The sequence below is a fragment of the Melopsittacus undulatus genome, chromosome 1 (assembly GCF_012275295.1).
Source record: "Melopsittacus undulatus isolate bMelUnd1 chromosome 1, bMelUnd1.mat.Z, whole genome shotgun sequence".
Classification (NCBI taxonomy): domain Eukaryota; kingdom Metazoa; phylum Chordata; class Aves; order Psittaciformes; family Psittaculidae; genus Melopsittacus; species Melopsittacus undulatus.
Window position 1 is genome coordinate 101,815,305 of NC_047527.1, and position 121,896 is coordinate 101,937,200.

The 121,896-nt window shown below is 40.0% G+C and overlaps 1 protein-coding gene and 1 long non-coding RNA gene across 5 annotated transcripts; one reads left to right on the forward strand and one right to left on the reverse strand.

Moving 5' to 3' along the window:
* Positions 1–30,376: 30,376 nt before the first annotated feature.
* LOC117437089 (uncharacterized) lies at positions 30,377–32,788 on the reverse strand. Its single transcript, XR_004550364.1, has 2 exons — positions 32,664–32,788; positions 30,377–32,552 (listed from the first exon to the last, which is right to left on the reverse strand). It is a non-coding gene; the product is annotated as an uncharacterized lncRNA (long non-coding RNA).
* Positions 32,789–33,520: 732 nt separating this feature from the next.
* CTDSPL (CTD small phosphatase like) lies at positions 33,521–117,472 on the forward strand. 4 transcript variants are annotated; one of them, XM_013129290.3, is made up of 9 exons: positions 33,521–33,962; positions 81,692–81,846; positions 88,934–88,966; positions 92,325–92,378; positions 95,597–95,698; positions 100,031–100,087; positions 107,037–107,129; positions 108,765–108,950; positions 111,049–117,472. In XM_013129290.3, the coding sequence occupies exons 1-9, from the start codon at positions 33,887–33,889 to the stop codon at positions 111,172–111,174; spliced, it is 882 nt and encodes a 293-aa protein (XP_012984744.1). In that variant the 5' UTR covers positions 33,521–33,886; the 3' UTR covers positions 111,175–117,472. The 4 variants fall into 4 exon arrangements, with proteins under 4 accessions (XP_012984744.1, XP_030905619.1, XP_005150075.1 ...); XM_031049759.2 differs by lacking the exon at positions 88,934–88,966 and having other exon boundaries at positions 33,522–33,962; XM_005150018.4 differs by lacking the exon at positions 92,325–92,378 and having other exon boundaries at positions 33,523–33,962.
* The last annotated feature ends 4,424 nt before the right edge of the window (positions 117,473–121,896 follow it).

The following is a 121,896-nucleotide window of genomic DNA, read 5'->3' on the forward strand; positions in this document are numbered from 1 at the left end:
AAGCTATTATAGGTCATAAAGTCATTGAGGTATGAAAATCTCTTATTTACTGTTGGATATCCCAGCTCTAGCCATTGCCTCCTGTGGTACAGACACCCTCCAACGAGGAATTTCTCGCTGTTTATTCTCAAGGCATGGAGGGAGTGATGTTTTCAGCAATGTTTTTATTCCTTGTTCCACTGATGGGCTCTGAGAGTGTTAATCTCTTCAGCGAGGATGTGCACTCATCTACCAGTCTCAGAGGGACATCACTGAAATTAGCTCTGTACTTTAGGATTTGTCATATTGCAAATTTACTAAATGCTTCACTGCTTGCAAAGTGACAGTCCCAACAAAGCTAATGCCATGACCCCATTGGCTTCAAAGCAGCGTGAGCAGACCCCTTAGTCTCTTTGTCTCCTCAGAATTCACATCTACTAAGATATATGACACAATAATTTTTGGTGCTGTTTTTTTTAAAGGATACTTTGTGTTTTCTGAGAATTTCAGAGCTGTGCCTAGATCATGTTTTCAAAATTTCTTCCATATTTACAAGGTTCAGAAGACCTTTTTGATGTCTGCACTGATTTACTTCACTAAGCATCAGAAGCAGCACCAAGTTTGGTTGTGGGGAACACATGGACCAGGTATTTCAGGTCTCACAACAAAGCCAGGTGAGACAGCCGTGCAAATAAGCTGCAGGGCTACAGAGAGGACAGAGAGAAAGGACTTCTTGTGTCACTCTCTAGAGGGGAAAAAGCCCAATGAGTGCAGTGGTTTGAGGCCCAGACCTAGCTGGTCTGAGAGCTGAAAGGGTAAGGTGCCAGCCAGTCCAGCAAAGATTTAGTAGTATCAGATGTTCTGGTCCTTCCTGTACAGACACCTTGTGCCATTACACAAGATGGTGCTCAGAGCTTGGAGGAGCCAAGAGAAAATATCCAACTGATCTTGCCTCATAAAGTATTTATCCCCGTTCATAAATCCATGTGTCAGTGTTAGGCACTGTGAACTGCTAAAAGATACCAGCCCACATGCCCAGCAAAGAGGTGCTGTTTTCCTGTAGGATGACAGCCATTCTCAAAGTAGCACCACTGGGACATGACACCACTGAAGCACACCTGGCTGATGAGCCTTCTTGATGAATTAAACACCCACTGTCCTCCTGTTTTCCCCACAGACGTCCCATTAGGATCTAAGCAACAGTCAGAGTTGAGAATGCAGAGACAATTATGCACTGGAATTTAAACAAACCATTAATTACAAAGATATTCTGGCAGATGATGGCTCCAACAAGGCTTATTACAAGAGCCTTCATCAAGTTATCTGTTTTTTCATGTAAGCAGTGGCAACTATCTTAACTCAGATGAGAAAAATAATTAAAACCCATATAACAAGATGTTTTATTAATGACACTCACGTCTCCATAGCTCTAAGAAAACTGGGCAAGCTGTTCCTGCACCAGAGCTCTCCATCAAGGGTTCATATTTACCATCACTCTAATAATGACTTGTTAAAAGTGCTATCTCATTCCCTTGGGTTGGCTTGAAGGAGGGAACAAAGGAAGTATTTGTTTATTAATGGAACCCACTGAGGAGCAGCTCTGTGGCACAAGGTGGGGTAAAAGAGGAAGACAAAAAAAGCACTGCAAAGTGGATCCCTGCTTAGCTCACGGGTCTGTTATTACAGAAGGGCCTCAGCAACGCAAATAACTTAAAAAAGTAGTTCTCCAGGAAAAATACTTCCTTCCCCCCAAAACCCCACCTCGGTTTCTCTTTACATATCTAGATCTGTTCTCAGGTGAGCAGTGTCAAAGGTCTCCAGTGGAAGCAGGAGCAGACACAGTAGGGAATTTGCAAGGTTCAGTGAGCCTGAGCTCAGTGATGCGACTGCAGAGCACAGCCCTGGGACATGAAACTTGCTTTCATTGCCCTTCAGAGAAAGCATGAGATTGATGTGCCTGAAAATTAAAGTTCTCTCCTGATCTCTGACCAAGCCCTTCACAAGACCAGCTTTTCTAGACTGCTCCACCAGCTCGCCTTGGAGCTGCCTCCAAGGACTGTACACGGGAACTTCTGCTCCTTCCGTGCTCCTCTCCTCAAATCCTCAGGCTGGCACTGACAGTGAAGCCACTAGGGAGATGACTCACCAAGGTGCTGAGCACCTTCACTGAACTCTAATTCACTTAATTACCACAGATTAAAGCATGTCTAACTAAGAATAGGTGTTAGATCTGATGGGGACCCAGTTCTTACTCTGTTCACACACTATCTGGCTGGGCAAGTCCAGTGTTCCTCACCTAGTTTCAGGCTTTCAAACTGAAATACTTTCTTCCTTTTCCAACAGAAGTTCGAAGCATACATTTCACCTAAAAGATGAGGGTATAGACAAACCCAGTTTTCAGACCCCCAGAAATATTTTAGAGGAAACTTTCTCTCTGTCCCAGGTATTTACATGAATGTGCTGTGTCCCAGCAGAGGTTCAATAGCTGTGCTTATAAGTGTGCTGAAGAAGCAATAAAATATTGTTATGAGGAATACAGGAAGAAGCTCACTCACCATGGGCTTACTGCTCAGTACAACCATAGCTCTGCATGGAGACCAGGATGGACCAGGACCCTTCTCTGTAAGGACTGTTTTGCTCTACTAACCTGATCTCTACTGAATGCACAGCCTCAAGCAGTGCAAACCTAAAATCAGTCCCACATATTGCTGTGTAGCCTTACCTGAGTCACTTAACCTCCCTCAGATGTACATTGTATGGCTAGGAAGACAGGGGTACTCCCTTTCTGCCATTGTTTGGCTGATGGGATTGTAAGGTGTCTAGTGGCATTCATCTACTACTAGGAATGGACACATTTCTGACATTCAAATAAATAATAATAGCTTCTCTAAGGCACTTATCACGAGCAGATCTTGAAGTGCTTTCTAAAAGGTGTAAAGTTCCATTATTTTTGATTGGTAAATGGGGCCTTAACCCTGGCAGAAGTGTTTAGAGACTATTACAGTTCTTTTCATCCATACAGTAAGCAACTGAATTGCCTCATAGGATCATCCAGGGCTGAGGGCCACAAGTGGCTCATGACTCATTCATCAGAGCACTTTCACAGGCATGTCTCCCTGACCTCCAGGAGAGCCATGCGCCTGCTTAGTTTACAAACAAGCTTCAGAAGGCATCTGCTGGGCTGGCACACTGGAGGAGCTCAAGTTTCGCTTCCTAAAATGATGAAGCACTTGTTTAATGCTCATTTGGTTGGATGGTGCTGTGAAGTTGTTTAACCCCACCAAGGTTTCACTATCAGAAAAGACAAAATAGCTGATGGTACGATTTGTTTTGTTGGGATGTTTGGGGTTTTTTGCATTTTTTGGTAATACCAACAGCGGAAGCACTTGCTGAACACTGAGATGAGATGAATCAGAGCATTTACAGGACTGCACAGCACAGTGAGCATCACGGGTTGAGTTGGTAGGATGCAGAACAACCCACAGTGTTAGCTTTCTACTCAGAGGAAATGAGACTGCAGCAAGGTCAGGCTGGGAAAGCAGGGTGCTGTGAGCACCATCTGTATTGCAAATGCAGCAATGGTGAGGGAGCAAGAAGCAGTCTATCAGCCAGGAAGAATATGAGGCCAAGGCCAAAAGCAGGGATATTTGCCTAGGAAGCAAGAAATCTCTCACTCAGCAGCCCCTGTGGGCTCAGGGCCCCTAACAGCTGGCAACTGGAACAATGCAGACATGCAGTGTCAGTGGTGCCCTGAGCCATAGTCAGGGAACCATGCAGAGTTGACCACCATGGGACATTCATACCTCCTCAAGGCCCACCAGCCCACACATGCTACAGTGAGACCCCAGCTCTGCGGGTGCCTCATTGGGATGCCAAGCAATGCCAAAACTACATCTTTTCAAATCACAGAGAGAAATAGCAGGGAGAGCACGTCTGCATGTGACCTGCCTGACACAAGCCTGCAAGCACAAATTACATACTTTACAAATGACATTTGCTGTCATCGGGGGAGATTTGAGTGAGGCTGTTTAAAATTCAACTAAACTCCGCCTGGAAAGAGGATGGCATGTGGTCTTCTTTTCTTTTTCAGTCCCCAGGGTAACACTGATGTTTCTAAGCAAGGAAATCCCTCTCCTTCTCCCAGATCTGGGTTTCACATGTTGCACATGAATCTCCGGCTGCTTTGCAAGCTCCAGGCCAAAATCGCTGTCAGTAAACTCAGTAAGCACCATGGGAATTGATTTATGTCATCAGAGTTAGACAAGCTAGGGTTACAAAGCTCAGGAGATATTCAGTAAGTTTCCCTTACCAGCTCCACTGTGCAGATGGAAAAACCAAGGCACAGTGATTCATGTGCCTTTCCAGTGCACACAATCACAACAAGAGGTCATGATACAGATCTGATCACCTGGTTCACATCATCCAGAATGGTGTCCATATCCTACTTTACACTACCTGCAGTGAGAGTGACAAAAGAAACGGTAGCCATGCACAGAGGCTCCACCTGGGATCAGAGGCACTCAGAGACAGTGAGCAGTGGTGCCTTAGAACTCTGTTCTGTCCTGTCATTAAAATTTTTCTCTCTCTCTCAGCCTCTAACCCTACTGACTTCAGGTATCCTATATGCCTGTCCTCTTAGCATTTCTCCCAGGGGATATGAGGAAAAGATCTTAACCAGTGAAGTTGATCATGGTGTCAGGACCTATTCTGAAGGAGACCAACTGCTAGCTGCACAGTCACATTCAGCCTTCTCTTCTCAGAACTTTCTCCATTGTCTCTCCTAAGCTGTTGCAGTTTCAGAGAGGGAGACAGAGAAGATCCGACATCCTGTTCCAAAATCTGGGATAAAAGAAAGCATTCTGAAGAAAGTAGTCAGAATGCTTCAAGAAAGGCATCTCTTCTGGGTTATGCTGAAGCAGTAGTCAAATTCAGAGTTGCTTCCACCAGGGGAAATTGTAGGATCAAGATCTCCACAGTGAAATCGTGTTCATTGAGAAAGTCCTTTTTTTCCTCTAGAAATGGTAGAAAAGATCTGAAAGCTCTTTGTGAGTTCACAGCTTCAATTCATTTCCCAGGTAACTCAAGAAGTGAAAGCCAAATATATTATCACTCTCCTATTTTCTCAGCAAATGCTAACAGTGCTCCTGTGACTACATTCATTCGATATTCTCTCTATAGTTTTCTGGTCTTTCTGACTCTCTTTGGACATATACATAGCTATATACAATTAAACTCTCCCTTCCATAGGTGATTTGCACATAGTTTTGCTTTGATTTGTCATAGATGTCTGTATTGCAGTGATGTTATTAAGTCAGTTATCTCACAATACAGAATTACTTTATAATTTTCTCCATTTGACCTCATTGACAGAAACAATGTGTTCAACCATGTGTTATGTCAGCTCTTAAGAATTTTAAGCCACCTTGCAAGTCCTTGAGCAGCTCCATCTCTTTATTTTATCAATGGGATGATCAGAATATATGACTCGCCACAGTGCTAAAGGATCCTTCAATCTACTGAAGAGAAGCAGGACGTAAACTGAAGCCAGAAGTTCAAATCAGGCAAATTCGGATGTGACAATTGCCAGTCACAGGGAAAATCTATCAAAGATATTGTGGGACTGCCTATGTCCTGAAGACAGAATTCTTCTGATTAAATGACAGACTTAATATATCTACAGGGAAAAGCCAATGCTGACTCCTATCTTGATACGCACCTTTTTAGTCCATGTAGATATCTGGTCTATGTGGTCAGGAGAACCAAAGAGTTATTCTTGTCTTCTTAGAGGACACATCTAAAACTGGGCAGATGAATCATGCCCTTGGAGTGCACATTTCCTACTACCTATAGTAAAGGGAGCCAGAAGCGGCCACATTAAACATAACTAGCTATATTATGAATGCCTAGTTAGGAGAGAAAAACTCCAGTTTTGGTGCTCAGCTCCAAACAGACGTGTCTAGCGCTCTTTGGATATGTTTGGTATCTGCATGCGTATCTGCTGGCAGACAGGATAAAAGACCTATGCAGACTTCTACTTCTCTGGAATTTCATGCTGTCCAGACCTGGGTCTGCTTTAAAGTCCTCTGTCTTAATTAAGTCCTAATGTCTGCCACTGCAAATGTCAGGTATCCTGGGTACCAGCTGTTTGGGAAATCTGGAGCATCTTGCATAGCACTCAACAGAGTTGTTTATCTGACCAAATGCATCACTCTCTGGGGTCCACTGATGAATGAACAAGATCTCCACTGCCTGCAACTCAGACACTCCATGCTCATGTGGACACTATTCTGCAGACACTTGCATCTAGCTGTCACCCTCTGTGAGCTAACCCTACCCTTTGTATCATACGGGGAGCTCCACTCTATTGACAACCCTCAGATATCTCACACCTCTTGAGGGTCTTGGGGATATCTTGCTCAACTTCTGGCAGATGCTCCAAGAGGGGGGAAGCCTGTAGGCCTGCATCGTTTCCTACTAGACCTGTGTGGATGCCCCAGATTCCCACAGCATTTCAAAACAAAACCCCACACACCTCCATTTAGGCAACTGAACAGCGCCCTGCGTGTTTTCCAGGAACAGAAACATTACTCAGAAATGCATTTCTGGATACAATGCAGAAATATGTGGGTGAATATTTATGGCATGTATATACAAGTGTTCAGACTCAAAGATCAAATGGTGTTTCTGGCCATAGTTTCTGAATGCTCCTTACCTATCTTACAGGATGTTTGTTTTGTTCAGTTTATTGGTGTATGGGAGACACTTTTACCATGCTTTATCACAGCATCTCAAAGTGTAAATGATTTATATAAATACTGATGTTTATACTACCAATGGGAACACTCAGTGAAGTTAAATAATAGTCAAACAAGATGCACTAGGACAGAAAATCACAGGTTGCATTTCATACATGTCCATAAACAAGCTCAGCTTATCAGAAAAACAGGTCCAAATGTGTAAGGGACCAAAGCAAGCTCTTGATTACACAGCTTCGAGTCTGTAGCCAATGTGGCTATTAGAGTATTTTCAGATAAGCAAGTTATAATCCCTGTTGGCATGCGTGAAATAAGGAGTTGGTGGCACTCATTAAGAAAGAAATGGAAAAACATGAAAAAGAAAGCTTTATGAGTGCTGCCAGTGTTGAATCATTGGCATTCAGAGCTGTGGCCAGGCTAGGGTGAGAAGGCATCTAATTTGGGTGCCCAACACCAACAAATCCCACTAGGGAAAAATGTTAACCCTCTTTCCTTGGAAGCAAGGGGGACGGAGGGTTAGAACTCAACTGCTGCAAGGAATTCCCTTTCTCCACCCTCCCTGTGAAAGCCATCCCCCTTTCAAGCTCCCCACCCCATGCTGGCCAGGTCGCAGCACTCTGCTCTCAACCCCACAGGCTGTCTTCAGCCTTATCCATTAAGGTTGATCTCCTAAGATATTCAACCCCTCCTTTCCCAGCAAGGAGGAAAAATCCTGGCTGTTTGGAATCTGATGGCAATATTCTCAGAGATTCGGGAAAAGCCGAAGAGGGCTTCAGCATTTTCCCCATCTTCTTGTGTCCAAGCTCTTCAGGTGCAGACTGGGATCAAACTCTGGCTCCCCTTGCCAGGAGCAAAAATAGGAATTCCCAGCAGAATGTATTTTCCCTAATTGTTCCTGGCAGGCATTTCACTGTCCATCTCTCCATAGGCAAACTGGCTACCAGTCCCTTCACTAAAACCACAGCAAATGAGGTCTGAAAACGAAACTGGAGATGACAGGGAAAGCCTTAAATAGAAAGGAAGAAAATAAGAAACAAAACCTGTGGCAAGTGCATAATCAAGTGAACGGAAATGCCTGTCCACACTGCCAACAGCAGGGTGACACATCTGCCCAGCCAAGGTGTGAGAGGCAGAGCAAGGGCCCAGCAAACCATCTGAAATTCAGCACCCTACGATTTGTTCCTGGGGCCAGGACTCGACTTTGGGGTGGCTGGATGTAGAAAGGACAACCCAGTGCCACCTGCAGCTCCTGCTTTCTTCCAGGAGATGGTGGTTTCCCGACTGATCCAGCACTAGAGGGTAACAGTGAGTCAGGCTGCTGGCGCTACATGACTGACACAAGTCTTGGTGATAGAGATGAAGGATTGGAAGTTATGAGAGGTAAGAGAAAATGAAGGGGCAGGTTGCACTCCCTTGCTGCCCTTGCTATGGGGCATTTGTGGGCCTGGGCCACACCAAGATGAGAGAAGCAGGTGCTCTGGCAGGGTAGCCCTGTGTGCTGGTGGGAGAAGAAATGAGGCATCATCAAAATCGGGTCACTGAGCTTCATGGAAGAGCAGGGCCATGGGGTGGGACCCCAGGGAAGGGGATGAGGAGCCTGGTGGAAGGCGCTTTCTGCCCCACACAGGATAATTTTGGGCCAAGAGCCCACTTACTGCTCTGCTTCTGCACACAGAGCAGGAGGTGTTTTCACGTGTTATTCTCAGAGCCTGGGTTGCTTGTATTTAGCAGCTAAATTACATGCTTTTGAACACCTAATGCAACAGAAGCCCAGTGTAAGGTGTAAGCCCACAGCTTGCTGCTTCTTCAGTTCAGAACCGCATCTTCTGGATGTATAAAGCTCTGCCAGCCACCTGAGCTGCCCGTAATGGCAGGAGCCAGACCTGCTGCCCATGTCAGTTGGCATCAAGCCTAAGACCTCATGCATATACAGAGAATGCAGCAGATCAGCTCTTCTTAAAGAGTGCTTGTATTCCCTGAGGGGCTGTACCTGCTCATGCATCACTTGGTAAAGTTGTAGTGAATTATTTTTATCTTTAAAGCTCCAATTTATTTTGGAATCTTTAATCAAAATTGTAAAGCCTAAGAGTAGGTTCTCTAGCAATTGATGTTAGGTATCTAGTGGTTAGAAAAAACCATCAGTCAGGACTCCTGGGTCCCATTTTCAAATCTCCCACTGACTCTTTGACCTTGAAGAAGTCAATTAATTTCTATGTCATTTTCCAGACAGGTAAAAATGAGGAGATAATTCTTCCCCAGCTCGCTGGGGGATTGTGAGACTTAATTGTTTGCAGGGCACTTTGCTATCCTCACATGAGTGTAAAGGACTTTTACTATACCACAGCTGGAGGAAGGCTGAAGCTTAGCAGGGAAAGCCATGAATCCTTCAGGTCTGGATCTGCAGTGCTCAAAAGGCACATGTGTTTGCTGCAAGGAGGAAAACCACTCAACCCTGCATCTCATGTCCTGTACATATGGATAGCAACTTTCCAGCAGGGAAAACCAGCAGTGCCCTACACTGGGAGGTCCAGCTCTCTCCATCAGCTGCCCTAAGGCTTTCATCAGCTGTGGAGGCTGCTGTCCTGTTATGGGGTCAGAGGAGGAACCAGCTGCTTCCACCCAGAGCCATTCACACACATCCATCTTGCATCCCCCCAGGCTCCCAGCTTTGGCACATTTGCCAATCCTCACCAGTAACATGCTGATACCTCACCAGCGGGGATGCATCAGCAGCTGGCAGCCTTTCAGCATTCAGCCAGAGTTACCAAGTCCCATCTGGGCTATCAGCTGCTTTGTGAAGATTACCAAAAAATCCTTTAGGGCCTTCACTTTGCTGGAAGATTGAATATTTTCACATACAGAAAGAGGTGATCCTTTCGTTCTGTTGCAGCTCTGTCTGCTCTGCTGTTGAGGTCAGTGGAGCTGCGTCAGGCCAAGGCAGCCTGCCCTGGGGTATAAATGGCTCCTGAAAGAAATGATTTCTGAGTTCATATATGTGTAAGTTTATTTTTGCCTTGAAGGAAAGCTTGTCACTGCCCTGTCTGCAGAGCTGATCACCGCACAGGTTTCCCTGGGCAGAAGAGAGGAAGAGGAGCTACCACCAGGGAACCCCATCCAAATTAACCTACTTACCAGGTGACTCTCCTGTCTGCACTAGGAGAATGGCTGTTTGTTTGCTTTAGGCCATTTCTATGTGAGGAGTAACTAGAGATGAGTAAAATTCATAGAATTTCTGCTCCCAGGGGAAATTTCAGCCTTTGGTCGGTTTGCATCCCAAATTAGGCCAGTTCAGCAAAATGAAATTCTGGTTGAACTCACTTGAAACAGCTGGACTATCCCTGGCAAAAAATTGGAATCTTGAGAAAGAAGAGGTGGGGGGGAATGGGGGGAAATGTTCTTTTACTTACAGGAAACTTCCCTTTTAGAGAAATTGTATTTTTTCACTTGTTCCAACCCCAAAATCCTCCAGAACAAATGCCAGGAATTCTCTCATCTGTTTATACTCAGTTTGCTGTCTGGGTCTTATTGTACCTGGCATTTGCTGTGCTATATGACCGTGTTGCAAATAATACCAAGAACATTTACGTCGTGGAAGTATTGTGGAGGGAAGGTTTCCAAGAGTCCTTTGTTAACTTGTTGTTACCAACCTGTAGGGACTGTTCCACCCTGCCAGCAAGGCCCCCGAGCCCTATGGCTTTTTGAATACTGCATCTACAACAGCATGTGTATATTTTGGGGGGGCTAAGTGCTCTTGCCGGGGGGGGGGGGGGGGGGGGGGGGGGGGAAGCAGCAACACTGTGAATTTCTGTCAGTTTTGCCAAATGAATTTATTTACAATTAAAAACCATAAGTTGCTCATGATAGATTGCACTATGAAATGTCTCTATGTTCAGAGCTTTCCTTTCAATTTGTTTTTCTTCTTAATGTGAGAAATGCTTAGAAGTGGACTGAAATGTTTTCTCTGGGATTGAGCAAAACTTCCTTAGTAGAACAGGAATGATATAGATGTGTATAATTATCTTTCTCCATTGCCAGCAAACCATACCATCTCTTACTCACCTCGTTGTAATTGAAAGCATCATGGGACACCCCGTTAAAATTGAAGCTGTTTGCAATTGGCTTGAATCCAAACAAATAACTCTAACTGGAACTCTTGTTTTTACACAAGGAGCCATGAAAACATTACGATAATGAATATCTGTTGGAGCTTACTTTGGGGGACAACTGCCAAATGGTGGTTCTGAATCTAATCTCATCAATCCTGCTGTAATCACAGGTAAAATCAGGTCCATGGACTGCTGTTTTCTTGGTATTAATCGAATGTCAACACAAGATAGACTAGCTCTGGGGTGAGATTCATCTGACTTCATGTATATGTCTGTATTTGAGTTTCCTTTGCAGTCACAGAAATCCAGTTATGACAGTCCATGGTGCCTACGGAACAACTCACCTCCTCCTGAAATAGGTGTCTAAAACAATTTGGCTAAACCACACCTTGAAAATACTTTCGTCTCTACGTTGACTGCAAAAACAGCCCCAGGTTACCAGCTCTGATGGAGACACTGAGGGTGTAAATGTGCAGGAATGAATGCAGGCGCCTAAATACAGGCATCTCATGCCTTTTCAGATGCCCTGGTGTAACTCACCTGGCTTCCAGTTGCCACTTCAGAAGGGCACAGGTCTCACACAGGTTCCATCACCTATCTGCCAGCCTCATGCAGATGTCCTGATAACATGGGACATCTAAAGTGGCACTAAATGCCTGATTCATTCTCCTGAAGTTGCAGGAGATGAAAATAATTCTCAGAATCCTCAGGACGGCCAGACTTGGAAATGCACAATGTGGAAGCTCTCATGATGGGACCATATTTCCAAAGATGGATCACGTAACAGCAACCTGCAGTGTGACAGTCCTACCCAGATTTTTGGGAGGTTACCCAGCCGAGTAATTCAGCCTCTGGTTACCCTACATAAGACACATGGAGAGAGGAGGAATTGCTGTGGAGACTTGTACAATGATTTCTTGAAAGGTCTCTGAAGTAACTTCCAACCTTTTGCCGCCTTCTGTATAATCACTTCCATGATTTTCCTGCTGACAAGTCACACCTCTTGCTTTGGAGGGGCAGCACCAGGCCAAACTGCCCTCCCTCTTTGCAAGGGCAGAGCTTGCTTGCATCACACTAGGAAGCAGGAGATTTACACCAGTGGGATTGCACAATCGCCCCAGATAAGATGAAAGTAACATGTCAGCAAGTGTCTATGTTTTTATCTCTGTATGTAGGACATATAGGAACACACAGATCTTTGTGGGGTTGACAGAAAAAAATATCCTCCCCCCCCTTGCAGTTTGTCTGGACATGAGTGGTGTAGAGTGGATAGCACCATTTGACCCTGTGCTGTTTATCTGCTAAACGACCAGAGCTGGCACTGCTTTAAATTACGCATTTCCCTTCCACTGTCATTTATAATCAACACAGATACTTTATGTTTATATAGCTTCTTTCATCCTAAGAATCCCATGGTGGGTTATAAGGCATGATCCAGACGTGCTCTCCTGTTCTGCAAGTAGACTGGCTCATGAGGACATCATGATGGGCTTCATCCAGGAAGAGCCTGTCTGGGCATTCTGCCCTGGTGGCTTTTTTGCTCATGGATGTTCTGGTCAGTGGTGGTTTCACAAGTAGTAATGGAAAGAAGCACAACAATTACATTCAGATTCCCCTGTTACAAAATACTTCCTAAAGGATGGCTTGAGAGAGAGATATGCCCTGGGGCAAGAAACTCATGAAAGTCTGATTTCTGCAAAGGGCCGTATGTGTAGGTGTTTTAGGAACCAAATTCAGATCACATCTTGGAAAGAGGACAAATCCATCTCCAGAGATGACTGACTGGAGTGAAAACAGACTGAACAGTGGTTTGATTTTAAAATCCTGAGATCCAGTGAAAACTACACTGTAAATCTGCGGGTCTCTAATAAAATCTGGAGACCTCAATTGTAGATGTCTATCTCTGAACTCACTTGCTAGACTCTGCTAGAGTTCATGAAGAAAAATAGGGTCTTATAGGGCATAACTCAATATGGCACATCTTGTAAATGTCTCCTTTGGGATTAATTAAATTCCTGAACTGTAAAGGGGTCCAGGATGACTACTCAGAAGTAATTGTCCACATTGCAGACATCTAAAGTGAAGAGGTATGAAACTTACCAGCTGTACCTTGTAAAAACACCTGTGAACCCAAAACAGAGGAGGGAATCTAAACAGTAAACAAGTCCTTTCATCTTGACCATCACTTTTGTGTCCTATCAGAGCAATGGAGGAGATGTAGCAAACAGCACTGGGCTCTTTGTTGCTTTGCATCCATGACAAGCCAGAGAAATAGGCCTTGCCAGACAATCCCTCTAACAGTAGTCAAAAGGTTGTTTAGTTTAATTACCCAGGCCAGAAGGTGGTATAGAAATCAGCAAGTGCAGAACCACTGATTGACACATACCCAGAAATAACAATCTTGCTATTTAGACAATTGAAGTAAAAAGATTGGGCTGGAGATAGGATGAGAAATAGTAATATTTAAAACATGACCTATTTTAATGTTTCTTATAATGACAATTGTGAAATTACTGTATGAGATGCAAGTTTCCTAATTAGCAAATTAAAGAGAGGTTTCTGGGCTTTCCAGAAGCTTCAGACAGCTTCAAAACCAGTGCAGATCAAAACTAAACATCATCCAGACTAATCATAGTCCTGGTCAGAGGAACAGATCTAAGAATACTTTCTCCAAGCAACTGATTCACAATTGATGGGAGTCTTTCCACTGACTTCTCTGGGTTTCGGATCTATATGGAGCTATTTCCCATTAAACACAGATGATCTTAGCCTGGTGCCTACAGCTGCTAATAGAGGCAGTGTTTGCTTGTCTGCATTCCAGAGCTAATGCACATTCCAGCCCCTGCAGAGGACTTTGCCTCACCTCCGACGCACAAGGTCATCTCACCTTTGATCCTCTGCATTGGTGTAAGGCTATCCAAGGAGGGCTGCACGATGACTCAGCAGCTCACTGCCTGCAATGTTTCTCTCTTTAACTGGATTTTTTGCTCCAGTGAGGCTGTTCTCAGAATGTCTGAAGCTCACATGCCCAATCTTGAACCTAGCGAGAGCACAATTACTGAGCAGGTGTAAAGCTGGCTAATGCCTGTACAATGCAGCTCAGGCATGCATCAGGCGGGATGATGTGTCAAATGATTCTTGTTGTTGCCACGGGAATGACAACACAGGAGAACAGCATCATGTAACAGCAAGATGAACTGTCACATGTTAGCAGGGCATCAGCTTTCACCCACTTCACCTCAGCTGGACTGTGATTTGGAGACACTGTGCACATCTGGGAGAAGTTTTCATATCAACTTGATGAGGCCTGTTTGTCCTGCTAAACCCCAGCAGTAAATAATACTCCTGAGGTCGTGCAGCACATACCAGAGTCTGAAGATGGCCAAAAACCACAAGACAAGTGACCAGTGGAAAGGCAAATTGAGGAGAGGGCCTAAGAAATAGCACATAGACCAGGTATGTCATCTACTTTTTTAGTTCCCCACTCTCTCTTGTGGAAAGGAGTCTGGGTATCTGTTTTACTCTCAGGATTGTCTTATGAGATCAGCCTAAGCAACCTTGTCACTTCCACTTTTTCCTCAACTGAAAGTCTAAATCACACAGTTGCCTCAACACCAGCCAAGCCTGAGTGGTCTCCACATAACCTAGACCAGAAGAGATGTACATGAGTCAACATGCAACCTAACAACTCTAGGTGGGCCACACTAGAGACCTTAGTAAAAACTTACCTAGAGTCTTGCAATAATCACTACTGCTAGTAAAGTCCCACTGAACACTGGCCAACATACCACTATGTCACATAGCTCTCTTCAAACACCTTTACAAGGACATAGCTCTGAAGACACCACAAGTCTCCCCCATCTCAGTCACTGCATTAGTTCTCCCTCAATATGAACCATCATTAAGTACACTAATTAGTGCTACTGGGAACTCTTGAGAAAAGCATGGACAAATACCAAGCAAGTACTTAATGCCAAAAAGACTAAAATATCTTGGCTTTACCTACTTTGTAGTGTATTGCAGTACCCAACTTTCAGCACAGGGCACAAAAATAGCTTCCAATGATATTATCACTTTGTTATAATGGGCTAAATTCAGCCCTGAGGGGCTATAGAAATTAACGGACTTTAGCCCAACATGTGGTTAATGAGAGTGGTCTATTTTGAGCCCATAAGGTACCATACTTCTGCCACTACAGATTGTCTGGGAATAATTCACCTCTTCAGAGACACTGAATTCACTTCCAGCCCTGGCTATGTTTGCTCTAAATAGAGGCAGCAAAAATAGACATCAAAATGAAAAACATTTCTTTCAAACTCCAAATGCCTCTGGCTCTGATTTTGATCTTGTGTGTAGTAGAAGCTCAAGTGAATGGAGAGGTTTATTTCTTATTTGTGCCAGTAAAAATGAAATGGGCCCACTATTTTTAACATTGCTTTAGAATGCGGAACATTTAAGACAGTAGCTATGCACTTAGAAACTGTTAACCCTGGTTAAACACAGCTAACCTTTACTTCTTCAGATCTCTTCTATGAATAATCTCTCTGCATCTTTTGATTTCTGTAATCGCCTAGTTTTTAACTTCCCTGCCCATATTGCTAAATCCACCTCCCTAGAAGTCCCTTCTCTAGAACTTCAGAATCAAATTCATCCAGCATCAGGTTTCTACTTCTGCACATTCATGTCCTCATCTTTAGAAAGCATGTAAGTTCATATTCACCTGTTTAGATGAATATGTGTTTACCTGTAAGAAGAGGTGCATAAGGATGCTTTCTTGGAAATCTTAGTCTTAGTCCCCTGTTCAAACTTAGCCTTTATGTCTTTGCTGCTGGTGGTCATTTTGAAACAGGGCACAGCCATACAGGTTCAAAATCCACCCTCAACTCTTGTATCCAAATTCTTCTTCATGCTCTTTATTTTCCACAAACATTGAAAACCTCCAAAAAAGCAGAATTCTCCAGAAAGTACTAAACTACAATTCAAGTGGTGTCAGAGCTTTCAAACAGTCTTGTCATTTTTCATGTGGATGATTTGCATAAAAGATCTCATATATTCCCTCTTCCTCTTGAAACTTTTCTCATCTTATTCTTAGCTGAAGAGGTAACTGAGGAAGGATCTTCCCTGAATGTTTGAATGTAATCTAACAAGTTTTAGCTATGCATCTTCTAGTGGACTAAATTTTGCCAGGGAGAATTTTATGTTCCAGAGGCCAACTGTCAAGTCTGTCTATACTCATACTATCAAAGCACTTCAGCCTCCAGAAAAGGGTGACCTCATCCAAGCTGCCTATGGGGAAAGCTCCCTCATCCATGCGAACTTCCAGACAGTGACTGCACACTGTTTGAGACAGCACTAAGTGGCCTGGGCCAGGGATCATTCTAACAACCAGAAAAAATAGAATACAAATTATAGGGGTCAACGCTTTACTTCACTATTGTAGATGCATTCTTTAAAAGCTTCCCATCATCGCCAAAAAAACCCACTGGATCAACTATTTCTGGACTACTTGCTTTTAGCTTACAGGTTCTCCTTTTCCTAGAAAGAAAGAAAAATGTTCACTGATGATAAAAGCTGTGCTAAGTGGAGCACTTCTACATCTTTCCTTTGGAATAAGCTTGTGATTTCATTCCTACCACTTAGCCCACCAGACTTGTTGACTTTCAGCAAGATAGTCAAAGGTGGGACTTGGGACTATAAGTGTGGACTCAGGTAGACTACAACTATGTATACTAGGGCTTTCCAAGGAGGCTAAACAACTAAATGCCCAGCTTCCTTCAAACCCAAAGACTCTACCTGGTCTTCACTGATACAAACAGTACCTCCCAGCAGACCACTCTATGTCACAGCAGAGATGGAGGGGAGGACAGCTAAGGTATTATGTTTCATCTTTTACCACGTCTAAGCATACTTCATTAATTACTTGGATCACAATGAAATAAAGAACTGATTTGAGATTGTCATCTACTTAGTCATTTGTTGACTTCTGATAAAACTGAGCTTTGTCTTCTTATCTCTCTTTGCCAAACAAAGAGGTCAAGGCCAGCAAGTGAACCTCATCTTTCACACTACTCACCGGATTCAATCAGTCACATATTGTAGTTGATCATTACATTTTCTACATAACTACTTGTCCTCTATTCGACAATACAAAAAATGTTTGGTGCACTAACCAGCATTTAATGGGAAGGAGAAGAAAAGACAAAACTCCACTGATGATATATCTTTGTTATCAGTTTCATCAGTATGAAACTAGCAATAATTTCACAATGTGTTTTGAACATAATCAGCAGGAATAACTTGTCTCTCTAGATGAAAACACAACCTTTATCCTCAATATACAGACCTTATACAGCACTCTCTATGGAACATTGTAACATAAAAATTGCCCAATGAACAGACTTCACCATCTTTTATCGTTACGATTTCTGAATCCTCAAAATATGAATCTAGACTTCCTTCAGGAAGCTTTGAACCCACTTAATCCATTATACAATTCGTGTTAAAGGCCTAGCCCTTCCTCATGGATGCTCTATGCTTCTTGGGAACTACCTCTCAAATATAACCACTATCACCTTCACTTTTCTGGCTAACATATCTGCTCATATCTGTCAGGCCTCTCTTTTGGAAGATACTGGACTTTCTTGGAAACAGGCTGACATCTTCAGCCTAGTTTTTAAAGTCACAATTCCTAATTAGTCACCAAATCTAAGGGAAAATGGAAACATTAAAGACATTGAAAATCTACTTTAGAAACCTCATCATCCGTTCTGAAAATCTTAGCTTTGGCCTGAAGCCCTTATGATGGAAAGACACCTGTACACATTTGGTAGTAGTGATAAAATTTTGCTCTTATTTATAACAGCGTAATTCTGGAAGCAGATTTAGTTAGTCCCTACAACTATTTCCTTTGGCTAAGTGCAGATTTATACATAACAGATTTTGACTATTCTTCCACCCACTCCAAAGCTTTGGCACCACATGTATTTATAGTATTATATATACAATGTCAGCCTCATGAAGTTCAACAAAGCGAAGTGCAAGGTCCTGCACCTGAGTTGGGGCAATCCCAGGCACAGATGCAAGCTGGGCAGAGAAGAGATTCAGAGCAGCCCTGCAGAGAATAACCTTGGGGGTGTTGGTTGATGAGAAAATGAACATGAGTCAGCTTCAGTGTACGCTTACAGCCCAGAAAGCCAACTGTATCCTGGGCTGCATCATAAGGAGCATGACCAGCAGGTCGAAGGAGGTGATCCTGCCCCTCTACTCTGCTCTCGTGAGACCTCACTTGGAGTATTGTGTGCAGTTCTGGTGTCCTCAACATAAAAAGGACATGGAACTGTTGGAACAAGTCCAGAGGAGGGCCACGAGGATGATCAGGGGACTGGAGCACCTCCCATATGAAGAGAGTCTGAGAAAGTTGGGGCTGTTCAGCCTGGAGAAGAGAAGACTGCGTGGAGACCTCATAGCAGCCTTCCAGTATCTGAAGGGGGCCTACAAGGATGCTGGGGAGGGATTTTTGTCAGGGACTGTAGCAACAGGACAAGGGGTAATGGGTTTATACTAAAACAGGGGAAGTTCAAGTTGGATATAAGGAAGAAGTTCTTTACTGTGAGGGTGGTGAGGCACTGGCACAGGTGGCACAGAGAAGCTGTGGCTGTCTCATCCCTGGCAGTGTTCAAGGCCAGGTTGGGTGGGACTTTGAGCATCTTGGTCTAGTGGAAGGTACTCCTGCCCATGGCAAGAGGGCTGGAACTAGATGATGCTTGAGGTCCTTTCCAACCCTAACCATTCTATGATTCTATGATACAGTAAGCAACCACCCTATAAAATAGGAAGACAACTCCAGAGAATGAATTGTTGCCAATAGCAAAGAACTGGTTAGTTAAACGGGTGGTTAATGGTCTGAACTGAGTGGTTAACAACATGTCAAGTGCCTTTTGAGAGAATGCTTGTATTTACTCAGTGGTCAATTATTCACTCATAAATTCATTGGTTTCATTTCCTTGTAGTCTATTTCCTCTACTATATATTCAAAATCATCTTCTTATAAGTTCTCCTCCTACAGTTACCAATTATTCTCTATGTTCACCACATACACTTCTGTGCCATATAGATGGTGAATATTAATTCCCATAGAGGGGTTTTTTAATTAAAATAATGTTCCTTAGAAAAAAATCATGCAATAGCCATCAGTTAAATTCAAATTACATCAATCATACTTCCACTGTTCCAAAAGGTTGATTTAACCAGTACAAAGTCCACATGGTTTCAGTACAGGAACCATTCACACACATTACTCTTTATTTCTCTGGAAGACGCACTTACAAGTTCTGTATCTGGGGCAATCAAACAGTATCTCAGCTACTCTGGAAAAGGATGGCAAAAAGGTGTGCTCCACAGGATGTGCTTCTGAGTAATAAATAGGAAGACATCTCAGACTTTGCATGGTGTCTTCACTCCTCTGCATGAACACGATAAGGTACAATGAATGGAAGCATTTGAAAATATGTGAAAAATATGTGAAAATACACTACTAAAAATAGGGGCTTAGATTCTCTGGGGACTCAAAAGTATTAACCTCTACAGGAGACAATCAGGTTTCACACCTTTTTCAATGAGGATATTTTCCCCTCCTTCCCTTCCCCTCCCCCCCCAAAAAAAAGGGTGCATGAACTTTTTAAGGTCTGCAAAGAGAGTTTTTCTGCATCAACAGTTCTATGTTCTGTTTAGTCAAAGTAGCTGAGAGGGAAGGACATGGTCACCAAGCAACTTGAACCACATGAAGAAGTGTAGTCTGGTGAGTCTTACAGAATTCAGTATTTTAGATCTTGGCTTCAAGGGAACAGGTTAAGAAACTTGCAACTCTGGAACTGGATATCATTAAATATTTATTGCTACACCTACACGTTACACAAGACTGAGCAGCTACACATGGTCATTCATACTGTAGTTGCACACAACTGTATGCTTTTTTGTTACGTGCATCTTGCCAATTGTGGTTTAAATACCTATTTGGTCCTGAGCAAGAAAGGAATAGTGAGTTCTGTGGTAGAGAAGTCTTCTGGTCCAGAAGTTGTATTGTCTTCTAGAGCCATCTCATAGATCTGCTTTCCAGAATTGCAGCCAGACACACATAACTCCCATTAAAGTAATTGATAGCTCTGTGAGCTTAATATTTCAATAACCCAGGATCTATAGATTACAATACAATATGCTATATCATAATATATAGCAAATACAAAAAGAAGACAACTCTTTCACAGGCTTGTGAATGAGAATGGCAGAAAGCAGAGCAGTTTGTGGTAACAAATAGAGATTGAAATAACAGCATCTGGATCCCACAAGAAGTATCCAGGGTGAGTACAGGAGTATTGGAGGGGTTTTGTGAAAAAATCAGATTCATATATTTCTGTGGGAGTTCCAGGTTATAGCTCATTGGTATGCCAAGAGAAAGGTGTCTGTCAGCAATGTTTTATAGATATTAAGGTTGTATACATAATGGAACCATTATATAAAAATGCTGTACTGAATCATGGCTAAAGTTTTCTTATGTTGTATAGGCTTCAGAAAGGTTCATACTCATTAGAACAAATTCAGGGGAATTGCTAAGGGTGTTGTGTTAAATAAGCTGTGCTTGAGGATCCACTGGTTTTGGTAGGCTAGTTGTGCTGACTTGTGTGCATGGTAAATCTCAATAGGAAGCTGAGGACTGAAGAACTGAGTGATAGATTCAAATGTGTAGAGGAGATATTGTTAGAAAAATGTAGGAGTCTCCTACGTTGGAGATATTCAAGGCCCGCCTGGACAAGTTCCTGTGTGATGTACTCTAGGTTTCCCTGCTCTTGCAGGGGGGTTGGACTAGATGATCTTTAGAGGTCGCTTCCAACCCTTGGGATTCTGTGATTCTGTGAAATAGCATTGAAGTCACTTGGCATCAGCTAAGTAAAGATCAAACAGAAGATGGATATCGGAGTCCAGAAAGAGGCACAAGGGATATGTTAGAAGCTGGTAGCCAGCTGTTCAGAGTTTAACCCATCTATGATATTTCTGTGAGGGCTGCAAGCAGAAAATCCCATCCCATTATCTCCAGAGAAGGAAGGAGGATCATGAAGAGAGAAGAGTGAATTATTAAAGGATAGGCCAAGTATGACTGAGAGCTTATTAAAAAGGGAGGAGGATGGGTAAGTGGAGAAACAGCTTGCTAGTCTGGTTCTATTAAAACTGAAGGCCAGATCCTCTGTGTAAATTAGCATAGCTCCATTGACTCTGGTTGACTGGTTGACTTCTCTGGCTTTATGGCAGTTTACCAGCTGACATTTTAGCCCACTAACTTGAAGCAGTGCGTGTTTTCCTGTGAGCTTGGTGTTTGTTCTGTCCCACACGCTTTTTTTTTCTGCCAGAACTGACAAAATTTTGCAGCTGAAACATCTGAGGAATGATATCTCATCAAAGATGGATGTTTCCATGGAAATATCTGTTTCAGATGAAGCTTTTTGAGTCTTTCACAGATAAAATATAAATAACTGGTTGGACAAGTTTTCAATAAATCAAAATAGAAACTTTCCTGGATAAGCTGAAATGTTGTTTGGGTTGCATTTTTCCTCTCTTTTCTCTAATGAAGAACATGTAATGCCTGAAGAAATGACCAAAATGAAAATTTGCTGAAAACTTCCAGGAGGAGACAAAACCATGTATCAGGTTATTCCCCCCCACAGATGCCCAGATTTATAGCCCTGAGGGCAGAAAGACATGATGAGGAGCTCGTGGCAGTGAATGCAAGGCAAAGAAGGGATTTGATAAGTGCTCCCAGCTTCTCTCTAAATGAGGGTCTATTCTTCTTTCTCCCTCTTTTCCCTGCTCCTCCCTTCCCACTCATTGCAGCTAGTGCCTCAGACTGTAATCTGCTGGAAAAAAAACCCAGAGCAAGCTGCGCCTCCCCTGCACCAGCCGTTGCTGATAGAGAGATCCTCTGACATGAATCTAGAGGGCTATTTCTTCCTCATTTTGAGCACTGATTTACCCATACAAATGGACCGACATTTAATCATATGGGAGATATATTCAAGGGGTGAAACTACTGTGACTGTTTCCCAAAATATCATCCCAAGGAAGAAGAACTGATTATGGAAAGTTATGCACTGAAAATGATTTTACAAATGAATATGTTAAATAAAATGCAGAGTTCTGTTCAAACACATAGAGGAGTCTGACCACAATGGAATTTGGCAACCATATATCTGAGAGCCTCCACTGGGAGTCTCAGCCCAAGAATACTAGAAGGAAAAGGAATACATCCAGAATCCTGGACATAACCTACCATGCCCACATCTGTGTATACTTCCATGCCCCAAAATAGTGGTGGGGAACCACTCTTTGGATGTCTTACCCAATGTGTGTAATGACAGCCAAGGCTGTGCTTTACAATGCAAAGATAGTATTGAAGATAAAAGATTCAGCTGAGTATTTCCAGGTCTTTACCTTACCACCACTACCCAGAAAGCTCTCTGTAAATGAAACGTTTCAACTTAATCCCTGCTTCTGGAAATGCAGTACCAGCTTCCTTGGCACAGTTCAGTATAGAGAAAAATTTAAGATGACTCCTACGACTGGGGAAGAGAGCTAGAGCTACCAGCTGCTTTCAACATTTGTAGAGGAATACTTGGGGACTGGGTTGCAAATATACCAATATATTCCACTTTCCAGGAGTCTGAAGTATGTTTGGCAATATACAAGAGAGAACTGCTGTTGGTGAGAAACCTCAGCTGGGAGGTTGGCTAGAACAGTGCGTAATCCTACACATGGATGAATATGGTCATGCTATTTTATTGCTATGCGTAAGGTCCCATAAAGCATACAACACTTGACTTACTTTTCCCATATAAAAAAAATAAAAGGTATGTTTAAATCTTTCGTTAGCTTTAGGCAGCGCTTAGCTACTGACCAGTGTGGATATCCCATCTGATGGAGCTGAGGAAAAGACAGGCAGATTTGTCATCACTGACAAAGTGGTTTTGTACAGCAAGTGTTAAAACGCAAAAAGAACTACTTATTTCAGTGGAGGCAAACTCCAGCCTTTCCTGCGAGCTAGTTGGGTGAGGTCAGGCAGATTAAACAAAAATAGTTTGTTAAACCATAAATGCAATTAGAATCAAAGAGACTGCACCGGGGATAGGTGTTATTCAGTGAGTGTGAGGGGTTGCCAAAATCTGGCTCTGAATAGTTTTGATTAACGAACCTGAATCTGAATTGCTAGAGAACTGTTCATTTCGTTAAGCCATTATTCATGTCCTGTGACTGGTCATAAGTAATGTTCTGCATCCTGATGAGAGGATTGAAGCTTACATGGGAATGATGAATGGCTGACAGCAGATAATGAATAGTGTACTTCCCTCACAATTCACAAATGCTCTAGGGTTTCTGAATTGTAAACCACCAGGCCAACTCACTGAACAAGTACATTGAAATAACATTCCCAAAAGCAGCAGGATTTCAGCTCTTTCTCTATGGGGTAGAGTTTTACTTCCCTAATCATCAAAGCAGAATGGGTCAAGCAGGTGTCCTAGAGCTGCTTGTTGCTTTTGTCTGAGACCCAGGCAGTCTGCAAATACAACCCAACCCCTCAGCCACAAATTCCTCCCCTGTGAGGTCAAAACCCAACTCTCTCAAAAAGTACTCACTCCATGACCTGGTCATTTCCACTTGTAGATGGAGGTGCATAAATACTTGCAAATAATAACCCACACTAGTATATAAATAGCAGCCAATGGAAGCCAAGTAATTCATTTATCAATATATCAGCCAACAGACTGTCTTAATTATTTAACTATTCTGGTAAAAGCTAATGCATAAAGAACTTAAATGGTGCATGGATCTTGCACAGGGCCTTCAGCCAAGGGGAAATTTCACACAAAACGCCTGGTGGTTCAAAGTCTTCTCTGCATACAAATGGAACAGAGTATGCCTCTGCTACATGGACCTGCAGGAGACCAGGGCCAAAGCCTTGCAAATTATGCTTGGACCAAAACATTACAATACCGTTTTCCAGTTTTGTCACAGTCTCTAAACAGCAGTGTCATTGTTCAAACCCATCTGGTAACTCAGCACCACACAGCCACTCGTTCACACTGCCCTTTATTTACCCCACCCAGGGCAGGATGGGGAGGAGAATCAAAAGAATGTAAACCCCACGGACTGAGATAAGAACAGTTTAATAACTAAAGTACAATATACTACTACTAAGGGAAATAACAAGCAGAGAGAATATAAAACCGAAGGGGAAAGAGAAACAAAAACCCCCTAAATAATAAACACAAGTGATGCAAAAATTGCTCACCACCTGCTGACAGATACTCAGCCCAACCTGAGCAGTGATCAGTCTCCTCCAGGTAACTCCCCTCAGTTTATATACTGGACATGATGTGTGGTGGTATGGAATACCCCTTTGGCTAGTTTGGGTCAGGTGTCCTGTCTCTGCTTCCTCCTGGCTTCTTGTGCTACTCCTCACTGGCAGGGCATGAGAGACTGAAATGTCCTTGATCAGGGAAAGTGCTACTTAGCAACAACTAAAACATCAGTGTGCTATCAGCATTATTTTCAGGCTAAAGCCAAAACACAGCACTGCACCAGCTGCTAGGAAGAAAATTAACTGTATTCCAGCCAAAATCAGGACAGCCAGTATGACTTTTACCCAGTCATATAGATCTCCACACCTGAAGCTAATGCAAGCATGTGAGGAAAATGTTTCATTCATTTATTTTATTAAGGGAAAGAGAAAGGAATTGCTGTCAAGAGAAGCTTGGAGAAAAACACCTGAGAACATCAAGATATACGTGTTGTAGCTGAACATTTGATAGTCAATCACATGCAGAACACTTTATCCATGACAGACAAGAAAAAAATTGTTTGGCTTGAAATATTTGTACTTCACAGGCTGATCTTTCAACCAAGCTGAAGAATCAATTAATTGAATTAACATGGCATATCAGTCTCCAGAGCATTCAACATTTTGCAACTATGTGAAGTCTGTTGCTGTGGCAGACCTGCCTACACATTTTCAGCTAATAGAGCTACAATCTATGTGCTTCCATTTACAGCTACGTCCTTGCTAGCTGTAAACGACAGCAAAGGCACTCATTAAGTTGGTGGCTTGGGACAAGCTTCAAGCAGGGAATGGCTCACAGGAGAATCATGGTTCAGCAGGGATGGCAGCTCCAAAAGTAAACAAGCAGAGGCTTCCCACTGACCCAGCATCAGTGACAGCTTTACATTTTTTTAACAAACGATTGCAGTTTTATGAGGCAATAGTACACACTCTGCAAGTCCTTTGTGTCTGCTCATGGGGCTGAGTTCCTGCATCCCACTGGGCCAGTCAGTGCTTCTGTTTACAGTGGCTGGCTGAGATGACCTGGAGTTATGGACTTTGCCTGTCTTCCAGGAGTAGTACACAGCTTATCACACTACATTCCTTCCTGTGTCTTTACTGGGTTGATTATCAAGATCTTAAAGGAGAGTTTTAATCTCAGACTGGACAAGTAGCAGACTGGGTAGTCCCAATGCTGCCACTGTAACTGCCTATGTAATCTCAGTTGAATTAGTCTTATCCTAGATTGGTTTGGTTTGGAAGGGACCTTAAAGCTTGTCTAGCTCCAAGCCCCCTGCTATGGGCAGGGACACTTTCCACTAGACCAGGTTATTCAAAGCCTCACACAATCTGGCATTTTCCTACTCTTTCAATCTTTTGGTTTCCCACATGAAATTATATTTCCTTTTACACTTCAACTGTAAATCTTTAGGCTTTGGGTCACTTCCTACTGATTTTTGTACAGAATCCAGCACAATGAGAATAATTTTGAAAAAATTATTACCTTCGTATCATCATCAAATTTTTTTATTAACCTTGATTTCATCCTGGTTGTACTATACAAGTGCATCTTCCAGATGTTTATATCATTCTGTTACTTGTAGATATTTATCAAACAACCTGTTACATGGCCCTTTTACTGGAATACAGAATCTACAGTGAAAAGTATAGGATATTACCCCAAACAATTTGTGGATTGCCAGTGTCTCCTGCTTTGGGAGTTGCTAGGAACTAGTCAAGCAGCAGCACTCCAATAGCTTTGCATATTCAGGAAGCAAAGTTATATGGAGCTCTTGGTGTCCACTGGACTCCTTTTCATTACACAGATGAAGACAGACACAGGCAGAAGGAGCAATTGGAGAAAAATACTATTCCCAAACAGTCACAGAATTCATTTAAATTATTTCTTCCTTTACCCAACAAATGCCATCAAGTTTCTTTGCAGCTCTCCAGCAACCAGGTGCTGAAGATCACCCCACATTTGAAATGCCCTGCTAGGAAGTTCTCCAAGGGAAAGATACTAGGATTGCAAGGCTAAGAGTTTTTAGAAACTTTGCTTTAAGGACTTCTTATTCCCTACCCTTTCTGTGGTTCATTTTCCTTCCCTCTGCCTTACCACTTCCTCCATCTACCCTTCCCCCTCATAGTTTGTGTATGGAATTCATACATGCCTAAGGCTCCCTTTCATTACATCTGCAGATACTCTCTCCTCACTTTTCCTCACTCATGCCTACCCACTTCGATTTGTCTAATTCCAGCCACATGGACCACACCACCACATGAGAAATGCTCTTTCACATTCTTGATGCTCTCATATTCCACTAAGAGCCATGTGAAGAAAATTTCAATCAAACAAGTGGTCAGAGTGGCAAGTAGGCATAGCTCCAAAGACTTCAAAGAGAGTTTGTGGTTTTCATCACTGCTAGTTAGGTCTAGTATCAGCCTCAACCAATCAAAGCACTTCACTTTCCAAAGCCAGCTCATAATTAAAAAGGAAGACCAGTAGACTCTCAATGATGATGCAATGATGTGTTTTCAGGTGCACTTCTAGGCATGAGGCCAAAAGCTAAGTTACCATTTATGCGATCTGAAATGAACGGCATAAAATTAGTCACTGACTAGAATTTATCATTGCAATTCTTAATCATTTTGACTTTATTTTCCTAACAGTCAGCAGTTTTTTTTTCTGAGAAGTCTTTTTTTTTAAAAAAAATTAGATGGCTACTTAGCGTGACTATCAGTTGACTCAGATGTCAGGACACTGCACTTACAAATGCAATTTCGTGTTCCTTACGTTTCTGTTTCTCAATTAGGCTAAATTCTACTACCTTTATTCATACTATTGCTTTATTTCATAGCTCATACTAATGATTTCAGTAGTGACTCTTTACCACTTCAGTGTGCCAAGATGACCTGAAGTCCTTGCTGAGAGCTGTTTCAGGCCTTTGTCATGCCTTTCTTATCCCATCTGATCATCCGCAAAGCCAGGACTTTCTCACAGCTCATCAGCTGGTTCCCCAAAAATTGGTAAAAAAATACCTTCCCATGGTTACTGTGCTTAATGGGAAAGCATAACTGCATCACTAACATGGCATGCATCTACTGTCGCTCTTACCAATTTCACAATCTCATCTCGTATCTGTCAGTAAGAATGGTGTCTTGTCTCAAAAAGACAAGTTTTGTATGTCACAATGGTTGTGTGGTCAATGCCTCACTGAATAAGGTATTATGCTGGTATTTCCCACATTTGGGGGATAAACCACCCACTTTTGAGTACCAGCACTTGAAATGATAATTCAGAGCAGTTAGAAGCATTAAAATGCATGAACCTGTAAGAGTTATTGAAACATCGTGTACCTATCCTATTACCCTCAGCGGAAGTCCAGCCAACTCAGCAGATCACTTTTGTAGGTGTGAAGATACCCACCTAGGCAGGTGCATGAGGTAGAGCTTAGTTATGGAACCTCTTCTTGGAAATCTGTTAGGACATTTGCAGTATAAATCATAGGACAGAATCAATTCCTTACCAATTATGTCTCAGAATACCAAGAATGCAAAATCAAATCCCCAAAAGACAGTGAATTCCAGAGTTAAGATGATCATGACCTAGCCGGGAAAGGACAAGCTGCTACACTTGATGCTATGTAGCCTGAAGGGAATGTGCAGTAACTGGTTACCCTACTGCCTTATAAAATCTACTCCCAGGCTTTCCACAGTTGCTATTAATAGGAGTTATAAACAGCCATGGAACCATAACACAAGATTAGCTGTTATTATATCTATTTCACAGATAAACTATCTGACAACCAGTAAAATTGAAATGGAAACCAAGCCCCTACAGACATATTGGTAGGAATGCTACAGCAGGATGCTGGAGAACAGAGTGCTCACAATGGGCAACTTTATAAGGGCAAGGCCAAGTTTTATCTTATTCTACTGCTATGCTCAAGTGAAACAGAAATACAATCAAAAGTGAAGTCCTGCTACTGCTGTCATGTCTCCACTGTGGTCCCTTGACACAGAATTCCCATCTCTCATTTCTGACCAACAGCAAGAAGTTCTACCATTGGATACGGTCTAAGGCTGCAGATAGCCTTGAGGTTGCTGTTGTCTCCTAAATGGTTGTTTCTGGCCCTGTGGCATTGCTTCCTTAGCTTAAAAGGATCAGAGTAAGGCATAATCTGGTGTACGCACAATTATTTAGCCTGAAGAATTGAAACAGTTGCCTTCAGTCAGCTGGTTGTGACCAAGTGGGAGCTTTCTTGAAAATGCCTCTGCTAGCTCAAATCTGGTAGCAGTTCACTGCCCAGCTCTGAGATCTTGATAAGCACCTTAGAGCAGTAGATACTATTTAAACTTGACTGCATGAAGCAGAAGACAAAACAAGCACACCCAGTGGGTGGGAGACTTGGACAGTCTTTGAGAAGGCTGCAACGTAATTTGGTTGGTTGCAAGCTCTCTTGCAAAGGTGTATAATTTGCAATTATGGAGGACTTGTAGGTCACAAGGTGATGAGCTCTACAGAGCCTTCCACCTGTTGGCCACCAGCTGAATTCAACTCAGCACCAAAATTACAGACAGGTATTTTAATTATATGTTCACTTCAAACTGTGTTGAGCACTTTTTAGGCATTGTTTCTCATGTGGGTGTCTAGCATCCGGCACATTGCAAGCTCATCTATCTTAGTTGGGTTCCTTAATTAAACTTTCCAGATTAGGAGTCTACAGGAATTTGGGGTCAAACATAAACTGTTAATATGAGGAAAAAAAAACAAACCCACATACCTTACCTTTGGCATTTATTTAACCTAAGCTAAGGACCCACATTTTCTGCCATCATATGCACAGTGAAAAGTCAAGGAGAATTAAGAAACAACCAACCAGCAACAAGCAACAAACCCAAGAACACAAAATTTGCAGTGTACTTTTTCCCAAAAAATCCTTTTATTTGGGACCAAGAGGGGAGATAATTTATGTTACAGTTTTTGAAAGAGGGTTTCATGAATCTTTCTGGGCTTGACAGCAATACCAATTGCGCCCAAACAACTCAGCCTGAAACAGACAACTCATAATGTTCAAGTTAGGTATAGTTACAGTTGACTGACAAAGGGACTTAGAACAGAATTTTTTATGCAACTGCTACTTTATGAATTGCTGCCAGATTTGAAGATAATACTAAAAGCAGCCATTTTCCTCTGATTGATTTGGTACTCTTTTATCCTTCTGTGAAATGACAACAGTAACCTCTAAATGAGTTTTCTCATTTCTTTTTGCACAGACAAAAAGAAATAAATACATCCTATTCAAAGGCATAACATCTTTCACAGCACTTGGTGAAACAGAAAGTGATCAAGTAAGCACAAATAAGTTTAATAAATTCTGATGTGCGCATATACTGTAACTGCTATGTTTTACTTTGGTCAAAGCAGAGTCTCAGCACACTTAATGCTCTGCAGTTTTCTCATCAAAATCTCTTATACCATACCAAATAGGTCACTGCATTGGAATCACTGCTATATTTTAAGTAGATTGTGTTAACTTTATGAATGCATCATAAATTGGGAGCTCCATAACTTTGTATTGACACTATTTTACTGCTGCAATTTACCATTGTAATGGCACTATTTAGCAAACAATGAATGAACTGCAATGAGATAATTAACGAATAATCTCCATTACTTCTAAGTATACAAAGCAATAAACAGCTGCCAAACCTGGTTAACAGCTGAAGCAAAGACATTTAATCAATCTAATAAACCATTTATTGCAAGAATAAGTGGCTTATACTAACTATGAGACATTTTATTGATACAAACTGCAGTATTTTCCTTTAGGATGCAGTATCATGAGACCTTGATTGTTTTTCCATTAAAGTCACAGATAAAACTCACATCATGGGCTGAGGGTCAAGACTTCACTGAGCTGATACCAGTAAAAATAAATGTTTCTTTTTAATGTAGAACAGCTCTTCTAAAAAAACATTTTCCCCCCCATTAGAAAACATCCTATGGCATTGAAAGGGGAACACGTGGTGGCAAGGACAAATGTTACGAGCCATGATGAAAATCTGGGTCTCCTACTAGCTTGTACTGCAATTTCCTGCAAAGTATTGTTTTGTCTGTGCCTCAACCTCCTATCTGTAACATGGAAATGAAAACATTCACTTGCTCCATAGGATTATTTAGGATTTAGTTTATTTATCATATAAAGAAACACAGACAGAAGATACTATACACACTTCAGAGTGCTTCTAAAGTAAAAGCAGAAATGAAATAACATGGATTGCTCTCAATTCTGTTACAACTACCTCATAACTAGTGCAGGAATGTGAGTGAGGAGGGTGGGAGAATCTGGACTGCATTCTCAGGAGAGACTTGTTTCCCATCTTACGGCAGTGCTGCCAGTGCAAGTACAGCCAAGCTTCCTAAACTTCCGCCCTCCTTCCCACTGCCCTGCAAGAGCATGGACTTTCTATGTCTCCTAGTGTGCTATCAGTCTCCTCCTTTTCTGTTTTCCACTTTACACTGGAGGGGTGGGGAAGCCTGGATGACAGTAGTAAAGGGAAAAACACAGGGAGAGAGATCATCTCCTGGTATGTCCTCTTACCCTTCTTCTACTTTATGTATTGCCATAAATAGCAGTTCCTCCTGTAAACTGAAGCACTAAATTCATTAGCAAGATGAATAAACAGCTAGCTGTTGAACTGAAGTTCTACAATGCAAGTTGCAAAAACATTATTACCAACATTTAAAACATACATAACACATTGGCTCAAGGTGAACACTATTTGTCAAGCCTTACAAAATGTGCTTTTCATGAGACATTTGTAACTCCTAAACCCTGCATAGAAAAGTCACCAGAGCATGTGTTCTCCTACCATGTTATAATAATTGCCTTTTACCTGCAAAGGGAAAACGCTTTTGGTGCTGGATGACTCCTGAACTTGCTCTGAAGCAACCCTTTTGTCTTAATGCTAGTAGGAAACTACTCTGGCTTTATCCAAATATAAATATTGATACAGAAACTCATACCAAATAATAACAGAGGTATGAATTTATTGTTTCAGCAAGAGCTTCCATACAAATTAACCCTCAGATAATTAAAAATGCCTGAAGTGCCTGGGCAGGTAAAAGATCAAACACTTGCTGGATTACAACATAACTAGCAGTGTGATAAAGCATCATAATAGCTTAGAAGCAGGAGCTCACAACCCTTACAGGTAGCAGGACTAATTCCATCAGCCAACATGTACTAACTTCTATTCATCAGTGCCCGATCTAACCTGTAAGGGACTGTTTGCAACTGCAAGACTCCTGTCTTGAGAAGCAAAAACAGCAGGTTGAAACTTGCACAATTAGATGCAATGCAAGCAGTGGCATTGCACTCATTCCCTGTGCAAGTGTTTGTCATAAGAGCAGGACGGGCAAACCTAAAATACAAGTCCCAGAAACCTGCAATACTGGTATCTCTGCATGCATTGCTGCTTAGGGAGTGTTAGTTTTGGGAGAGAAAATACAGACAGATTTAGAAAGGGTTTTTCTACATGGAACAAATGCAGTGATTTGGAGACTCGTAGCAAAATGTTTGAGTGTGTTGACTATAAGAATACACTGGGAGTGAAAAAAGGCCCCAGAGCTTTAAGTAACTTTCCCCACAAACTAGATGTGGAACTACTGCAGGTGAGAAATTCCTCGAGGCTGGGCCCAGTCTCCTTTTATGGTGGAACAAGAAAAACAGCTGCTTGCTGCCACTGGAATTAAGCACAGTAGTCATTTCCACAACCTAGCTTGACAGTTGAAATGCCATGGCTTTGCTGCTGTTAAGTAAAACTGACCAGAACCACATACCTGTATTTCAGAGGCACATAGGCAACGGCTTTCTCTTTTAGAAAGAAAAAAAAGAATAAGAAAAAAAAAGACATAATTGTAACTAATTGAATTACTGCAATTCATGTCACACACCAGCTACAAGAGGATTTTCCTATTAGTTAATGCAATTTAAAATACCTGCCCTTTTGTAGCAAGGACGCAATAGAAACCTCCACATACATCAGATTTTCATTTTCCTAGGAGAGAAAGGAGGCTGTAATTCCTTATTCACATCAAACACATTACCATGCTTTCTTAAAGATTTCCTCTTGATTTTACACGCTGACAGCCCCATAGAAGAGCTGTTGTTCTGGGTTTGCTCCCCCACCTACCTTCCCCACTCGTGCCCAACACCCAGGCTAGAGAGCAGCTACTTGAGGAGGATGGGAGGAGCGGGGCATGCACACTGCAGCTTGTTTCCTCAGGCACCAGCGAACAGCAGCATCGGGAATTCCTGGAGAGTCAGACATGCTTTTTAAGATGCTCTAGGAAAAAAAAGAAAACACAACAGTCTATTTGCTCCGGGAGAGGCTGCCAAGACTGCCCTCGGTACTGCCTAACTACACGCTTGCTACTGAAAAACACTTCATAGCCACCTGTAAAAACATCTTGCTCCTCAGCAGCCACATCTCCCCAGTTTATACCCGGTCCTGAGGCAAACCGGCTCACCCGACCCAGCACCGCTACACGACAGCCCCCAACACCAAACACATCACCTCAATCCCTTCCCACCTCCCGAAGCCCCACACCCCCGAGGGCCTCTCAAGTGCCCGCTGGCCACGCCCCCTTCAGTGGCCACGCCCCCTCCTCGCCCTCTGTACGCAATACCAACACTACCCTCGTAGCCCCGCCCCGCTGTAGCCCCGCCCCCCACAGTGACCCCGCCCCCTTGTTTACCGCGCCGCGGGTCCCGGGCGCTGCCCGCTCCACGCCTCCATGTTGGAGCGTCCCGCGGCGCGGGGGCGGGGCGGGGCGGGGCGCGGGCCGCGCCGGGCGGGCTGACAGGCTCGGAGCGCGGCGGCGGCGCGGACGGCGGCGGCGGGTTGTGGCGCAGCGCGGGGAGCGCGGCCCGGCTCGGCCCCTTTCCCCTCCCTTCCTCCCCTCGCACCGCGCTTCCCTCCTCGCCGGCGCACGGCGGCGGCCCGTGACCGGGAAAGGGAGGGGGGAGGAGGAAGAGGAGGAGAAGGAGGAGGGGGGGTAGCCCGGCATCACTCCGCCGAACCCGCAGCGCTGCCCGCGGGAAGGGGGTGGGGGGGAGGTGGGAGGGGGGCCGGGGGACTAGGGGATGAGATAAGCGCGGAGGAGGGCGGTGGCGGAGGGGGGTATGTAGGGATCGGGGGCTGTGCCAGGGGACGCGCTCGGGGGAGGCCCCGCGGGGCGACTCAGGTGGATGCGGGGGGCGGCCTGAGGCGGGGGCTCGCCGCGGGGGGAGGCGCGGCGCGGCGGGCCGGGGGCACTTACCCGCCTCGGGAGGCGGCGGCGGGGGCTTGGAGGGATCGCTGCCCGGAAGGGAGAATTGGATTAATCGGTGTTTCCTTCTGAAGGGGGGGTTGATTTGCCGCCCCCCTCCTCCGTGAAGAATTGGCGCCTGGAGGAGCGGCGGGGGCTGCGTTACCGGAGGGGCCCCTGTGCGCGGTGCTCCCCCCCTTCAACCCTCCCCCTTCCCGCTTGGCTTCGCTCCTGGAGGAGTTGGGTTTTTTGTTTTTCGTTTTTAAATCCAAATCTGCGTATTGGTTTTTGAACAAACAAACAACCCCCCCTACACACACGAGCCTGCCTCTGGGAGGGAAATAGCCAGGTGGAATCTCACTCTGTTTCCATGGACAACCCGTCCATTATCACCCAGGTGACTAACCCCAAAGAGGAGGAGATCCTGTCCTGCACTCAGGATAAAGGTGAGCCGCTTTCTCTCTTTCTCTATGTGTTTGCTGGTTTCTGGTTTACTTGTGCTCTTTTTGTGTTTCTGTTTTTTTTTTTCTTTAGTTTTTTTTCCCCCTTTTTTTGTTTTTTTTTGGAAATCGCAGCTTAAAAATCCGCGTAGTAACAACTTGCATTCTTCAGTGACCATATAATCCTCTCTAGGCTGCTGGGAATAGAGGAGGGCTTGTTAGGTTTGGCTTGTTGTTTTTTTTTTCTTGTGGGATGAAGGTATTTGCATGGAGGTTTCTGAAGCTGTTTGCTTCCATACAGCTGGGAACTTGTTACAGTGTTTAAATATGGAATGTGATCTGCAGTTGTTGCTTAAATGAAATACTCCCGCACCTTGAGGGTCAGCAAGGTAACTTTATAAGGTGGTTGCTTTGCAGCTAGTGCTCTGCTTCAGGGAAAGGATACCTGTGCTGGATGTGTTGGAAGGTCTTGAAATCTCAGCTGTAAAGATTGTAATTCCTCCTTCCTTCCTCTTCTCTCCCTGCCTCCTCATCTCCCCTCCTCCCTCCCCCCCCCCCCCCCCCCGAATTTCTTGGAAAAAGGGTGTTTCCTGTTTCTTGTCTCTGCTTTCCTGTATTTCTCCCTGCTTCACATTGAAGAATCTGTAGCTTTCAGGTTTGTTGTTGGAGGATATTTGTGAAAGGCTCTTGGAAAGAAACAAGCTACTTCTAAAAGCTGGCTGTATTTAATCTGCAGATAAGTAGCCGTTGCTTGTGTAAGGCATCATACTTGGGTTGTGTTTTACTCCAAAATAAGATGAATCTAGTCTGACCAAAGGAGCTGCTTCTCTTCAGAGTCTAGAACTTGATTGCACTTAACCTTGTTTCCTCTTGGAAGCTTGGAGGGGTCCTTGGGCTGTGAGTGGTTGTGTCCTTGCAGCAGGCAATGAGGAAGGTACAGGTAAGCAGCAGGGTTCAAGTTATGGGGAGTTGTGGGAGAGATTTTGGAAGTTATTTGGATGTCAAGTTTATGCTTTATTACAGGCACTGCTGGTGAAGCAGGGAGGAAGGATGGAAATGAGAAGTAGTGTGGTATTGTAGGTCCCTAGTAGGTGTGGTAATAGACCTCCCAGTGGTCTTCTGAAAATGGTAGATTGATCTATCTCCCCACAAAACTGATACTTTCAGAATACAGAAGGCTTCTGGTTTTGTATCTCTTGTCTTACAAACAGCGAGGGGGCCTCTGACATTGGAGAAGTTGCTCCTGTGACTTTTGAATGAAAGGTTGTATGGGATGTTTCCCTCCTCTGGTCTCACCAGTATTGACTGCAGAAGTAGCATGGAGGTAGTTTTAAAAAATAAAAAAGCCATCAGGTTGGGGTGTGTTTGAACCAAAAAATAATATTTTTTTTCAGTGTAGGAGTGTTCTCATAACTCTTCAATTCATATCACTTGTAAAGTGACAGTTCCATGGCAAGGCCTTATTTGCCTCAAGATTTCTGATGCTTTCCTCTGTTTTAGCAGTACTGAACACAGGGGATCTACAGTAAATAAGGTGCTGATGCTTTTCCTGCAATGTCTCCTACAACCCAGTTTGGAGTAGACGTGACACTGTTCTCAGATATTGTTGTGGTCTTAACGGGCTATGTGGAATGGAAGAGCTTCATTAATATTGTTAGTAGCTGGTTGAAATTTTAGTGTAAAAAGGCCAGTTGAGACAAGTAGAGGAAAATCTCAGAGCTCAAAATAAGAGTAAGCATCCACATCAAACAAGTGTCTTCAGAGTCCTTAGCGTGGTGAGCTACGCTGCATAGCGAAAATATGCATATAACTTGCATAACTATGCAGTAACTTGCATAATATGCATTGTATTCTTGCTGTTGGTTTGTCTTTGGCAGAGAATCATCATGATCTTAATTGTGTAGCAGGGGCTGTGTGTTTGCAAGGGTGGGCTGAGTCAAAGGAGGGTAACGAGTTTGAGATGAGAAAACTTCAGGACAATTGTAATGCAGGAGGTGGATTAATGTTTTTCTTTCCTTGTGTTTTTTTCTGTTTTTTTAAAATGTGGTTAAAGTACATGCTTTGGATTGACTATGTGCTCTGTGGTGAAACACAAACCACGCCAGAGCAACTTTTGCAGAGAGGACTGCAGGTCTGTCTGTTCTGGGCGCTGGAAGGAGAGTGCTGCTTGCTCCTGCCTCTTCCACGACAGGTTTTCCCACTGCTCGAGGTACGGAGCTTGTGAAAACCCGTTGCGCTACCTGCCTTCCTTGCGTGGTTGCATATCGTGTCACTCAATTTTCTGTTAGATTTCTTAACAGTTTCAGCAAAGCCTTGAGGTTGGTGAGCTCTGAGAGAGCCCAAAGCTAAGATGAGGAATACAGATAGGTTCCTAGTGGGAGAGTGATGTTTCAAGTGAGAGTCTTCACGGCTCATTCAGGTTGAACTGAATGTGTTGGTACAAATGGCTAACCAATATGTTAAGGTATAATGAACTAACTCTTTATTTAATGAGTACAAGGATCACTTGAGCCTATCTTCAGAAATTTTGTAATACAGTGAATTGCAACAGCACTGTACTGTGTAGGCAGACTGTCCAGTTTAATGAAAACCTCCTTTTTCCTCTGAGTTAAACGTTTGGCTGCCAAAATGCGTACCAGGGCACTAAGTGGCCTGTTGTAGCTTCAGGAGGCAGAGTTTTCTTAGGGGGTTTAGGACCTTCTTCTGTTAGTGTTTTTCATGGAAAAAAGTATTTTTTTCTTCTTGTTAGCATGGAGAGAAACAGTTTTACAGTAGTTAAACAGCTGCTAAATAATACATGTTTATACCTTGAAGTGTTTGATTTTTATTTTCTTTTTCCCCAAGATGTTTTGAAGCTTTTAGTCAGCTGTGAGTCCAGCATTTAGCTTATTTTTCTCTTTTTTTTTTTTTTTTTCCAAATGTGTTTACTTTTAAAAGGAGCTCAGTGTGCAGTATGTTTAATGCCCAGTTTCCCTTCTGCAAGGGAGGACTAATGGCAAAAAGAAGAGCAGTTCTCTGGTCGTGGAGTGCTTGTAGGTTTGGGTTTGTTTTTTGTTTTCTTGTAAAGCAGATAAAAATGACAAAATATTTTCTTGCTAATCCAAATGTATTAAGATTAGGTTTGATATGAGTGTAGCTGTGACAGCTTGTTGAAGAGGAACCTGTTAATGCTAATATGGAATTGTTATCTTTTTTTTAAACCAATGCTAAAAAATTTCAAAGGTGGAAAAAAACTGACTTGGTACATGAACCATTCCCTAATAAGTTGCCACATGGTGGTGCACTGTATTTAGTTGTCAAAATGAAAGCTGAATGTGGAAAGTTGCCTCAGTCATATTTTATTATTATTTTAACGTTTGTTCAGTAATGTTTGTTCTGAAATGCCTGTGGTGTTCATGCTTCTGGAGGATTTGGTCCCTGTCTGTGTCATTAAATCAGTTCTGGCAAATAGAAGCAGATATTCTCCCAGTTGGAAGGGATACATAGGTGATTTCAAATATTTTGAGCACTAAATGGAGAATTTAAGTCCATGTTATTTTTATAAGTAAGAAAAATAGTAATTCTTTTGCAGAAATACTTTGTTCTGGTCATTTGGCACTTTTGGAAATTGTGGAAATTAACAAGACCCTGGGTATAATGGAAATCTGGAAATAAACAAGAGTTGTAACTTGAAATTAAAATGGAGGCTTAAGTATGTCAAAAGGGGTTTGTTATATCTGCGATAAACATGAGCAGCTAAGAAGAAACATAAAAACTGCAAATTAAAACTGAATATCTGAATCTCTGTATAGTAAACTCTACAGATAAAATCAACTGTTTATAAGGAACGTATTCCTACTTACTAGTTAATTGAACAGTGACCTCTAATGTAAAATTCATGCAGTTAAACCTAGAAAACTGTGCAATGCTGGCAAGTCCTTGCACTGAGTGTAATGCAGAGGGTGTGACTGTGGATGGGCAATAGGCATTCAGTCCAAAAAAGTGAGTTTCCCTTTTTACCTGCATGGTTTAATTTGATCCTAATCAAATAATGCAAATTCCTGTCTGTTTCCATGAGCCAGGTTAAGTAGTAGCATAATAATAGTCCAGCCCTTCTTCACGTACTACCTTCACGCTGTGGTGTTGTGTTTTGTATCTTCAGATACATCTCTTCTGACTTCCATAACATTTGTCTGCCAGCTGAGCATCAATTTTCAATTATTTAGAGTAACTGAACACTTTAGTGTCCCTACAGAAGTGTATTTTCTTCTGCAATAAATTATTTGAAAAAGGTTCACAATGAAACATAAGCCATTATAATTTTTTTTATGAGCAGTGTAATTCCCTGAGGATGCTTGCACAAACAAGCAAACCTTTTTGACCTCCTTTCTTTCAAATAACTTTGGGGAAACAACAGCATAGAGACCTCTATTCATTATAATTTAAAATAACAAGATCTTAAGTTCTCAAGTTAAAAGCCCAAATAAGTGTCTTTAATTGTGTAATAAATAAAAGGCATTTTGAAAATATATGGAAAAGTTTTTAATATTCTTTTTTGCCATTACATCAGCAGGATTCAGAGTACTCAGACACTGTAACATACTTAAATGTTCCTGAGACGTTGTTTCAACAAATTTTTATAATATTTATGTCAGAATTGTAACTTTCAAGTGGCATTAAAAACACTCCAGCACTACTTTGGAATGAGGATTGCTTGCAGAGGGTAAAATTTTAAATCATTAACTAATGACGTAGTTGTTATATGAAACCAGAGTAACCATACAGTAGGTTTTATGTTCAAGGGAGACTGTAGTAACCTGTAGTAACCCAAGATTTGATTTAGGGTAGCAGTTAAGCTGAACTATACTGGCAGTAATGTGAATGATAATCTACATGAATATCTAATATTCAGTCCCTGTCTGTAAGCTGCAGTGTTATCATTTCTTCATAGCATGCATCATCTTAAATTCATACTTGTTTCAGTGCAGTGATCTAACTAAAGTGTTCAGAAGTTTTAACATGCCTTTAAGAAACTGAAGTTGACCTACATTTTGTCAATTCAGTGTTCAGAAATGCAAATAGCATTTTTGACATAATCAGTAAAATGCAGTGTGATCGATGCTACACTTCAGCTTTCAGAATTTAATCTGAACATTCCAAATAAGCCTCCGGATAGTGGCTCCATATTTTTTTCTTTAAAGTGATATGAAGTGAAATGCTGAGCAAGTGACAGCTAGGAGAAATGAAATCCACTGATTTGGTCAGTGTTGGTGGAAGACATTGTTTCTGTTTGCCTGGTAGATTGGTATAACTGTGGGAAGCTTCATCATTTGAACATAAAAATAGTTGCAAATTAGTTATGGCCCAAAATTTTGTATATGTTGAATCTTAAATGGAAGCAAGAGTTCCTTTGTTTTCTGTTAAATTTTGAGCTGGAAGAGTTGTTTGCGATGAGCACTGTGGTTAGTACTCAGTATTACATTTTCCATTAAAAATCCTATTTCAGGGACTCCTGGACATAGAAATGTTAACTTGAGAAGTGAATTTGTCCATCACTCTATGGAGAATTTCAGCTGGATTACTTAGAATTACATTTGAAGTGTTTCCGTCTGCAAGCTCTAACCTTTACCTTTTTAAAAAAATAGGAAAAGCAAAGATCTAACTCTCTACATTCTTACATTTCTTCCCTGTGAGGCCCTGGCACAGGTTACCCAAAGAGGCTGTGGCTGCCCCATCCCTGGCAACATTCAAGGCCGGGCTGGATGGGGCTTGGAGCAACCTGGTCTAGTGGAAGGTGTCACTGCCTGTGACAGGGGGCTTTGAACTAGGTGGTTTCCAAGATCCCTTCCAACCCAAACCATTCTGTGGTTCCTTAGGTTTTACCCACTGTATAGATCAGTTGGGTAAGATGTGAATAGTCCCTCCTTTTCCTCCCTGTCAGGGAGATTTACACTGATAGGAGAGAAGCAAGGCATATAGATGTGTGTAGGACCAGGAAGAAGAAGAGACCTGCCAAAGTGCTCCAGCCTATTTCCAGAACAGAGCTGGGGATATGAAGTCCTGGCTTTTGAGGGCTGCTGAACTCATCTGGGGGCTGATAGTGGGACAGGGAATAGCTTCAGTGTTTACTATGGGCTCCTGACCCTCTGACCCCATCTGTCTTTATACCACCCCTTTGCACTGAGTTCTCTCACAGTGAAGTCCATGTGTTTCTGCCCACCCGCTTGGGGGGGTTATATGTATTCCCTTATCCCAGTTCATAAGTATATCAAGAAAGGGGAGGAATCTCCCAAGCTGAACTTGAAGAATGACTGATAGAGCTAATGAGCAAGCCTGTTCAGATGTTAAAGACCACGTCTGGACTGTGCCTAAGGGTTATATAGCATTTTGACTCCTTTTGGCAGTGGAGACCGCCTGGAAAATCTCAAAAAAACACTCAGCAGTGTCTCCTAATTTTTCATGTGTCTATTCTATTGAAGGGTATTGATACAAGCTGTATTGTTAGTGCTCATCTTCCTAGACAGGAGTCTCAAATAGGATGATATATCATCTTATATGATATTAATATGATATGATATTAAATGCTTTACTGAACTTCCAGAGCTTCTTGTAGGGGCTATATGGGCAGGCAGAGGGGAAGGATGTCTTTTGTGTTCTAATGTAGCCAGAGACTTTAAGAGCTTAATATTGGAAGTGTTCATCTTCTATAAATTCTACTTTTGCTGGAGTTTGACAGGAGCTCTCTTAATGTTTACTTGGAGAGGTTAAGGCATAAAATGGACATAGATGTGACAAATGCGGGAGGTGTAAGTAGCATCTAAATAGATCAGAGTAAAAATACATTTCATGTGGTCTGCTGTGATATAGTTTTGGCCTTTGTTGTACTTCTAGAATGTTTTCTTTAAGACAAAAAAATTGAAGTGAATCCTATACAGACCAGTCCTTTCCGTATCAGTTGCTACTGTATAACATAGATATTAGCTATAAAATTCTGGCTTTAGACAAGTGAGCAGGGAAAGTTCCGTGTGTGTTGTTGAGCTTACATAAAGTTTGTAGGCTTTATTCAGTATGTTATCAAAATGATCACTTGCATAACGCTGCCACATCTTGTTTTCTTTATACAAGATAATAAAGTATGAGTTGTAAAAAAAAAAAAGAAAATCCCATTATTGGAAGTGATTTGCTGTACAAGATACTAGACTTCTGTTATCTAGAGAATTTATTGTGAGTTAAATCTGAAGAAATATATGGTAGACTTGGTTTCTAAGGATGTCAAGGATTTTTAAATGAGATTCTTTTTTTCCTCATTTCTTTTTGCAAGGAAGAGCCATTACTCTCTTCTGAATACTTATTAGTACCTTTAAAGCATGACAGAAGCAAATAGGGTACTGGAGAATATGTTTTGTACTGAAGAGCAACCCCAAATGAAGGATACCTGATCTGTCAAAATTCATGTGTATGTAACTTTTAAAACTATTTATGAAAATTCAGGACAGTTTTGTAGGAAGTATTTCATGAATGTCAGGCTGAAATTAGAGTTTGTATATTGATGGTTTTGTTTAAAGTCAATCTCTGGTGAGTAACTAGGAAGCCAGTTCTGTCAGTTGTTTTCTGCCACTGTTGCAGGACCTCCTTATTTGGTTGGTAGAAAACGATATATTGATTTTTGTTCAGTGCTGTGCTCTTCCCCACCCCCTCAGATCTCTTGCTTCCTGAATTGTCGTCCAGGATTCCCAGCAGAATTAGCAGTGAAACTAATCTTGACTGTTCCCTTGCCTGCCATAATCAGCAGTAAAAGTTTAAACTTTCTGGTTTATTTGATGATTTGCAAAGCTTGGCCATCTTCTTGGTGTATAACACTCCTGTCCTCGCCTCTCTGAGTCAGAGGGAGAGATGTGTCTGGAGCACTTGGGGATGAACACACCTAGCCTTGGAAAACATTTTGGGGTGGATGGATCAGCTTCCATCTTCATAGCTGTCAGAAAGAAATGCTGCCACAATGATGCTATTACAGTGGACACATGTAGAAGAATTCAGACATGTTTCTTTGAAGTAATATTAGTAGGATAATATTTTAAAGGGTGTGATTTTGCACAAAGTTGTTCTGAGCATACGTTTAACAATTTGCATGCTTTGCTGCTTTGTTTTTGTTCACAGAAGCTGTTTTGTGTATACATGCTTGAATATTTACATACTTGCATTGGTTACCTCTGAAAGGACATACATGTTACTGGAGATCTAATGGTCAGAAAGCTTTGGTGAAGTTCCGAATGGTAGGCATAGGTTCTGAAGTTGCTCTGCAGTCTAAGGTTTGCTTGAACTGTGGAGCTGGAAATTTTTCCTCCTGATACTTCAGGTAGAAGTATTCTGCAAAGGTGTGGTTAATAGTGACATATTCATAAAAGATACTTAGACATATATACTTGCTTCAGCTAAGCACATTGAAACATCTAATGTTTAACATCTGGGGAAAAATGAACTTTTAAGATTATAAAGGATTTTGGTGAAACTTACAAAAGCCTTACAAATTAAAAAATACAAGCTTGTAAACTAAAATTGTTAGAAATCTGAGTTAACAATTTGATGAAGCAAGGCATTTTGGGAAAGACAGTATAAGCATGTATTTTACTGGAATTTTTGGACTAAAGCCTTGACTTTTTTTATTCTCTCCCTTGCTATATTTTGCCTTTTTTTTCCTGCCCATTATAAGTTTCTGGATTGCAACAGCTCCTTCTTTGTGCTGTGATGATGCTGAAGTTTAAGGGGCTCAGAGGTGTTTGCCACCCATGGCTGTGTCCTGGGACAATTCTCTTATGCAAAGCTATAGTAGATGTTTGGAGGGTGAGATGATGCAGTGATGAGGAGCCCTGGACCACACTGCATGGACAGATCAGCCCTTGACACTTCGGCTAAAATGGTGTAGGAGCTATCCTATAAGGACAGACAGTCTCTGTTTCTTGACTCCTTGTTTAAGTCTAGGAAGAATAAAGGTCTTCATGTTGTATCTGATGTAGGATCACTGCCTCTGTGTAGCAGCTTTGAGTCTTAGAGCCAAGACATGTATTTCTTCTTCATAGCAATTGGCTCAAAACCTTGAATGTTGTGTTCCATTTAAAGGGAGGAGGTGCATGAAAAATAACCAATAAAATAGTTAAGTATGCCAAGGCTCTTTCCACAGTAGAGCATGGGTTTGGAATTAAAAGCAGAAATGTATAATCATAGAATGGTTTGAGTTGGAAGGATCTTAAAGCTCATCTAGTCCCAACCCACTGCCATGGGCAGGGACACCTTCCACTAGACCAGGTTGCCCCAAGCCCCCTGTCCAACCTGGCCTTGAGCACTGCCAGAGGTGGGGCAGCCACTTTTCTGAGCAATATCCCATTTGTGAGTATCCCATTTTGAGTAAAAAAGGCATTTGTTCATGCATTGTATAGGTGCCCTGCATAATCCTTGACGATACAGTTGCCAAAATAGTTTATCTGGGGATTCCTAAACAAGATTAACTGACAGCCATTTGAATTTATTATATTAAAAGTAATTTTTTGACAGTAGTGAAAAATAATGTTATAAAGGTCCTAACTGTATTTCAGCATATGAACTGTGTGTCATTAGTCAGTAGAGGAAGAAAGAGGAAAATACCTTTAAAGACCAACTGAACATGGCAAGTATCTGTGTTTATATTGACTCTGAACTCTCACCAGCAGTTCTCCTGTGATGGGTTATGTGTACTGGAAGATGATTCCTGCCACCAAGTCATGTATTGGGCAGCTGCCAGTTCTCATGACTTTCTCTGATATTAAGCTGATTTTATTGATAATCAGTAAACTGAAAATAGTTTGAGAGTTTTGGAATGGAGGGTTAGGGGGTGTGAGAGCATTAGTTGAAGAATTAAAGAAAGAAAAGGAACAGAGTACTGGATGCAATCTACAGTGCAATTCATTTGCTAATTACACATTGACATAAATTGAAAAGTCCCAGAAGGAGGGGGTTTACAACATAACTGTAAAACAATTTGCATCTGTGTAGAGGTCTGTGCTTATCCACAAAGGAATGAGATTTTAAGTGGATTTGTTTAATCAGGTTTATTGGGAGTACATAGTTCTGGGACTCCTTCTTCCTCAGATTTCAAAATCTCATGTCTTTCTAGAAGATTCCCTCTTTTGTTGATACTGATGATGTCAAGGAAGCAAGTAGGGTGAAGTTTAATGGAGAATGAAAGTGAAACCTAAAAAAAGTCCAGGAAATGTCCTCCTTAGTTTTAGAGTGTATTGAATACTTGAATGTTTCTGGCTCCGGATTATCATGAGCGGTTTAATGCACAGTTTGAAGTTTTAAACACTCCAGCAAATTCTTTCTGTCTTTGTTGGAAAGGATGCTGATAACCTAGGCACACTAATTAGTATCACTACAAAGAGCATTCACTGCTAGTATTAGGATAGTTTGGGTCCAGGGTTTTTTCCCATCTGAGTCTTTCAGACCCATTGGTACCCACGTTACCCTACAATTGCCACCACATTTTCTTTTTCTAAGTGTGTCATGATGAGAAAAGGAATAAAAATTTGAACAAAACTGGAAATCAAACTTGGCAGTTCGAAACAGCCATCTGTTCACGTCTTGTTCTGGTGTTTACTTGTACTATTGCGCTGCACTTTATTATAAATCACCTGTTCAGCATTGTTCTGGCAGGCAAATGAGCTCTGAGAGCGGAGTGTTTTTAAAAATGTCACTACCTCAGTTGTTTTGGCAGTGACGGTTTCTTAATACATTTAAATCAAACAGTTGTTTGCCTTAGTAACAGTATGTAGTTATTATCTCATGTATAAACCTGTAATATTATTAGAACGAGAAGAATGAGCTTTCAGCCAAAACCTGCAAGAAGCAAGTTTGACAGATTGCTACTGACCAGGTGCCCCTAGATCCATCAGTGTGTCCATGAGATGCAGAACAGAGTTCAGGAGCTGTAATACCCCATCTCAACAATATTGGTGAGATCAGCAGGAGGTTTCGCTTAATAATTTCTGTTCAAAGTGTGCTTTCAGGAAATGTCCTAAATAGAAATAATGAGGCTCTGCCATTTCATTTTGCACGGTGTAATATGTTGGATTAAGCCCTGAAGTGCAACATTTCATGTTGACCTTGTGCTGTTGTAGTTCTGTTCAAATAGAATTTCCACAGTGGTGAATTCCTGTTGCACCAGGCAGTTCTGATGCTTCCTCCCACAACCCAGAAGTATTTCTTTTACCAAACTGTTCAAGTAACACTTGCAATCTTCGTAAGTTGTGTATCTAAAAATATTTATTGGGGCTTTCCAACATAAAAACTAACTCTCTTGTGCTCCTAAATCCAAGGAAACCAAAAACCAACACACACAGAGAAACAAAAATGAACCCAAACAAATTTCCAGTAATATTAGCAGGGATTTAAGCTATGAAAAGGAAACTAATAATGAAAATGTCAGAAAGCAGCTGTTTGATGACCAGAAGGGCACAGCAGTACAATTTTAGCAAGGTAACCTGTCACTGTACAAAACACTCCAACACCTCAAGAAAGTGGGATGTTAGTGTAGAAGCATATGCATTTGTCAGAGTGGTGTTTGTACTAAAACATTGAAACTACATTGGTTTTGTTTTGGAAATGTATTCAGTGGGTACTAAGGAAAGATAAGAGTGTAATATGGCTGGGCTGACCCATTGCAGAGTATGTCGAGATAGTCCTAAACCAGCATGTAGAGGTTAGTATCTGTTTAGTTTAGGCTTTGTTTATCTTTAGTGATGTGGATGGGGGATGTTAAAATTCACTTCAAATAATTTTAGAAGTCCATATGTAAAAATTTGTCATTTTTTCAGCAGATAGTAATGCACCTACTTATGAGATAAGCTTGATGGTTTTCTTTTGTTAATGGTGGTCCAGGGTTGAAGTAAAATGTTTCTCTTGGCTGCTTTAAATTACCAGTTGGAGTCAAGGTGTTTTTAAATTATTTTCAAGTAATTGTCAGCCTCGTACATGCTGCTCTTTTATTTTTATTCTTTTTTTTTAAAAAAAGTCAAACCTCTGCATATTTTATTGTGAAGATGATTTCTGAAGTTCCACTGCAGGTGGAGTTTGTATGATAGCCTTCAAGTCATCAATGGCTTTGGCTTCTCTTCTGCTAATAAAGTCAAGAACGATTTCTGTTTTGGATAATAATTACACAGCCTTGAATTCCTCATACTTCTGACTGGAAAACAGGTTCACAGCTCTCAACTCCTTAATACCTGATTAGGTATCGTCAGCTAGCTGGCTGTTACAAGTAGTAACAGGAGTAAACAAGCTTTCGTGCTTTAATTAAGAGCATATGTGCACAGCAGCTGTGATTGTCTGGGACTCTGTATCCTGTATTTTCAGTTGAATAGCTGATAAAATGTTGCAGTTGTGGAAATGACTACCAAGTCCAGCAGGCAGGTGTCTTTGAAAGCAGTTTTGGTTTTACTTTCTGTTTCATCATACAAAACAACCAGACATTTTTACAGTTTGGTGGTGTTATGTTTGAACAAAATAAACATTGAATATTTTCCTAATAAGGTTGCTGTTTGTACCCACTATTCAGAAACACTTTTTTCACTAAGTGGCAAACCACCTGTAAATTTTTGTTTGTTTTTTGCAAAGTCTGCGTGGGTTAACTTCTCTGTAAGCAGTTGTTTTGCTGTTAAATAATAGTGAAAACGTATTCAGCAAGAGAGTTGAATATGAGTGTGTTAAATTCTTCATATGTGTTCTAATGAAATGGAGCATCAAGTATTTACTAGGGAAGTTGCTTTTTAAATCTTACAGTTAAAAAATAAAACCATGTCAACAGAATGGAAGACTTGGGTACTTAACCTGAAGACACTTTTTTGGCCATGTTTGGATAAAACTGACCACTAACACCCTTCCCTCTGGAAAACATCACATCTATTCATATCGCTTCCTAGAGGTTAAATGCAGCCCTTGGAACAGTCGCAGGAAATAATACCAATGTGCTTCTAAACCATGACTGCGGATTGGTCAAAGCTGCCAAATATGCCACTTTTCTTGATTACTGGGAGGACCACATGTAATTATTATTGTGCTGCTGTGTGGAGCCAGGAGGTGCTGGGAGGTACCGACAGCCCCAGCCCTCATTGCCTATCCTGTACTCCCTTCCCTGGTGGCTGTTTTTCTTCCTGTGTTTATTCACAGATACTACTGCATGTGACTTTCAGCTCTTCTGTCTTTTCTGAGGCAAAGCTGAGCCAGATGTTCTGTTGTCCCTCAGCTGCGGATGCATGACTGAAAGAGATGATGTGCTTGCCCATCTTTGCTGTTAGTTTGGTAATATTTTCTTAGAAACAACACTTTCTGCCATCACTAGTATATTAAGTACAGTCATTTGCCTTGCTTGGAGGAATTCTAAATGATGCAGTACTTAAATATCTAGTAGAACTTTTTTGGTCAAGTACTCACGCTGTTGCTAGCAATGCTTTAAATGTTGTTGTGTCTGAAAAATGGGAATGCTGCTATGCCATACTGGGTGGTCAGGAGCTTCAGCTGATAAAGTTAGAGGTCAGGGCATCTTCCATTTCTTCAGTGTGTTTGAATATTTTTTTTTTTATTTTTGGGGAGGAGGGGCTTGATTAGAAAAAAAATCTTTGCTCAATAAAAATTAATGTGGCTTTGTAATGTGTGTATGTAAATAATGTGGTTTTGCTTTTATAATTGATGGCGGAAGCACAGGCACTTGTAGGATGCAGTTGATTGTACTTCTGTAGTTACCTGCTTTAGGCTGATGTGAATGCTGTCCTGGGGACTTAGTTAACAATGAAGGAAGTGTGCACAGTTTTCCACTGACCTCCATGTGTAGCTCCCAGGAAAGATAGGCGGAATGGAGTTCAAAATCCTTATTTGACAATTTTGTCATCTGCTCTGCGTTCCCTATGAGCTGCACTGAAATGTAACCAGGGATACGGACTTGCAGAGTGCCACCATTTATCTGTAGCTTCTCTTCAGAGGAGGAGGAGAAGAGGGGAAACTTGGCAAAAAAAATCTTAGTGGTTGTTGGTGGTGTTCTGCTTCTCTAAGTTTAGCAGCGTTGGGGGTGGTTGTTAAAATGGGCTATCCAATTTTGAAACCCGCTGTTCTGAGCAGCATTAGGTAATGTGATTCTTCAGCCTGATGGAAGTGCATCCTATGCTGCAGTTTCCAAACAAAAGACCTGGCTGAATTTTATCAGTAACTTAGTAAAAACTGAAAAGATTCTAAAACTTTCCCTGTTGGAGCCAAAAATTGCATAGTTTGCTCATTGATAAGCTCCAGGCAGTTTATTTAAATTGTGATTCGTGGAAGTTTATGCCATACTGAAATCATACTGCTTCACTCCACAGAGGCAAACCTGATCTCAGCATTAGCAGGGGTTTGTTGTTTTGCAGCTGTAGAGAAACTTCTCCTTGTCTGTTACGCAGCCAGGAGAACAATATAGAGGGTTATGGAAAGGCTGCATTATGCCAGGGGCCTTTCTGACAGGTTTCGCAGTTTCTATAGGATGTTAACAGACCTCCCACTGCAAAAAACTGCAGCTGACTTTGATAAAGTATCACCTTATCTAATGCCTTCCCGGATGGATTTTGTCAGCTGACTTCCTGAGTGAGTACCACCAACATTTTTATATGCTTACCATTTGGCAGTTCCACAAAATCCGCCTGAATTTTCTGTTTCTGAATTAAGTAAGTGTACTTGTAATATTGTGATCCTTTGCTTAATTATTTATGAAAAGTCTTTGTAAAAAACTTTTCGCTCCCTGATGTTTTGAACAGCATTGAAGGGAAATCAGTACTCAGTTATGGAAGGGGAAGGGGATTCATTCATCTGGAATGATAGCTAATGTTGGCTTATAGAAGGATGACATGCTGTGGTGGAAGAAAGGAGAGACATCACACGTACATGAGTATTTTGAGTGGATTTTAACTGGGTTTATCACCTATACTTGTTAATAGTCCAGGTTACTGCTAAGGGGAAAAAAAAAAGACCAAGGTCTATATCCCTGTGGAAGTATTGCTGTACTTTCAGCATTCAGGAAGCATAAATTTGCAGCCCTCATCAAAATAAAATTTTCATAGCTCTTTAAGGCTGTTGATATATTTTTATAGATTTCATTTGACTTTTTCAGTGGTTTGTGTTTTGGCTTCAGGTTGCTCTCATCAGTGGAGGGAATGGCAGTGGTAATAGCGAAGCCTTCGCAGAGGTGCGTGGCCATGACAGGGATGGGGGGGGTCTGGCCAGTACTCTGCTGGTAGGACTTTCATTTTCCTAGTACCCATCTTCCTTCTCTAGTGAACTTCAAGCTGCAGTATTATGGAATCTTGTCTCATCCCACAGGTATGCATGGCTTGGCATCTGTACAAGACTTTGTTTGTGTGAGCTTAAGCTCTAGTTCAAGGGGAGGCATTTTAATGCAGGTCCTTGCTATGTGTTTATGGTTGGGAGGTTTGAACTTGCAGCCAACTTTAAACTTCTGTTCTGAAATTCTACTTTAGGACTGGATTAAATAATTCTGTAAGCTCAGTTTTCTGCTCAGGGGTATGCTTTAAATGGTGCTAGTCTTCGATACTAAGGATAGAATTTAACTCGCTGCTGGAGCTTGACACAGTAAGATTCATGATGAAAGTTTAACTTAAGTGTTTACAAGGCACTTAGCAATTTGTGAGATGCTAGCATTTTTCACCCTTTTTCTGTGAACCATGATTAACAAGATGGTATTTTATTTCTACTAGCAGGTTATGGCATTGCTTGCTCAATAACTCTGTTATTAATGTCCCAGAAAGTGGTTTAAGGGAATGAGGATACCTAAATAGTAAGGATCTAGAAAAGAAGATAGAATGATATTTTGGGGGTAAACAGAAAACTGAAAAAAGGGAGAATAAGGTTTCTAACATAAAACTAGAGGAAAGGTGGATGAAAGCTTTTAAAGAATTCAGTGTGCTGTAAATGTCAATTTTTTAAAAAGTCACCTTTCAGATGTCACACAAGCTCTTTTTAGGTTTTCTTATTTGGCAGTGTAGTGTTTCAAGATAAAAATACTAAGCTTTAATTTTCTGCTACATAAAAGAATTTAAAAGAAAAGGATTATTGTTCATACAAGACTGGCAGACTAATGTTAGAAAGGATTTTTTTAACTAGTATTTTTATTAACTCTTTAGTGGTATTTCAGCTATTGCAAATAGTCATGTCTAAATCTTCAAAGAACTGAGAGTTAGTTGTTACATGTGTATACAGGAGCATAAAATACACATAAATACATTATTCATACGTAGGTAATGGGATTTGTTATTGTGATGGGGGTTGGTCAGTCTCATACCACCAAACCATAATTAAGGTTGGAAGGGATATCTGCAGAGCTGAAGATGCTCTGAGAGTTGTCCAGTTGTTTTTAGTATCTCCAAGGATGGAGATTTCACAGGCTGTCTGGGGCCTTCTTCCGTTCTGTAAGCCCCAATATTTAGGAGGAATTTATCCTGCTGCAACTTGGACCTGTTGCCTTTTCTACTACTATTCCAGTGAGATGGAGTCTCACTCCATCTTCTATGGGTAGCTGTGCCTGCTTAAAATGTTAATCTAGATATGCAAAGCAATAATAAAATGCTTGTTTGTCCAGTGTTTCCCTCTTCCTTAAACAGTTCTTGATTCACTTAAATATGCTTCTTCTGCAAAAATCCCACTTTCAACTAAGTCATAGTATGTGTCAAAATCATTATGTCACATAGGAAAATTGAAGTTGAGTACATTTGAAAGGGACACTCGTCTTTTCCAGCACTCCCTGGTTAAGGATTTCACATGCTGGTTCCTGAGACACCATATCTAAGGTACTAAGTGTTTTAGTAAATAACATTCTGTTAATCCATGAACTTTTTTTAGTTGCACTGTAACATACTCAGAAAAAGTATTTGGAGAAGGGTGAAGACAAAGGCAAAATCAGGCTGGCAAACACTAGTGTTTTTTATGCTCATGTGTTGTACAGTGTTGTATGTCTCAGGCATAGTCAATCTCCTTCCTTTACCGGCCCCCCCCTCCAACCCCCACCCTTTTATTGGGTTAATTTTCTCACAAGAGAAGATGGGAACATATGGCCAGTGGCAGAGAGTTCTGCCAGAAGATTGTGTAACTGTGGTTTTACATCTTGAACATGTTAGATCATTGTGCATTAGGCTGATAGCTGCAGCATAGAACCACAGAATGGTCTGGGTTGAAAGGGACCTTAAAGATGATCCAGTTCCAGCACCCCTGCCATGAGCAGGGACAACTTCCACTAGACCAGGTTGCTCCAAGGCCTGTCCAACCTGGCCTTGAACACTGCCAGGGTTGGGGCAGCCACAGCTTCTTTGGGCAGCCTGTGCCAGTGCCAGTGCCTCATCACCCTCACAAGGAAGAACTTCTTCAGATCTCATCTAAATCTCCCCTGTGTCAGTGTAGAGCCATTCCCCCTTGTCCTTTCACTACATGCCTGCATAAAAAGGCTCTCTCCAGTTTTCTTATAGGCTCCTGTAGGTATCGGAAGGCTGCTGTAAGTTCTCCCCAGAGCGTTTTCCTGGGGTGCTTTTTCAACCCTTCTTTCATTCTGCCTGTTCTTATTTTCTGTGCCAGTTATATCTTACGTTGCCAGGAAGTTCTGCAGGACACGAAAGAGATGCAAATGTCAGGCTGGAGTCTGTATCCTTCAAAATATTAATCTTTAATAAACTATTACTAGTATTTGCAGCTGACATAAGTCAATACTAAGCTTCCTTGATTTTCCTCATCTGTAAAAATGAGTTGCTGATAGTTGTATTTGTGCAAAGGTGCAGCCAGAGCAGGGGTTAAAGATTGCAACAAGGGACAGCTCACCCCTTGCAAAATGCTCTTCCAAGGTTACAGAAAACAACTGTAAAGACTAAATAGTGATTTTGTTTGTTGGTATTAGTGCTGGGGGTTCTTTGTATTTTATTTTTTAACCGTTGCGGACACGATGATCTTTCTCTGCTGCTTGAATTTAACTTTCCCAGGACATGTGGGATGACAGTATTTTTGTGTACTACATTTTGCCCTAACTTCTTTTAGCACAGAACCTGCAGAAGTAAAATATTTTAATGCTTCATGCAACATAGATTCCAGAAGAGAATATATACTTTAAAAAATTATTACTGTAGCATTTCATCAGAGTACCATGAACATGAATTTTCAGTACAGAAGATTAAAAAAAATTATGGGGTAGGTATTCCTGTAGAAAATCTGTTCCTTGTTTAAAAAAAAATCCCTCTGAGTTCTGACTTCAAAGAAGAATATGTAAAATTTGTTTTCTATCTCCCCATAAAATTCTAACACATAATTTCTTTAACTTGAGCGTTACCTTTTGCAGTGTCCTTTGTTTTATAGCTTTAATGCCAACTAGTCCGTAAGAAGCCAACTCTTCCTCTTCTTTAAACTGCATTGTAGTAGCAAGTTGCTTATATTCTGTTAATTCTGTCAAATAAAACAATTTGTGCTAATTACTGCTTTGGTTTCTCACATTATTTGGGCATACAGCTCTATCACACTCAGTAGCATATTTTCTGATTGTTTGTTTTGGTGACAGTATTAGTGTTTCACTTCAGTGTTCTGCTTTAAGATTAACATATCATTAAGCTGCATAATAAGCTACAGTCTTTACTCTCATGCAGTGAAATGACAGGGGAAGGCAGGGCATAGCTATGCAGTTTATTCAAGAGAAGTAAAAAACAAAACAAACCAAAACCCAATAATTTCTGAAAGTGGATTAGCCAGTTACTTGGCACTCCATGCGATTGCAAGGCCAAAACTGAAGCATTTACAGTAAAACTCATGCTCATGGAGGTGGATTTTTTTTTTCCCGTCTTTGCCAGATGTTGCAAAACACCAAGCATTTGTACAAAAATAATCCACATAACTAGTTTTGCATAATTTGGGGACTTATTTACCGGCAGTATTTGGTATATTTTTATTAATACATTATGCTGTATGTCTCTGGGATGATGACTAGAGGTCTCTTTAATAACTGCTGTTTGGTAGATCAGCAGTTAAAAGATTGTCTGCTTTTGGAGGCAAGAAGTTAGTTTGACAGTGTATTTTTGATGTGTTACTGAAAATCACTTTCTATGAGAGCTCTGCTACTATTTTCAGTGCTTGTTGTGGGGCTCTTTTCAGTAAAACTGCTGTCAATGATAGCTCTGTGGAAGCAAAAATAGCAGCTAATCAATGTATGTGTTATCCACAGTGTTAAGCACTTAAATGGAAAACAGGTTTATAAATAAAAAATAAAAAATCTCTCCAATGAGATGTGGCAACTGCTGCAGCCTCATCTTCTCTGTGTGTTTGGCTCCGTTTCTGGACATAAGTTTAAACAGGAGTTGTGTTAAGTAGAAGAAACATTGTGTGCTTTGGGTTTTTTTTCTTAATGCCCCATAGGGCTTTGCCTTTAAAATGGGATTCCATGTGGAGTAGATCATGGTTGTTTCTCTTCTGACCTTTCATCAATGATGTATTCTCTTCAGTTACTATCTTGACTAGTACCCCAAAAATCAGGGCACTAGGTTATCTACTAGCAGTGCTCCACATACAATTTAGTGTAAAAGCATTTGAAAATCTGTATTCGGAAGTATTTCAGAAGAGTTGCTTCAAAAGTTCTTGAATCATAGGTCTCTCTTGGCATGGAGGCTTGGGGTGCAGTCTCAGTAGTCGTGCCAACTGGTCTGCCACTGGTAATCTATTGGATTCTTGCTACCTAAAACAAATAGTGTGTTTGGAGTGTGGTTAATTTTTACTTATTACATTGTTGTCCAAAAAACACTGTGTTCTCAATGCACACCTCGTTTTTATTAACACAAGGTTACAGCCCTGTTCCTAAAAAAAAAGGGATCATCAGGTCAGTTCCTGGAAGTGTATCACGTGTGACCTCATACTGTCATCTTCATAAATGACACTGGTTTTTCTTACAACTCATCATTTTCTCATGACTCTCTTTTTGACTTCATGAGCTACCTGTAGAGCCAGATATGCCAAACAGATTGTTAATTGTTGCGGTTGCTTTTACTGGAGTGTATAATGAGACATCTCATGATGGAAAGGTGCTTGTACGTGTCGAAAACCTGATAGATGAACATGTCGCCATTGACATGAAACATTACAAATGTGCCTGTAGTAATTTCATTCATCACTACAAATGTGATTCTCTTCATCTGCTTGGCATGCATATATATGCAGAGTGGCTGAACAGATTTAAGCATGTCTGTATGTCAAACGATAGCCTAGTTTGAGCGCAGTGGTAGAAACATTGATGTTACAAGAGATTGTTGCACGTTTGGGGGCCTCCTCTGTTAGCTGTGCTGAGAATGGTGACAATGGGTATTGCTTGAAACATGATGGGAGCTTCTGAGTGTCAGTATAAGCTGCAAGCACCTTTGGTCTTGAACATTCTGTTTCCTCTTTCATTTGGACTCCTTGAGCTTTGCAGTTCATTTTATATTTTTAATAGTTAAGCTTCTTGTTACTCTGAACATTTGTACATGCACAGGGCTATTAAGAAGCAGTGTGTTTAAAAAATAAAAATTAACCCGGGACAACCACAATGTAATTTTTATCTGGTTTTGTAAGGATGCTTAATAACGGTTAAAACTGTTGGTGGTCAGTTTATATTCTACCTATAACAAAAACTTTAAAGAATTGCATAGATATTTCACTGACTGCTGAGCCTGTGGGCCTGTGTTTTTACTGATATGCTGCACCATCTTCAAAGATGGATTAAGAAACAGTCAGTACAAAACTGCATGAAGTTTTTTGGTTGGTTGGTTGGTTGGGCTTTTTTGTTCTCTCCAAGGCATTTGAGTTCAGAATTAAATTAGAAGAAAAGCTTAAAACAAATAAACAGAAAAACCTTCACTAAAAATAAACACACCAAACAAAAATACTTTTATTTCTGTGTGATTAGTCACAGAGTGAATATGCTGGTCTTGGTGACAGCTTTCATAAAGGGAGCTGGGCAGCTTTGCAACTCAGGCAGAAAAGGCTGAGGTTGAGCCCTCATTTTCATCAAAAGGGGGAACGTCCTGTTGAGAGGTGCTTGTATGAGGATTTGAGCAGAATAAGAGATCACTTTGGTGTGTTCCTGCATCTGTGGCACTTCTTAAACTCTGAAAAAACAGCCTGAAATTGTCATGGTAAGAAAGAAGGATTCATCCCTTCAGGATTAATATGCACCTCTCTTAAAATGACTTCCATACTTCACCTAGATGGGAAGGCTGGTTACAGGATTTTTTTTTTTTAGGATCTGAGTTGTACAGTAGGGAAGAAGGACTGGTGCGATGCAGAGAGCGTTGAAGCTGTGTCTGTGAAAGGAGGGGATGCAGTTTGGGCAGAGTCCTTCCCTGATGACAGACCACTTCTTTAAGCTGCACAAGAGCTTTGGAGATCTTGGAAGATGCTGGGAATCGATAGTTTTTGGTTTGCACATACGCAAACATAGGGTGGATTAAGATGTACTTAGTATGAACAGAAGCAGTAAAGATTGTAAGTTTAAAATAATGTTTGTGTCTGCTGTTTGAAGGCTGCTGCACTCTGCTGTGGTGCATTATAACAGCATAACATCAATGTTGTCCTTGCTCAATGTAGCAAATCAACTTTAGGAGTGCTCTCTGTTAAGTGGCAAAGCACCCAGAGGCTTTGTGATGAGTCTTTATGGCACATTAATTAAATACTTTGACTTCATTTATGGAGTTACAGAGAAAGAAAGAGTGAGATAAAATGTTAGTAATAATAAAACTCACTGTAAAATGATAGCACCAGAAAGCTGCTGTAGGGCCATGTTCTGTAAAAACTTATCTTTTTTGGCTTTAAAGTAACAGAGGGAAGATTCAGATTAGTTATAAGGAAAAAAAATTCTTCATTGCAAGGGTGGTGAGACACTGCAGCAGGTTGCCCGGAGAAGCTGTGGCTGCTCTGTCCCTGGCAGTGTTTGAGGCCAGGTTGGATGGGGCTTTGAGCCAAGTGGAAGGTGTCCCTGCCCATGGCAGCAGGATTGGAACTAAATGATCTTTGAGGTCCCTTCCAACCCAAAACAATTCTGTGATTCTATCACTCTTAGTGTAATAGGCTGTAAAAGTGAGCACTGCTAGGGATTACATTGGGTTAGTTAGCTTTTCTTGGACATGTTTGCATCCTTACTCTGCTTTCACTGAAGTACCTGACCACATCTTGCAATTAGCATGTGCGTTATGTTGTGAGTCCCAGAGTGATTAAAATCATGGAAGATGGTGTGGAAATGATTTTTGTAGCTAGACCCTCAGGGAAGGAGCGCAGCAGGGGATGTTGTCCTGCACATCCTCCTAGCTTTCCAACGGGCTTGATGGAGGAAGGGCAGCCAAGAAATTGTTAAAGATGTGACTTTGAAATCATAGGTAAGGAGGCACCAAAAGTACAGAAGTGGAAGGTGGCTTAGAAAGGGTGACTCTGAAATGGTGACATTCATCAGAGGATTCAAGGGGAGAAGAGAGAGAAAGAGAGCAAAGCCATTAAAATCAGTGAGCTATGAGATGGCAAACCTCAATAAACTCTGAGAAGTAGGAGACATGACTCAGAGTTCTTTCAGCTGTAAACCTGAAAGAGAAAGAAGATTTAAGATGAGATGGCAGTTTAACAGAGTTTTTTATTATGGAGACAAGCACAGACTGTCCCAGTTCAAATGAAGGATAGAAATTATAGTAACTCACAAACTTGATAAGTTTTTCCATCACAAGAAGAAAGGAAGGAAGGAAGCCTGCAGAGTCTGACCTAGTTTCCAATAGGGGTGATTTGAGCAGGGATAAGTATAAAAGAATTTTTTTATTGTTGCTTTTAATTTTTTTCTAATTAATTTTTCATTTCCTGTGACTTGTGCCTGACAGAACATGCACCTAGCAGTGGCCATGGGGAAGACGCAGAATTGTCGAGTATTATAGTAATGAAAGGAAGACAAAGGATTTGGTCTTCCTTGCTCAGCAGGAAGAGGAAGCAACCAAGTTCTGACCCTAAAATATTTTATTAAAATGGGGGAAGGAAAGCTTGTATCACTCTTTGGCTAGGACTATGAAAGCAGATGGTAGATTAAATCAGTGGATGCTTAGTGGCTGGTGTGAAACTATACAACTTCAGAGCTGTGGGCTGTTACCTTTGACACCTTGGGAAGAGTAAATAAACTTCTAAACAAAACCCTAGAAGAATGAACGTAATACTTAAGCTGCCTTATTCATAATTTCTAATTTTGTTTCTCAGCAAGGAGCACAAAAATGTAAGCAACACTGCAAGAAACCAAGGAAACAGATAATATCCAGCAGATTTTTCTTTTCAAAAATAAACCATGTCAAAGAAACTGTACTTGTTTCTGTAACTTGGTAACAAGGGAAGGAAAAATTAGTAGATTACCACGAGTTGAAGTGAAGCTTTTAAGATTCCAAACTTGAAAAATGTGGTTTGCATGTAAACTGCTATAAAATGGCTGCAGAAATTGTTGCATAATGTATCAATAGTTCAGGGCCTTGAAAAAGGGATAGAGCAGGTCTCTTCTAGGTCTGGCACTGGTCAGTCATTAGCAACCTGGATGATGCAATGGGGAATATACTGAATCTGCCGGTACTGAAATAAAAGACGTACTGGGTGTTTCCACTAAAAATAGAAAGGCGCTGGATGAACTAAGTGTATATCCTGTGTTTTTCACGTTACTTCATCAGACTGTTTCAAAGGTTTTGTGGAATAATCCACTGCAAAAACTGAGAAGAAAGGAGTTGTGTTGCTAGTCTGTAGAAAATCCTGAGATATTTCTAGTAGTTGGATTTGACATGCAGCAGTAAAAATAAGATATATGCCTGTTTACACATTCCGACATGACAGCTGATTTGTAAGTGTGGTGAAGTCGTCCTTCTGTACCCTGTTTTGGAAAGACTTCTTCTGAACTGCTGTGTGAAGTTTTGAGCAGTGGATTTGGATTTAAGAGCTTTCCAAGGAGCTGGGAGAAAGAAATCAGAGTAGTAAAGCTGACCTACAGTGAAAGGCTAAACAGAACTTTTTTTCAGCCTGGGGGGGGAGGGTCCTGGTTTTTGTTTATTGATTTATATATCTTTCCATAGTTTCCGTGACTGCAAAATTTCAATACTTAGTTTGGCAGCAGAGATCACACTTGTGCTGGTATTGGCATACATTCTTTAATACAGAAAAGGTGTGCTGGTGTGCTTAATTCTGCATGTAGTTAATCTGTGTAGAGTCACTTCTTTTTCTTTGTTCCCACTTCTCGTTGCTGTTACATCATTAGACATTACAGAGATCCCATAGCCATTTATATGTAGTGGAACATGGAATAAAGGATGAGTGTTCAAAAGGATCAGTTTCATTCATACCACTGGCAACAGTGAGTCAGGAAGCCAAACAACCTAAAAAAAATCAATTCAGCTGTCACTTACAGCAGTAGCCCTTCTTCCTTCCCTTTTGAGAAAGTACCTTTTCTCTTAGACATACCAAGTGCTTTTTGTGGAATACCTCAAGAGACTGATGGGTCCCTAATATGTCTTCATTTTTGTGGTGCCCTTTGCACATCCTGCGGTACTTTTGGTGAGTAGCTGGTTTTATAGAGCAGACCACAGTCACTCGGAGATGCATCAGTTCTTTTTGATGAGGCTCTCAATACAACAGTTGGTGTTTAAGTCAACAGTAATTTGCTACTGTGCTGTCTACATTTTAAATACTGTTAAATTATTTAGAGTAAACCCAGTAAAAACTGTAGTGGTATTTTTGTCAGCAACTGAAGGAGTTGTGAGTCTGGAAACTAGGTAGTCCTACCCTTCTTAAGTGGCATGTATACATTTAATTGAGTTGCAGATGATTTTATATATAGTATAGCAGTTTTACTTAGGGTCAATAATTGAGGAAGCACCAAAATATTCGGAAAAGATGACAGGAAGGGATTTTTGCTCTATTTTAGGCCATGAAGTTCAGGAGGAAGGAATTGAGGAAGCTGCTGGGAGGGGCCACACAGAGAAATAACTTTACTGAACACTATATTCTAAGATACAGAAATTTGGTGCTTGGGTTTTCTTCTCCTGTGGAACATACGGGGGGGGTCCTGGCAATGTTGTAATGGCCAGGAGAGTGGAAAAGGAGGTCCACCCTCTTTGGGTGAGAAAGAACTGAGCTGTTCAGAGCATGGAAAGGTCCAATGGTAGAGTCCAGAGACTGCCATGGACTGAGCAGGTGGAGCAGTAGGAGGGGATAGATGCCTTAGTGCAGAGAAACTCAGCTGCTTTCAGACTAAAAGAAGATAAATTAGAATTGTAGACTCTTTTCTCCCTTTAACCCCCTTGATCTATTGAAGTGGGTTCCCAGGCTGCTGTAGCCAGGCTCTTCTTGCAACCACATCTTCCTCATCTTACCCATCTGCCACAAGTTTGCTATTGCTGCCACTTCCTCAGCCCTGCACAAAAGCCAGTGAAAGTGCTTGAGAGCAGCTGCATCTGGCTCACATGAAGTGACTGAAGTGTAATGCTGAACCATGTGAATAAAGATACTACAACATTTGTGGTTATCTGGTTGTAATGGTGTTGCAAGGTTTGTTTGTACCTTTAGATTCGGATTATCTGCTCTCTGTCTTGATGAATAATGTTTAGCTTGTTTGTTCAGCTGCAGGAATTTGTTAATCTTTCTCTCCTTCAGAAATAAAATTCAGGGTGAATGTTTGTAGTTGTAGCTGGAAGAGAACTGAATGTTGAGGATTAAGCTTGAGGCCCCAGCTTCCTGTATAAGGGGAGAGGAGCTCACAAACCCGAGACGCCAGCCAAAAGAAAAAAGGGTAATGGACAAACATAGCCCATGCTGTTTGCAGCACTGTGTGCCAGCAGCTGCTGGGTGGACTTCCTGCTGTGGGACGCAAGTGACGTTTGGGGCAGGCACTGCCTAGGCAGAGCTGCCCTACACTGTGCTGAACCCAGGAACTAAATTGAAGGCAGCTCAGCAGATTGGCAGTTTCTTGTTGTCTTAACAGTTCAGAGAGCAATAGGGTTTTATTTCTGAGAGGTTTAGGTAAAAGAGCTCCTCATATGAGTTTTATTATTTAAGACTAAAGCAAATGTTGAGAAGTAGGAAAGTAGAAGTTTTTGGAAAAAATAACATGAGGGTTTCAGCACTCTAATTGAAGAGCAGGAGGTTTGCAAGAGGCTGGCTCTTGAGCACACTGCAAAAGTAAGCAACTGGGGATGATGATTCCAAACCTTGCTGGGACCTCACTTCCCTTTGGAAGCTCCATTAGAAATGTGGTTTTTACAGGGTTTACAGCTCACTTCCACAATGTCTGGTGTGGGAGCTCATCACCAAGCAATGTTTGCTAGTTCTCTACAAGCCAACCATTATAGAGTCTTTGTTTCCTTTGTGTTGCATCTTAGTTTTGCCTTTTTGTAGGTATAGTGAAGAGCCATCTGAAAATCCAACCCCAAGTGAAATCTTTAAATGCAAATAACTTAATGATGGTTTTAAAAGGTTTTATAGGAAATTAAGTAAAGAATAAAGTTTTTCATTTCTTACTCCCTTGCTGTGATAATGATCAGAGTATCCCAGTTGATTTGGAATGTGATACTTTAAAGATGTCTTTGAAGGATAATTTGGCTGATACTGGCAGCCGTACAGTTTAGTCTCTAACATTTCTACCAGTTACCTTAAGAAAAATTACTCTTTATCTCTTCCCCATTTCTATTCATCCTTCCGGCAGAGGCGATGCATAGAATTGAAGACAGAGTTTGTGTTTGGTGCATTTGTACTTTATTCTGGAGAGTTTAGAGTGCATGCTCCTTTCTCAGAGGACACTTTGTCCAGTTCTTCAAGTGTTGTTAACTTGTTGGTAGCTTCCTGGAAATGATACTTGAAGGCTCCAGGGAATTGAGCTCTGCGATACTGTGTTCTAACACAGCCTTGCCAGACACAAACACTTAAAAATACTTCCATGGTAGCTATTTAATTGGACTCTTGCTTTCTGATTTCTGAAACATCTGGATTCATATTCTGCAGTTTATTTTTATAGAAGCCTAGGAAAGACTAGGAAGCTGGAGGCTGTATTGGAGCCATCAGCCTGCAGTCAAGCCTTAAATGAGCAGCACAAGATTGATGTGGCCACTGTTCTTAGAAGGACTCTTCCTAGAAGTTTCCATCTTTTTAATAAGCAGTTATTTTGCTCCCCCTGCTCTCTTACATAATTTTTTCTGCTGTAAATGGTTTTGCTTGTGGGATTTGGTTTTATTTACATATGTTATTAGTAATGTGGACTACAGATGCCTACTTGAAATCAGGATTCTCTTGTCTCCTTCATGTAAACAAACCAGTTTTCATGAGTGGCTGAAAAAATATTTTCCACTTCAGATTGTAACAGTGAGTTGTGGACGAAAATGTATTATACTCCTTATTGTGGATATGGTAAGCGATTATTTTTTTTTATGGCAGTTACATTGCCATGTAATATTGCTTTAGAATTGATCTGATAAATGGGGAAGTATTTTGTTAATGTTGCTTAACTATGGAAAACAACAGTTGATAGTTTACCTTTATTTAAACATGTGCATGAGCCTTTTCAAGGTAATAGAGCAAATACAGTACTGCTTCTGGAGGCTTAAAAAAAAAGATTTGTTCTCTGATATTAAATTTTTAATGTATTATTCATGAGGAAAGCAAAGCTGAAAGCTTTTTTTTCCCTCAGTAGAAATGAACTTGAAGAATACATTATCTATATAGGAAAAAAGAAATGATGTAAAAGAATCGACCTCTTGCTAATACTGGAGTGGTGCATGGAAGTACTATTGGAATTTCCTCAGGGAAAAGAAACCAGAATTTTGTTGAAAATAAGCCGATATGATCACTGAATAATTCGTACTATATTACTGGAATTCAGTTCCTAAAAGAGGGTAATTCTAGCCAGAATATGCTTTTTAGAATGACAGAGTGACTGTATGTTGAAGTTACTTTAAACTGTGTGTCCAAGAATTATTACCTCTCTGGTTTGGATACAGGGCTGGGCTGCATATTTTTGTTACTTGTACCACTTTCAAGCTAGCTTTTCCAGGTGTGTGCATATGCGTGCCATGTATTCATGCATGTATGTGTATCCTGTTGGTTTATTAAGACAGGCAGAATGTGTGTGAGCTTTTTTATCTATGGGTAGTAAATGGGATTTGAAGAGACATTTAAAGCTATTTAGCATTGTGTAATACAATAATTTTTTTCAATAAGGAATATTTTAAGCATTATTCATCAAACTTAGGTTTATACTTATTTTTTTCTTATTTACTAGCACTATAAACAAGTATAAACCAAGTGACATAATATTTAGTGATCTTTCTAATTTTCTAAATTTTGCTTTTCAATGTACTTTCTCATTCCTAGATCATGCTTGGTATAGTTGCCTGAAATGACTCAAGGAGAAAAAATACCAAGTTGCATGTTTAGACAAGAGCTCTTGAGATACGTTTTTTCCACTGCCTTACTAGACTCTTCTGCAACAATTACTTTGTTAATAGGAAAAATATCTGTAATTAGTAATATCCAGACACCAAACACCACAATTATATTTTGTGGAAAGCATAACCTAAATTGTTACTTAAATGCTAAGGACCTCACCTAGCAGTATTTCCTAGATATGGTTAATGTCATTTCTACACATTGGGTAAAACAGTGCATGATACCACTTCAGGAATGTAAGCTACCTGTGATAAGAGAATAAAGTTAGGCTATTACAAGCTAAGTACTCCTCTAGACCTTACTATTAAATTATATGAGCGCCTCTAAATTTTTAATATATATTCAGCCCCGAGCTCCTAGTGAAAGGCTGTATGTGTGCTCTACCTAAGGATAAAAACAAAGCAGGAAATGTTGATAGGTGTTTTTTTTACCCTGGGTTTAAGAAGTTTTTCTAAAGACAGGGAACCACAAAACATACAACAACAAAAAAACCCAACCTGGGAATTTGTAATGGAGCAGAAAAGTGAATTTAGTTCTCTTTTAGACTTCAACTTGTCTTACTTGGTGGGGTTGACCTTTTCTTCTTTTCTTTGCAGTATAGCTGTCCTATTAAGAAGTACAATGCAGTATTGTCTTCTGTCACTTGATCCAGAGTTTTAAGGAAACCTCAATTCTGTGTCCCCAGTTGCCACTTGGAGCAGTTAGTACCTTCTGGTATTACTTTTTATTGTCTTTTCTTTTAATGGAAGGATCCAAAACTTGTGGTTGCAAGAGAAACGACACATTTCTAACTCTTTTTTTTTCTTTACGTATTCACTTCCAGCCACATTCCTTAATGTTTACTGTGAAATTTCCAGTGACATAAGCCACAAACTAATACAGATGTTTGTACCATAACCCGAAGAAAAAGAGGAATGTCACAGATTTGTAGAACTGGCAATGTTTTTAAGGTTATTGACAAAGATGCACGTATCTTTGGGACTCAATAGAAGACTTAAGATCATAGTGGGAAACTTAAAACCTGTGGCCAGAAAGCAGGCACAAACATTACATGAGTGTTGTAATTACCTCACATTGTTACTGGAGGGTGGTGAAGCATGTTTTAACATGTGGCTTGTTGAAGGTATTTGGAAATTACCTCGTCCTTCATTAAAGGAGGGGATGAAACAGCCTCTTCAGTGCTTGGGCTCACTTATAAATGTCCTAGGTGGTTAAATAGGTTTTTGAACAGTTGAATTTCTTCAAATCAGGAAAAAAATGAAACCCCACAAGTTTTGTGAATAATGTGTTTGCTGAAGTACTGCATAAGTCAGTGTCCAAGCCATCCTCTGTGTGGAAAAAACCTCTTCACCTCTTCACAAAAGGAGGGAGGAAGAGGAGAGAAAAAACTGCTGTGGAAGCTTAGAAGCTTTGTGGTCTTAGAGCTGGTACACATAATATTTGTAGCAAATAATTTTCCATTAAGCATCATCAGACTTTTCTGTATGATGGCATTTTTATTGCAGCATATTAGGGAGAACTTGTGGGAGTCTGAAGGAATCCTGAAAGCTGGGGTACACTTGATTGGTGCAGGAGGTTTTATTTGGTGTCCAGTGTTCCCGATTCAGCCTCCCTGAGAAACCTCATGTTATGCTCTAGTCATATAATCATAAAATTTTTTGGGTTGAAAGGAACCTTAAAGCTCATCCAGTTCTAACCCCCTGCCATGGGACACTGAAACCTGCCACTAGAGCAGGTTGCTCCAAGCCCCATCCAACCTGGCCTTTAACAAGGATGGGTCAGCCACAGCTTCTCTGGGCAATCTGTTCCAATGCCTTACAACCCTCACGGGGAAGAATTTTTTCCTAGTATGTAATCTAAATCTCACATCTTTTAGTTTAAAGCCGTTCCCCATATTCTGTAACTACGTGCCCGGAGATTTCTCCAAGATGAACAACCCCCAACTTGTCTCTAGCAGAGGTGCTCCAGCCCTCAGACCGTCTCCATGATCCCCTCTGGACTCACTCCAACAGCTCCACATCCTTCTTGTGTTGGGAGCTGCAGAGCTTGCTGCAGGACTGCAGGGGGGGGGGCTCGCTGGAGCAGAGTAGAAGGGGAGAATCCCCTCCCTTGACCTCCTGGTGATGCAGCCCAGGACGTGGTTAGTTTCTGGGCTGCAGGTGCACACTGCTGGATCATGGTGAGCTTCTTGTCAACCAGCACCCCCAAGTTCTTCTCCTCAGGGCTGCTCTCAGTCTGTTCTCCACCCAGCCTGCAGTTGTGCTTGGAATTGTCCTGTGTTGTGTTTTGTTTTTATGAACGTTTTCCATTTGTATTTTTGATATGCAGATTAGTCGTTTGGAGTGGTTAGGAAATAGTTGCATTGATATGGGTAGAGGAGCCCAAAGCTTAAATGAAGGGGTTATTTTGCTACATTTTTAGGATCACAAACTTGATAGATTGTTTCTAGTCTTGGCCCACTCCACTGACTTACAAGAAAGATTAAAGTGGTGGTGTTGGGAGATAGTGGTCTTTTCCCTAACTGTAAATGTCTGCAGTATAAACAGCTGAGTATTCATCAGGGACTCTGAGTGGAGAGAAGCAAGGGAAAAATTTGGCAGTTTTAGGATGGGTTCTAGTGTAGACAAATCAGATTAATTATACCATAGGAGTGCTTATCAGCTTGGCTTTGTGAATGTTGCCTGTGGTCAGCTGGACTGAGAACTGAGCTACCAGGAGGTTAAGGAGAATATCCACAGAAATTACTTTGGATTGATAATGTCATTAAAACAAAAGAAATAATAGTTACGTGCAGTGTGGAGACCCATGACCACCCAGACACATCCCACCCCCGGTTGCCTGGGTCTTGACAAGGGATTTTTGGCAATGTGTGTCTTAAACACACCAGATCTTGCTTTGTTTATTTTGTAGGGCTGGAGTTCTTGGCTTGTGTTTTGGCCATGGGAGGGGACTTGTGCCTTCGTTCATGCGCACGTATGTGTTATTGAAGTAGAGCTCTTCAGGAGAAAGGAGGACACCTCTGTAGCATGGCATGGGTTAGCTCCAGATTTTTGCTGTTCATCTTTGTTAAGTCTTGGTCTGACAAAGTCCTGTTTGGTCATGCATTTTTGTCATGTTTTCCTATGTCCCCAAGAAAAATTAGATCCAAGAAAGGCGGTAATGAAGCTGATATGCAGCTATTTGTCCTCCTTGTTTAGATTATGTAGAAGAGGTGCCAGGTATTTATCTTGTTTTGCAGCAGGTGTGCAATCACATACAAAGTTTTTCTGCTTTAGCTCCATATAGCTTCAGGAGATTAATTCAAATGCAGAAGTATGTTTAGATTTTAGTAATTCATTGAATAGGCTGGGGGTGGGCAGAAGGAGCTAAATGGTCAGGGAGAGGCTCTGCTTGAACTGATAGCACTCAGCCAGCAGCCAGAAGAAAGCTTTTAAAATTGCTTATGCTATTTTACACTACAGAACATAATAATTATTATTTGTGCCAAAAGGGATTTTTAAAACTGTTAGGATACTCAATGCACAGAGGTGTGGCAGGTGTTTGAGACAACGCTTTCCACAGTGCAAACATTGCTGCACACTGCCGGGTATCCCGGAGGTACCCATGCAGCTTTTGGTCAGAAGTTGTTGTTGCCATCCCCCTCTTCCATCTCAATTTGACTTACAACACATATCACAGTGGGGTCTGTTGTATGAGCACCTGCATGCAGAGTGGGTGCAGGCATCTTAACCACAGTCCAGCAAAGTCCAAGTCAAAGCTGGACAGAGAGCGTAAAATCACTGAAGAGGAGCGATGCGGGGTGTTGGTGCTGGCTGGGGCTCTCTAAGGTTAGAGCTTGTTAGTTTTGGGAGAGGGGAAGGGACAAATCCTGAAGATGGCCTTCTAAGTGTGTCAGTAGGTATAGACTTCATATGATTAATAGAAAGAGGTATTGACTTAATGTGATTTAACAGTTACGGGCCCATATGCATGGGGTTTTCCATCTCAGCTAAGTGCAGTAAATATACCAGATTGGTTGTCTGGTTTGTGTTCCTGCATGAGATCAGCAGCTGCTTCTCTTCCCTCAGTGGAACTGGGACCTCTGCTATTAGAAGTGCTGGTAATAAGACAAGAATCCTATCTCTCTAGGAGATGAAGAGTAAGTGCTCTACAAGACCTAGGTTTTTTAAGTGCCAAGAAAAACAGGACAGTAAGATCTGTTTAATGTAATTGGTGAAAGTCTGGCTCTTCTACCCCAAGAAAGAATAAGATGGGAAGCAGTGGGGATCGTATTGTGTCATCATGTGCTAAATAAACTGCTCACCCTTGCCACTGCAACAGTGATGAAAGAAAACAGCTTTATTTTTGCCAGATTGGGCAGAGACCAGCTGATTTGGAAGTGTTCTTCATAAACAACTTGGGCAAGAATGTAAGCTAAGAGATGCTGGGACTTGGGTGAGCAGTAAAATTCAGAGCAATGTCTATTGCATCATGCCTCCATTATCTCTTACGGTCAGCACAAAGGCACATCTAGAAGATGTAGCTAGGAAAGAGTTTTAATTTTGCTAATTGGGTGCAGGTGCCATTTTTACCTTCTACTTTTGTTAAGATTGACATTTGGCCTTTGTTTTGGGGAGAACAGGAATGGGTTTTGTAGAATGTATCCATATAACTACAAATGTCATCACTTTTGCTCAGTAAACAACAAAAAAGTTAGTGTGCTCTTTTGGGTTTGGAGTTTCTGTTTGGGTTTTTGTTGGTTGTTTTTTTGGGGGGATTTTGTTTCGTTTTTGGTGGAATTAAGGAAACAGTTTTTTGACTTCTCCAAACTTGTAGTCCTGAAAACGCTGGTTATTTAACAGCTTCAGTTGTTACACAGCAGTCATTCATGCTTTTTCCTGACTTATATGTAAAACAGTAAGTGGGTAGCCTTCTGTTTTATAGGATTGTTATAAGTTAAAGCATAGGTATTGTGTGCATTCCTTTGAGTACAAAGTTTAGGGTATTTCAAATAGGTCAAAAGTACTTTATGTTCTGGGTATTTGGAGAAGTAATTAAACGTGTTTGCAGCTGTTCCAACCTGTAGCTGAACTGTCAGCTTGTTTAAGGCACCAGAATGCTTTTTAAAAAATCCCCTTCTGTTAAGCTTAATGAAATAAGAAAAAGTAATTTTTCATTTTTGATTATCTGAATTTCTAAACTGGCAATAAGCTGTGGCTTTGCTCTAGAAAGGGATTGCTGAAAGTTGGGCAAGTTGCACTGCTTTTTATGTCAAAACTCTAGTAACCTTATCGCACAAGGCTTACAGTTTCCTGTATCTTTTGTTTTAGCTTTCTGAATATCGTATTTCCAGGTGGGAATGTGCTGCTTTTGATGTTCTGGGAATGCTGAATAGGTAAAATGATCTTGAGTCCAAAGGAAAAGGTCAGAAGAGCTAGGAATGAATGCTTTTTGATTTATTTCTTGGAATCAGTTGAAAGTACACTTACTATTAAGGAGTACCTGCAGTCTGGGTTCTTACAGGGGGTGCTGGCATTGGCTTAATTATCTTGTAGACTGTGATAGTTACCATTTTGGGCTTTTTAATTCTTGATGAGAAATACTACCTTGATTTATTAATATATAAATTAGAGACTTGCTGAATGAGGTAAGTTGAATGTGTTCTTAAAGGTGGTTTTGATATTTAGCTCAGCTTTGTGTTTTGGTACTTATCCAGCCAGTGGCGAAATAGAATTCTTTGTATCAGACTCCTAAACATTTTAAAGTAATGGCAGATGTATATTGGTTTTGGCTGTTCCTTCCCCTGTAGTCAGGGTTTTTTTCTGTAGTTGATCAGGATTCAGATAGACATCTAGATGTTTTAAACTAAATATGAGTACATTACGCTTGTCTTTCAGAAATGACAGCATGTATCCTGCTAGCCTTTTTAAATTCACCCCAGGGAAAAGGAGTTTGAAAGCAAAGGAGAGCAGGCTCATGCTTCACCAGGGCAATGCCAGGTATTTTAGCAAATAATTAATGAGAATTTGCAGGGTGCTTTTGTGGGATTTTTTTTACTTGCCTCTTAGGAGTGTAGCAGTAAATGTTGTTACAGAAAGATGAACTACAGCTTCATTTTTTTTTTTGTCAGAGATACCTGACAGTGCTGCTCTTCTGCAGGTGCCACTTCCATTGGATTGAAAACCTGCAGTGGTTGACATTGTAATTACTTTAGATTTAATCTAGCTACTGAATATGTGTAGATCTGACCAAAAACTTAACTTCATCACAGTTCTTTCTAGCTCTGCTGGTATGGGCAGATGCAACAGCTTGAAGAAAAAAAGCATCAAATAAAATTGTAAACATCTTTTTTCTCTCGGAATTATATGTTCATAAATACTCTTAAATATTTTTAAATACTTATTTATGAAAGTTAATCTAAGTTTGGGTAAAATCTACTCTCTGGAAGCTAAAGCTAGAGGAGATGGTACTTTGACAACAGTTCATCTAAGTCAGATTCTGTCTCAGCAGATACACTGAAGTGTCTTCTTGATTGGTCCTTGAGAAAACCATGCAACTAAAACTACAAGAATTAAGTTTGCCATCAAAATCTGATGTTTTAATTTTGCTCCCAGAAGCACTGGATTCCCATAACCTGCTAAAGTAATACTGACTGTAACTTTATTTCAGGAGCATTTTTAGTTGATAGAGCTATTAGTTTTAGATTATATTAACAACAGAAGCACAGATGATAGTGATTTAGAGAAAGTTTCCTCTTCAGATGGATGTGGTTCTTCTTCCTTTTTATCTGGATTTCATAACAGAGAGATATTTGGGGAGGGAGAGGGAGAAACAGGGAGAAATAGTAATTGGTCCAAATAACTACATCTTTATTAAAGTGGATGTCTTTTTGGAGTTTTGCAACTTCCGCTTTTTCAAAGAAAGAAGGTAAGTATTTCATAAGTAGTCATGCATGTTCCTTACTCCATTAAGACAGAGTCTCGTCCAGAAATTACATGATTTAAATGGCTTGGGTACTATAAAAAAATGTTACCAGAAACACCATAATTTAAAATGTGTGCTTTCACACAGAGTGGATGTTTTATGAGAACTGCACTCAGTATCCACAAAAGCAGTGGATTGGGAAAAATAAGTAGTAATTGGAAATAGGCATCAAAGGAGCTATAAAAAAAAAAGCATTCCAGTTTTGGGTTTGATTTTACCATTAGGGATCTATCTTTTGGGGAGCAAACTTTGGATGAACAACTTCCCTGGCAGGAAAGAGAACTGTAGCCTGTCCCAAAAATATCCCCAGGGAGTGAATGAGAAACTCGTAAGGCGAAATGGAGAAACAAAACATTTTCTTGCAAGGGAGCACTCTAGAAGCATTTTTGTGAGATTGATCCGTTAGAGCAGAGCTGTGCCTAGGAAAGAGATGAGAAAGCTTGCAAAATAGGCTAATACAGATTTGATGTCTTACTGAAGTACTTGCTGCAAAAAGTACAGTTGGGAATGCTGCTGTCTCTATGGGAACATCTTAGGCTATATTTAGGAAAAGTAAATTAAGCTTAGTCTCCTCAGATGAGTGAGGGTTTGGTGTGGCTTTGGTTGGAGGTGTGGTATTTTTGAGGGGAAAGAGGGTAGAAGAATGTTTTGGTGAACCACTTGTTTCATACCTTTCATGTCAAAAAAGAGTATCAGAAGTGTCATCTTTGTTTGGGTCAGCCCTTTCGAGGGAGGAGGCAGAAAGTAAGCTTAATTTCACAACCTTAGGTGGTGAATTTGGTCATTGAGGGGGAAGAGAACCCAAACTTCTATTTTAAACTGAAAAATTTAATAAGGAAATGAGCCAGTCATAGTTATGGTGCCCGGCCATATTCCTTAGGTTTGGCTCATGCTTCAACTTGAAAAATTAGTGGAATGGAGGCTTAAGATGTGCAGGCAGTGGATAGCTTGGTGTTCCGCACACCACGCTGTGCCTGTGGAGCACGTAAAAAGGGGCTTTAACAGCTCTCAGTAACTTCATCCTGATTTTATGGCATAGCTACCTAAGGAAAGTGAAGGCTGGGGTTGCAGAGGCCATGCGGGTGTCTGTGCCTAGTGCAAGTCTTTGTACAATTGTACAGTGTGTAATAAATAGGTTTAGAGAGTGTTTTCTTTAACTTGTTTTTCACGTGGTTTTGTTTAATCGGCATTGGTTCAAAGACTGGGTATTATATCAGCTTTGAATTAATGTTTGGGGAAAACTGCAGCTGCTAGAGTTGTATGATGGCTTCAGATGCCAGACTGTTGCTCACTTGTATCTGCTTTTCCTATGTGTTAGCTGCTCGGCATTCGGAGAGTTGTTCTTTTCTGCTGTTCCCACCATGTTACGTGTCAGCACAATCCAAGGCAGAGCAGATCCGATACTGTACATAGTTTTGCTCTATAAACACATGCTTGTTTACATTTGCTTCACTGCCGTTCTGACTCTGCTCCTCTTCCGATGCCAGAGGGTATCAGCCGTGACTAACAAGACTCTGAGATGCTGCCATTTTGACCCCATGTGCTGCTCATGTTTCCATTTGTTTGTTTCTTCTTTGCCTTCCCTCCAAGCATTTAACAAATTATTATTAAATTTCTTCCAGAATTTAAGAGGCCAACCTGGGAGCAATTCAAAACAGTTGAGAAACTCGAACATGTGATTTGGTTACTAACTGCTACTTTATGGTTGAAGACAAACTTAAGTGCTGAGTCCTTGTTTTGTTAGTGCTGCATGTAAAATGGAAATGAAGCAATCCCTTTTTTTGCAAATAGGGTGTTGTGGGTTTTTTTGGTGTATAAAACCTAGTTCTTATTGACTGTTGCAGCTTGATTGTAAGCTGCTGCTAATATTTGTCAAAACCATCTTGGAATGTACACTCTGACGCACGTGCAGTTACTGCTTATTTAAAGCATTCTGCAGAAGCTCAGCATTGCAGATTTTGATTCTTTAAACTGGGAGGTCTTTGCTGATCCAGCTTCACAAAACTGTGACGTGACATACACCAACATTGCAAATGCACAGAATTCTTTTTATCAGCAGAAGAGGCCGGTTTGGATTCATGGGGCACATCTGCTGGTGAACTTTGTGCAGTCTGCCTTGGGTTTTTTTTTCCCCCCTTCTTTTACTAGAAGAAAGGTTTGTTTGTTGGCTGCCTGCTCGGGGTGGGACAGGAATGTAATGCATGCACAGACTGCACAGTATTTCCTGTTCAACTGCCGCTCCAAACCTCGGCACTGGGAAACTCTCCAGATCGAGCAGCTCAGTCCTTGCTCATACGATGAAGAAATGCTGCAGCTTCTGAAATGCTTTGATATTTTTACAGAAAATATATATTTGTAAAGTGATTCTTCATAGTGTGCTTTAAATGCATCAGATTCTATGGTTATTGCTTTTACATTGTTTACAGATTACTGTGGCTGAGACAGAACATTAAGCTTCTGGAAGCACTATAGGTACAGAGAGATGGCTTCATAATATACTGAAAAAAAGTTATGTTTATTTTGTAGTATAATGTATCTTCATAATGTTGCCTGTTTAGTTCAGTTAGCTTTGGTTTCCATCTGACTAAAACCAGTAGTAATCTTTTGGCACTGAAGCTGTGTTTGCATCATTTGCTCTTACTTTCTTTTGTCCTTAAACTGCTCTGAAGCATCTCTTTTTCATTACATAAGTTTTACTTCAGAAGTGAATCATAGAATCATCAAGTGTTTTGGGTTGGAAGGGACCTTAAAGATCATCTAGTTCAGGCTGAGAGAGCTGGGCTTGTTCAGACTGGAGAAGAGAAGGCTCTGGGAAGACCACAGGGCAGCTTCCTAAAGGGTGCCTAAAGGGGACCTACAGCTAGAGAGTGGCTATTGACAAGGGCAGTATTGACAGGACAAGAGGTAATGGCTAAACTGAAGGAGGGTAGATTTCAATGAGATACTAGGAAGAAATTCCTTCCTTTGAGGATGGTGAGGCACTGGCACAGGTTGCCCAGAGAAGCTGTGGCTGCCCCATCTGGCAGTGTTCCAAGGCCAGGTTGGATGTAGCTTTGAGCAACCTGGTATAATGTAAGGTGTCCTTGCCCATGGCAGGGGGTTGAAACTTGATGGCCTTTAAGGTGAAGTATTTTGCTGTAGCAAAAGGAAAAAAACTTGGAGTTTGATCGCATCTGCCAACAAACATTTGAACTCTAGTGCTGCAACCTTGCCTTGACTGTAGTGTGAAAATGAGATGGGGGCGTTATTTCTTCTTAATTTTTCTTATTTTTTTTCCAAGTGGCTCTGGGTCTTTGTACATGCGGCAGCTCTGTTACAATTTCAGACTGCCACCTGTGAAGTGTGGCTGGCTATTTATTTTATTTACTAGTTTTACTTACTTTTCTAAAGCAGATGTATATTTTGAGAATATGTATGTATCTGCAGATGTGTATTTCTTCTCAGAAAAAGCATATACTAGGAAAAGGCTCAACTATGAGCTCCATGTACATGTGCATAATGCATATTTGCATTAAAAAATGTAGTACATCCTTGTACTTTTTTTTTTTGTCTGCTCAGCAGTTGTTTCATCCTTCATGAAAAGAGTGTGAATAGGTCAGCCTTGAAGACCAGGGTATGCATAGTCCTTGGTGCACTCTTGCAGGATACCTGTGCTGATGGGTTGGGTGGATGACAGCACAGGACAGGTACCAAGGCTCTTCTTGAGCTTGGAGGAGAAGCCAGGCAAGGATGGATGGGCACATTCGGCATCTTTTTAAACAGTGTCCAGCTGTTTCTATAGAAGGCAAAGGTACAGCAGGTCCCTGGCTCATCTTGGAGTTGTTACTAGAGTGCTGCTGGAAGTAGGCATCTCTTCTTTGTATTCTCAGCCATCTTCTGTCCCTGGCTGTTCCAGTGGCAAGCGTTAAAATGAAAGTATTAAATGTTAATTAGTTCCTTCCTGGATCACAAGGAGACTTACTTTTAAGTCCTTTGGAGATACTTTGGAGTAGCATGTGCCACTTCTCAAAGTTGGAAGTGGTCTGTCACCCTGTCAGCTTGTTGAGCACTGGAGCAGGAAAGGAGGCAGCCAGTATCCACACTGTTTGATTTGAACTTGATGGTATTTCACCCAGAACATAGTTCAGCAGGTTAATTATGTTATTAAAAGAGTTTTTTAACTTTCCCAGTTTGTTACGAAGCAGTGGTTCTGCCTTCATTCTTTGAGCTGAATAAATGCAAAGACTTGGGCTGTCAGATACATTTCTTTTAACACAGTATTTTCTAGTAGCAACCCACCTAACTTTTTAGGTATTGCAGCAGTGTAAGAGCACAGGTGTGTTAATCATAGAATCATAGAATAGTTAGGGTTGGAAAGGACCTTAAGATCATCTAACTCCAATCCCCCTGCCATGGGCAGGGACATCTTGGCTTATGTGAGAAGCAGACACATAAAATACAAAGGTTATACCATGGTATGCAAGTATGTCCAACCAAATCTCAGTGTGCAGACTGAAGGGCACCAAGTTTTTTACGGTTTTGGAATTTGCCTTGGGATCCATCAAGTTTTCTATGCTATTTTCAGGGTTTTATCCCTCTTTGTCAGTTAAGAGGCTTCTATGTACAGCTGGTGTTTTTAACATTTTCTAGCTGTTTCTCATGATGCATCACAACCTTGTACAGAGAGTGCAGTGCTGGGTTCTCAGTTGTGTATTAGAAAAATTACTTCAGAATTTCACTGCTTTTGATCCTTAGACAATGAATACCTGATAACCAGCAGCAGGTATTTAATCCATCCAGATTTGAGAACTGCAGTGAATAATTTATGTAGGGCAAAAGAAGGGAAAATAAGCACTCTAAGCTGCTGCAACAAAAATGTTTCAAAGCTTTGGTTAGGTAAAGGCCTTTTTTATTCCTACAGCATTAGATGTCATGAGTTGACATTTGCCCCAGTTATGTTTCTCCTTTTGTCCTAGCTACTATGTGAAGGTGTATTGTTATAGGACTTTTGCAGGTAGGAAAGCAAACTGTAACATTCTGATACCCACTAGATAGCTTCTCTTTGAATGAGATAAGCTGTTCTTGCATAACCATTTGATCTTAGCGTACAGGTGCAGCTTCTGAGCTTGTTTTCCAGAACATCATGGAGTGGGCTAATGAGAGTAATGTTCAGTTTCCCCTAAAATTCCTGAAAGTTCATAAATCAGATTGACATTTTTTTTTTCAGATGCAAATGCAGTGACCTACTTGAAATAGGTTAAAGTCAGGTAAAGAAGAGATTATCTCAAAAGCAAAACCAAGTTACTTGTTTATTTTTTCCTCATGTCCCCACCTGTCTTGCATATTTCAGGTTTTATTTCTTGGACCTTCTCCATGTGATCAGCTCCATCCAGAGCAGACTATTAATTCAGTGCATGGGAAACAGTTTGGCAGGGGGGAAGAATTAAATGTCTTAGAAAGCTTTTCTTTTGCTCAACTAGTCTGGAATCCCTCCTTTCAAAGAAGTAATTTTGGTGGAAAAAACAAAATCTGAAGTTTCTTTAATTATGTTTTGGGGGAAAGAGAGTTTGCCAGCTTCAGTTGTAATGATGATTCTGGGGTGTATCGTGTCAAGTATAAAGAAAGCAATTTCCTTGGGTTATACATGTATCAAGGTTAATCCAGGTGTGGGTGGTTGTTGCAGGTATGTGGCAGTGGTGTTATTGCTATATTTTCTCCAAAGTTTATGTGGAAGATTAAACCTTTCAATGGTAAACTGCAGATAACTTTGGTTTTAAAGGCCATGTGGACATCGCATGCAGATTTGGCATCAAGTGTTGTAAAATAATTCCTACCCTGATCAATGCATCACAAATACAGGAGCCCTATAAGAAATTTAATGATTTTCTGCTACGTAACTGTTTCTAGTGCGAGTCCTGTAGGATATAAAATCTTATTTTTTCTTATCAGATACAGCCTTTTAAGAAGGGTAAGAAATTATTCATCTCTAATCATGTATAAATCTCAAAACTGCTTCCCTTTGAAGACAGGCTTTAATACCACTTTATTCTGACTTGTCTCTTTCCATTTTGTATTATAAACAAACTTGTTAGCAGAGAGCTCACGATATGCAGATGTTCATTTTATTGCATTTAGCGAGTTCATCTGTAAAGGCACGGAAAGTCTCTTCATTACCCAGTTTAGGGGGAACTGGCTATGGCATTCATTTAATTAGGAAAAAATCAGCTGTAATTAGCTCACTCGTGAGCTGCAGAGGAATGGGCTGGATTAGGAACCCTCCAGTCAACCAGTGGTGATGTCTTGCTGCAGCAGCGCAGGGTTCATTGTACGACAGCGGCACAACAAGCTGGGTTTGTAAATTCACACAGCTACAGCAAAATTTGGTGGAAGAAATACTGAACTAAACTTCTTTAGCATACAGTACATGAGGGAAGAGCTTTTTCTTTACGGTGTAACTTGTGCTGCTGTTGGAACTGTCCTGGTGGAAGAAGAGCAGCTCAACCCTTCTGCCTCCAAAGGATGGTCTGAATGAAAGGAGGTTTGGGAAAATGGTGTAGGTGTCTTCTATTAGCATGTTCTTGTATTAATTTCTATTACAATGTTTGTAGTAGTTGGGGTTTGTTGTTTTGTTTCTTTTTTTCTTTCTGTTCCCTTTGTATAGCCACTAAGTATGGTTGTGTATCTTCCATTTAAACCTACGTCATTGCAGCAATTTATTTTAAAATTTGCCTTCATTTTTCCTTGACCCCCTCCCCAACCTTAGTAATGTTGTGGGTTCATTAGGACTCTCTAGAGGGCCTCGATAATCATAGCTCTGTGAACCATCTTTGGATTCCAGAAACTTGCAGGCAATTCAAGAAGTAACTTGGGCACAAGCAGAGGGTAGCACACAGATTACGAGCAGTGAGGCTTGGCATCAGAAGTAACGTCTGGAAATTGTAGGTGAGACCCTGCACTTTCAACTCAGGGGAAACCTGCACCAAAGGGACTTTGCTAGCAGACAGGAAGAGCTGTGCTCCTGTTTCTGACCTTGTCTGCAAATAATCTATTACAAATTCAGCTAATTTGACAAAGTGCTTTGCTGAGGGCTATTGCAGACCACCAGGAGATCCCTGGAGAAGAAGTTACAGAGGGATCTGTGCGGTCGGCTCTTCAGTGTAGCATTAAACCATATGGAAAAGGGAATAAGGAAATAAGGTGACAGAATTTGTAAGGGAAAGGGGTGCAGGTTTGTTTGTGTGTGTATGTGAATGTGTGTGTATATATGTGCATTTGTCTATAGATTTAAAACATAACTGTGAAGAGTTGTAGGAAGGTGACATGATTTTGAAATACTAACTTCTACAATAGCAGATGAAATTAAGTGTGGAATTTTCTGCATGGGAAGACATAATTCTTGATTTACATTTGCAACGATGCCTGAAATATCTACTAATGAAGAGATCTTAGTGTTATAATAGAACTTCTGAAAAATCAGATTAGCTTGTTGTAAAACTCAAGATATGAGGAATTACGAGAAAAGAGAAGAAAGCATTTTGTGGGTGTGTAAATTCATAGTGCTCATCTTTCATCCTGTGGTTCTTGTCCATCTTCTCCTGCTCAAAAGTGCTAGAGGTGGTACAAAGATCAGAAACAAGTACGGTCAGAGTTAAGGAATAGCTAAACTGCTGACTGACCTGTGGACCTTCTAGCCACAGGATACTTTTTACAGTAGAAGTTGGTGTAGGTTTAAAACGTGATGGGACAGTGTCATGAAAGAGGAATTTGTTGAGGACTGTTGCATACTCAGTTGATGTCTTCAGGTAAGAAGTCCTTAAACTGCAGTTAGAGTGCACCTGGGGGAGTGCTAGGGGAAAGCATCACCCCAGTCTTGCTTTGCTCCTTTCTTCACCTCTTCTGCAGATATCTGCTGGTTACAGTCTTCACAGATAACATGTTGTCATATGGTGAAATTGTTTTGCCTGGGCTTTCTTGGTGCACAGAGATTACATGTTTGGTATGCAGTGTTCAGGATGTAAAAGGTCACCTAAAATTGTCTTAAGCCCTCAGTGGTGATAGGGGTAATGAGTATAGTACTTCTGTGGATGTCCTAGGAAATCAGTTCCAGAAATCAAGGTTGTAACTTCCAAAAGATGGAGATGAAAAAAAAAGAAAAAGTCCTCTAAATTCCATATGCTGGCTGCTGCTCAGACTTGGAGTTTAGATAATGCAGCTTACCATTCCAATATCATTGCTGCCTGCTCTTAACTATGAAGCTTTTAAGGAGTGACAGGTTCTGTCCTTTGCAAGTTTTTTTTCTTTAAAATTTACTGGCATCCAGAGTAGCTGAGTTTATGGTACTAATTCAGTATTAATGCTTCTTTACACCTTCAGAGTTAGTTATATTTGTGCTTTATATATCACTGCTGTAAGAAAGGCAAACAGCACATGTGTTGGGCCAGTGTAACCAAGGAAGGAGGAACTATTTTCTGTGATGCACATCACTGTTGTAATTGCTAAAAATGAGATATGCAGATATTTCCAACATACCTGTGTGTGTTAATACAGCATGGCACATAAAACCACTTGAGAACTTCCTTACTGCACCCTCAATTATAATTTGTTAAGTCATAGTAAAGTGTCTATAATATAGTATTAAAAAACCCCAAACCCTGATCTCTTCAAAATAACATCTGAATTAGTGGAGAGACCTGTTGAAACACAGCTGTGTTATGAATGGCAAAATTGCAAGATGAAAAACAACATGGAGGATTCTTTTTCCTAGAACAAATATTTCACTTAATGAAGGCAAGTGGCCAGATTTAAAATGTACAGTTTGATCACAGAAGACAAATATTCTTAAAAGAGTTGAACAAATCAGTAGCTTTTGTCTGAGATTTTTTTAATGTTTATTTAGACTATTTACTGCCTCTTTCTGTCATCTAAGTAGAAAAGATACAAATGTTGGTTCTTAAATGGTAGTGATGTGCCTGCTGATGAGCTACACAGCTGAGACTTAAAGTTATGAAATTAAAACCGCTGTTGTAATTTATACCTGATTGAAGGGCTTGCTGCGAACAGCAGCTCAGAGCAGCGAAGTGGAAAGAGATCTGAGGAATCACTAGAGATGGGAGAGGGGTTTGTTATAAGCATCTCCTGGCCATGTGCATCCTGATAAAGCCATAACCATTGGAGCCCATGTGACATCCCAGCCTTCTCTCCATTAAGTGCTGCAGCAGTGTTTAATGGGCAGCATGCCTCTTGAAAATTTGGGACTTCATCCCTTAAGCTGTTAACATGGCTCTTTGCATGTCCAGCCAATTCTGGGTTTGATCTTCAGCGTTACAAGGTTCGGGGCAAACATGACGTGGCTTAGGTAAATTTTTGCCTTGTATGCTCTTTGTATTCATTAACCTCCTGAAGACTAAGCTCAGGAGTACTCTGCAGCATTTCTTATGCAAACATTTGGTAATCAGTTTTTCTTGCTTAACGCTAACTTTTTACTAACTTGATAGAAATGTTGAAGAAGTACCTCAGACCCAGCCTGGAATATAAACTGGACTTCATCATGAAATGCAGTCTTGGCTTTTGGAGGACTATTTTATGCATAAAAATTGTTTGCAGAATGAAGTTTAACGTTAGTCTTGTACCTTACTAAGTCCAGGAAAAACAAAACCTGTTGATGAATGCTTTTTTTCATTCAAAAAAAAAAAAGAGCATTTCTGTTTTAAGCATTCAAATGTGATTATTTGCTGTCAGGTTTTTAAGTAGAAGCTGAAAACAAAATACTAATATTATTAAAAGGTTTCTGTAGCACCAGCTATAGAGCAGGACACAGCATTATGCTTCCCATTATAATTTCAGCATATTTCAGTGTTTAAGATCAGAAAGCAGTTCTCTCTGCCTGAATGATACTGCAGCAAACTTCCTTGTGCTTGTGATTTGAGTTCTCTTGAGAGCTGTTTTGCAGAAGTCTGTCATAGCTACACAGGTATCCTTCAGGGATTTCTAGACACATTTCTGCAAACAGAAACACATTTTGAGAATGAGTCTTTTACTGTAACTTACAGGAGCAATGACCACAGTTTTCTGTTTTAACTGGAGTGTTGAAAAGCAGTGTTCAGATTGGTTTTGGTTTACAAATGTCTTTGAAGATACAGTTCCTTAAACACACAAGACCTGCACAAATCTGCACAGTTCTGGCTATTGTGTTACCTGAGCAGTTCTTCAGTGGTGAAAGTTAAAAACCATTTCATTTTTTATACAAGTACACTTCCCTCTTATTAACAGTTAATAACTGAACATAAGCGCTGCTCAGTCCCTTAATATGCATTTTGACAAATATGGGAATATGTACTATACAGGGAACAGAACGTTAGTGTTGGACCTGTTGGACACCTTGCAAGTGCTTTGAGAGGAGAAAGTATTGATGGGTAGTTTATGCCAACCTTACGTAATCAGAAAATTGTTTGTTTTCAGAGAGTGCTTGGCAGTTCACTCAAAATCTGCAACATGAGGCTTTCTTGTCAAAGCAGACACTTGTACCTGAGCACCTTCAAAGCATGGTGGTATCTCTTAAGTCTCCATGGGGAGATCTGTTCCATTTCATACACAGTTCTTCTTTCACTGAAGTTTTCTTTATAGATTAATAATTGTATTATTTGTATTTCTGTTGCCAATTGCCTTGATTGCATGAGTTATTTGTCATAAGAGAGAAGGCAGATGTATGTGGCAGTTCCCTAAATCTGAGGAAGGAAGGAAAGATGGGTAATTATATATTGATGTGTGTAATGGAACTTACTAAGAATGTCACTTGCCCTCTAACTTGGATAGGGGAAGTGTTTTGTTCCTTCTAATGTAGAATGTAAAGAAACTATGTAATGTGTAGAACCAAGTGGATTAATCCACAACTTCGATAGCATCCTTTTTTTTTCTCAGTGTAATCCGCTCTTTAAAGTTTGATACTTTAAGATGGGCTGCTGCATAGCTGTGTAAAAGTACTTAAAAATAACTTGTTTGGGCATGTATTTTAAATGGAATCATTTGTTAACTTGAAAAGGAAGCCATTAATCTTTGTAGGCTAAAATATTCCTCCACTTAAGGATAAGAAGGGTAAGTGGGTCCTGGCTAAGGTACAGCATGGGGGTGCCTGTGTGTGGCTGGGGGTGTGTGGTGGTTTTGCACAGTATTCATGGTAATGAGCAGTTACTTACATGATTAACATGACATGGTTGCGCCTCATTGTGTTGGTGTGATAACAAGCTGAGTATTGATAGCATTCAGTACCGTGTGTTGCAGTTGTTCAGATAAACATCAAAGGCAAAGGGTTAGAGATGAAAAGAGCACACCTGCCTGGCCCTGCCCTGGAAGGGTGCTGAGTCCCTCAGGTAGGGCACTTCATTGACATAGGAAACACACACTTCTAGCTAACAATAGATCATTAATCGTGGTGATCAACTCGAGTATTACTTAAAGTATTCTAAAAACTTTTGCCAACTCATTTTATTTCGATGTGTGCTCAAGATCTGTTTTTTAGGAGTTTGAATCTTGGGGAAATCACTGAATGTCTTATGTGCATTTCTTTTCTCCAAACTTATATTTACAGTTGTTAGTCTTTAAAAATGGTACACTTGCTTTTATTGAGCGGTATGCAATTTTTTTACCAGTTTGGTTTTGTTATTTTGTTGGTTTTTTTGTTTGGGTTGGGTTTTTTTATCCTGGAATATCAACAAGAAGTTGAAAAGAACAGCCAGGACTCCTGACTTTGTTTAGTGACACCCTCTCCAGATTTGCTTCTGTAGCCAGTGTTACAGCCCACAGTGCTGCTGTCTGTGTTATGTCGTTTCTCCTCCACAATGTTGTCAAACAGTAACAGAGGAAACTTTTTTTGACCCTTGCAGGAGTTTGTGTTACACACATGATCATGTATTAGGCTAGAAAATGTGCCCAGGCATCAGTAGGCATTTATTGCATAGTCTTCTATTTTAGATCAGTTTGCTTCCTCAGAGACACATTTAGAAGCATTTTGTGTAATTTACAGTACCTAATCTGGATGTTTCTAGGAAAACTCAAAGTCTGTTACCTTAGTATGGCAAGACCTTTCATTGTACAGAGATCCAGGTTGATTAGTAATAGACTAACATCACCATGTGAGTTTGACAAGAAAATAAAGTGTTGAAACATTAGGAAGGGGGTCTCAATATGATGGAACTCGCTCTGAGGCTATCTTAAGACTTGAGAAGGACTTCTGAGGTAATAGCCTTAAATTCAGTCATAGTCTGGAAAGCTAGGTCTGTGCTGCATGAATTTATTTTTCTTCTGGTTTGTTTTGTGTCTCCTAGTGTCCCAATGTAATATCAGCTTGAAGAAGCAGAGGAGTCGAAGTATCTTTAGCACCTTATTCTGCTGCTTTCGTGACTACAATGTCGAACCACCATCTACCAACAGCACCAGTGCTCTGCCTCCTTTGGTGGAGGAAAATGGAGGACTTCAGAAGGTAAGGCCTTTATCTTTCTTTGCTCTTATATGGGTCTTTTGTAAATAAGGTTTAACTCTGTGCTTCTGAAGGTTTGCCTTAGTAGGTTTCCCTCATGGGGAACATTTTATTTATTACAGGAAAAAAATACTATTTTGGTGGGGAATTGCTATCTAGTCACCTGCAGTTTAAAATTGAACCTTTTTTTTATGAAGGGTATTAGCACTATTCATTTGATAAGCAAACATCATTTAAAACCTGAATAAGACACTAAAAATATTTAGACTTCTCATAAAACTTGAGATGCTGAGTTGTCTATAGCTTTGGTTCTCTTGCCCAACTACAGGAAGGTTAGAATGTGTCTACTGGAGTGTAGTGGAGCCTCTTTGAATGTCAGTTGAAAGGGTTTTCAGTGACATAAAACTAGTTTAGAATGGGGATAACATAATTGTTTAGACCTTTTTTCTAATCACTTCAGTGGTGTCAGCTTTTGGCCATTTTTCCAGGTTAAGTTTTGTTTGCCTAATAAGTCAAATTAAATGATAGAAATTTTCAGCAGTTCGAAGCAGTGCATGTGAGAGCAGCATGTTGCTTTCATTGAGTTTTAGCAATTATATTGCTTTAACATATTTATAAAATCAAAATACAAATGATTTTATATTCTTTTTAAATCTGATAACACTGAGCATTTGTGTTATGAACTGAAGAATCTCAGTTCAATATAGCAAACATAAGAATACCATCTCTTCCATACCACACTGTTTTTCTCAAAACTCCACTAGTCCCATACTCTCACTTGAAACACGATTCCCCTTGCACTTTCCTAGGACTTTAAAGGATTGCAAATATAGGATTATCCATGATGGGGAATAATAGCAGAAATGGAGGTGTTTCTTTTATTTTCACCCTTCTGCTCTTCACAATAATTTTTTATGTTTGATGCAGCTGATCTTTTTCTTGCCTTGTCCAGTCCATTTTATTTTTGTTTTGAATTTCTCTGGTTATGTTTTAATTCTGAAAAGCTCGGGAGAGAGCAGAGGAGCTGTTTGGTGGGAGAGAGGAAAGGAAAGCAAATTAAAGTGATGGAGGCTGAGAATATGTGTGGAGGTAGAGCCTGAACTGCAACGATTCATGCTGAAACTGCTAATGTAGAGGTGAAATGCACTGAAATTCTTTTGCCAAGAGCAGTTGAATGTGTATTTTTAGACTTATTTTGCCAGCCAAAGTACATTTTTACTGAAATGAGGAAAATCTAGCTGGGTTATGCCGAAGGGAAAGCTGAGTAGTGTGTAGCCTGTGTGCACATTTTCACCTGAGAAACAAAGGAATGGGAAACTAGTAAGATTCCCCTTTCCACTGTGCTAGGGAATAGCAAGAAGGAAGGCTGCTAATGGCAAAATTAAAACTGAGAGAAAGTGGGAGTTTATGACAAAGAAAAACATAAAGAAATTGAGTTTACTTTTTCTTTAGAAAATGTAAGTTAAAATGTTCTAAAGTCAGTAGTTTTCAGGGTGCATTTTGTAAGGCACTTAATTACTTTCTAAATATATCTTACACCTTGAGCTAGTGATTGCATATATGTTCACATAAGCTTCCATCCTCACTCTGTGCTACCTTAGTTTTGAAGTTGTGCAACAGTTGTACACAAGCCCAAGACAAAAATCATAGAATTAGTATGATTACCAGACTACAGCTTAATAGAGTAAAAAAAAAAAAAAAGAGGAATATGTTTGCATTTTCTTTAAATGAAATGAAAGCACTCAGATGCTTACAAATCTTAGCAGAAGAAATCAAGCATAGCTAAGCTTTTGGGTGGTTCTTAAGTGAGCGGAAAGAAGTCTGTGACATTCTAGTAACATTTTTATGTGGTTTTATATGCTCTTTTTATTTTGAGTGTTAAGATGGTTAGTGTAAGTAGGAAATTCTTTTAAAGAAAAAAAAAAAGAGTGTGAAGTCTTGGGTATATTTGAGTATTGTTACACTGTCAGGCTAGTTGCTTTTTACCAGGAGAGCTGTGTTTTAAAACTGTGCAGGCTGGTTGAATTTGGTCAAGTTACACTAAGCATCGTGTTTAGATTCAGAAGTGATAAATAAGTTGGGGGAAAGTGCATGCAGCAGTGGGCCTCCGTTTCTAATTTGATAAAATTAAATATCCGGGAATGGCAAAATTACTTGATGTAGGAGAGAAGAAAGCCTGGCAACACACTGCTTAAACTCCTCTGCTGTTTGATTATCATTCTGATTGCGAGGTTAGAATAGTTTAAATTCTGGTCAGCTGCTGTTCAGATGGTCACTGACTTGTATCTGTTATCATTTTTTTTGTATATTTTATTAATTATCACCTCACAGGTGATCTCTGACCCTGGCCCAGTCAGTTCATGTGCTGTGACCCTTTTCTTTAAAAATGGAAAAAGAAAATTGCACAGTAATCTTAAACAGTTAAAATTCAAAACTAGCATAGATTGGCTTGGATGTGCTTTCCTTCCATCTTTACTGTTCAGTAGAGTTGTTACATGAAAATCAGTGATAAAAACTTCAGAGGAGGGGAAGGAATGGAGAAAGCTTCTGCTGGTTTCACAGGGATTCAGTGGTTTTTCTGTGTTGCTTCTGGCATGTTCTTGACATTTGAAGTTGATGTGACGAGTTAACTTCCTTCTAATTAGGTGTCTCAGTTCTTTAAATGCTAACCTGTTGTAAAGGAGGGAAAGCAGGGAAGAGTATTTTTGAAATTGAAAACACAGTTCAGAAATATTATTCAGAGTAATTGTGCTGATTTAATTTTTATTATTATTATTTTGCTGTATTAAAAAAAATGAAATCAGTGCTTGAAATAAATCACTGCTTCATTTAGTATCTTGCCAAATAATGTGACTTGATTATGCTTGTCAAGTCACTTCATAGGATTGGAAGAAACACCAATCTGAGCATGTTGTTGAATAAACAGGGGTTTTCAAGTGCTGACTTCTGTTCTGTTAGGGGAAAAAAAAGAAAATCCCAAAAACTTCTTTAAAATATTGAGTTAATTTTTAAACCTTCTACTCACAGAGCAGCTGCTTGTCCAAGTGTGACTTTAATACTGGTAATGAATGGTCCATTCTGTCTCTAAAGTTTCAATACAACATTTTTTCAATAGCAACTTGTATTTACTGAAACTGTTGTATATTTGTTTTTCTTAAAATGCAGCAGCTTTTTAGTGCAGCGGAAAAATATATTCTAAGATGCAGTATCAATTACAGTGGGTATATCAGCCTGTCTGCAGCTTGGATCCTGAGCCAGATGTGTCATTGAGAGCACATAATGTTCAGAATTCATGAAATCCTTGCTAATTTTTTCCTGCCTCCTCAGCAGCAGGCAGCTCACCAACACCTCCCAGCCAGGATTTTATTTTTAGGGGCCAGAGTGTTGGGAGAAGGAAGTGTTTTTTGTTTTCCTCTAAATAAATTCAAATCTCAATTTCTATTCTTCAGTTGGCAACTTGACTCAGTTTGTGTATTTTCTGGACATGCTTCTTGATTTAGGTTTTTATTTTTTCTGGGTAAGTTTGTTAGTGGAGTTTTGGAGTGTTTGCAGACATAAATTTCATCTGCAGGTTTCAAGGAGGCATCTAGATAAAGGTGAGAAATGCTGGATGCAAACTAGCTCTTTCTTTTCCCTTTGCTTTCAGTCATGTGGTGGGTGAGGGAGCTCTGACAAGTCTATCGACACTTTGCCATTTCACTTACAACCCACTTCCACTACAATCATCTTTGCTTTTGTTTCACAGTTAGATCCAAATTGGGCAGATGGCTCGTGTTCAAAATGAAGCATGAATGAGGAACAGGTTTTTTATGTTGGTTGGATTAGAGGAGAAGGTCTTGATCCACACCCAACAGGGAAGAAGACAGATTTAGAAGAAGGTTTATTCTTGGGGCAGCAGCTGCCCCTGCTGCTTTGCCTGTAACAGGAATGAAGCCAGAAAGGTCGAGTCCTTGAATTTCCACCTCACCTATCCTAACCACTACAAAAGTTAGGTCTCCTTCTTCACACTGCTTTTTTTTACTGCGCAATGCTGTCATCTCCAAGGTGATGCAGGAAAGCTGTTTAGATGACCTGTTGTTATGTCTCCAACTCTCTACTTCAGGGATCTCTATAATACAGTGCAGGAAAAAGAATCTTCTCTGTTCCACAGGAATATGGGTCACCAGAGCAATAAAAATAGCTTGCAGGGAGCTTATTCTTGAGGCCAAAGGTAGTATCTCCTTCATCTAAGACACACAGAGGAGCAACACAAGCATTGACTCTGATGGGGAGACTATTAATGGCAAGCTTTCCAAACAGACATGGAAACCAGTCTCACTCTCCAGTGTGGAGGAAGATAATTGAGATTAATGTAAATGATAGTACACTTTCTTCTGTTTAACCTTCATTGGTCAGAGCAAGAAAATTCCTAGTGTCTTGTATGGTTGATCACCATCAGCATGTGGTATGGCAGGTCTATTTAGAAAACAGAATCCCCCTTAGCAGTATTTTGTTTCCCCACTCTTTTTACTCACTCTGACCTTACTTGCCTCCCCTAAAGTTTTCTATATTGAGGCAAAGCTCAATATTCCAAAGCACTAAAAGAGTAAAATAGCAGCTGTATTATTTTTTTTAAAGAATCTGTCATGGTATAATACAAGGTTTGTGTTAAATGAACATGATAAATCTGTTCTGATCAGCAGCTTCTTTAAAGGGGTTATTCTTTAAAATGAAATAGCTCCTTATCTTTGAATACAAGCTGTTCTAAAAATAAAATTAAAAAAAAAGCCAAATAGCATGGCTTGTCACTTGGTGCTCATTGATCCTATACTCAAGTGTAGACAGCATTAATGAACAGACACAGTACAGAAAACGTGGCATGTCTCAAACTAAAATTACGTAGCTAAGGGAAAAGATAGGCGTTGTCGTTTCATCTGTATATATTGTGCCATGAAAAAAATAAACCACCTTATTTCAATGGCTGAACAAATCAGTTCCTGGGTTATCTTAGTGATACAATAGGGAAATTTTGGCATTCTAGGAACAGCTTTGTCCTGTTACCAGCATCAGGAGCTCGTGTAAAGACTTCAACAAATGCAGTCATCTGTCATCTATTTCAAACGATACTGTTATGACCTATTTCCCTTCCTGTTCCAAGGCATCAGGAAATGAGGCAGGACACTTTTAAAAAGTTTCCCATAGCAGGCTTGTTTTTAAAAAGCATTTGCCTGCTCGTCAACGCTTACACTTTAGCAGCAGAATTTTGCCTCTGTCTTTCTGTTTGTTCTTCCAGTTGTTGTCATTAACATTTAGATTTTGGCATAGGTACTTTAAGGGTTCCTCTTAGGAGGACACTTTTCTTCCTTGGTGTTTTTTATTTAAGAATTTCTACATGAAAAATAAAGCAAACAGTAGGGCAAGTCCTTTAGCAAGTTAGATTCTGGATTCCCACCAAAGTTATGAAGTCTAACAGTAATACCATGGGGTACAGCTCTTGCTTCAAGAGATTGCTGAAATAGAAAGCCAGTTACGCCACAGTGAGTGCCTCTTGAAGTTTGTGGGAAAACCTAATGTGATACACAGCTATATTTGTGTCCACAATTGAGATAATCTTGTACCGTAGCTGCCAATATGCCTCTGTTCTCGTATACTGTTTTCATGTGTTGACAGAAGAGGAGCTCCAGTTGTATTTTACTCTCTACCAGTGAATGCAAAAAATGTCTTTCAAAACAAAACACAGGTTTACAATCTGTGTTCCGCCTGTGTAACTATATCCTTGGTAACAGTTTGCTCATCAGGTAGTGTGACTGGCACCTACTCAAGTCCTCCTTTCTGAAATGGCCCATGAACTTCAGATTATGTTCCACTAACAGGAGTTTAACGTGCCGAATTACTTCCTTTTTTTTTCTTTTTGCCAGTTCCTTGAGAAAAATTTGGCTCCTGACCATTTCTTGTGTTTGCTTTTATAGAAATCAGGTACTTTTTACCAAAGCAAACTTCTTCGTAGGTCGTGGTAGTGGTTGCTCTCTAGCTGCTTCATCAGCTTCTCCGGATTTTGGTTAAATGTCACTAAAAGCTTCTGCTGTTCTAGCAGTAAAAAAGAGGACTTCAAAAATAGTATTGAATTACCTTTTGTTTGTCAGGGATGTGTCAACACCATGTTAGACTCCAAAACAAGTGAGCACAAGACTTTTTCAGCTGGAAGAGGATGTTCTAATGTTGAAAACAGCTCTTTCAATAGGTAGTCAGTCTGCTGGTAGTCAGAGGCCTGTGTTATCCAAGTAATTAGAGGATAAAATCTTTTACCTAAGCTTTGTTTGGGCTAGAAGGGTCAGCTTCCTTTTGTGCCCACCAGAAAGCAAGTATTTTTTAAGAGATGAGAAAATACAGACCCTACTTCCCAAAACCTTGTGTATTTGAGCTGGTGACCCCTACCAGCTGTTCTCCATTTGGAAGCTGGCTTGGTGTCCATATGTCAGGTCCCAGGATGAGAAGAAAAGGTCAAGTTGACCAAGACTGTCTTGCCTTCTCCCAAGTACAATACAGAAGTGAGACCATGGGAAAAACACTTGATACTGTTGCCTCTTTCTGGGTGAAGGAAGAGAGATTCCTTGGATTAGTTTGAGCATAGTTTCTTTCTTGGACATTTTGCTGTTGCCTAACTGAAAATGTTTTTTGTGAGGCAGTTGTCTCCAGTGAAGTTAACTCCAAGGAGTGAGCTTCTGCCATGCTACCAAAATCTATTTAAGCCTCTTGTTGCTGCAGTGAAAATAGACTAATATACCCATTAGCAGATTTTAAAGCTGAAAAGAGTTACAGTAAATACAGGTTCTTTCTTATTATCATCTCTTATTAACCATAGCATGGGTTTTCCCATTCCAGTCTCCTAAAAATCATGAATACCGGTATACTAACATCATTTCAGCAACTAAAATGCAAGATCCTGGTTTTATTTTTAATTTATTTTTTTTCTTTTACCCTGGTTTCTTGAATACTTTGAACCTTTGGTTTAAAATGTTTGAGTGCAACATTTACTGCTTCAGACCTTTGTTCTACCCTTTAAAAGCCATTACCCTTACAGTGATTTTTTTTGTTTGTTTTTTTTCCCCAGGGTGACCAGATGCAGGTCATGCCTATACCAAGTGTATGTATTTTTATCCCTTTTTCTTTTAATAATTTTCATAACTTTTGCTTTGATTCATCTTATGTTGCAGTCTTAACAGGTCTGTTTTGTGTTGCATGTTAATAAAATGATTTTATGTTCTGTCTGTAATGTAGACTTGGAGATGAATTGAACTGCATGTGTTGTACAGGGACTAAAAGAAGAGCTTGGGTTTTATATGGGTTTTGTATTGGATCTCAGTTAAATTCATTTCTGGATTTTTTGTCATTTTGAAAATGCCTGAAGTAGCATGAAAGTTGTAGTTGCTTATTTTAAAAGGTGACTTATCAGCACTATGTGAGAGACAGTTACAAAAACCTTTCCCTCTGATTTTTCCTTGTATTCCAGTTGAAGAGTTAGAAACTGCATGATTTGTTTGAAACAAGCCAATTTAGGAAAACAAAGGGTATACTGACCATAGCTGTATTACTGCACTCTTTGAAGATGATGCTCTCAATATCTGCTGCTTTATGGGCTTTAATATTTCTGCTTATCTTCCTTGGATTAAACTTGGAATGCTGTTTGGCATCTGAATTATTTTCCAAAACTAAATAAAAGGAAAGAAAAAAAGTTCTTCAAGCTGAGGCTTTGAATTTAATTAAGTTTAACCTTTTTTGGTCAAAAAGCTGCTCTTTTTTTTTTTACTTTGGGGTTTTGTTTTGGTTTGTTTTTTTTTTTAATTCTTCTTTTTTGATCTCCTTTGCTGTTTATAATACTACATTATTGCAGAATTTTCCAGGAAATAGCAGTGCTAATGTGTGGAGTTACTGACACAGGCCACTGTCCTAAGATTAGTTAGCTCTAAAGACGTGACTATTCCCCAAGACACCTTTTTTTTTCTCTTTCTCCTTCCTTCTCGTGTAACATTACAAGGCCTCCCATAAGAGCCCTGTCTGTGCTGCAGTGCAGTAGTGTCAGGAGCTCACTAAAACTGTGTGGATCACGTCCCTCCTTCACTGCTTTTCCTTTGATTTAAGGACTGTTATTAATTAGTCTTTATTACTTACATATTATTTCTAATATGAAATTATTTCTAGTACAGCTCATGCATATGTTTACATACATATGTGTATGTATATGCACACATGTACATGCATATACAATTTGTATGTATGCAAGTTTGGGAATAGGAAACTATGGATGTAGGAAAATACTGATTTCTAAATTACTTCTCCTTTCACGTCACATTCTGTTTGGTGACTGTAGTTGCTCTACTAGTAGTTCTTTGAATATAAACCATATTACAGCTGTGTTCTGACCTGGCTAAGAGTAAGTGTAGATATTAAAGAAATAAGAATTGAAACACAACAAAATTTTGAAATGAGAAATGAGCACAGCTTTTGTCAAGTACAAACATGAAATGAGACACTTCTCCAGAACACTTGTCTTTGTGCTGTTAAAGCAGTGCTCTGTTAGATTCTGTTAGTGGTAGGAAAATGAACAGTACAAGCGGTTTCTTCTATTCTGTTTTTTTAGTGCAACTGTTACTTTGCTGACCTGTATTCCCAGCACCCTAATAAGGCAGTCATGCCATAGAGCTCTCAGTGAGCAGGTGACTTTAAATGCACTCATTCCTCTTCTCCAGTGCTATCTGATGCCTTCTTCCAGCAGAACATGAAAGTGTTGTCAAGCAACCGTCACCTGCATGCAGTTGTTTGACATTTACTGTCCGAGCATCAGAGTCTTTCTGGCTGTCAAACAGAAGCCAGCGAGCATTAGCATGTAATAGTCTAAATAAAGATAGAAGTGAGCTGCATACAGAGGAAGTGGTAGGAACAAAGATTGTATTAGAAAAATGCCTAAAACTAAAGCAGTCCTCTTTGCCAGTCTCACAAGAGCTGTTTGTCCTGAGTGCTGCAGCCCAGAGGTTCACTCTGAGAAAACTCTTAGTCATGTGTTTAAGATCCATTAAGGCATAAATTCTTGATGCTCTGCTGCACAGAGAAATAGGATATTTGAACTGTATGTATTGTACATACTAGGAGAAATATTTTCTAAAAGGTTTGTTACAGTTAAGTTAGATGTTTACTTTTCATAGAGCTCATTGCAAGTATGATCCCTTCAAATGTTTAGATAATTCCTTAGCGACTCTGAAAAGAGCATTGCCCACTCATTAAACTTTCAAGTTGAAGCTTCCAGTCAAAATACAAGGTTTACATGCATGTATAAAATCTGTCAGCCTGCTGGAGTCACACGTTTGAAAACTTCCATTGCTTTATGTACATATATGTGAATTAGTGAAGTATATCTGCTGCTCAGTCATGTTTTTCCTATATTAGTTGCATTTAATTTAAAAACTTGAATTAATATGAATTTTCAATTGGTTATTGATAGAGATAACTGCTAAACCAGCATCATTCCAGCTTCTGCTTAGGTTCTTCAGAAAACAAACTGTCTGACTATTGGGTTTTGGTTCTTTTTTCTAAAGATGAATTTTATCCTTTTTGTATCTTGTATTCTGAAACTGTTTTCAGATAAGGCATAGATTAAACAGCAGCATAATTGATTTATTCCCTAATAATGCAAAGTGATTACTTTTTAGGGTTAAAATAAACACAAATTCTGAAAAAAAAAACCCCAAACTAATACCAGCTGACACAGTATGATAGACTTGACTTAAAAATATATGAAGGGTAGTTCAGGATGTTTGTGCCTTCATGGAGTATGGTAGAGAAATAAAAGCAGACCCATAGCAACTTCAACACCTGTTTTTATTCTTTTGAATGAAAAGGTAGATGGAAATACAAAGCCATACTCGGGAACCTTCAGTGAGTTGGAGTGTCCATTTCCTTTGTTCAGTTTAAAACTCTGGAACTGCGGAATGTACCAATATTGCTTCTCAAAGTTTACATAGAAGTTAAGTCTCAGCACTGGAATATTGGGGTTTTTTTCATTTGTCCTCACCTACACTTAGAAAATTTCTTGGTACAGCTTTTTCTAGAAGAAATTTTGTGAACTGCCCATTTTATAACAGGAACTAGCATCTTTTGGCAGCTGTTTAAGTGGGAATAATTTATCTTCTATTAGAGTATTTCTGTGCATAACTGTTGGGAGAAGCTGTCAGCTATGTAGAGTGCAACTGAAAGTGTGAATTGAAGGGAACATGAACAGCAAATTAATGTGCTGCACTTAGGCTAGACAACATTTCCAGTATACAAAGAAAGGGCTTATTAATTCTGACACTTGTCTCTGTGGGAAACACGGCCCTACAGGGAAGAAAGGTTATGATTGTTTTATACAGTACATTTCTGAAAGGTTTGTGTTGACCAGCTGTTTATGCTTCAACCAAAAGTCCTGTTTCTTGCCACCACCACCCCCTTTTTTTTTTTTTTTTCCTTAGGGAATATACTATTTCCACGAGACTGAAGCAGTGCAGCAGTCGTTTCACTACAAGGTCTGTTAAGCTGATCAGCCATGAGACCTGGCTGGAATGCATAAGTCCCAAACAGTGACCAGTTTTAAAAGCTTTAACTTGTATACAATTTATGTCTTGTTGGAATTGAAGACCAAGCTAGGACTTAACAGTACTGTGATAGCACGTGTTATTTCTCTGCTGAGTTCTGTGGAAGTCTGCAGTCTTTGGGAGAGTATTGCATATTAAATATGAGTTTCTGTTAGCCACAATTAAAATATTTCTTTTAATCATCCTAGGTATCTGTAAAGCTACTATGTTTAAAAAAGGAAGTTATCAAAGATCCATAACTATTTACTATTAACTGTGATGGAAAGCTGGTAATTGGAACTCTTCTTGGATATGTCTCCATTAGTGAGGAAATGAAAATACAAAATTGAGTAATGCTTGTTTCTCTCTGAAAGCTTTGATACTCTTAGCATGTGGAAATTGCTTTAGATCAGAAAGCTTGAACAGCAGAACAAATTAACTGATACCATAGGTGCAAATTGTTTTAAGTTCCTAAAGCCTCAAAATTGTCATCCTTGCTCCAAAGTCCTGCACTTTATGTTTAGCAGCCTCTTATATTGCTTTCAGCATCAATATAGTTTCCTTATCCCTTTTAGATTATCAGGGTGACAGATGTATTTTCGGAGTTGGGGGTAACAGAGATACAGGCTTTAAAATAGAATATTTATTTCTCCTTATCTTCAGATGTGCCAACTGTTGACCATGTGTCTTTGAAAACAGGATCAGATTGAATTCAAAAAGCCAAAGCTTTAAAAAGAAGTGGGAGACTTTCTCCAAGAGGAACCTTGAGGTGTAGTCTTTAGGTGAAGTTAGATCAATAGTTACACATTTTCTCCAAAAGCAGTACAGGAAAGGGAGAGAAACTCCAGCAGTACCCAGTGTTTCTGTGTAGATGCTGTGGGGAAGCTTGTTTCTCTCCCCGATGCTGCATTTCAGAAAACAGAGCTGTAGGTGGATGAACTTGATGAACATGGGCTGTTTCTCACCATGGAGTCATGGAATTCAGGTTCTCAGAGTTGAAGGTTCTCACATTTTGTAGTCCTTAGTATATGTCCAGCCTTTTGTTGGTAACAGGCATACTAGGTTCCGGATAAATAACAGATATCTGTGATAGAACAGTGTTCATATTTTTCATATGCATGTTTTTATATAGAGGAATATATTTTTCTATATATTTTCCATACCTACAGATATTTTCAGTTCGAAAAAAAAAATCACACAGCAGAAGAAATTGCTGGCTTTGAACTGTTTGTGCATGTTAATTTAGTCAACAATTCAAACTGGATACTAACAGTTTTAAGAGTAAAAAAATTAACTGAACTATTATTTTTTTTAAAAAAAGTACTCTTAAGGTTTCTTGGGATGTACCTACTTTTTTGTCATCTTTATAGACAAGAAATCAGTATCAGAACACAAGTTCTGAAGATTATTGTGTTTAAATGGGTTTGATATTTTCTTTCAATAAGCTTTTGATCTATTTAGGTTGCTGGTATGGATCCTTCTTATTATAAAAAATTGAGGTGGGATACCTGAATACCTTTGAAATACTTTTAAAATAGGAGTGAGAAACCAAAATGCTTTATATCTGGTCCTGGATTCAAAAAGCAGAGCTCAAGCAGTTATTGAAGTAATATGTATATGGGACGGTCTATAACTTAAAAAGGCTGTCCTATAAATTTCAGCCTGGGGAAGTTACTGTGATGGATGGATACTTTATAGGCATTAAGCAGAAGCTTTATTTTTTATTGAAGGTCGCTGTCAGATGCGTGCTGAGAGAAAATCCATTGACACAAGCAGCTTTTAAGCAAGGCAGTTTCCATTTTGTTACCTGAAGAAACTGTTGTTGATCTTAATTGTAAAAAATCTAAATCGATTTCAGTGAGCATTCCTAAAAAAATCTCCCAATAACTTATACTTTGGCTAAAGACTCTTCTGTTTAAGTCCAGTCTAATTTGTTAGTTCATTCAAGCAGGAGCTTACGCGGCATCATTGGCCAGTATCTATCAGCTTAAGAAATCAATCAGTGGTTAATAATCTCTCTGGTATTCTTGGGGGCTCAGATGGTATCTGACTCATCTGTTTGTCACCCGCTATCATTGAAGGGGTGGCCTCAGATCTCTGCAAACACCTCTACAAAAGGCTGCTGGGAAGAGCAAAACTGTGATAGACTCCTTACCAGAGAAGCATTGTCTGAACAGATTATAAGCTAGAAAAAAGAATGAAGTTAGAGTTCTGTATCCAATTCTTAATTAATTTAATTTGCTCTCAGTCTTGAGCTTCTACCTACTGGTAACTTTTCTATGAAGCTAGTAATTTTCCTTTATCAAACCCCCTTCCTTAAAGGAGTGGCCAGCAGCGTTTCCTCTGCAGATGGAAGCATTCTCTCCCATTTCTGTTATTTCAGGAAATACCCAGTACCAAAGTCTAAAGTAATATAACTGTATTACAAATGGAGATGTTAAAATGTGGAATGAGCAATCAGAAGAGTATGTGACTTTCTGCGTTGCTTTACAGAAAAATTGTCAATTTATGTAATTGGTACCAATTTATAGTGAGGGCAGCAAACAGTAGAAGAGCCTAGTTTGGGTTCTTTACTGCACTTGTAGTACCTTGATTGGAACATAATCCATATAAAAGCTGTTTGTCAGCACTCGCACAAGTGGTAAAAATGAGAGTGGAGACATGTCCTGGAAGATAAAATTAATCATGGCATCTTCCTTCAGGATTGGTTTCTCCACTTTAGCATCTTTCATGGCAGACAGAAACAAACATTTGTGTAAATGTCCATCAGTGTGGTATGGCTGGAAGTATCATTGACTGTGAATGGGTTGACAGCAGCAACCAAAAGTGAGGCAGTTAGGGAGAGGGACACTGGAAAAAGGTGTCATTGTACCAAATGTCTTGTTTTTCTTTGGGTTTTTTTAGCTGATGGTGGTGGTTTACCATGATAATTTCTAGTGCTTTGGATATCATACTAAACGAGTTTCATTTAAAAGAAGAAAGTAAAGTCTGAGTATTGCATGAGCCATTGATTTCCATACATGTACTTACTATGAGCCAAGAAATACATTTAACTTAGAGTTATGTATTTAAATTCCCAGTAAATACTAGAACAGTAATGTTGGCAGAGTGCCCCTTCAGTAGATGTTTTACTGTTTTTTGTTGTCTTTCTCTTTTCTTTTTGTTCTTAGCCACCAGCTAAATACCTCCTGCCAGAACTGACAGCATCAGACTATGGGAAGAAGTGTGTGGTCATTGATTTAGATGAAACTTTAGTGCACAGTTCATTTAAGGTAAGTAAATTCAAAAGTGATCTCTTGCAACTTGAATCTGTCAGTAAATGCCGTAGGAACTGTTAAGCCTCTTAACACATTAACCAGTCTTACAGGTTCTCCTAGGATGCCTGGTAGTGCTCGTTGTTATTTCTATGAATATTCATCCTAATTTAGCTGTAAGGGAGTAACACAGACATTACTATATACTTGATTCTGAGAAAGTCACACTGATTGCAGTAAGGCCTGGAATAGTTCTGCTTTTTACAGCTTTAAATGGTAACTGTTCCTGCAAGAACCTGTATTGTAACAGGTACAAAACTTGCTGCTCTGAAAACGCATCTTACTTTTGATGTTTAAATGATGTCATAATGTAGGAGAACAAAAACTCAGCACAGTTTCATGCTAGGTAGATACACCTCCACCTAGTAGATTTTGACACCAGTGATTGCTGTGCACTGTTGCTGGAGAAGATTGCTTTCCCTTTCAGGCTGCTGTTCCTATGGCAGTAAGTGTTTTTTAAGTATTTAGCTTTCACAACAGGAAAGCAATTAGCATTTAGCTGTTGCTGATGAGTCAGTCATCTTCTAGAAGCAACTTATATAATCCTTCAGATTTCAGCATGTGGTGGAAGTAGTGGTATTTTTCTATTGTTTAATTAAGGCTAAAATTAGAATAGGAGAATTCAGAAATACAAGTAACTTAAATTGTCTCAGAGTACTGGTGGCATTTCTGATTAGCAAATGTCAAGCATGATAAAGCATCTGCTAGTTTCATACTTTGAATGGAGAATTTATAAGAATCAGTAGTATATTTCCTTACTAGTAGCAAGCTAGAGTTACCACCAACTTAATTGTCTTCTAGTTTTGGTTGCACTCCATTTTTCACTGCTAGCATAAATTCAACATTTTAATCCTTCAATATTTAGTTGCCAGCATTTAAATATGCAAACCATAATTCATGTTGTGGTTAGAATTTGGCTACAGCCTGTCTTTGTTGACTTAAGGAAGACCTTATATGGGGATACCAGAACAAATATTTCTGTGCCTCAAACTGAAAGTAAGATTCTTCTCTATCTTCATTGTGACTGTTTGTATAGAACAATTTGTGGTGGTGTACAGCAACCTCTTAACCTCATTTCTAGATCCTTGTCTTCTATATGCAGACTGAGCTTGGACTAAAGAGTTTTTAGGGGTACTAGAAACACAGCTGGATTGGGAAGGGGAGGGACTGTGCTTTCCTAATAAAATAAGAGTCAAAAAGTAGGGAAGGAAAGCTGAATTTAAAAGTCTACGTTTACATGAAAATAATGAAGTATTAAGCTTGGTGTTAGCTGAAGTATAAAAGTAAAAGTTGCTTTCTGAATTTTGTGGGTAGCTTTGTACTGTAATTTTTCTGGGTTTTGAAACAAAATGAGATTCAGTTTAGGTGGCTTTTAATTTCTCTTTTTTTAACCATTTTAAAGAAGTACATGTTTAATGGTTGACAAAGTGTAAATCCTTTCTTGTGGGATTGAGGTTTGCCTTTATTGCAGAGTGCTTTCGTAATGGGCTCATTTTAATCATCCCATTTATTCAAATGATATTTAATGGGTATTTAAATGATGTTAAATAGATATTTAGGAAAAATCAAAAGATTGTTCTACTTAGTCTTGAACACTGAGTAATTTTTTGTGTTAGGGAAAAAGAAATGGTCCTTTTTTGTGCGAGTTAAACAGCATTAGGCAAATGTTGGAGTTTATGCAGTATGGCATTATCTTAATGTGTGAAGCCCAGTAATGGGAGTATGTAAGAGAAAACCAAGTGTCAGAGGATATAGCTTTAGTTATTTAGTGGCTGGCACTGTTGGCAATGCTGTTTGGATTTTGTTCCATAAAGGGAAATACTTCAACTGAAGTAAGTCCATTGTGGTCATCAAAAATGACAATGGGTTTCTAGAAGAGCAATGGTTTTAATACCTATATGCACACTGCTCTGCCTTGGATAATCAGTTTCTTTTTGCAGTTTCTTTCAGGTTCTTGTGGGTTGGGGTTTGGGTTGTTTTTTTTGCCCTCCACGAGAACATGCCTGCTCTCCCAGGCAGGTCCTTATTTAAAAGCTCTAAAAGCATACATATATTTGTGAATTTTAGTACTAAAGGCTTTATTTAAAACACCTGATATTTTAAAATTCATAATTCTGTTATGAAATAGGCTTCATATTTCAGATGCAGAATATTTTTTTGACGCAACCAGAGATGCAGAATATTTAAAGTGCTCTTTTATGAAAGCAGTAACATCTGAAGGAGGCTAATTCTTGTCTTTTTATGCCCCTGCATATTTGTGAAACTTTAAGGAGGTACTGGTCTTTCATGTTAAGTGCATATTAAAGGAATAAAGTTTGGAGTGCTTTGGCAAGAGTAAAAAAGGAATAGATAGACAGTGTAGTTATCATTCCCATCATAAAACGTTAATAGAGGCAAAATTCATAACTTACTGAATCAAGGAGATGTAAACACGGTTTTGTATAAAATGAATTAAACCACATGCAAGTCTGGAATGTAGTCATATTCAAAAGTGGCTGTTAAACTCTGAGAACATTTAAAACTGAAGGTTTTTATTAAATAGAAACTGTTCTAACTGTAGATTTTCAATGGGAAATACATTGTCTTCTTTCACGTTCTATCTCTGTGGTTCCCACTGTAGGCATGTACGTGCTTCACGTGTGCAACCCCAGAAACCTTTATCCAGCAAATTGCTGCAGAGTTTTCTCCTGTCTTCCCATCATGATGAAGTCCAGAGCCCCAGTCCATGCTCTCTTCCGTATGGCTTGTGCCAGCAAGAAAGCTACGTAGTACCTGAAGTACAAGTGGGGAAAACAAATAGGTAGTTGAGATTAGTTTGGTTAGTGTTAGAGTCTAAGGGCAAGTTTTATTTGTTAGCACAAATGAAGTTGTCTAAACAGAATGTGGTTTTCTCCAACACCTGGTTGGTGTTGCTCCTGTTAACTTTCAACAATTAGAAAGTTCACTAATAGCTGTAGTTTTTATCAGTGGACTTCAAAAACCTTAGCAACTTGCAGTGACCTATTCTTTTTCTGTTGCTACAGAATGTTAGAATGTTTATCTTGCTTGAGGGAGTCATGCATACGTAAATTCTTCAAGTGTGTGCAAGTCTCTTCAAAGTATGCACAGAACTGGCACCCACTTGAAAACTGGTGGCTGACTCTGACAGTTCATTTGGGTTTCTTTCATGATTCAGAACATTTTTGTGTACCTGTTCTGTGACTGTCAGAGATGATGCAGAGTATCTTCTGAGGGGCTTCATGTAGATAACAGAAGGGAGCCTACCCTCTGTCTTTTTCAGAAGCAGAAAGGAGGATATGTCTTGGAAATAGCTTGATGCCAGCTAAATAAAAAAATCTAGATTGTATCTGCATGTGTTTGGGGAATTCTTTAGATCATACTAGTGCAGTGGTCATTGACAGAATGGTGTTTTCCAGCCCCAGCTGCTCAAGCAGTGTGATTGCCAATACTGGTTGGTCAGGACAAGTAGATTCGGTGTAGCCTCTCATTTGCCCTCTGACACAGCACTTGCAGATGTCAAATCAAAGCATCCTCCTTCTTACCTTGCTACTGAGAGAAGGTGTTGCCTTCCATAGGAATCCTTATGGTCATTTTGTTTCTCTGCATTCTAAAGTGATTTTACTTGACCAACGGTTTTTCACAGTAAGTTTTAAGAAATAAGTTGTACTGAACAGGCTAGAGAAGTGAATTCAAAGACTGTGACAGACTGGACCTGCTCTTCCATTTTGAATTAAAAATGCAGTTTTACATGATTATTTTGATTAGTATAGCATGTTCTTGAGGGATCATGTCTTGAGAATCAGTTAACTGTACAACTTAAGGCTTGCTACAGTTCTTGATTCAAGTATAACCATTAGGTATTACTTTTATCACTGTCTTTACTTTCAATTAATTACTAATTGAAGTCCCAAAGTAAAATAAATGAAGCACATAGCTGATTTTTTTTGCCATCCGCCACACAGACCTGAGGGAAGAGTTAATGCAAATAGATGTTTTTCCTGGTAAATGCACTTGCTGGTAGAGTGGGGGCTATTCAAGCAGTAAAGTATATTACACTGTATGATGCCTCAAAATACGAGACAAGAGGGAAATTCAGTACTTGGTGAATACAGCTGTGTAAGCCTTCTGACTTGTGTGTAAAGGGTACACGCACATAGTGTATCTGTGTAATTGGTAATGCTTATTAACTTGTTCCTGAGAATTAAATACTCTTCTCTTTTACTCTCCCAAGGTTTTGTCTCTGATTATCTTGTTTTTAATGTTGATTTATTTCCTTGTAATTCTTTCTAGCCAATTAGCAATGCTGATTTCATCGTTCCTGTTGAAATTGATGGAACCATACATCAGGTGAGTGCCATTGTTCCTTTATCATTGTTCTAGTAGTGGAATTGTCCTCAGTGTCACAGAGGATTATCTTTCTCTGTTTGCTGCTTTACATTCAATAGCTTGTCCTTTTCTGAAATATAAAAGCTGTGTACCCTGGAATGCCTGTCATCCAGACAAGCATCGCTGTTTGATCAGGTGTGTAGTTTCTAACTACTAAACCTCAATTTTAACTTTTTCGAATTTCCAGAATATCTCTTTCAGGACTTTAATACTTGACTCTTGTAAGTTTTAAAACATTTTCAAACAGGAAATGATCGAAGGATGGGTTTTCAAACATTGCTGGGCCTAGAAAAAAACTAATAATACTGCCTTTCTCATTTCCCCCTACAGAGAAATGGGACATAAATTAGCTTTAATGTCAGTCATACAATTCATGTAATTCATATGGACAAAGCATTATAAAAGTATTAAGGAAGAACATACATTTCTTAGGATTTTGTGTCAGTCTTTAAATTCCATCCCTTTTATTCCTGTAAATAATTTAAAGTTCCTCTGGTAGGACTTTTTATACACTTCAGCATCTTTAAAAGCTCTGCACAATATTGTGAAGAGAGTAATTTTTGTCTTACCCTTTAAGGACTTCAGTTGAGACTTTGTGAAATGGTTTTCAGTAAATGCAAAACACCCATAATTTAAAAATCAGTCCCCTTTGTGTATCATGGCTTGGTATTTTTAATCAGTAGTCATTTCTGAAAACTTTGAATGGACTAAATTACAGTGCCACGCATTTTACTCTTCAGACAGACATTAAAGTTCTTGCTGGAGACTGGTTATACAGGTTAATGTGAAGCTGAGCCTTTCTGGTATATGAATCTTGTGAATTGTTTGAAACGTCTTCTGTTGGCTGTTGTAGGTTACAGATAATGTGGTTACTAAGTTGCGAATCTGCATGTGATTTAATGGAGATTTTAAATATTTTTTTAAAATACTGGTTTTTGTATGAATTACTTGAACAAATAGGTTCATATTTTGATCTTGGAACAATTGATACATCATAAAGATAGTTTATAGTTTTGTTTGATTTCCTGTTATGAGAGCTGCCCATGTAAGTGTCACTCTTAAAATAATTACTAAATGCCTGTCAGTGGACTGAAACATGTTTTAAAATTATAGTTGCTTTGACAGTTTTTACACTGTGTCTGGTTTATGTAGAAAAAAAATCAGTGTCTTGTGTACTTAAACCAGTAATTTTCACCAGAGCTGAATGCTTAAAACACATATATGATGTTTTGGGAAGTTTGTATTGTGATACTGTCGGTCCTCATTTGATGTAGGCCTTAGTTGTGATTGGTGCTGTAGTGCAGACATTTTCTCTCTTAAAACTGTCTGGAATGCTTTTGAAAGGGAATTAAATAGTTTTCCTAACAATTTTGCATGGCTTAGGGTTGCGATCATTCAGCTTGTCAAGGTTATGTATTTGCATCTTGAAACAAAACCCAATAAAAAGACTGGGCTTTACAGTCAAGTGCTTTAAAAGTCTGTTGCTTTTCCCTTCCCTACTGCAAACTTTGAGATTCTTCCCCAAACATAATGCAGCTAGACTCTCAAGATGCCTGCATATGGGGGGGGAGGAATTAAAAATGGTCAAAGGGAGCGGATTTGTGAATACCCTAAATGTGAAGAGGAGGCAGGATGCTCTTGATGGAGAAGGTCAAGTGAAGTTAGTCTCTGACTGTGCTTTGCTGGAGACTTCCTATGTAATTTTCAAGGAAATGCTAAATCACTTTGTCTTTCACGTTCTAAATCTCCAAAATAGGTAAATATCTTGGTTGCATCTGGGTGGTAGAAATGAAGTTAATTGTACGGAATTTGTGATCCTTCAAATAAAGATAATTTATATGGTATGCACAATAGGTGAAGTTTTGGATTCCTGTGTTTGTAGTACCTCTGCAGGCTAAGTAATGTGCTGTCATCCAGCAATCTTTTGATGCTTTTTTAACTGTGGCAATCTGAAGGGTGAAAGTGGATGTTCTGGCTTAGCCTGATGTGCATTAACACAGGCCAGAGAGCTTTGACAACTGGATCCCACTTGAAACCTGTAATTTTTTATTCACTTTAGGGCATAAAAAACCCAACACTAACAATCTTTATCTGGCAGAATGTCATATGTATAATGCTTGTCTATTTTCTTAAGCAGTTTATATACTCAAAAGGTTGTTCACTGGCATTGGGAAATACTTCCACCTGTTTACAGGGTATGTGAAATTTTGTGGGAGTGTACTATTCATAGTGTGTATCCCTTCTTGCTTTAACAGTAAGCCTGGTATCTTACCAAGCCAGGACATTGCCTGATAGACTGCTGTGGTACTTGAACTCTGCCTCAGACAGAACCCCATGGAAAACTAATGCAGAACACCATTTTGGAATTGTCCATTGAGAAAGAAATCTGAAATTGTATGAGATTCTTCAGATCTTCTATACCAGAAATAGAAAACATAGCAAAATCAGTTGCTGTATGCTTGAAAAAGTTCTGAGAAGATGAGCTAAAATAATTTATATAATGATTTTAGTTCATGGTAAATATTGCCATTTTTTGTTGTACAGCAGAGGCATTCAAAGGGCTATCTTTAGTCTGGGGAGCTTATTTTCCCTTATATCATTTGTAATCCATAGGTCAGAGTAACTCTTGTTCTTCTATAAGGTGGACAATTGAAATAATTGTCTTAAAGGGTGCTTGGATAAACCAGCTTCCCTACATTAAAAAAATGCTTTTGAGAACACCCCTTGTGTCTCTCCCATCTTTCTTTCTCTAGCTTAATTTACCTTGTCTTTAGAAATTATTTGTCATTTTATTTTACAAAGAAATAACTCATGTGTGGTGGCACCTCTCGTCTGTTATGGGGCTTCAGATGCCTGCAGAGACTGTGCCTGTCTACCCGTCTGCAGGGCAGCTAAAGTTACAGGAGATGAATCCCACGCTTTGTGTTGGAAATGATGGCACAGATATAAAAGGGCATTTCTAATGCAAGCTGACACTCCTCTGGCCAGTTCTCTCATTTCTCTTTGGGTTTGCTGAATAAAAGGAAATCAGAGCTGGTCCCCTGCTCAACCAAATTGTAAGTGAGAAACTGTGGGAAGTCCAGTGAAATGCGTTGCAACTGAGAGTGCTCTTTAGAGGAAACTTATTGAGGGTGAAAGCAGTGGCTGGAGAAAGATATTTAACCTGTTTGGTACCCTTGACATAACTTCTGTGAGAACACAGCCTCTCTTTTGCAGCATGCTTCCCATTTAACAAGTGCAGAGCAATCACAACCCCAGATTAGAGACCGTATGTTAAATATAGCATTAATCCCTAAGGAGTAGAGATTTGTGGAGTGTGGTTGTCCCTTGTCTTTTGTCCAAATTCACTTGCAATGCCTTTGTGCCTTGCTCTTGGTGACAGAGTGAAGACGGCAGCCTGGAAGAGTCTGATTTGGTGTTACTTGGAATTTCATTCTTGAGCATAATTTGTTTACTGAGTAAAGCTAAGTTTTAAGGTTTTGGTGCTCACTTTGGGTTTTTTTGTGGTTTTTCTTTTTAATTTCTTATTTTCAGTTGTTGAAAGTTAAAAGTTTGGTGTGTATACTTTGAATATAATGTACAAAATGTTTTTTATTGGTGGGGGAAAACACTGTTCAAATAATTAACTTCCTTTCTGTAAAGGACAGAATTGGTTGATTTCCTTACAGAAGGCTGTGGCCTGGTTCAAGTAATCCAGGATAGGCTGTATCCATTCTATCTGGCCTATTCTTGGTTACTTGCACTGGGAGGCAACCAAAACTGGGAACCAGAAAGACAAGGCTCAAGGACGCGTGTTAATTTCAGCTCGCTGTTAAGAAGATCACCTAACCCACAAAACAGGAGAGTCCAGGAGCTTGAGTTGTCATTGGCAGATTTGTCATTATTGAAGATTTTGTTATTGTAAAGCTGGTTTCAAAAGGCAATTCTCTGTGTCTGTATTAATTGATTAAAATCAAGCTGGGTTTCTCTTTCTGTTTTACAAATACAGTCTTTTTAGGTTAAGACTGCTTTGAGGTATAGAAAATGTATGTGGAAATACCAAATGCTTGAAAACAATTAAAGATAATTACTTGTGCTCTGCCATTAGCATCTCTTAAGTACAGAATCCTGTGAAAACATGCCTAATGCCTGATCTGTGCCTACATTTTAATAGCAGGGTATATTTTAAATCTATTTTTAAAAAAGATTGTATTCCTCTAAATCCTTACTGTGATAAGGAAGAAATTAGTGAGTGTATAATACAGGAAAAACTGGAGTTGGGTTTTTTTTTAATACCCTGAAGACAGTATATAAATCTCAGAAAAATGCCAGGAGCCAGTTAGTCTAGAGACTTAAACTGAAGCCATCAGGCAACGGAGGGAAAAGCCAAGCCACAAATAACCATGCAGCATTGAGATTCAAGTCCAGCCACTGACAAAGTAAAGGGGAAAAAATTCCAAGTGAGGAGGAAGAGGAGAAAAGAGCTGCACTGTCAGCTGAAGAAAGCTTTCTATGTGAAGTAAGCCAAAGAGATTTTGTAGCCCAGGATACCCGTACCCTTGCAGTTACTTCCAGGGTCTAAGTAGGACTTCTCAAAAAAACTTCAAGGAAAATAAAGGAGAATAACCAGAGTATTCAGATCTGTTGTTCTGGGGGGAAAAAAACCTGCAAATATTTGTATTTATAAGCCTACATAACCCCACTCCTGTCTGCAAGCCTGTGGTTAAAGGAGATCTTGGTTTGTAGCTGCTGGGTTGATATACTATATGCTCTCCTTATGGGGGAGGTGAGTTATGTTGCAAGCAGCAAAGTTCATATCCTTGGCTTGGAGTTTGTAATTACATTCCAAGTGGAAATACTTTACTGACAGAGGCATAGATAGGGATAGAAGTTAAAGAGGAGACTTTTTTTGCTGTGGCTATAAACACTAAGGTTTTAGAAGGGAAATTAATACTAAACTCCAGCACTTACTATCCAAGACTGACTTTTAAGACTCTGTGTCCCTTTTGTTCCCTAGAAAATAAGTATAAGGGTATAATTTAAGGCTAAAGACTTAAGTACTTCATTAGGAGCTGCAGAATTACAGAGCAGCTTGCATCCTGCTATCTTTCCTTTTATAACTGGCAGATAGGATAGTCTCTTTCCCAGATACCCAAATGCAGAGGGACTGCAATTGTCTTTCTACCTGTGTCTTTAACTTGAAGATGTAATTTGAAAAGGAAATGCTAGAGAATAACTTTGTGTAGTAAGATTTAAGTGAAAAATTAATTGCATTGTTATAGGAGAGGAAATAACTTGGTTTATGCCTAGTGAAATACAGGAAAGTGCTGTAATTATCTGGAAAGAGAGTGGTGTTGGAGTACATCTGTTAACTGTCTTTAATTGATAACATGTCACATTTATTTGATTGGTTAGGTGCTACGGTTGTTTAAAAAATACAAAATAAAACTTGGGTTATAAATTATCTGTATCAAAGTTTGAATGTATTGTTTGAATTTGAGGGGCCAGAAATACTTCATAGAAATAAACTTGAAGCAGATAAAGTCTTCATGCTGTGAGCTGTATGCTGCATAAAGTAAAAAAGTAATTAACATTTCTGCTTCCGTCATGAAGGTACAGCTCTATCATACATGCTTTTAATAAAACTTTGCTTTCAGAATGAGGCTTTCAGTTTCAATTTTGCAACTTCTTCTGCTAAAGGCTTTTATTGTTGCACTTCAGTTCAAGCTGGAATTTCCATATTTTTCTCCTTCAGGGTTTTTCTCTGGATCCCTTATGGTTTTTACCTCTTTATTAATATGAACCTAGTAAAACACATACAACTAATCTAATTCTACATGTGAAAGAAAGAAATTCCTGGAATTGCATCAGTCTTCAATTCTTCCTGAAGGCAGTTCCGTGCCAGGCTTCTCCGCTTGAAATTTCTAGTATTAAGGATTACTTGCCAAACAGAGAAGTTAAAATGCGGCTGGCGTTTTCTCCCAAACTTTTAATCCAACTGCAACAACATAGATAAATACTATTCAAGCAGGCTCCTCTCTTCAGCTCCCCGCTATATTGTGACCTATTTGTAAGCTTTCTGAGCAGCAGTTATCTTGGTATTTTCTGTGAACACAAATGATCCTGCTTGCTCTAAGAAGAGAGGCAAGGAGGCTCTAAAATCTATTAATCATGTTGTTGACAGTAGGCAGCCGAAAGCTGCCCGTATGGTTGTCAATGCAGAAAGGCAGTGTAGTGTTGCTGAAACCAAGCTGCTCCAGAGGGGAGAGATCCTGAGTATTTGCCGTCTTTCTGGCAAGGTTACAGTAGAAGATGCTGTAGACCTTTGCCACCAAGTTTTGAAGGCAGCATTTGCTAGAAGTTCTGCACGGTGCTGTGAGGGTTTTTGATGAAACCTCTCTGCAGAGCTGGTAACTGTGTAGTGAGATAGGGTGTTTGGCACCTGGAATGAGCAAAAAAAAGAGGAAGAATTAGTCACAAGAAGAAAACTGTGCCCTATTGTGCAGTTCCTCTCCTCATAGAGGTTTCATCTGATTTATTCCTTCTGTAAAGCTCTACAGGACTGAAGACACCAGCACCAAATTCATTTTGTTTGAGAGATCTGAATCCTTGTTTTTTGAGAAGCCCTACTGTCACTCTTTGCCTTTAATGAGATTTTTCAAGAAGCATCACTCCAGATGATGCACAGTATTTGCAATTGCATAATCAGCATGGGTCTTGGCAGCCCATGCATTCAAATTTCTCATTATTGGATATCTAGTTTTATCTTAAATACTTTTTTTTCTTTTCAGCATTTCTTTTGAACTGCTTCCATGTTGACTTTTGTTTCTTCAAGCGTTTGGATTATAGGAGTGTATTGTTTTGATTATTTTCTCTTTTCTTTCCTTTTACCTTAAGCACCATTTGACCTGAATAGTCGTTATCGTTCCAGGTTTACGTATTGAAACGACCACATGTGGATGAGTTTCTTCAGAGGATGGGAGAACTCTTTGAATGTGTACTCTTCACAGCCAGCCTAGCCAAGGTTTGTTCTGCTCTTCATCTTCTTAGCCCGTTCGGTGCTGATCAGCGGACTTCTGGTTGGGTTTTCTATGGATAATTATTTCCACAATTGGTACTATCTTAATTTTTCCCCTTCTTTTCTGCTTCTTTGTCTGACAGTGTGTACTTTGTCTGCTAGTGTGTGGGTAAGTGTTTCCATGGTAACCCCATCACATATGGGCTTGTCTCATAATGTAGCCTCCATGCATTGCTCATAATGCCAATATGAAAGGCTTACACAAGTTACCATGGTTATAGTGAGAAATTAGAACAAATAGCTTGCGAGTAAAGCACTATATTAAAGCTGGGCATGAAATAAAACACACTGTGTTTAATGCTACCTACATTATCAACCAATGATTCAGAAATTCACTGCATCTAAAAATTGGAACATGTTTTCATTCTGTCAAGGTGCAATTGCAATCTGGAGTTAGAAAATTAGACATTTTGCAAAGCTTGAATCATCAACAGGAATATTTTGTGCCCTCTGGTCTCCAGTAGCGGTAGTACCTCGTAGGTAGTTTCGTGGTAGACATGTCAGTAGTAGACATCTTAAATTCTTCACTTCTTGCAGTGTGTTGTATTTGTGGTGTCTTGTTTGTAAAATTGTATTGCTTATTTCTAAATAGTACTATAACACAGTAAGCTTTCACTTCAACCTAGTGTAGAGATGGTGGAAGGGGACAGGACCCTGTTTGATCTGCTTTAGTGCCCTCTTATCAGCGAATTCGTCCCTGCAATCTGTTTACCATGTTCTGTCACATTGTGAAAATCCTAAAATAGGGAATAATTTCGTACTGCAGTTACACGTCTGGCAGTTTTCATAGTCAAGAAAGATGACTGATTTTGACATCAATTTTGTTTCTCAGTTTAAAATATAAGAAAGCGGTAACTCCTATCCTGCACAAATAAGTTATAACTCCCATTTTCAAGTACATGGTTAGTTCACGTTCCAGTTTATTTGGATATTTTTCTTTGGGCAGTTTATATCAGGTGTTGGATTTGAAGCTGTGCCTCACTTAAAGTATCATCTTATGTATAAAATGAGAATTTCCAGCTATTGTACATAACTCTTTTTCCTAAGAATATCTTTGATCTTTTATGGCCCTATTACGTAGTTTGGTGATCTTAAGATTCTTACTGACTGAGTCGCTCCAAGGGTATTATTTGCTAAAGCTACATCAAGGTGAGATGCATTCATTGCAGTTTATCTTCAGAGGCACGTAGAAGTGAATTGATTCTGGAAATGGTTTCATATAATTTTTCTGTTAGCATTGGCTGATTTTATGGTAATGATAAGCAAGATCTTTGGATCCATCAACTTCTAGGTAACTCCTAGCATAACTATAAGGTGGCTCTAAGAACAAAACCCAATTGATAAATCACAGAAAGCATCAGAGTGCAAGTTAGCCTTCCATAGAAAGATAACAATCCTTCTTTTGCATTCTGTCTCTATTAATCGCTTCAGATTTGCAGGTATGTAAGTATTAACAAGGAGCAGGGAAGAAATTGAAGAAATAATGTTTTCTCTGAAATTGTGTCCCTTCTTTTGTATAGTTCTGTGCATTAGCCTTATCTGCACATTGCTAACTTCATGTTTCTAACTTCTGTTTTTAAGTATGCAGACCCAGTAGCTGACTTACTGGATCGCTGGGGTGTGTTCAGGGCAAGGCTCTTTAGAGAATCCTGTGTTTTTCACCGAGGAAATTATGTGAAGGATCTGAGTCGACTGGGACGTGAGCTGAGTAAAGTTATTATAGTAGATAATTCCCCTGCATCTTACATCTTCCATCCTGAAAATGCAGTAAGTATTCTTACTATTCGAGGTACTCAAGCATTACTTTATCTTTCTCATCCTTGCCCAGACTTCCTGATTCAGAAAATAGTCTTTCAGAATGCTAACATGTATTAGTTTCTGTATTTTCTTAGACTGCAGGTAGGTTCTGTGTTCACTGCCAAGTAGTAAAGGACTAGGGCAAACTGATCTTGACAGTGTGTCATATTCGTGACTGTTTGTCTGCTTTCAGTTTTAGCTATTGGCCTGAAGTCAATTTTTAGAAATACCAAGCAGCGTAGAACCTGAAAAACTAAAGTAGCTCTAAAAAGCGAAGCTGCCCTCCAGCATTATCTTTTGTTCCTTGGAATGGTAATTTCAGAAAGAATGGCTTTTGGTACTCCTTCTTTTTTCATTATGTGAAAGAAAACATTTTATTAGACAAGATAATTAATGCTTTACTGGTTACTATCTGAGTTCTGTATTCGTAGCTAAGGGGAATTAAAAAAATCAAGATCCCGGTGAGGTGTTATGCTTCTCTTTTAAGTATTTTTGTGATAAGTTGCTTCATGATTGGAAATGTTAGTCAACAAGTTCATCAAGTTTTAGGAATACAGATAAAAGGCAAGCAGAAGTACTTCAAGGGAGAATAATTTGGAGCCATGCACATTTTAACTGTGTTTCATATCAGCTCCACAAGCTGTGGTGGAATGGTCTGGCACTTGTTCCATCCACTGCTCCAGTCAGTACAGATGCTCACATCTGTTTTGTAGCTGCCAGCATACCAAGCTGGAACTCCCCTTAGATCTACTGACTTTTAAACAACCAGGCTGTGCAGTGTTTTCTTTGATGTTTCTGGGCTGCCTTTTCTGTGAACTGTAAAAATTAATGTAGGAAATTCTTATCAGGAACACCATGGTCCTGCCGCTCTGGGATAGCTTTTTTATTTTTAACATGAGCTATTTATCTTGCAGCAGTCAGTTTTTAAGATCAGATCCTAATACTGCGGTGCCTTAAGTGATCAGGTGAAAACACTTTTCTGGTTGGTGCCACACATGGCTTAAAGTTGTTATTTATAATAACCAGGAGCTGTAGCTGTAATTTATGTTCATGCTTAAAATTAAGAACCTGATCCAGACCATCACTTGCCATCTCAGAATTCAGTGCCAGGAAAGTAATGAGCTGTAGAAATCTGGGAGATGAAATTAAAGGCCTTATCAGAGTGATTCAATCGTGTATAGAAAAGTGCTGCTAGCTAACCAGTGTTCGAGTCTCTGCAGAAACTAGAGCTTGTAACAAGATCCAAGATAGTCTTTAAAAGACCTCAGTATACTTCCATAGTAAAGATACACAGAACTCCTTCCCTAAATCCAGCCCACATATTTAAGAAGTGTTATTATGTGTGTTATTTTCTGAACCGACTTGCAAGGTCTTATATTTTAATCAAGAACTGTTCTGCACTCACTGTTTAAATATTTCCTCTGCAACGTCATGCCAGAAGGGGTTGCTGCTGCATGCCTATGTTTAGTGACTCACACTGATAATACTTAGGAAAAAAAAGACTTGCCTGTAAATAGTGTCGGTACAGCTTCGTAACCTGTATCTTCCTTCTGGTTTATTATAAACAGAATATCAAGGCTGCTGAGCAAATTTAGCTGTCCAGTGTTGGGTAATGTAGATTATCTGGACACGTAGAAGGTCAGCTGTATGTCAATTGTTTTATGGTTTGATTTGGAAGGTCAGGTATTTTACAGTTTGATTTGGTGGACTTACTAATCAGATATCCCTGTGAGGGTGATGAGGCACTGGCCCAAGTTGCCCAGAGAAGCTGCAGCTGCTCCATCCCTTGCAGTGTTCAAGGCCAGGTTGGATGGGGCTTGAAGCAATCTGGTCTGGTAGAAGGTGTCCTGTGCTCATGGCAAGTGGGTTAGAACTAGATGATCTCTAAGGTCCCTTCCAACCCCAGACAATTCTGTGGCTTGAACCTGCTGCTTGGCTTGAATGCTAATGACCAGCACTTTGCCTTACTGTAATGGCAGTGAGTATTACAGGGCACCTACATAGGCAAAACTCATGTGTTCTTCACATCATGAAGTCATCTTACTATTTGCTGGTTGCTTTGTTTCAGGTGCCTGTGCAGTCCTGGTTTGATGACATGACAGACACAGAGCTGCTAGATCTTATTCCTTTCTTTGAAGGACTAAGCAAAGAGGAAGAAGTTTACAGTATGCTTCATAAACTCTGCAACAGGTAGCCCTTAACTTTGACTGACTTCTGCTACTGGCAGATAGAGGCTGTCTCCATCTTTTTCAGCTCTTTCAAATGGAAGCTTTGGGGAGGTCACCCCTGTCAGAAGTGCTACTCTTGATCTTCCTGTTACATTGGACACGAAGGACAATCATGAGTGATGCTGTTAAGCCTTCAGAAGCCTGACTCCTAAGGTCATGTGTTCAGACTACTTTTTTAAAGGAAAAAAAAAAAAAGAAGCTATTTTAAATGGGACTCTTTTAATGAATTTCATAAATGGACATCTTTTACTGGATCAGCTTTTCTTAAAACATGCCAAAAAAGAAGCTTGTATTTCAGCAGTTGAATTTCTCTCCCTTTCTTCCCCTCCCACTATGCAGACAATTTTACCCCCCTGCTTAGAGCAGTTGACCTGACTCTGAATTTTTTCTTACAGAATGAAGTGCCTTTTTGAATGTTATTTTAAGATAAAAATTCATTTTTGTATAAGACGTATTTCCAGACATCTTTTAGTCTTGTATTGTCTAAATGCTTTAAAAGGAAAAAGGAAAAATTTTATAGAGCACTGTAATATATAACAAAGGAAATGTTGAAACAAAGATGCTGGGTTCCTGTCTCCACAATGACATTAAGGTGTTTTACATTTTGTCATGTTCAGAAGGTTTCAGCGTTTGTGGGAGGGGTGATTTTGGTTAATTACATGGTGGTTTCACTGATGAATTTGGGCACAGTTTTGAACATATCTGCAGTTGTTTGAGTATTAGGGAAGAATGGAATTGAGAAAATAAGGTGGCTAATAGATCTAAAGCACCTTTTATTCTAGACATGAAATTCAATTGTCTCTGCTTACGCACAACTGCCATGCCTCTTGTTTTTTGGAAAACCATTATCTTGGGAGAATGGGGAGGAGATCTATTTATTAGTTTTAAGATTCTTTTCTTTAAAAAAACACAAAAAAATCTGGGTAAGCTGGATCTGTATTGAGCTGTTTAGAGTACTTTTTTCTTTTAATTGCTGCTACTGTATACTCACCAAATGGAGTTGACCATCGGCTGTTAAACTGTTTTTGCCACTGTGCCTGTGCTATGAAACATTTTCTGTAAGCTGCAGACTTGGGCAATAAATAAAATACAGGCTTCATAACCCACCCCAATGTATTAATCCTATGGTATCTAATATACCAGAAAATTCGGTTAAAGGTGACCTGTAAAAGATTTTTTTTCAATTATTTTTTTTTTCAGTTGGGACGAAGCCCTCTCCTTTCTTTGGTATATAAAATTGCAAAAAGTATTTTTCCCACATCTCTGATTCATATTCTTCTTCCCCAAGGTGTATGGTGCAGATCAGTAGCTTTATTGAGTCTTGCTAAAAGGGCAGAAGTTGCTAACCTAGACTAAAATCGGTCCTCTGGCTTTGGGGTTGAGTAAATCTCATCTCTGAACCTGAGAACCTGCTTAGCATCTTCTGTAGTGTCACAGATCCCTTTCAGAAGCATAACCTTCAAATACTTTATGCCTTTGAAGAACAAGGCGTGCCTTTTTTTATCCCATTTACCAGTGTCACCTTTTAATTACTGTACGCACCAGAAATCTACAAACATAAAAATTACAGCTATGTTTGGCTGTTGTCTGAGAAAACTAAGTGGTGTAATCGGTGCTTCTAATTAGCCATGTGCTAAATACTGAACAGTAGATCCCCTTTGCCCTTTCTATTTTTCTCAAAACGTCTTGACGACTTGTAAAAACATTTTTGCGATGGAATTATCATCCTTGTCTGAAACATTGGTGAAGCAGCTTAACAAATTCCTTCATAGAAGGGCAGGCCAGCCTACACAGGCAGTGAGTAGGTTGTCATAGGTGCAGTATAAAACTGAAAGATGACTTTGGCCCCTTGCAGGGCAGCTGTGCACCAGCTGCTCACTGTGTCTGGTAGCGAGGGATGTTGGAGGCAGTCCCGTGACGCTCATGAGTCTGTACGGCATCACCATTTTGTTTTCTTACCAGTTGGCGTTACCTTAGTACTGTATAGTTCTGTGCCACAACAAAAGACAACATTGTCACATTAAAAAAGAAAAGTACATTGATAAAAAATGAAAAAGAGGAAAAAAACAAGGACGTATGGATTCTGGTTAGTCCATTAACGTTTACTTTCAGTTTAAGATTGTTTAATTTTGTATTTGACTTCAGAGTAATGAAACTCTTAAGCTGCCAAAAAGTTGTTCTCTGAGCAGTATTTTCAACTGTGTTTGTAGCTTCTAGGCTTCAAATACAGTTTGCAGGGAAGTATTCAGGTTGTAGTTAGTTGTGCAGGTATGATAGGAATGGCTGAAAAAAGTCAAAGATTTCTCGCTAGCATTAGACCAAACAATCTTCCGATTAGACAATAAATAACTCCATCGAGACATTACCATGTAACGGTTGTGACCTGTTGTATGTGAGACAAACCATGTCATTAGTTTGCATTTATGAAAGCAGCGATTTCATGAACCAGTTGCCTTAAGTCTGTGAATGAATGTTGATTATTAAAGTGTCTTGTATTGTTTTAAAATCCACATATAATGGGCAACTGAACTTCTGCACCAGCTTCTGTAGGAACGGTTCTGATGGTGTTCTCTACTTGTTCAGTAATGTTTGTTTGGGCTCTTGAAATCATCAAATTTCAAAAAACAAATTTATTTTAACTTAAAATGACATTTGGTGACAATGTAAAGGAAGAAACTTAGCAACAGTTTTGATCTCTGCTAGTATTTTAAGAGTATTTTCTATAACTTCTGATGAAAAATACTGGTGTTTTAACTCACTCCCATTGAAGTAGAACTTGGAGTGCTCTGCAGTCAGGTTTGGACTTCCCTGGGTAATCAAATTTGGCCAAAGGGATCAAACTGTCATAGTGGTTTATTTTGACACTATCATTGTACTTGAAATTTCAAGTGTTAAGTTTGCGTGACTATACATACGCTATATAGTTAGAGTTTCTAGATTTTAACAAAGCAATATAGTTCTGTCCATAAAGTCAGAAAACAAGTGGAATGTTTGTAAAATTTGCAATACGGGTATTTGATTGTATTTTAAATAGGAAAAAAATACTTGTTTCCTAAAGCTCTTGCATATTTTGAAGTGCAGTTAATGCATGCAGGTCACCAGGGCTGTTATAAACCCTGGGTTTCAATTCTGTTTCTGGATATTATAGAAGTATTAAGATGTCTTTTCCAGTTGGTCATTCTGTTCAGCTAAAGAAACAACGCTGCCTGGCCTGAAGTTCTGTTGTCCTTTTTATGTTGGGTTTAAAAAGGTTTTTTGCCTGTATAGGTATTTTTAACTTAAACTGCAAGGCAGAATGCCTTAGATTCTTGAAATTCAACTGAAGTGTTATGATTAAATTGCCATTCGTAAACTAGGGCTGTGCGCAGAATACTTATTAACCACCAGGAAGCGTGGCAGGTTTTGGATGGAGGATCGTAGCAAATGTACAATGTTGCTGTGTTCATTTAGGTAGCTTTGGAAGAGTAATTCGTCTCTTTGTTTTGCCCTTCAATCTTTTCTTTGAACAGCAAAGCTATACATGGAAGAAACTCAACACCTGAAGACATTTGGTATCAGTGTATGCAATCACTTTATCACAGCATGATTTTGATTAGACTGGTTGGGGACAATAAAGTATCTAAATGACAGTGGTGTGTACAGATGTTGCAGCTTTTGAAATTTCAGTGTAAAAAAAAATCTGTAGCTATATAATTTGCAAACACATAATCCTATGTTTTACAGATTCTTTTTAAACTAATAAAACACAGTACCGCACAGCCCTATTTGTAAAACAAAACCAAGTTTGTGCCTCTGATTTCCAAGGTGCTGTGAGGTTGTTATGCCTTTGTGGGGTGAGGAGGGCAGGTGAGACTTGCGTGGAGCAATTGCTTAAAAAATCTCTGGGCTAACTATGCAAAACCAGCTGTTAGTTTTCTGTTTCACATTATATTGTAAAAACCCAGCTGACTTCTTTTTTTCTCTTCATTCTTGTTAATGCTTTATTGGGAACTTCTTAACAGAGGAGTAAGCAATGGAAATGTTTCTTTTTTTTCTCTTTTTTCACTTTTTTTTCTTTTTTTTCCTTTTTTTTCTTAGTAATGGAGCTGTTTACACTTTAATGCAATGAACAATCCAGCAATACTTGAGAAACACTACAGATAGCTTATGAGTGTTTTCAGGAAAGAGAAGTGTTGTCAATCAGGTATTGAATGGTTTCCTTACTGTCACAAATAAAAACATTTAACAATATAGTTACTTGTGCATGTAATACTTCTCTGGGAAAAAGAGTTTCTGCACTTCTCCTTCCGTAATAGGCACTGCCCTAATTTGAGAGGAACTTTATTCCTCCCAATGCACATCCACGTTAGATAGTAAAATCATCCATTTCTCTTCCACTCTCCTCCCCTTCTCCTCTTTTTAAGTCATATATATGACTGCTTGTTGAATGTCCTGGCACCTGCTTGTGCAAACAGAGCTGGTGAACTACTGATGAACTCAGCTAAATAAATTGGTGGTGACTCTTGCACACGTTCCAGCTATTTGCATCTCTTGAATGAGATCATAGAATAATTTGTTCAAGTCTCAAAGCTGTGTGACTTCTTTTGAAGGGCTTACTTCAGCTTCTTGAATAGCTGTTCTTAACATCAGTGCCATACCCAAGTGAATATCTGAATAAAACACTTTATTTGGTTGGAAAGTCTATTTTGGGACTTTCTATCTGACACAGTAAGACTTAGGCAGAGCCTTCCTTTCTAGGAAAAGGCACGTATTCTTAATGCTTTATGAGCAGTAAACCTCAGGCCGTTAGAATAAGCAGCTGGATCAAGATAGCACATTAGTTGCAATTAAAAATAGTAGTTAATTATTCCTGTGATCATTCAGAATTACCTAGACTGCCTTTATTGTACTGGTGGGTTGGATTCTCTGATTATTTTTAGTTGTATTTTTTTGATTAGTGTTACTTGGTTTTACCAATCTCCTTAGCTGCTACTTAGGATAAAGATGCCTTTCTTTCACTCAGTAAACAAGTATTCAAAATTCATAAAACAGCTCATTTATAGTGGTGAGAAAGATACTGTTGTTGTGACTAATGGAAACGAAGTGTCTGCAGAATTCAAAATGCTCTGTACACGTTTATGCCTTCCAGTACTTTTCCCCCTTCCTTTTTATTGTGTTCTGACTCAAAAGGAAAGCCAACTGCTCTAATTCCCTGCAAGATGGGATAGGGCTCTTCCAGGTGGGCTGCAGCTCCAGGGGATCCTGCAGTCTCCAGCAGTTTTCTTGGCAAGCGACTTCTGTGATCCAGACTTCCTACTAACTCAGCTATGCTGGCAGGAGACCAGGGCTCCTTGGTTGGTTCTGCTGGAGCTACTGGAAAATAAATGATCTTTGGGTAATATATTGGTTGGGACAGGTTGGCAAACTCAAACTTGGAAAAGTTCCAAGGAGTGTTTTGTTTAAAGCCTCATCAAGTGTGATTCCAAAGGGAGCTCTGCTGAGGAGCAGGTTGTCATGTGTTTGCCCGATGCCGTGTTAATCAGTGTTGCTGAAGCACAGAGCATACACTAACATCTTGGACTTCACAGAGATCAATTTTAGTCAGTAAAGCAGGTCTGCATCTGCAGTTACACACCTTCCCAAACAGCAAATGAAAAAGGTTAGATTGGTCATTGCTAAAGTCTGCAGCAAACTGAATTTTTGAGGTGGTGGCTGTGTCAGCTTAGCCGTATCCTCCAGACCTTGGTGGAACCTGTGCTGTAATTGTGCCTCTGCCACTCTTATATGTGCAACCAGCATTGCTTAATTTTGTAACTGCCTTTTAATTAAGTGCTTTAGACACACATTTGGTTGGGATGCAAATTGCAGGAGAATGCTGGATGAAGCAACGAAACACAGCTGGCCCCCTCTGCCTCGGCCATCGTCTCAGGCTGGACTCCAGCAAGGATAAGGCTGTTGCTACTTGAAGATGAACAGAGGAGTCACCGCTGAGCCAGAAACTTGTCACCCCCTCTGAGAACCACTGTTCTTCTAGATCACAAGGGATGATGGTTTTGTTCATACAAATGCAATGTGCACCACCTGTGAACACCCAGCACTTCAATACATGTTGCACTTGGAGAGTCTGAGGGTTGTTGGAGTTACCGGCTTTGCAATGGGTTTTCTTTGTCACATTTTAATGAGCTTTTGTGATGAAAACCAAATTCCTTTACGGTGTAGCTTTGTGATTTTTTTTTCCATGCTTTGATTCAGTTTGACAATAAACTATCTGTGTTATTTTTTTTTCATCCTCTTCATGTCTGATAATGCATATAGTTGAGGTTCACTTCTAGAAATCCCCTTCTCCCTCCACGTGGTATTCTCCATGGGGGGAAATACTGGGGAGGGAGGGGAGTTCAGGGATGGAAGCAGAAACTTCACAGGATCATACCAGAAATTTCATATCATTTCTGTCCCAACTCTGGACTTGCTGAGCTTTAATGAAGAGTAAAGCCTTGACTGTTAAGTATAAAGGGCTCCTTCCTCTAGCAGCGTATTTGGCAGGTGGCTTCATTCCTGTTCTTTTTTTTTGTTAACCTGCTGGGATTTCAATAAAGCGATTGTGCTGCTCCAAAGCTGCTGAAGCCTGTACATTAGCTGGAGATAAGGAGCAAGATCCTGGATTCTGGGAGGGCATAAGGCAGCGGGAGAAAACATGATGCTGGGGTTCCAGGTACAACCCTGGTGTCGTTCTTGTGTGCAGCACCCCTCATACTGCACTCAAGGCACCCCCTAAAGCCAGAGTGGTTTCCTCATCTGTCTGGCCCTGGTTTGCATGGATTATTAGGGCTCAGAACAGATCAGGACACATGTTGCTGCTTCTTCTGGGCTGCAGTGGCATCTGTCTGTGCCTGTTGCGTGTACATCCATCCGTGGTGGTTCTGAGCGGATGACCTGACACTGGTCCTGGCTTAACCACTGACAACCAGTCTGTGGTCAAATAACATTTATACCTGGGGTGAACTTGGGGAGCTGCCTTTTACTTGAGTTGGATTTTCTCAAGGTGACCATGTGGTGTATGTCCCTTGAGTTATGTCCTCACACATTAAGCAGTGTGTGAATATCATGCTGAAGGAGTCTGGTGTAAGTTAAGCACTTGCTAGCAAGTTACCCCACAGAAGATGAAAGCCTGATGTATCTTTGTATGTTTTTAAATAGGAAAATAATTTTACAAATGTTTTTTAGGATTTTTTTTTCCTAATTGCCTCATCACCTGGTTGCTACATATCATCCTCTGAGACACTGGGAACTGTAGATACCTGCATGTATTTTTATGCACCTGAATTTTGGGCATAATATCTGATGTCATTTGTTCCTTAATGAGCAAATATGTTTATGAGGAGACGGAGATTTTTGTGGAGACCTGAGCCCATTCCTAGCTTACCAGGGCCAAGCGCTGTGTTAAAGAGTAGGGCTAAGACTGAGCACGACGTACAGGTCCTGGCTTTGGCTCTGTGTCACAGGGCTATGTATCTACCTGTGTGACCCTGTATTTGCCTTTTAAGATTTTCTTTAAATCCTGGAGCTTTGATCTTCTCTAAATCGTCTGTAACACATCTTAGGAATTTGGTTAAGGCATGTTCGGACAAATAATATAGTTCACTGGTCTGATCCCTAGCCTGCTGGACAGATCTTGAAATAATAACCAGAAGGATATTGGCAAATATTTGGGACAATGATGGTTGCAGTTGGGAAACAGTTGGATTGTTTCATCCCAGAGAGGAGAATGAGCAAGGGGAGGGGATGGAGCTGGGGGAGGTCTGAGGTGACTGTGGGTCTGGGCTGTGGTGGGCCGAGGTGTGACGTAGGTTGGTGATGGGTACTCTTGGCTTTTATACACCCATCAATCAAAGTTTCCTGGAAATGGAGAGGATTTTCAAGGCTTCGGCCATGCAGGGCTTGGTTGCACCACGAGATGGTGCAGCTGTGCAGCGTTGGCTTTTAAAGGTGCCATAAAGGGAATTTCGAAGACATTATCTTAAGTAAAGGCATCACCACAGCTTTGATTTCTGAATCTCCTACCATTATCTGCATTCCACTGATCCACAGATAGCATCTTCCTTTGGTTAAAGACCTCTCTTAGTATTTTAGAGGCAATTTCTTCATTTGCCCAATGAATGCTGAGTTTCCTTTGCAAAAGGAACTGGTGGCTCCACAATAGAGTATAGGGCACATAAGTATTTGCAGTAATTTTAACTACTCATCATTTATGTTTCCTTCCATGAAAATGCAGAACATATGACCAACACATGAAAAATAAAGAGGGAAATTAGTATTTCTTAAATAGCAGAATTCAAAAATACATCCTTACACCTTCCCTATTGTGGTAAACCATTTTTCCCCCTGAAAGCTTTGCTACTAACCTTTTCCTTTCTCTTTAAAGCAACATTTTAAATCGGGATTTGGCTGAAGCACATCATGAGCACAGTGGACAAATGTTAAGTCTCCAGGAGGGGGAGGAAAAAATGCAGGAAGAAATCCGGTGCCAAGCTGGCAGGTGTATAACAAGGCATCACTCCTGAGCCTGTTCCGCTTCCCTGCCGACCCGCTTGCACTGAGCCGTGCCAAGACCTGAGCCAGCGCATGGGGTGAAGGGGGACAGCAGCCAGGCACCCAGGGCTTGAGGCCAGCCCAGAAGGGCTGCATCTTCCAGGGGATGTACCACCCTTGCAGGGATGGATCTCCCCGTCAGTGCATTGTTTGGTTTTACATGGCCATCACACTCTCGTTTGCTGCAAGAAAGTGGATTTGCAACATGTAACCCCCTGCTTGCAGTCCATCTCCTTGGCTTTCTGCTCTCATTGCATTTCCAGTTGATGAGCCTTCCCACCTGGAAGAACCTGCCCTATGAGGAAAGACTAAGGGAGTTGGGTCTCTTCTGCCTGGACCTCCTGACAGCATTCCAGTATTAAAGGTGGCTGTAAGGAGCATGGAGGCTATCTCTTCACAAGGATTTATGGAGAAGACATGGCAACAGCTACAAGTCACAGTGGGAGAGGCTTTATCTTGAAATGCAAAAGAAATTTACAGTGAGAACAGTCAGTTACAGGAACAACCTCCCCAGGGACGTGGTGGAGTCTCCATCACTGGAGGTTTTCAAGATGGCACTGGACAAGGTGCTGGATAACCCTATCCAGGCTTCCCTTCCACAAAAGGTTGGACCAGATGCAAGATCTCATCCAACCTCAGCTGTTCTTTGATTCTACAATTCCTATATGTCTTCTTCCATCCCCTGGCAAGAAATGGGATGTCCACCTGTCCTGGCGAGAGAGAAGGGCTCTGCAGCTCCAGCACCCAATGAGGATTTATCCAACCAGTGTATCTCCAACAGCTCTGCCACAAACCCTCCAGCTTACCTTGGACATGTTATTTGCTCAGTTGTTTCCCTCTCTTTTGCCCCTTCTTTTAGAGGACTGAACAGATTTCCCCTAGTGTTATTTTATTTCTCCAAGTGCAAAACACCTGGATTGGAGGTCACAATAAACCCCTTGGAATCCTCAGTAATTCTGGGGAGTGGAACCACTCTTCTCATTCGGAAGTGTTCAAAAACCATGTAGATGAGGCCCTTAGGGACGTGGTTTAGTGATGGCCTCGTCAGCCCTGGGGTAATGGTTGGACTTGATTGTAAAGGTCTTTTCCGAGCTGGTGGATTCTATGATTTGTCACAATATTTTATCTTGCACATATTGCCATGTGAGTGCACAAACATTGTTACTAGAAGGGAAGTTGTGTGCTCACCAATGAGACAACATGGGGCCAGAAGGTTCTGATGGGTGTTTTCAGATGCATATGGGAGAAGCAAGCCCCATCTGGCATCACCAGGGAATGTAATGCACGATGGGGGGAGCCACTTGTGTTTAAGTTGAAGGTTCATTCATCCTCTTACAGCCATACACATTTTTTACAAGATGCAGCTCCAGCCTTGAATCAGTCTGTTTCTTTATATAAGCTGCCCTTGCAAAGAGTAAAAAAGGTCATTCTTGTGGATTTAAATAAGCACTGCAGGTTTTCCTGCCTTCCCATGGTGAGGGGGAGGCTGCCTTCAAAGTTGAATCCCAGGATGGAATCCATGCCTGGGCCAAATTCCTGACTGCCAATCATGGGCAGCCTCCAGCCCCATGGGCCCTGGGGGTGCTGGAGCTAAGGGGATGCTACTACAAGTAACATCTGCATGTCTGTCTGCGAAAAAAGGCGTTCTTTGTGCTCCAAAATTCAGAGTATCTGTGAATACATATTCCTCATGAGAGGTAGAATAAAGGTGCAACTCAACTAATGTAACCCAGCCAATATGGGGAATTTAAATTAAAAGGAGAAAAATTCCTTGAGAGGCATCTCCCAACCTTTACAGTGATACACTGTGTGCCAAGGAAAAGGTCAGGCTCCAGTTAATGACTTGATGTTAAATGTGTCTCTGATCTCTCCAAGATCCTGTTTCTCCTTGAATTGTTTCCATAGCTTGAATGCTCTTGGGGCACCGCTGCTTCTCACCTTCACTCTGATGGAAAGGAAGGCAATTACCTGAGTTTCCATCCTCCGAGGGGTGAGAAAAAACCCACAAATAATATGTTTTCTTATATCTTCTGTAAAGGCTGCTGCCTCGTCTCATTTAATTCCCTGTCATCCTGGCTTTCCTGAAAATCTATGTTTTAGGAGCTGGAGGATAAATGCTT

Bases quoted from the DNA above. Each gene is read 5' to 3' on its own strand.
- CTDSPL (XM_013129290.3), top strand. From the start codon at position 33,887: ATGGACAACCCGTCCATTATCACCCAGGTGACTAACCCCAAAGAGGAG. The intron at 81,847-88,933 runs GTAAGGCCTTTA...TTTTTTCCCCAG, and splicing joins AAAATGGAGGACTTCAGAAG to GGTGACCAGATGCAGGTCAT. The intron at 100,088-107,036 runs GTGAGTGCCATT...TTATCGTTCCAG, and splicing joins TTGATGGAACCATACATCAG to GTTTACGTATTGAAACGACC.